Source organism: Cucumis sativus, chromosome 4, assembly GCF_000004075.3.
Source record: "Cucumis sativus cultivar 9930 chromosome 4, Cucumber_9930_V3, whole genome shotgun sequence".
NCBI classification, from domain to species: domain Eukaryota; kingdom Viridiplantae; phylum Streptophyta; class Magnoliopsida; order Cucurbitales; family Cucurbitaceae; genus Cucumis; species Cucumis sativus.
In genome coordinates this window covers 6,871,580-7,014,141 of record NC_026658.2, presented here as the reverse complement: position 1 = coordinate 7,014,141, position 142,562 = coordinate 6,871,580, and the positions used below count along the sequence as shown (strand labels likewise).

Below are 142,562 nucleotides of genomic sequence, written 5' to 3'. Positions count from 1 at the left end.
ACCAACAAGTATATGTGATATAGTCATTGGTTTAGACATATAGCTTTATGTTTAAATACCAAAAATATGAATACAGATTCATACTCGAAAGCTCGAAAATGATGGAAATAATCAAAGTTGAAAAAAAGTCAAAATGTTGACTTTTAATTTAAAAAGTCAAACTCTAACCAAGCGATATATTCAAATATGATTTGAATTTCAAGAAAATGAATGTAGATCCCATTAACCAATGAGGTAAAAATTGTAAAAAGTCAAATTGTTGACTTTTGACTTGAAAAATCAAAGTTTAACTTTGACTAGAATTGTCAAATGACCATTTTGCCCATTGACTAAAGTTAATGGGTAAATCCAACATTTTGTTGAATAATCTCAGTAATGATAATGACACCAAACCCACCAAGAGAAAATACAATAGGGGATAATTCCGAAAAAACCGTGAGAATGACAAAATAATGGATAACTAATTGAAAAATAGCAAAATTAAAAAAAAAAAAGATTTATAGCAAAACTGCCTGATGTGCTATTCTTTTTATCTTTTTCCAGACGATTTTACTCCTCTATGGAGGAAAATTTCTTTATCGCAAGTATAATGTATTTGTGTAGTGAAAATTATACAATATAACTCAGAATCACAAATACAATATATTTGCAAATATAAATATATTAAATAAATATTTATTTTTGGAATGGATCTAATTGAATGAACATCCCTACATTTGTGCCTTCAATTCATACTAGATTTTCAGATTTGTAAGATTCAAATAAACTAATTAACAATTTATTTATATAATTCATAATATATATATATATATACTAATATCTATTTAATTCATATTGTTTTTTGTGTCAATAAAAGGTTTGACAATATAATTTATTTATGGTACGTTTCCTAAGTTTTGGTTTATATTTAGTAACATGCTACTATGCCACACATAATACATCATTAGGATATTTGAAATTCAATATTTATAATTATTAATTATTTATTTTATTATTTGAATTTGAAAGTTTAGTTGAAATATTTCCAAAATTTGAATTTAGAATGACATCTTCTCCTAAAATCTTGTATTTAATTGATATAAAAACTTCATATTAATATTGTTATTTTACCTCCTAAAATCTTGTATTTGATATAAAAACTTCATATTATTATTGTTATTTTACCTTATAAATATGCATTCAACGATTATTTAATAAAATTATTCATTTAACATAATAATAAATTGAAATTAGAAATTCTATAAAATATAGTTCATTTAACTATCCTTCCATAAAATGATTTTATTAATTTCTCCTATAATTAAGATGCATTTAACGTCATATAAGTATTATTTTTAAAAAAAATTGTATCATCCATAATCATCATTATGTTTGATTGATTAGTCTAAGATAACATACTTTCAAAGTTTTATAATAAGATTGTTAATAGCCTCTATTTATTTTCCATAAATGTTATCTTAAAATTCATTTGAAACTGCCAAAATTCTAAAATTTTGATTTTAAATATCAAGATCTCACAAAAACCGTGATAGTAGTGTGATTTTTATCATGAAGAACTATTTGATTGTACCAATAATTTGTTTATGATATTTTTTTAGTTACACTAATGATATTATTCAAAATATTCTTCTCTTTCGAACCTTCTAAAATTTCATAGCGGACAACAATGAGGATTGATTACAGTGTCGACAACAATGATAATTTTAAATCGTTCCAAAATACAGTCCTAAACATTATGTGCATGACGATATTTGACGAAAAAATTGCGTCAAAAAATCTGATTAAAATTGAAGAAGAACAAACAAAGCAACTAATCGACTATAACAATGATATTCGAAGAAGAAGAATGGACTGTGCAAACTAAAGTGACCGAAGTTCAGATGTGCTTCTGAAGCAGTGCAAGGTGAAACGACCAAAGAAGAGGAAGAGAAAACTAAAGTGACCGAAGTTCAGATGTGCTTTTGAAGCAGTGCAAGGTGAAACGACCAAAGAAGAGGAAGAGAAAACTAAAGTGACCGAAGTTCAGATGTGCTTATGAGGCAGTGCAAGGTGAAACGACCAAAAATTGCGTCAAAAAATCTGATTAAAATTGAAGAAGAACAAACAAAGCAACTAATCGACTATAACAATGATATTCGAAGAAGAAGAATGGACTGTGCAAACTAAAGTGACCGAAGTTCAGATGTGCTTCTGAAGCAGTGCAAGGTGAAACGACCAAAGAAGAGGAAGAGAAAACTAAAGTGACCGAAGTTCAGATGTGCTTCTGAAGCAGTGCAAGGTGAAACGACCAAAGAAGAGGAAGAGAAAACTAAAGTGACCGAAGTTCAGATGTGCTTATGAAGCCGTGCAAGGTGAAACGACCAAAGAAGAGGAAGAAACTTGGATAATCGTGTTTTGCCTATATGTGATTACGGAGAAATCCGGTAAGAAGGTGAACAAATGCTTTCAAATTGTTTTCAAACTATCTTTAGGGTTTCGAATGAAGAAGGAAGTAAGCGGTCAAATTCCAAAGGAAAAAATGATTACCTGCAGAGATTTTAAATTTTACAAAGTGAAGCTTCCTAATGATGGCAACTTTTCTAATTTTATATTTTTTGGAGGAAAATTTTATGTAACATACGTTATTTCAATTATAGTGTAATTGAGGTTTATGTTTTTAGGTAAACAATTTGTATTTTTCAGTTTGGATAGAGACACTCGAGAGACTGTTTTGTTTATTTTTATTTTTATTTTTTACATTTTGCTATTTTAACCTTTTTTTTTGTTGTTGCTATTTTTCCAAAGGAAAACTTATAATTTGTTAATTTTCTTAACAACCCAATAATTCCAGCAAATTCTTTTTCCTAATCCAACCATTACTAAATTTCCATCTCTCTCATTCAAATCCTTCTCCCTTGGATGTACTTTAGTGGTGGTCTGAGTTCATCCTTAGAGAAATTACTAATTTCTCGTAAAACTCTAATTCTTATAGTTTAAGGTATTGTATGTTATCTAGGTATAATTATGGTAAAATTTTGATTTTTTTTCCCTGCGTTTGTTTAGTTCCTTGCAATCTTCATATTTTCTTTTTCTCTTTCATTTATCTTCTCGCTGTGATTGAGAGAATGAGACCTAGCAAAAGATAAAGTGAGAGAGCAAGAGATACAGAGAGATAGAGGGAGGGAGCGAGGGAGATAGATTTAGAGAGGTGAGACATATGGATAGAGAGAGAGGGTAATAGATATGGGTTTGGGAGAGAGTGAGAGATATGGAGAGAAAAGTATAGAGAGAGTGAGACTAAGCGAGATATATTTAGAGAGCGAGACCAAGAAGTTTCACTTGCACGCATGTATATTTTGATAACTTTACCTAAATTTGAAGTCAACAAAAGATTATTTGACATTTTTTAAAAAACATTTGCATCATTTGACATCTTTTTACCCAACTTTTGGGTAATATGCAGAAAACCCCAACGTAAAAGATTGGTTACATGTAAAAGGGTAACAAAATAATTAACCGTACGAAACTTGGCTTGCTGATAGTACCATAAAAGCGTTACGATTTTTAGGTTAAAGTTTTTGAGATAGTTGTACTTATGCATCAAATCCTTATTTTGTAGGAAATATGATCTAGGAAAGCAAAGAAGTCCAATGAAACAAGGACTCAATTTCAAGCTAAAACAAAGCAAAAGATGGAAAGTACAATAGTTTTTCCCTGTTGGTGGCATCACAACACCAAAAACCAAAGTGCTCACTTTTTGTGTAGCATCACGTCCCCATTTTGAGTGTTGCGGCATCATTGATGTTTACGCCCATCGTTGTAGCGCTCAACTATAGTATTACAGCGTTACGAACATTGTGCGCACGTCTCCACGCACCATTGGGTGCAATTAGTAGGTGAAACCTTATAAATCCCCAATTTCTTTGTATTTTTCCATAATTCACCATCCCACTTCAATCCCCAATAGTTAGGGCACTCTCAATGATATATTTTTTTTGTTCAAATTCATCAATAAAATTCCTCTAAATTTCTTTGAAGATGTCCTTGGTGTTCATCTTTCTTTTCTATACTACTACAAGATCAACGAGGAAATGAAAATATAATTCTTAGAAATGAGTTTTTAGTTTAATCTTTCTTGAGAATCTATGTTTTGATTGCATATTAATTACAATCTTTAATTGAATTCCAATCTTGATTTTGTTAGAGCAATTGTTTGAATGATTTGATCATTATCGTGAGGGTATGAATCTTTGTTTAATTTCTACCGACGCTAAACACAATCTTTGAATCAAGATTGGTAATGGGTGATTCTAGAATTGATTTTAAGCACATCTTTTCTTACATAATTCAATTTGAATTCAATTAATTAATCATTCTCAAGATAGCAACTATGCTTGCTTTTGAATGTCATAATGATGAAACCTAACTTAAACAATGCATGGAAACGGCTAAGATGAAAGTGCATTTAATAACATTTTTGTTTAAACTTTTTTTCTTAAAAATTGTTTAAAATACAATTAAAAATCTATTTTGAATGGCTTCTAAACACTATTAGTTTTTTTTCGAAATAACTTATTTTTTAAATTAAACACCTGAAGATATACTCACGGTAAGATTTCTTCCACCCAAATTACATTTTCGTTAGTTTCTTTAATTAATAAAATTGAGTTTAAAAATAGAATATGTTGTTGGTTGAGATTTGAGTGGATGTTTTAATCATAATCACTTTTTTTTTTCTAATGATATTATCACTCTTGTTTCCTAACCAACACTTAGCTTACATCACTTTGATCATCAAGGGTAAGAAAAACAGGTTTTTGAGAAATGATCCATTCTTCAAAAAATAAAGTGGGAGAAGGCCATTTTTGTCAATTTCTCTTTAATTTTGTCTTTTTAAACCCTAACTTCTCATAAAATAAAAAAATCCATTTTAAAAAAACACAAAAAACAAGTAAAGAAACTATCCATAGGAACGTCGTCGTTTTGGGGCGACAATGGGTTCCGTATGTTCACCGAATACGGCGAAGCAACCCAAATCTACAACGAAGCACAAATCGCGTACCGCAAATCTATGCAATTTCCGACTATTCCGCCATTCCTACATTTCTCGAATTAGTCAAATCAATTTCTATATATGTTACTCTTTTTTATCTGATTTCTTCGGAATTCCTATTCCGAATCCTTCAATATTCGTACTTTGTTGCTTTATCCATGGATGCCATCTTCAACAAGCTCCGGAATTTGGATGCTTACCCTAAAATCAATGAAGATTTCTATAGGCGTACCTTTTCTGGTGGTTTAATCACCCTCGCTTCCTCCTTTTTCATGCTCTTCCTCTTCTTCTCTGAGCTAAGTATGTTGTTCCCATGTTCTTTTTTATTTTCTTAAACCACGTCCTGTTATCTGATTATGGGTTTTGATTCTAGTTTGAATTTGTGTTTGTATCTGAAAGTTACGGGGCGATGCAATTTTATGATGTTGTTTTTGTTGTTGCTGCTTTTACTTCTATGCAATTTTCCTTTCCTCTCATGCCCTGGCTGTTCAGCAGGCAAGAGAAGTTTTAATGGAAAGCCTTTCTAAGATTTAAGAGGAAAAAAAAAAGTACAGGACCTCATTCATATGTTACTTGGTTCATTAACATTCTACGGGTTCATTAATATACTTAAAAAGTGAGTCATGCAACTTCAGGCCTATGAGTATAGTTACTCACTAAAATGTCCTGATTTTTTCCTGTTCCAGCAATTTCTTAATTACCAACGTGGCTTTGCAAGGCAAGCGTCTTATTCATTTTCAATTTATAGACTCTTTAATGGGCTATGATTATCAGTTTCTTATTGGGAATTGAAAGATATTAATTCTCCCTTTAAGCCATGTTTATCTTTCATGATATTCCACTGCCATTAACCTTCACATGTATTTTTTTCTACATTTCGTTTGAGCCTATAGTTAAGGTATTATGTAATTCGAAAATATATGTTAAGCCTTTTATTATTTGGTGGTTTTACATTTTCTTTTGTCTTTGGAGCTGTTTATGACCATCATTTGTGATGTGTGGCTGCAGGAATGTACCTCCATGCTAAAACTGAGACACAGCTGGTAGTAGATACATCAAGGGGAGGAGAATTACACATAAATGTAATTGTGATTTTTTTAGGCATTGTTACTATATTGTTCTTCCTCTGTGTCTATGCATTTCATTTAGGTTTAACATCAATATCCATTCCTTTTTTATTGTTGAGGTTCGGAATCATTTTAATTTCATGTGGTTCAACTAAAAGATAGAGCTGGTGATGAAGCTTTGATTACAAACCATTTTAAGTTTCAGACGAGGAAAACTGCCAAGTTTTGTTTCTGTTTTCTGCTGGTATCTGTGGGTTGGGAGGAACTTTGTCTCAAGTCTGGGACTCTGGATATTGTTTATTAATGTCGTTCAGCTAATCAACGTCTTACCTAAATGTGAAATATTGCATTCGAAATAGGTTATATGATTATTTTTGAAAATTGATGAACTTTATGCATGTGAATTACAATTTATGTTCTTCTTGACCGAGTTCAATAATCTTTGTTCCATGGGCCCAAACCTTATTCTTTTCTTGTTGCTGCAGTTTGATTTGAGTTTTCCTGCGATTCCGTGTTCTATACTCAGTCTTGATGCCATAGATATCAGTGGAGAGCAGCATCTTGATATTGTATGTGCTTCCATGTTCTATAAACAAAGGATGCCAGTATCTCACCATATACTTGAATATGTCTCTTATTTATTTATTTATTTTTTTTAAATGTTTGGTACATTATTTTCTTTCAGAGACATAATATTATCAAGAAAAGAATTGACCATCTTGGAACGGTTATAGAAGCCAGACCAGATGGCATTGGTGCACCTAAGGTTAGTAAGCGGCATTTGATGGTTTGTACGGACAAAATTTAATTTCTTGTGCTATCTGTTTTATTATGTTTATTCATCATAATTGGCCATAAGAGGTTTTAGTGTTTTAATGAAAACGGCCAGACAAATAGTTTCTTTTAACTGATTATGGCAAGTTAATCTGATTATTATTATTATTGCTTTCATTTTTTTTATTATGAAATATGAAATGAATATGTTCAAATAATAAGAACAATTGGAATGCCTAAGGGCTGGGAGCCAAGGATCCTCCATTCCAAAGGAAAGCTATCATCAATTTCTAATAATCATGAAAAGACTGTAAATACAAAAGTCTTTGTGGTTTTAACTTGACCAAGGGCCATATGCTGTATACTATCGACAACATTCCACTTATTTTAATAATTATATAATTTCTCTCCTACCACACCAATCAAAGGGTAACTCTTACCAAGCAAGTTGGCAGATGGCTTAGCTTTTGCATTAGAGTTCATGCCCAAGTGGTATTTCAAAAGCCAGCTATCTACTTCATCTGGAAGACCCAAGGAGAGGTTGAACTCCTTAAGAATTTAACTCCACCCTCTAGCACTTGGCGTTATGGCCATTCTTTGACTAAAACTTAGTAAAAAGGACAAAACACTGGGGGCCTGTTTGGCTCCCAACTTGAAGTTAGTGGTGTGCCCACCCCATGTTTCGGGCTCTAACTGTAATAATGGTTTTTACCACTATTTATAACCAGCAATTATCTACAGTAATACTATTTGAAATCTCTCTTTGCTATAGTGTTTTCTATTTCCTACCCATCCTCTCCTCCTCTTTCTTACAATGTTTACTATTTTCTAATTTTTACCTAGACTAAAGTAGTCTACATCTCAAATAGAGACTATTATAAATTAAACTAAAATAGTTTGTTGTAAGACTCCTAGTTAGAACTATATTGGGTTAATTAGTGTAATTAGTTGTAAGGGTCATGCTAGTGATTAGCCATTAAGTTTGTTAGGCATTTGGGTTATAAATAGTATGAGAGTATGGCTAGGGCAGTGAATTTTGGTGTGATTTCATAATTGGGAGTTTGGGAGAGGATTTCCAGGCATCTTGAACTTGCTGGTTTGTCACTGTCATATTTGTTATCTCCCTTATGTTTTTGTGCTGACTTCCATTGAAATTTTCCCTTGAAATATATAAATAAGTCATTTTAGATCCTTGCCCTGTTTCTTGGAAATTGTCTTGCTGGATATTCTACTGGTTGCTGGTTGGGTACCTAACAATGGAAGACTAGCAAATATCAAGCACAAATTATTGCAAGTATCAAGCATTGATTAACCCTGATTAGGTTAGTGATGAGTGGGACCCCAATGTATTAATTTGCTCTCTTTAGGGCCCCTAGCTCGTGTGCAAGAGCTTGGAAAAATATATGAGACATTTTCTGTTGGAAGGGGTGGAGGAAGGTCATGGACCTCATTTGGTCAATTGGGAAATGAGTGGGGCACCTTGTGAGTCGGGGGGGGGGGGGGGGGGGTTTAGAGATCGGTAATCTAAGATTTCGCAATAGAGCTTCGTCGGCCAAGTGGCTTTGGCGCTTTCCCCTTGAGTCTGATTCTTTAAGGCATAGGATTATTGTGAGTAAGCATGGAACCCATCCATTTGAATGACGGCAAAAGGTTAAAGGCACACACCGTAATTGTTGGAAATATATTTATTTTGAGCTTCCGACTTTTTCTCAGTTTACTCGTTGCTTTGTGCGGGAGGGTAAGGATGCATATTTTTAGGAGAATCAGTGGGTGGGCAAGTCATCCCTTTGTTCTTCATTTCCACATTTTTATCATTTATCATTTATCCTCTTCCAATAACTGTATGATATCAAATCTTTTGGTTAGGTCCAAAAATTCTACGTCCTTATCTTTCGGATTCCATTGTAATTTGACTAATAGGAAAACGTAACGACGGAGGGTGCCTCTCTTCTTTCTTTGGTTGAGGGCTGCAGTTTTAGGGAGGGAAGGAGGGACGTTCGTGTATGGAGTCCTAATCCAAGTCAAGGATATACATGTAAGTCTTTTCTCAGTAAGTTGTTGGATCCCTCCCCCTTCTAGGGAGTCTTTTTTTAATGTGGTTTGGAGGACCAAGGTTCCTAAGACAGTCCGGTTTTTCATCCGACAAGTTTTGCTTGGTCGGTTAACACTGTTGATAGGCTTGTTAGGAGGAAGACTTTGCTTCTTGGGCTTTTTGCTGCATGCTTTGTCGGAAGGCGGAGGAAGACGTTGATCATCTTTTTGGGGGATTGCCTATGTGTGGGCTGTGTGGAGCTTTCGCAGGAGTTCGGTGTAGCCATGCTGGCCATCGGGGCATTCATGTGACGAACGAGGAGTTCCTTTTCCGTCCGTCCTTTAGGGGGGCTATGCTTGTAGGGGTGTGTGCTACTTTTTGGGACATTTTTGGGGAGAGGAACGAATGGGTGTTTTGTGGTAGGGAAAAGGATTATAGCGAGGTTTGGTCTTTGATTAGATACCATGCCTTATTTGGGTTTTGACTTTGACGACCTTTTATAATTATTTCATTGGTAACATTTTATTTAATTGGTCTCCTTTTTGTCGGGGCATTTTGGTGGGCTGTTTTTTTTGCATGCCCTGCTTTTACTTTTATTTGCTTTATCATCCACCCGCTTTCACTTTAAATAGCTACAACGACTTCCTCCAAAAAGCGTCTTTTTAGCACATAATCTCCATAGCTATTCCTGTTTCTCTGAAACAAGGAGCCCACCCTTAAACCTTTCATCTTTGAAGGCAGAGAGGAGAGGCTCCAATTCACCAATTGGCTCCCAAGACCATATGAAGTTCTTGATGCGTTCGTTTTGTTTTTCTTTTCTTCCCTTTTGATGACTTTTCAAGGGCTTTCCGAAGAGAAAACAGATTGATGGGCAGGCTGTTGAGGAAGACCTAGGCTAACGTCAACTTCCCCCCTTCAAGAGAAGCAACACTTTCCTTATTTCTTAACTTCCTCCACATTTTGTCAATAATCAGGTCGCATATGGCCACAAATTTTTGATTACTTCCCTAGGGGAAGCCAAAGTAAGAAATGGTAAGGGAGTCAAATGGGCATCTGAAGCTTCTAAATAAATTGATTAAAAAACCTCAGTAGCATAGCAATTCACGAGGAAGAGTATTTTCATCCTTACTGAAGGTAGCCCCCGTAAATTGCTAAGACACACATACATCACGCGTCCTCCAATTCCGAGGGCATTTCTCTATCTCTTCATAACATCCCTTTTAGACCGTATAATTTAGGAAGCAGATCCCTCCATAATTTCATTGATAATGGAGAATTGATGACTGATGAAATAAATATTCAAATCAGTTAAATATCTTGAATATAGATTTTCTTAAAGTGCAAGTTCTGAGGTAGTCTAGGGGTTACAAAGAAGTTGAAGATGAGACTTTGTAATATTTCTCACCAGCTTCTTTTGTGGAGACTAAATGATTTATCTTGGATTCTTCTGTTGGTTTCTTATCTTAGAAGAAGTTCCACGTCTTGTTCTTTTCTTTTTTTCCCCTGTTAATATTTCTTTTGGCTGTTGGTATTTTTTTCTATGTAATCATTTTTGTTTTTTGCTGGCCAGATTGAGAAACCATTGCAGAAGCATGGTGGCAGGCTGGAGCACAATGAAACGTATTGTGGTTCATGTTTTGGAGCAGAAGCGGTATTTTTGGACCATTTGTTATCCTTTGTTTCCTTCTGTCAATTTGAAGTTATTCTTTGCACAGATTTGATTTCGATTATGGAGCCCATAGGAGGGCCTTCTTTTTTCTTTTTTTTTTTTCATCACGATTATTAAAGATGTCCTTTTTATTTTGCTTTATAGGACTTCATATTGGTATGAAGCTATCCTATAATTTTTTTGTTCATTGTTGTTTCTTAGAGCATTGTTATTCTTTTTTACGTTTTATGCGTTCTATTGCCTTGAGAAAGTACGATGCTTACTAGTGACTGGCATATTGCTGAAAGTAGAAATCATTTATGATTTTTCTGTTTTTGATTTTTTTTCCTTTAAATTGAACATATTTCTTGAAATTTGGTATCAGAAATGTGAAGAGTCTCCTCTTATTTGCAGTCTGATGATGATTGTTGTAATTCATGTGAAGAAGTTCGTGAAGCATACAGAAAGAAAGGTTGGGCTATTACCAATCAAGATTTGATAGATCAGGTGTGTTAGATTGTAATAACTGCCATTTATAGGATATTATATGTTGCATAGAACTATAGGAGGCAACCAGTTGGCTAGTCACTCAGGTGCGCAATCCTGCCGAGAAGGTGAAAATGGCATGTTTTTTTTTTATAACCTCACTAGAGGTCGGAATTGTCTCTTGATTTTTTATTTTTTTTAAATTTTTAAGAAACCCCACTTTCATGGAGAGAATAAAAAGATCAAACAAGGGCAAAAGGGCACATCAACATTCATTTTTGTACAAGGTTTATATAACTTGTAGTTTGATGGAGTAATATAAAAGAAAAAAAGGTGAATCAAATTCAATTTAGTTACTTCGATTCTTTAATGATTTACAGGAAACTTGACTCTTCGAGTGTGTTCTAATTTATATGATCTTCATTAGATAAGTTAAAATTGATCAGGGAAAGAAAATTAATTAGTGAAAAGCAGAGTACAAAAGATAGGGAGACTAGACATTGAGCTTCAGCCACCAGAAATCTACACAAGTCGCTTGTTATTAGTTAAAGGTTGGGGCACATGTCTTTATGAAGGGGTTTGACATTATTATGTTTATACAAAGAAGCATGAAACACAACGCAACAGCGATATGTTGTTTTTCAAGGCCCTCAGTTTTAACTTCTATGGCTTGAAAATTGACGAGAGCCCTAAGGAGTTCTAGTTGATACTGTGCTAGAGCAAAAGAATACACCATCTATTTGCATTCATTCCTTGCTTGTCTATTATTTGGGGTTGAATTGAAGAACTATAAATATTGACTTTTGATTGAGTCATTGGTTTTAAACGCTGAGGGGGAATCAATGCTTGTACATGATCATACGTTGACTGGCTCTTTCAGATTGATAAGTTTCTCAATTTTCTTATTCTTAAAGTCGTGCAACTTTTGTTGCTAATTTTGTGTTCCTAACCATTGCATGAAGCTGAGGAAGATCCTCTCTGTACATTGTTTACGAGTGTTGTTTCCAAACTACAAGTGAATGATGTAGTCGGTTTTTGTGGTCAATTAAGATTTATGCCTTTGATTTTCAGTGCCAACGAGAAGATTTCATACAGAAGGTAAAGGATGAAGAAGGTGAAGGGTGTAATATCGAAGGGTCTCTTGAAGTTAATAAAGTAGCTGGAAGTTTCCACTTTGTGCCTGGAAAAAGCTTTTATCAGTCAAGTTTCAATTTTCTTGGGCTGCTTGCTTTGCAAACAAGCGATTATAACGTATGGGTTTGTACTTTCTTGTTCAAATTGAAACATTCAATACAAAATGCATGTATATAACCCAGGCATTTTGTTCTATCAAAAAATATAACCCAGGCGTTGTTTACAAATAATCTCTTTTTTCTGCTCTGATATATATTTGTCATCACTGTTTTACGTTTTACGTTTTATGTACATGATGCAGGTCAGTCACCGGATAAACAGATTAGCTTTTGGCAACCACTATGATGGCTTGGTAAATCCCCTTGATGGGTAATTATTTTTTCTACCTCCTCTGTAGATGTTTAGTTGTTGAAAATGATCCCAGTACCATTAATAGTTTCAGTTGAAGCAGGACTGTTTCTTATTTAACTTCGTAGTTTCTAGTTCTTTTTTAAACATATTTTTCTGATGAGAATCATTCATGTATTCAATTATCTGATAAATATATTATTTTTTATTTTCTCATCGAACCTAATCCATAGTCAATGTAATAAACTCACGTTTTATCCAATCAAATCAATTTTACTTCACAAAAATTACCATGTCTAACATGTGCTTTTGATGCTTGTTCAGTGTGCATTGGGAATATAATGAACAGAATGTCATGCACCAGTACTTTGTCAAGGTAAGAAGCATTATCCTCCTTTAAAATGCATTTTTGGTTTCTATGCTTCAGGGTTAGACAATCTTAATACCCTGTTTCTCTTAAAAAAATCAAATATAAATTTATTTGGTTACTTTATTTACTTATCAGACTTTGTGCTAGCGGTGATGATACACCATAATCTACCTCTGTACCACTTTTTTTTTCAATAAAAAATGAATGGTAGGAATTAAGATTGAATGCGATAATTTGAGAGTATGGCTTGGGAAAGTGCTAATCAATTTAAAGCTGATCCATTCACATTGTATGATGAGTGTGGTAGTTTAGGTCTGCACATCTGTTAAACCAGCATTCAATCACATGGGCCTTGTTAGCTATAGTGTGCAATGTGCTCTCTGGTACTTTAAAGATGTTAGGAAGAACACTGAATATATATGTACACTGCAGGTGGTTCCAACTATTTATAAAAACATCAGAGGTCGTACTGTTCACTCAAATCAGGTATTATTGAAAGTACTTGGAGATGAACTTATGAATATTATATTTTCACTTGGATGATTCCATGAACTTGATATCAATGATTCTGTGCAGTACTCTGTAACGGAGCATTTTAAGAGTGTGGAGTTCGGAAGTTCTCAGTCTATACCTGGAGTCTTCTTCTACTATGACCTTTCTCCTGTTAAGGTTCGTAACATATCTACATCTGAGGTGTATCTGAAAACAAAAATTATATTGTTCTTTGTTGTAAATTGTAATATTGGAACTTCAAATGTCATGATGGGAAATGATAATCTGATACTTTTTGACCAATTCACCTTTTCTCTTGATTATCGAGAGTGTTTGAAGGGTTTTAATGCCTCAAATGACAATCTGAAATCATGATTTAGCTATTTTACCATAAATAATTAAATCAGTCAGCGTCATATGAATAATATGATGCAGTTACTGAATTTATATCCCTGCAACTATTTTGGGGGTGTTAGGCCCAAGGAGTTGGGAGGAGTAGAAGTTGTGAATTCCTCTCCTTATTTGGTACAAAGAATTTGTGTGTTTCATTACTAAAAAAACACCAATCTTGTGCCTAACTAGCTTTTGACACCGTGTCATCCAAAAAAAATCTTACATTGTAGGCTATAAATTCACAACTCTCCTGATTTCACAACTCTACTCCTTGTCTTCACCCTCCCTTTTGATTTTAGTTTTTCTAGTTGAACTTATTTACAAATTATTTCTTGTTAAATAATCTGCTTTTTTGTTCCTTCTAATAAATTTTTTTATGAGAACTTTTAGAATAATTGTCAAAGTTTAAAAATTAAAAATAGTTATAAAAAAATGTGTTTCGTTGTTGAATGGAGTGGGATGGATAATAAATTCTATGGACATAAAACTAAAAACAGAGTCATTTAAGGTTGGGATCTAAATTCTATCTAAGTTCTTTTAGATCTTTGAATGGATCACTTCTATTTGAAATGACAAGAGAAGTCCGTGGAACTTTTAGTTTCTTGGTGGAGTAAAATAAAGTAGAAAAAGAAGGATATCTGTAGATTAAATGTCATTTAAGTTTCTTTTTCAAGTGAACCATATAGGGCTCTATATAATGTGTGTAGATTAAATGCCTTTGACTTCCACCCCATTAGCCTTTTTACTACTGTTTATAAGATTCTGGCTAAGGTTCTCCCGAATGGTTTGAGGAGAGTGATGTCCTCCACTATTTTTGAGGCCCAAGGAGCTATTTTAGCTTGGAGGCAGATTTTGGATCAAGCTCTTATAGCTGATGAATCAATTGAGGAGTATAGGTTGAAGAATAAGGGGCGTGTTGTTCTAAACTCGACTTTGAAGAGGCTTATGATCTTGTGGATTGAGATTTTTTGGATAAAGTGTTCATGAATAAAAGTTTTTTTGGCTATAAGTCAAAAATGTGGATGTGGGGAACAAATGCACTATTTTTGGAATTAATAGTGAGATTGATAAGATCGAGATGTGGGCGGAGGCTTTCGAGTACAAGGTTGGCTCTTTTCCTTCCTCTTACCTTGGTCTCTCTCTTTGGGTGGCAAACCAAGAGCCATGACATTTTGGAATCTAATTTGTGAAAATATTCAAAAAAGGCTTGGGGTGTGGAAGTAAGGGTTTTTCTCTAAAGTTCGTAGACTAATTATGATTAGATCTGTGTTTAGTGGTATCCTGGCATATTATTTATCCCTTTTCAAGGCCCCTAGTTTTGTTTGCAAGATAATTGAGAAGTTACGAGAGATTTTTTGTGGGATGGGGTGGATGAAGGAAATGGTTCACCTTTGGTCAGTTGGGAGATGGTGGGGCACCCTGTGAATCAGAGAGTTTAGAGATCGACAATCAAAGAATTTGTCACAAAGCTTTGCTGGCTAAGTGGCTTGGCACTTACTCTTGAACCTGATTCTTTATGACGTAGGATAATTGTGAGTAAGCATGGTACCCATCCTTTTGTGTGGACGGAGAAAGGGGTTAAAGGCACACACTAAATATATTGCTTTTGAGCTTCCTTCTATTTCTCATTTAACTCATTGCTTTGTGGGGCAATAAGGACACTAATTTTTGGGAGGATCATTGGGCAAGGGGGAGTTCTCTTAGTTCTTTGATTCTGCATCTCTATCACTTGTCCTCCTTTAAAAACCATCCAGTGTTGGATCTTTTGTTTGGGCCTGGGAATTCCGTGTCTTTCAATTTTAAGTTTCGTCGCAATTTGTTCTGTAGGGAAACGCGGAGGTTGCCTCTTTTCCTTCTTTGATCGAGGGTTGTATTTTTAGGGAGAGGAGGAAGGATCTTCGTGTTTGGAGCCCTATTCTGATTGTAGATTTTTCGGGGTAAATCCTTGTTCAGTTTGTTGTTGGATTCCTCCCCCTCTAGGGAGTCGGTCTTTGATGTGGTTTGGAGAATTAAGGTTCCTAAGAAAGTAGAGTTCTTTGTTCGACAAGTCCTGCTTGGTCAAGTGAAGACCATCAATAGGCTTGTGAGGAGGAAGACTATGCTTGTTGGGCCTTTTTGCTGTTTGTTTTGTCAGAAGGATGAGGAAAATCTTTGATCATCTCTTTGGGACTGTCATTTTGTTTAGAATGTGTGGAGTTTGTTTATGCAGGAGTTCGGCATTAGCTTTGTTGGTCAAAGGAGTCTTTGAGCTACGATTGAAAAGTCCTCCTTCATCCACCTTTTAGAGAGAAAAACCGTGTTTTTTTTTTTTTTTGTGGCTTGCGGCGGGGGTATGCACCCTGATTTGGGTATTTGGGGGGAGATGAATGATAGGGTGTTTCGGGGTAGAGAAAGATATCATAGCGAGGTATGGTCTCTTGTTAGATTTTGTCCTTCTGGGCTTCAATATTGGAGACCTTTTGTAACTACTCTATTGCTAACATTTTACTTAGTTTGGTCTCTTGTTAGATTTTGGTGGGCTGGTTTTTTTGTAGGCTTTTGTATTCTTTTATTATTTCTCAACCAAAGTTGTTGATTTGTCCTAAAAAAAGTGTGCCACAGGGATTGCAATCTGTGTTTGACTTCTTTTTCTTTGCATTGTTCAGGTGACATATACTGAGGAGCATGTTCCATTTTTACACTTCATGACGCACATTTGTGCCATAATTGGAGGTACCATACGCTCTCATTTCTCTTACCAACCTAAGAAAGAATAAAGATGTGCATATTTACATGTTTGTTTAAACATGGTTTCTTTCCCATATCTCCAATTGGAGAGGATGGACGAAAAGCTTTAGAAGTGGAAAAGGGAAGGGTTTGCACCATGAAACAGCCAGATTAACGTTAGCTTCAGAAAATCTTTATTTATTTAGGAAGGGTGTGCACCATGAAACAACCATGAAAGAGAGAGTGCATCAAATGAACTCTTGAATGGCCAAAGCTTCTGACGTGAAAGGACAATGGAAGAATGATTGTTTTTTGAGATTCAGAATTCCTTAGATACAAAAATTGCCAATTAGACAAGATGGACATCATGCATTTTTCAATTGAATCATCGCTGCTGTTGTTTAGTGAAAGGATTCATTCGTCAAAAAGTAATTTTGATTGATATTAGACTCGTCGTTCGAATGGACATAACTATACCCCAGTACTGTGTTTTCTCTCCTACCTTTCATTGTTGTTAATGGAAGTGTTGATTTTTCTGTTGAAGCCATGGTAGATCTTTAAATTTACTATCACCCACGAATTTTTGACAAAAAGTAGCCCTTGGTCGGCTCGTGAGGATTGATTGTCCTCACCTTCTTCCCTCCACATAGAACACTCTTTCCAAGGCTTATTAAAATTATTCTATTCAGGATATTAGTTTGAATAGGAACACTTTTATTTTTTGGGTTTGATCTTCAGTCGCAAGATTTTTAATTTTCTTTTCAGCTCTCTTTTTCTTTTTTTGGTGTGTGTTTTGAGAAATAGACTATTTTATCAATGAAAGGTCATGTTTCCTGTCCCTCAGCTGTAGGTCTAAAAGCAGATCTTTGTTTTGCAGGTGTTTTCAGCGTTGCAGGAATTATAGATGCATTCATATATCACGGTCAAAGAAAAATGAAGAAGAAGGTTGAAATCGGAAAATTTGGTTGATGTCTCAAGTTCTCTTTCACGTCAGTCCAGTTTTGATCAAGCTGATGCAATTTCTTATGAGAATCAAAATACAATTCTGTCGATCATTTGGGTGTTCTTCTAGAAATAGTATTATTTATATTTCATGGTATTAGATTCATTTCCAAACAGAGGTTAAAAATCATGTTCTCTTTCACATAACACCACACAAGTGAAAAAAAAAAAAGAAAAAGAAAAAGAAAAGAAGAAGCGACATTAGTGTAAGATACAAGAAATTCCTGTTTCACCCATTTCTCGTTCTGACCATTTGTAAATTTCTATACAACATGGGATTTTATTGATATTGTGATTGAGAATTTTGAGATTAATCATCATTTCAATTGGTTTGAGTTTTTTTTTTTTTTCTTTGTTGGGAAACTACCCCATTGATGAATTCGATGCCCTCGGCCAAATTTCAAAATGTTGGTTTTTTTATAATTTATTTTTATCTACACTTGATGATGAGATGTGTGGATGAATGGGGTAGTATCTGTTTTTTTTTTTTTAAATTTAGGTTTTAATTCTGCTCCTAAAGATTTCGTCCAACTTTTGAATTTGTCTAATTTTTTTTCCAAACTTTTATGAGTCTAAGTCCAACCAAATTAATTTAAGAGTTTTAGGTGTTTGGCTCAAAAAATTATCCATGGGCCGTTAGGTTCATCAACTTTAAATATTGGTGGAGTTGATCAAATTGGTTATTTTTATTAACTAATTTCACCTCTCCATCTATCTAATGTTTTAAATGGCTTCACTTATTGTCCACCATCGGGTCTATGTTGCATATATCGACAACCAATGTCATGCGGTCGACTCTGATGACCAACTCAGGCTCTGACAACAACCTTCGAAAACCACCTTAAAACAAAAAATTATGGCAACATAGCCCAAAGTGTGGCCATTTCTAAAGACAACTTTATGACCAACTTTGACAACAACGTTCGCATGAGCAACTCCGGTGACATACTCCAATAATCACTTTCGTGTGACCAACTCTGATGACTAGCTTCAATTTCCAACAACTACCTCTGATGACAACTTCAATGGAGAACACTTTCGATGATCCATTCCGGTGACAACCATCTCTTACAACCAACATTGTCATTCACCTCAAGCGATCAACTCACACAAAAGCCACATCTAACAAGATCTTCAATGATAACCCTATTTTTTTGTTGATCTCATACGTTCAATAGTAAAGTTGTTAGGTTATATAAATAGTATTTTGTTAGTTAAATGCAGTATTTATACATAGATCACTTTCATTTTACAAAAGAAAGGTTGTGATGTCCTTTTGCAACTTTTTTTTTTTTTTTTTCACTGATGACTTTCCTTTCATAGAAATATGCACTAGAAAATGTACTTTTCTGTACTTATCTTTCCTTTTACATTAAATTAGTTGTTGAATTGATGTGGTTTCACATATAGATCACACCTCCATGAAATTTCAATCTAATTTATTCCGAACCTTTGAAGATATGAAGTATGTTTAATTTTAATTTTAATTTTATTTGCACTTATTTTCATTCTAATCTAACTATAGTTTGTTATCTTTCATGGAGGCTCAAGCTAAATGAAAGTCTACTTTTTTATCGTCCAAATATTATTTAAGTGTTGGGCAATAAGTTATGATGGAGTGTTATTTATTGATTTGCATTTCTTTTAGATGCATATAGACATTATTATTTCAGTTGTAAATGGCAAATTAGACCTAACTAGGAAAAATGTTTGCAAGAAAACGAGTTTGCACAAAACGAATATCATTTCATCGAACTAGCGTAAAATGGAAAGAATATAATGTTTCAACAGAAATGGAAAAGAGCCACTAACCATACAAGTTGAAATTCATATTTGACAAATTGGCAAAAAGAAAAAGAAAAGAAAAAAAAGGAAGATAAAAACCAGTTGTTTTTTCTTTTGATTTAAAGTTTATGGTTGGGTTAAAATTAATGAAGGGTTAGAGAGTATAGAAAGTGTTCATTTTATTAGTGTTGCTGCAATTAATGGACGTCTAGCGCATTGATTTCAACAACGCCGGGTAGTAGAAGTTGAAAGCCTGGAAGAAGTGATGATGATTTAGAATATACTAGAGTAACTCTTGGTTTTGAACTATATTCTTAACAACACCTCACACACATAGCTAGGCTGTTTTTCAAAAAGTTTGTGCTTCAAGGCTTAGCACGTGTATCCTAGTTTCGTGGATACTCTAGAGAATTTGCTTCAAATTTCATAAGAAGCGGCTCTCACTTCTACATCAACAAAGGTGAGTGTATCAAGAATACTCTTGTAGCCAGGGACTCCATTTAACCTCGAGGATAGACCTTATTGAGAATTAAGTTCATAAGCTTCAGGATATCATGCTAATACTTGGACCATTAGAATGAGATTGTGGAGTATTATATCATGATTCACTTCATTGACTCATCCTTCTATAGACATGAGTCTCGTTCTTTAAGAGGGTTTGAAAACCTTCTTTCTGGCTAATCTTTTGGTCAAAGAATTTGCCAAATTTTCATTGATTTGTATCTGATTCACTTTAACAGCACTAGTGTAAGCCTTAGCTTTGTTTTGTTTTGTTCTTCTTTTTTTTTTTATAAATGTATTTGAAATTGAATGTTTAATTCAAAAGTGTGATCCGTTTAAGGGAAAGTTTATCTGCAAATAGGTTGCTAAGGATAAAAGTATTCATAGGTTGGATAAAGAAAATTTTGAAAGTTACGAAGGTGAAACCATGACCATTGTTGAGTTTTTTTTTCTAGAAGTAAAAGCGTAGTAATGGATTATTTATTTAAGTTTGATCCGAATTTGTCAAGCAAAGTTTAAGTGGAATTTGGATGGAAGTTGAGTGGTGGCCACCAAAATGAAAGGAAGTAGGAGGTGGAAGGTTTTTAAGGTGAAGAAGAAAGTTTGGTCGACCATGAGAAAGGGAAAATGAACCATTTTCTTAAGCTGATCGGTGCAGCCATATGTAAAAACCTTTTCATCAAGCTTTCTACAGAATAAGTGAAGAGAATTGCTTGAAGAAGTTGGATCTTGGCTGCCATGGAGAGATGTGCTCGGGAAGCTGAAGAAAATTGGAGGAACACAACAAGCTGAGCAAAATTTTGGGTCAATCTGTAGCAGTCTGGTGTTTTGAGGACTCTGAAGTATAGAGAACGAGTTAGAAGCTGAAATTTGGAGCTTAGTAAGATACAAGTATTCGATACATTTTTCAGGAAGGATGTAAGAGCTAATTCTTGCTCGAAATGGCTGGGATAATAAGGCACTTAATACTGTACAAAATTTCAGGTAAATAAGAGCAAGGTTGTTTTGAGGTTGATTCTGATCAGTCCAAGCAACTGTAGAGCTCCAAATTCAGAGGTTAGTTATTTAAAAGGTTTCTTATGAGTTTTATGAAAGAAATTTGGTTAAGAAATGAGGGAGATAAGCAAACTTTTGGGGGGGGTTTGCTGCTGTAAAAAAATAGGTTATAAGCATGGAGTGTTTTGTTGATTTGAGGAGTTCGAGAGAGTTTCGAATTTAAAAAATTTGTGGTAAACTTGCTCTAATTATGGGTATGAGGTTTACATAGGTTGATTTAATTAACTTTGGCTGAAAATGAGGTGTTTAGATCGCGAGTGTGACCAGAAAGTTAGCTGAGCTGAAGATTAAAGATGACCTTTGATTGTCATTATTTGCTCATCATAAAAGTGGAATCAGTAGACTAGGAGATTTGACTATCCAAATATGGTTTGATTTTTCTTGACTGACAAATCTATAAATCCATAAATCCGAGAGTTCTAGCTTCAATTCGTGATTAACAAAAATGAGTTTAAAAGTTGATTTCAAACACGATTTATTAGCTAAGTATGCTTTGAGTTTAAGTGTTTGCTTTGTACACTAATATTAGAAAGTTACTTTCAAAGCATGAAGCATGAGTTAAACGTGAATTTGAATAGTGTTGAAAGCATGAGTGTGATTTTAGAAATATTTCCAAGTGTTTAAGAATGAGATATACTTCAATCAAGCATGAACACATGAGTGTGATTTTAGAAATATTTCCAAGTGTTTAAGAATGAGATATACTTCAATCAAGCATGATTTAGCTTGAGTAGCATCAAGCTAAAGATTCCCAACATTTAAGCGTAAACTAAGTTAAGCTTGAAATTTGAGCAAGCATGTTTATAGTAAATCATGTTTTGAAGACTTTTGATTAGTTTTTGAGATTATTACTAGCTGCATGACTAAGATATTGAGTTGAGGCTAGATTATTATGTGTGCACATAGAGATGATTCCATTGTTGGTGTTGAGTTACTCCATGGTGATATTCTTTGTGCGAGATGCCATGTGCGAATTGCTTATTTATGCTTTTTCCCACTTATCCTGCATTTAAACATGATAACCGCGTAAAACAGGAACGACATCTATGTAAGGAAAAAAATACTTTAAAATATGATTTACAACATAAGTGATGTGTTATGAGCATTTCTTAGGCGTTTTAACCCCATTACACTAACAAAAAAGACAATAATAACGACCATTTCCACACGTTATTAGTGGCGGGAAGACTATTCCTTTTCGTCTCTCCCTCTCTAGGTCTTTGGCCTATTCAGACTTCTCTGTGGTCCATTCAGACCTCTCCTATGGTCCATGCAGACCTCTACCGTGGCCCATACAGGTCTTCTCTCTTTGATGAAGAATGAGACTTTTTATAGGTCACTTTTGGTAGGAAAACTTCTGTTCTAAACATTTAAGTGTTGTGTATGCCAAAAGCTGTCTGTGGCATATCACATCATCTCCAACTACCATTCTTATCGTCTAGCAAACTGCTTCTCGTATTGTGATTTGATTTTCTCGCCTATTCTTCTCTCGAGAGACTCTACAATTTGCAAATTTTTTCTCTTGTTCATAAACCTACATTTAGACATTGAAAACCGCATAAAGAGAGACTCTACAATTTGCAAACTTTTTCTCTTGTTCATAAACCTACGTTCAGACATTGAAAACCGCATAAAACAAGCATGATGCTTAGTAAAGTATATTTCTAAATCCTTTTGCGTTTTTAACGTAATGTATGTTTTGATACGCTTCTTCCGTAAAAAAAGGCTACAATAACTTGTATTTAGAAGTTATCAATGTGCCATCGTGGAAATGGCTGAAAATACAAGTTATCAATGTGCCATCGTGGAAATGGCTGAAAAATGGCTGAAAATCATTCTTGATTCTTGATTCTTGATGTGTGGAAATGGCTGAAAATCATTCTTGATTCTTCTTGATGTGTGAATTTTGTTTTTTTGTAGGATCATTGGTCTCCAATCAAATGTAACCACCTATCACTATTTATTGCTTTTATCATTCTTTATTGTCTTAATAATGGATGAGTGAAGTCTGTATATATTTGGGCTATTGTCCTCATAAATGGAATAGTCGAAAATCAAAGGGAAATATTTTTATCCCAAAAATATCAAAATCTGCAAACCCTATTTGGCGGCATTGGTTCCTGAGACTATTGGCGTCTCCTTCGTTAGAGCTTCAACAACTTTCTTTACGGTGAGCAAGAGCATCATTTTCTGCTTCCCAACACTTGAAATGTGCTTCTTTAAATCTGAATGGATGGTTGAGATCAGTTGATAGAACGTTGGTATTTGATGCTCCGACCTATCGCTTGAAATTGCACCATCAGAGTTGCACCTAGTTGATCAGCCTCCCCACTATTTTTCATAAAACACTTGAAAGTAAAGAAAATAAGTATGAATAGAGATGGGGAGGAGATATGAACTCAATGTATTTTTTCTATGATGATAGGCAAATGAACTAATAAGGTTTCCCAATATAGAAAATGTTAAACAATCACAAAATGATAAAAAAATTCTTAAGCAACTGAAAATTATTTTAAAATGTTGGGCAGAAGGTTAACGAGGTCGATAATGACAAAAAAAATCATTAGCATATTTAATAAGTAAATTAATATTATATTATTATTTTACTCACCTCGTCTCGCCCGATCGAATGGACAGTGACATGCGTGGAGATATTAACAAACCTTCATTTGTCAATTTTGTTCAGAAAAAACTACACCAGGTACTTTGACTAACTCAACTCTACACCCTAAACATTGACTTTTTGACTCGACTCAACTCATCTCAATAATACATACATTCAAAACTCAACTTAACTCAACACTATGCTCCAAACATATACAATTTAACTCTCTAGATAACAATCACCAACTTAATTCAACTCTATGAGGCAAGGCTCCTAAAGTGAAACGAATTACAAAAACCACTCTTGAAGTATAGTGATAGTTACAATTACACCTTCAACCTTTCAGCTGTAAAATTTGAGCTCTCAAACTTGTACAAATGTTAAAGTTAGACTCTCAAAACTTATTATAGTCGTAGAAATAGGACTCCTAAATTATAAGAGTTGAACCTTCCACCTAATTATGATATTTGTAATTATGTAAATTCGGAAGTATAATATTAATACTTCTATGAATCGGATGATTTGATTCTTACCATTGTCTCCATGTGGTTTTAGCAGTTTGTTCAAAGAAAAATGCAACATAATCAAATTATTCCTATGAATCAACATACTCTAATTCAACGAATGAACATCAAAGTCCAACAGCAAAACCATATATGCATTTCCAATCCACACAATCTAAGAAATAACAAATACTTTGTTGCATTATTCATATCACATAAAGAAGAAAATGATAAAATAGAGAAGAATCTCAATAACAATATGCTAAGACAAGTTTTTAAAACCTTGGATTGAACTGAAGTAGTTTGCATCTTTCATCTCTCATCCATTGGAATCCCAGAGCCAACAGTGGACATTGAATCATCTGTTAAGGATCTATCAAATGAAGAGCTATATTCTTCTCCATTTTCTATGAGTTTGATGTTTTCAATCTCTTTAGCAACTTCACTCATCTCTGGTCTTTTGTCAGGTGAAACATTTGAACAATGTATTGCAATTTGCAATAGATTCAACATTCCTGGAATAGCAGACCTTTGTGAAGCTATTTCTGAGTCAAATATTTCTGCTGTCCATTCTTCTCTAACTGCTCTATTAACCCAAGCACATAAATCAATACCATGAGATTCTTCTGGTGCTGAGTGAGATGAGATTTTCCCTGTCAAAAGTTCAATAAGAAGGCAACCAAAGCTCCAAACATCTGATTTTCTTGATACTCTTTTCATTTGTTGATATTCAGGTGATCTGTATGAAACCATGCATTGTGCTGCTATGGGAAGGGCAATAAGTGAAGCAAACCCATAATCTGAAACAAGAACCTCATCATTCTCTCCAAGTAATACATTTGAAGATTTTAAGTTTCCATGTGGGACATTGATGGTATTTGGCTTGCTATTGAGATGGAGAAATTCTAAAGCTCTTGCCACACCTTGAGCAACAATCAATCTTGAACTCCACCTGAACGGAACTCTCCCAACACCTCTGCGTCCTGTAAATATCATTATTTGAAGTTAAGAAAAACCCAATCTACCTTACATATGTAAGTTTGTTTTTGTTGAAGATCCTGTAATCTATCAGCTTAAGCATTTGAATTGAGTAGTGATTTTATATGGTTTTATAGAGTAGAAGGTAGGTTCTTTGACATTTAGTATTGATTTGCACTTGTTGGAACTTGTGGAGATACAGAAGCCCCGTGTGAAGGAGAGTGTTGTAAGTACTAACATAATTAAATTTATTGTAAATCGAGCTTCTAAGTTTTTGAATTCATAGGTTATCTAACAGTTTTTTAACTATATGATTTAACTTATCTATTGCAGTTTGTATGCGAGAAAGAGAATGAGAGTCTAGAGAGCCAGAATACCATGAATTCTATCAAACAAGTTTCCTTTTTCTGCATATTTGTAGAGCAAAAGCTTCTCTTCTTTGGTGTAGAAATAGGCAACAAGTGGAAGCAGGTTTGGGTGCCTTAGCTTAGCAATGAGTTGTACTTGCTTCATGAATTCGTCAACAGTTAATGGTTTCAGATCTCTGAGCCGCTTGACAACGATAGGCGACCTGCCTTCAAGCATAGCCTTATAACTATTTCCAAATATCCCCTTACCTAGTCCCTCAGCTGAAGCTTTTAGAAGATCTCCAAGTTGGAAATTTTCTCCCTCCTCCGTGAAAATGAGCTTCCCTCCTTCATCTGCTGCTGCTGCTTCTGCGGGTTGTTGGTTTTGAATTGAGATATCAGTCATGCTTTCATTTTTCTTCTCTTTTGTTTCATTACTGCCTAGTTTTTTTATGAGCTCCTTTAGCTCTCTATGTTTCTTGAAGTAGAGAAGGAGCAGCAATAGATTAGCAACAAAAAAAAGTACAATAACAAGAATTAGCAACAAAATGACATGAGCCTTGGAAGAAGAATTATCATTAGTGGCTTTATTAGTATCAGGAGGTGCTGCTGTGGCTTTTGACCCTTTTATGATTGAGTTGCAGACAGCATCAGAGGGTGGACCGCAGAGTCCAGGATTACCGACGTAGGATCCGGCACCAAACGATTGAAGAACCTTTGTTCTTGGAATGAAACCATTGAGGTTGTTGTTTGAGACATTGAATACTGCTAAGGAAGACTGGTTGAATTCAGGTATGGAACCAGTAAACCTGTTGTTTTGAAGCTGCAATGACTCCAATGAAGTTAAACTCACAAGAGAAACCGGAATCGACCCATCGAATGCATTGAATGATAGATCTATAGTCTTCATCTTCTGGTTGGAAGTGAAACTGAATACATTTCCTGACAAGGAGTTGTTCTTCAAGCTTAAAACAGACAATTCAGTGAACTTGTTGAATGCCCTGAAATTCATTTTCCCCACCAATCCCAAACTGTCCAATGATATCGCTGTGACTCTGCCATCAACACATTGAAGGCCATACCAAAGAGGAGGTTGATTGTTGTGGCAGTGAGTTCCAGTCCAGTTTCTGTTAAGGAAAGTGTCATTGAAAGTTGCCTTCAAGGCATATAGCGCATCTCTCTCATCTCCATTAAACCCAACAATAGTATCAACTTGAGCCACAACAGAGCCAGACAATAGTATGGCTGCAAAGAACAACAAAGAAAACTCCATGCTCAAAAGTCCAACTCTGAGCAAATGTTCAATGGCAACAGATTTCTACTAAGCAATGTCGATGAGATCAAAACCATCTTTGTTTTAAGTTCCTCTTACAGCTAATCCAATCTGAATTTTTATATTCATCTTAAAGATAAAAACAAGGAAATGATTCACTCATTTTATATTGAAAAGTGGATATTCCAGCAATGGTACAAGGTTGGTTGTTTGACATTGTTTCCAATCCAGCTTGAATAGAACAGGTAATATACATCTGAAACGTGTCTGATTGTAATTGTACTTAATGATGAGACAAATATTTCGATTTGTTTCCTTTCTTTCATAACACAGTGTTGTTAATAAACTTTATATTTTGTGGCTTTTGGAAGTATAAAAAATATCTTTAAACTTTAAAAACTTATTTGCAAAAGAAGCTAGAGCCAAGAGACAAGAAGACAAGATGTACGTGAGGTAATCTGCTCACAGAATGGAGCATAGGAATTTTCTAAACTTTTTGACTGTTGCTAACGGTGTAGAGGCTTCCTTGTCTTCTGCCCTCACTTTTTTTCTTTTTGGAGCAAAACTTGAAAACGAGGATTAATCATTGGATGACGTTCAACGTTCTATATATATGGGCTTTAGATCTTTCAAATCTTCCTTTCTCCCCCCTCTTTTCTGCCATTTTTAATCAAGTTAATGCATAATCGCTAATAAATGTATTTGTTTAGTTTTTATTTCTATTTCTTAATCTTACAAAGTTTCAAATACATCTTTATTGAACCCTACTAGTGGTCAGATGAAAGGTAACATGTTCTTTGACTCTTTTGACAATTGTAAACTAATTTGACACAACATGATAAATATAGTTGCTACACTCCTAAATTTACATACTCAAAGAAGAGATAAATTAAAAAAGAAACAATTTATTACACTACCAAAAGCAGGCATAACTTAACTAATATACACGTGTTGTTTACCAAAAAGTATGGTTTTAAAAAGATTGTATGCACCATTACATTATCTAGTGGTAAATTATTTCGAGAAATACCTAGCCTTGTCAGAAATTGAAGTATTTCCAAATTTCCAAATTTGTATTGTTGGACTAAATTTTAGAAGATACCCTCAATCTCTGATGAAGTATATCTTTAAAATCAAATTGGAATATCCAACACATTATATTCCTGTTTGGGAGAAAAATAATATATCCTATGTCCACAACACAAACAGAGCAAGGATTTCACAGAATCAATTAATGTATAATCCTCCATGAAATGGAACAAAAATGAACTTCCAAACCCTGGTCCTCTCGAAGAAGGAGCCAGCGGGTTCAAACTAACACTGACAGAACCTACAACCATATCTATCACAATGTCATAACTCAAGAACCCAATTGTCCAGCCAATATAATAGACCCTGCTTAAGTAAGGTGGTTGCCTATCACAACCCCAATGTTAATAACATATCCAGATCCTGCAGTAAAGACAGGATTTGGAGATGTCATTACTTTAAATACAGAATTCATCGGTAATGTAGAATGTTTTTGAAGTCACTAACAAGTAACAAGAAGAAACATAAGAGGCAGTCGCAGCAAAATTGTTACTTATATTTATTGGGGGAATATCAACCATATGCTTCCTGAGGAAACAAAATTCAAATTATAAGATCGCCAAGTCAAATTGAATAGAATATTTTGCTCAGGTGGTCAAAACCTTTTCCAATCATCATCATATATCATGGAGTTTGCAAGCCAGACACTTCTGAAAGCCAACCATAACTACGGCGAGAAACAGAAAGCATCGAAGTCCTTAATGTGGAAGAAGTTACAGAATGGAATGGAAGCATGGATTCCACGAAGAAGCTCATTTCAATAAGGATCCTTAAAGAGCACTGAGGGAAAGGTTGTTTCGAAGCAATGCAAAATGGTGAACCAGCCAGAGCTGCCCTGATTCCGATGATCAGAAGAGTGGCAGCCTTGCCGGAGGAGGATCGGAAAATGGCCCTGGTGGCAAAGGAAGCCATCAGTAAATCTGAGAGCTGGGAGAGAAATTATGTGCAATCAACCACAATGAACGAACGGAGCTCCGTCTTAGATTTAGGGCACTGAAATGCTAAACCCTGCCTGCTAGAGATGGGGTTTTTTTCCCTCAGTAATGTAGAATGTTTCGGCACCAGAGAAACATCTTCAAATTCCCAAATCCTACAATCGTTTGCAAACAATCTATCATGTAAAAGTTATGCCAGTGTTTTTCTGTGCCAATATTCCTATCACCCACAACCTACATCTCAACAAGAAACCTACCATGATCTGACTGAAGTTCAAACGTATCATCATCCCTACCTCAACATTATCAAGAAGGGTGCAATGATTTAAGAAAAAGAAATAGAAAAACAGGAGGCAAATGACCAGATAAACCTCAGTGCATTCTTAGAAAGAGAAGCCGAGTGGTCAGGGGTAGAGAGTAAAGATGAGAAGAAACAGGAGGCTAATAAATAGACAAAGCCAAAGTTCTATCTAAAGACGAAAGAATGGATTTGCTCTTAGATAGATGGAGGTTTGAATCATTAAAGTAGAAAATACAGTGAGTCAAGAGTAGATTCCAGTTTGAGAGGAGAATATGGTTTAAGAGAAACAAAAATTGGGAAAGAGAATGGAGAGGAGATAACCAAAAGATTTACAATGGGAGCTCAACTACTAATAATAATTATCCATCTGAGAAGGCAACGTTGCAACTATTAGAAACATCACATAAAAGGGAAGTCACCAGACAATAAATGGCAAGAAAAAAGCTCTGGGAAAACATAAGACCTACACCGACAATTATACTGCTTAGCATCCCATGTCCCTTAGAACATTGAGTTTCAAAATTGACCACCAAATCAAAGGATAATGTTTAAGGAACACAACAAAATAATCAGTAGGGTCATAAACATGTTCAACCATTGCCAATAAAGGAGATTTTCTTTTAACATACAATCAAATTTTCCAAACTGAAGTCAATAAACGAAATTCAACTCAAGCTGCCCAACTTACTAACCATTGGTATGAATTAAATAGACAGAACACAAATGAATTGTATATGACATAAATCTGAAAAATCACTATCAAAATGAAGCAGACGATAAGTATAAAACTTGAGAGTTATTTATAGCCTTGACGATACACACCAACTGTAACAAAAAATCAAAAGTAGAAAAAGAAAAAAAAAATTACCCTCCATGTATAAGCAAGCACATGAAATTCTAACCAAAGAGGTCTACTCAGCCACAAAACACAAGTACTATAAAATCCTATAAAAGTACAACTGAAAAGGCTTGTGACTTAGTAAGAGATTTAACCATCATTTAAGAATACAGACATCCATTCAGTATTATCCTAAACAAAAGTAATGTCCACCGCTTCAGATTCACTATACAACATCTGTTACCTGCAAACCAAATGACATTGAGATCGTTCATTTCGAGACCAATAGGATTTCTGGTTTCTTATCTTTGCTGGGTGTATTGGCATTAGAAGAAGAATTTGCTGCTGCTGCTGCAGCCTTTGCAGCTGCACGAGTTCTGTTGTCAAGTTGAATAAGACTACGAGTTGCCAATATTACTTGCGGTACCAAATCATGAGATGCCCTCGCATATAAACACCTGACAGCAACGGAAGCTTCATCCTTAACATCTTGCGAATTCAAAGGAGCCAGTAAACAATGTCCTAAAATTCTAAGAACTGGCTGCAAAAGCTCCCACGGTAGAGGAATTCTCGACCCCTTAGGTTCTGAATCATTGGAATTGTTCCCACATTTCTCAATTTGTAGTCTACCCATTTCTTCCGAAGCATCTTCTATCTCATCCGTATACTCTAATGCCCTTTTCTCCGAAAACCCACCAACATCAAAACCATCCTCTTTATCGAACTCTCTCGTGCAGCAACAATCTTGCCCAGCCCACGACGCAGCAGATCGGCAGAATTCAAGCTTTGACCAGCTCGGCATCTGCGAGATCTGTTTGTAATAGCAATCAAGAGCAACACCAACAATGCAAGCTCTTTTGGTCGACTTCACCGCGTTCTGGGGTTCTAGCGAAGGGGAAAGAACCCCAACAGACGGCCTGACTTGAGCTTGAGCACCAGAATTAGGCTTATTCATAGGAGAATGGTAGAGAGAAGGCTGCGAAAGATCAGGAATGGAGACAACAACAGGTTTTCCTGCCCGAGACTTGACCTCTGAGGAATAGAGCGCAAGAAGCACAGCCTCAAAGCCGGCGAGAGAAGGGAGAGAAGGGGAATCGGAGGAAGTAGAATGGACACGAGAAAGATACAAGGAGGAAAGAAGAGGAAGGAAAGAAAGAACAACAAGGCGAAGATGGGGATCGGAAGAGAGAAAAGTGTCGTAAAGCCAGTGGCAAAGTGGGTCAGAACCAGATCCAGAGAGGGAGGAGGAGAGGGCAGAGGAGATGACGGAGTAAGCATCATGAGAAGACAAAAGAGAGAGAGCAGGGCGGTCGGAATCGGCGACGGAGGAGAGGAAAAAAGAGTCGGAATGAGGGGGAAGGATAGAGGAAAGAGCGTGGATGCGAGAACGGGCTTTGGAAACGGACTCCCACCAGGAGTGCATAGGGTCGGTGTCAGCAGAAGCGGTGGCAGTGGGATTATGAAGGGCGGTGGTGGAGGAGGCGGAGGAGGAGGAAGGGGAAGAGGAATGGCGGTTGTTGATGGAAGGATTCCGGTGGAAGTCCATGACGGCTTTTTCTTTGTTCTTCAGAGGCTGTTGATCTGAGCCCCCTGCTTTCAGGGGGACGATGAAGCCAATGGGTCAATCGTGAAGACAAATACATAAGTGAAATCATGCTTTCGATTAATCCTCTTTTTTCCTTTTTCCCTTTTTTCTTTTCATATTTGACCTTCTACTTTTTCTAACTCTCAATTTTGCCCCCAACCTTTTCTTCTTCTTCTTTCATTTTTAATTCAATCCATCCACCCCATTTCTTTTTATCTATTATCTTATTCACTAAACTATACTTTTCTCACATTTTCAACATTTTTAAAGTCTCTAATCCTCACTTTTTTGCATTGGTTGTATTAATAAAACTTACTATTCATTTTATATTTAAAGCTTTTGCTTTAACTAATTGGTAATGTTAGAATTTAATTATTAATAAGATTATTAAGAATCATCGATTGTAAATCTTAGGGTCCGTTTGGAGAAAGTAATGCGTTATGGAAGAAAATGATTATGATAATTCTAGTGTTATGATAATATGTGTTTGGGATTAGGGTTATTATTGGTAGTGTTAGGTAATATGTGTTTGGAGGAAGAAATACGAATAGTAGTGTTATGATAATATGTGTTTGAGGAAAAGATTATTGTTGTAGTATTATGGTAATATGCATTTGAGAAAAGGGTTATAAATGTGGTATTATTATAACATGTGTTTGGGGGTTATGAGTGTAGTTATATTATGATAAGATGAAGTAGGAAAATTTGTAGGGTTTTAAAAAGGTGAATTAGGGAAATTTGTAGCGTTATGAAAATGTGAAGTAGGGTAGTTTGTAGGGTTATTTAATCCTAATCCTCAAAAGTGGAAACCTTGTTTGGGCCATAATCCTTTTCCTAAAACCCCTAAATCCCCACTCCAAACACACCCTTAGTGTTTTTAGTCTTAGAGTTAGAGTTGGAGGAGTGAATACATGTGTACTTAGCCCAATGAGTTAACGAGCTTTATCGACAAAAGATACATGAGGTAATAAGACAAATAATAAATTTTAAAAACTATCAATAAGCCTAACCCTTTTTAAATGGTGAAATTATATTTCTAATTAAAAAGTTTAAATTATCAAAAAAACTGAAATATCGTCCCAACAAATACCTGGAATTAGGTGTGATTAGTAAAAATCTTAAATTTTAAAAATACACTAAATTGCAAATCTCTAAAGGGATAAAAGCCCTTTGTTCGAGAAGATTTTTGCAGAACCGTAAATTCAATTTAATTGATAACTAAAAATACCAAATGTAGTAGCAAAATAATACATAAACTAATTTTCTTATGGCTAAGCATGCTTAAAAATATAGAGAATTACACAAAGCGTATATATACAAATACAATAAACTAGGGCATCCTCATAACCATCACATCTCCCACTTACCCTAGATTACCTAATGTAGATATCTTGTAGACCTAGACTTTCTAGATGACTCTCGAACATTTTAGCCATGAGAGTCCTCGTAAATGGATTAGCAATGTTGTGCTTCGAAGCAATCTTGTGACAATCACATCCCCTCGTTGCACAATCTTCCGTATCAGATGATACTTCCTCTCTATGTGTTCTTCTCGTTTGTGGCTGCGAGGTTCTTTAGAATTGGCTACTGTCTCACTGTTATCACAATATAAAGTGATGGACATGTTCATGTTTGAAACAACTTCCAAATCATGAAGGAACTTCCTGAGCCAAACTGCTTCTTTTTACTTCTTCACAAGCAGCGATGTACTCAACCTTTATAGTAGAGTCTGCAATGCATCATTGCTTGATGCTATGTCATACCATTGCTTCCCCGTTTAGGGTAAACACTGATCTCGACGTGGATTTCCTAGAATCCTTATCGGTTTGGAAATTAGAGTCAGTGTACCCTGCAAGGATTAAATCCTTAGTTCCATACACAAGTATATAGTCTCTCATTCTCCTAAGATACTTGAGAATAATTTTAATCGTCGTCTAGTGGTCTAACCCTGGGTTGGGCTAATATCTACTAACTATTCCCACTGCATAACAAATGTTTGGCCTAGTGTAGAGCATAACATACATTAAGCTGCTCACAGCTGGGGCAAAGTGAATACGTCTCATATCCTCAACTTCTTGAGGTGTCTTAGGACACTGTTTCTTAGACAAGTGAACCCCGTGCCTGAAAGAAAATAAATCCTTCTTAGAGCTCTCCATCGAATATTGAACCAACGTTTTGTCTACATGGGTTGCTTAAGACAGTGCTAGCGTCTTGTTCTTACTATCCCTTATAATTTGGATCCCAAGAACATATTGTGCCTCTCCCAAATCTTTCATTTGGAATTGGGCTGCAAGCTATGTTCTAACATCAGTTAAGTATCTTACATCATTTCCAATGAGAAGGATATCGTCCATATAAAGTACTAAGAAAGCTACTTTACCTTTGTTGATTTTCTTGTATACACAAGGTTTATCAACGTTTTGGTCAAAACCGTAAGATTTGATTGCAGTATCAAACCTAATGTTACAAGATCTGGATGCTTGTTTAGACCCATAAATGGATAGATTAAGCTTGCAAACTTTTTGTTCTCGACCTTGAGTTATGAACCCCCAAGGTTGAGACATAAAGATACTCTGTTCAAGATTGTCATTCACAAAAGCAGTCTTGACCATCCATTTTTCATATTTCATACTCATAAAAAGTGGATGTGGTCAAGTGAATCCTTATAGACTTTAACATAGCAATAAGGGAAAACGTTTCTTCATAGTCAACCCCTTCCCTTTGGGTATACCCTTTTCCTACAAGTCTAGCTTTGAAGGTTTGTACCTTCCCAACTAAATCTCTCTTTCTCTTATAGATCCATTTGCACCCTATAGATTTCACCTCTTCAGGTAGATCTACAAGCTCCCACATTGAAGTGAAGTACATAGACTTCATTTCAAGGTCCATGGCTTTTACCCATTGGTCCTTGTCTACATTATTCATTGCGTGTTTGTAGGACAATGGATCCTTCACGCCATCATCTGGTATGACAACCTAAGTTTTCGTTAAACCCAAGTAACTATTAGGTTGTAATACAATTCTCCCACTGCGTCGAGGCATTCTTAATGATTGAGAAGGATGAGATTGACTGATGTGTTGGTTTCATCAACTCTCGATGAAGAACTAGCTTTATCAACAACCCTTATTGATTCATTATTAGCTTCATTTAATACTAATTTGTTTCGTGGTTTATAATCCCTCATGTGATCTTCTTTCAAGCAAGTAGCATTTGTCGATACAAACACTCTCTTTTCTTGTGGATCGAAGAATAGACCACCTCTCATTTCTTTAGGGTAAGCAACAAATTGACATAACCTTGAACGGGGTTCCAACTTCTTGGAGATTTGTCGCTAACACATGTGCTGGACAACCCCAGATTCTGAAGTGACTTAAACTAGTTTTATGTCCTTTCCATAACTCGAAAGGTGTTTAAAAAACACTCTTTAAGGAAACATTGTTCAAGATATGAACCGTAGTCTCTACTGTATACCCCCAAAACGAGCTAGGCAATTGAGCATAGCTCATCATTGAACGAACCATGTCTAACAATGTTCTATTTCTCCTTTCTGATACACCATTTTGTTAAGGTGCATCAGGTGCTGAGAGTTGGAATTGGATTTCATATTCTATCATATAGTCTTGGAATCTCAAATCTACGTGATCATCAATAACTAGAATCATATTCCGGTTTGACTTTCATATCGCATAATTTCACTAATTAATTTTTCATTTTTAAGCAGCTTAATAATTGAAGAAGACATGTTGAAATATCAAACAATTGACCATATTAGTTATCTTTGTCTTAACCTACTACATAAAATAATTCAATCTGTTCAGGAAAATAAACAATCAAAGAACCCTAATCAAATAAATGATTTAGTTTTTGCACCGATACTTCATAAGTTTAGAGCAACACTCACTGAAGGCTGATCAACTATTCCTCTTCTGAATTGAAACAATCTCAGTCAATAACTAATACCAGAATAACTCTTATTCCTATAGTTCTTAGCTACCGTTGTCCGGTCAATGATTCATTAACTAACTTAATTCATCCTGTTAGTGTGGCCCTACCATTTTCGGATCCCAGAGGTACGCTTCAACAGGCTACTAAAAGGAAAGACAATTGTTGAAGATTAACCTAAAAAACTCTATCCATTTCTGGAGTTTGCGTTGTTCTAACTTCTATAATCAGACCCTTCAAAGGGATAGTCGCTCTAGGATGACACACACAGGCGGATCCTAGAAATCTCATGGTGCAACCTAATAGAGGAGATCATAGGATACGTTGACACATGTCCTTCTCCCACTTACGATGAACATTTCCCTTATTTACCTTGTTATTGATCCATACAAACACTTTTCGAAGGGAAATCGTGCCTGGGACGACACGAAGCCAAGTATGGATCTCACGTGTGAACCCTTAGGGATGTGAGAATTAAAAAATGATATATTATATATATCATTTTTCTTCCACTAAAATATTCTATTAGTTTTGGGTTTGTTGTACTTAGCTAAATTTTGGCTAAATGAATCTATCTTAACTCTATTCTTATTATAACTCTTATAATAAAATTTAACTCTAAAATTTCTAGGTGTATTAAACTCATTTAATTTACCTTGTGACATCTTATGCTAATACGAATAAGGTTAATTCAACATCGGTTCCAGGTCAATTTCCAAGTAGGAGATGTTATGTAAACCGTCAACTTAAATACCTCCAATCTTAGACAAAACTTTACCGGTAGAGTTCCCTTATAACTTTAAGTCTTATTTGTCCTACTTAGTTTCATTAAACTAAATAAGACATAATTCTAATTCTATTAGAATTAATGTGATCTAAATATATTTAATTTAAAAAATTTAAAATTAAATCAAATTAATCCTAAGTTTGCATGCAACTCTTTATTATAGGTTGACGGTTTCTAATTATCGAATTTTATAACTATTATAAAATTAGTTAATTAGCCCCACAATATGCATACTATGGTTTAATTAATTAAAATCAAATTATACTTAATAAATCATGCAACATGCAAAATATTAATTACATTTAATATAACAATTATATTAAACTATGAATGTAATATGCTCAATGCAAATTGATTTTCATCTTAATTAATATAACAATTATATTAAAAACGTTTCATGAAAATCAATTAAGCATATACAAGACATTAATTTAAATACAACAAATTATATTTAACTAAGTAATGTCATGCATCATGCTTATTCAATTTCATATATTTAAAATATCAACACACTTTAAATAACTCATGAAATTTATAACCATGCATTAATATCATACATTATAACACTTATAATATATAAAACTACATGAACATGCTTAACTTAAGGTGAGATTTATCTAAATGACATCCCTAAAGTATTTAAATAGCAATTGATACCTATGAAATTGGCCCCTAGGATAAAATAAAACAATAAATTACAACAATTAAACTTTAAAATATCCTAAAACAACTTTCAAAGCTCCAAAACCGATATCAAAACTGTCAAAAATCTTCAAATCGGGTCCAAAAATCTTGAATCAGTTGAAAAATAGAAGAATTGGCTCAAAACCAAGGTGAACCGAAGCCAACTGCACTTTAGAAGTTGAATCACGTATAACTAGAGCCAATCGCCCTAAACCACAACTAACCTCACGCGAACCCAAAACCGATTCGAGTTGAATCCCATGCCTGAGCCGGTCATTGATGTTTGCTGACGTCACACTAACGTTAGCCCTCTTCTTCCCTAGTGCGCTGTTGCTGAATTTTTTCTCGCCTCGGTTTCTATGTAGAGCCGAAAAATCTTCTATTGGAGGCACTCTGGTGGTTCGCTTTGATCGAATTTGCTATCATTTTTCATATAAAAACATATTAAATCTAACTTTAGACTCTAAATTACAAGATTTACAAAATAAAATGCCCAAAAACGAAGGGGCCTTTACCATTGATCATATCAAAAACTAGAAAAATTTATGGTCAAATTTCGAAAAACTTTCAATAATTGCAAAAAAATACATTCATAATAACTCCACCAAACTAATGAAAATTTTAAAATTTTCAATTAAAAATTGAGATGACTCTGATACCAATTGAAGAGATAAAAAATCTTCGGATACCAATTGAAGAGATAAAAATAGTTCGACGCGGAAGACTTTTACAGAACCGTAAATTCAATTTAATTGAGAACTTAATGCTGAAAATAGTAGACATGCGCAACGGAATAATGATCAAACTTTACTCTAATTGCAACTAAACAAATTTAGTAATCAACATGCATAACAACTCGAATTGAAACAAATATAGGAGTAATGAGGGGTGAATATTATTCCACTTATTTTATGAGATCATTGCTTCAAATATTGGAGTAATGAGGGGTGAAATAAGACATTGGTTTAAAAATAAATTTAAAAAAATATTTCCAATTCAAGATTTGAACTTTGGCCACCGTTTATTTAAATGGGTGTCGTGGGGTGCTAATACCTTCCCCACACACAAATGACTCCCAGACTCAACTCAATTTTTTCGCAGACCATTTTTTTAAAATTGTTTATTTTATTTCGGTGTCCAATCACACCGTAAAAAAAATTGGTGATGACTCCTATTTTATTTTAAAACTAGCTTTTTTGAGGACGTCGGCCGCTCCACGTCGTCTTGGGCACGTGGCGACAATGATCTAACCCATCATTTAGACTATAGTACACGATCGTTTAAAATAAAATTACTTAGATGCATATGGTCGATTAATCGCTTGTTAACTAGGGTATTTTTGATATTTTACATTGTAGGTCGGTAAGATTTTCCTTTCACTAAATTGTTTGATAGAGTATAAATATTTTACCCATTTGTTATATTTTCTAGAAAATCTCTTTCAACAATAATAAAAAAATATACGTATATTCCTAAAATTATTTTAATATATTTACTAACAATCTCTTTTACCAAACAATGAAAAATATAATCTTTTTCAAAATCACTTTTAGTTCTTCCAAAACAAAACACCAAATACTTTCCATATTGAGTTCTATAGCTTCATTAATTACTGTGCAAACTACAAAACTTCATTCTTTTATAATAAACAATCAATCAATCGATTTGCGATTTACGATTTAATCCTCATTTATTTCATGCATTTATTTATTTTGTTATTGCATTGTGTATTTCTTTTGACCACATTAGGAACTTACATTTTAATTCTTTCAAATAACGTCATATTTAGACATTTTTTTGGTAAGAAATTAATTTGATAACTTATTTGAGTAGATATTAGTTATTCAAGTGCAAAATCTTGTAATGTAGATGGGTTAAGTGAGTTTATTTTCCTTTCTGTGTGTCAATTCAATAATTGCACATTGAATTTGAAGTGCAACTGAGTATCAAATCCATTGTGGAGTTATAGGGAAAACATCAATTATGGGGGTTGAACTTCAAGCAGTTACTTGCTATTTAATGGGTGAAAATGGACCAATGTTAATTAATCTGTCCTTCAATGTTAATTTAATTTAATTTAGCTCACATACTTCTGTAAATATCAACATTTTCCCCTACACTAATACAATTCAAAATTGGCAGACACAGAGAATATAAAGTAGAATAATCTTGATATATGGTTGGGTCGATGTGCAAAATTAATGTTGAATAGTATAAGCATTTCCAATGTAATGCAAGCTTTAATATGATAAGAACTACACATGTATGTACCAAAGTGTATTGTAGACATTTAAATGGCATCTTAAATGATTTAGAGATTGATTTCAATATAGATGACACGGTTGAACCTCGTCCCACGTGCAAGTGTTGTTTTAAATTGGTTAGAACGAAGTTGCAAACAAACATGTAGTTCCATGTTTAAACGTAAAATTATCAACCATGAATGGTGTGTATGTAAGGGGAGACTAGGGAATTCATCCTTTGGATGACAAATTCGGGGGACGAAGAAACCTAAAATGAGAAAATAGTGGAGTATGTCCTTACGATGTGAGAGAGAGATACATTATTAGACGAGAAGATAGAAGGAAACATCACATAAAAGATTACAACCAAAACCTCTTTTAATCATTTGATACATTATCAAGATTTTTATTTTAATGTAAATACGAGCATAGTTTAAGTGTCACAATGTTTATATGATCCACCTCGAAATCAAACATTCAACTATCCACCCCACTTATTATCAAAAAGGAAAAAGAATAAATAAAAACAATATAAAATATCTCGTGGCATGGATCGTTGAAGAAATTGATACAAAAAGGAAAAGAGACAATCTCTTAGAAGAAAGAACACTTTTATTAAGAACAAAGACACATTAGGGAGAATACTCATTTTACTCTCTCAAGACACTCACTTCCATTCAAAATTTCTCTCTCTCTCTTTCTTTCCTTCTCTCTTTGCTTTCTTTGCTTGCTTGGTTTACAAAGGAAGATAAGACTATTTACAGATATGAGATTCTTGGTGCGAACCAAAGAGGTCTCTCTAGAATTATTAGAGTTCTAGATATTTAATTGTTTATTCTTATCTAAAACAATTCTAGAATTTCTTAATCTAAATAAAATCTAAGTTATTTCTAAATTTTTTTTAGATAAATTTTTACATCCAAAATGCTTTTAAAGGCTCAAGACGCACTAAGGTGCAATGGTCCTTTGAAGCCTAGACGCAAGGCACACAAAAAGATGCGAGCTTCTTTTTCATGAGGAGTACTATATGTAAAGAATACATATGTGTGTATATGTATATGTATGTATCTACAAAATTGAAAAGCGCAACAATATATAAACCAAGGTTATAATATTAGTTTTCTACACAAAAAAACAAAACATAACAGAAAACTAGTCAATATTCAACAACAATCAAAATAAAAGTTCATTCCTAAATATCAAACTCATCATCACTAAATTGATCCTCGTCTTCATTCACTCATTTGTTGGACATATAGTCATTAGTATCATCTTTTTCCAAATCGGAGTCATTCAAATTTACTTGTTTGGGTGTGGGTTGTGTGGTGGACGAGGATGAACATGAAACATTAGTCTTTGCTCTTGGGGTACTAGCTCTATAATAGTAGGTTGGTTCTTTTGCTCCGACAAATCTTGAAAAATCACCCGTCGTTAAAGAATCATCGTCAAATAATAGCTCATCCTCCTCCTCATAATCATCATCCAATCTTCCAAACAACCATTCGTTACTATCATCATCTTTTAAAGAGATGGGGATGTGGTCGACGATATCTCGAAGGTTGTATCAACGTTTTAATGCTTTATTGTATTTGATGAACACTAAATCATTCAAACGACTTTGAGCAAGCCTATTTCGTTAATTTCTTGCTATGAAGCTGCAAAATTAGAAAGTTTTATTGTCAATGAATCAACAAAATTTGATTCTCATTCTCAATGTACTTAACGAGAGGAAAGCTAACGTGCTCAAACACACTCTAATTACGTTCGCTTCCAGAAGCATTACAAATAAGACCTAAAATTCTCACACCAAACTTTTGCAAGTTTAAAGTTGATTGTCCAAAATTATCCCACCATTCCACTATAGGTAGGTACAAACAAAAAAAAAATTAATAGAATAGCTTATTGCTGAGTATCGTTGAATAATCGTTTAGTTGAAATTTATTTGTAAATGTTTTGGCCATTTGTCTGATTGATAAAGGTTTTCTGAACAATGCTTCAACTCTGTTATACTTGCCTCTTTTTAAAGAATCATCGTCAAATGAATATGGGAGATCTTGTTCCTTTTAATACATTGCTAAAGGTTGTCCACAGATCTACTCTTTTTAATACAAAGTACTTGCAGTACTAGCTTCATGCCTCTCTTTAATACTTTGCGAATATTGGAGGTCCTGTATATATCCTCCAACATCAAATCTAAATAATGAGCGGCACATAAAGACCATATTAATTGTGGTCACTTTACTTCTAACAATCTCCCTATTAATAAAGAAAATAAGTACACTTTTAGCGTAGAACTCAACTAAATCTAACAAATTAAAGGTGTAACTTGTAAGTACTCTACATTCTTACTTGTCATCACATTCGCACTATCACTAACTACTTTTACAACATTTGCTTCTCCAATGCGCTCTACAAAATTGTCGAGTAACTTGAACATCTTCTTTCCATCCTTCACATAAGATGAAGCGTCGATAGACTCAATAAAGGTGATGCCTTTAGAACTATTAACTAAAAAGTTAATTAATGTCCTATTTCTTCAATCGGTCCATCTATCAACCATTATAGTGCATCCAACCTTAGCCCACTTTGTCTTATGGCTCCTCATCAACTCATTTTTTGCTTCTAATTCCTTCTTCAAACATGAGACTCTCAACTCATGATATGATGGTGGTTTCAATCCATAACCAAATTGCCCTATTGACTCAATCATAGGGGCAAAACAATCATATGTGCAAGCATTTAGAGACACTCCATCATCATAAAACCATCGAGCAATTCTTTGGACAGTGTGCTCCCTCATTTCCTCTTGTATGCCGCATTCAACGAAGTTTGTTTTCCACTTCCTTTGCCGTTCTTTCTATTTTGAACCACAATTTCTGGTAGGAGTAAAAAATGCATCCATTGGACCCTTTTGTCTTCTTCTTCAATCTCGGGCTGCTTGGTGTTGCTCTCTTGTTTACACCAACACTCCCTTCATCTTCATTCTTGATACTGTAATCTTCTACATCAATGTGCACAATCAAATTTCTTTGTTCTTTAATCTCCTTTTTTTTGGACATGTACTCTTTAAGTTCCTCCTTCACGCGATTCAAAAATTTTCTATAAGTTGTGGCATTTCTATAACCACCAGCAAGATATTGTTTCATTCTATATACCTAGAGATGTCCATGGGGCAAGACGGAGACGGGGTGTACATATATATATATATATATATATAAACATAATATATATGCTTTTTTTTTCTTTTGGGGTGGGGTAGGGTGGGGTGGGGAATCAGGGCAGGGCTGGGGTCATGGTTGGGGAATGTATTTCCTGTCCCTGGCCTCGAAATGACAACAAAGAAAAAGTATTCTCCATTCTCGATGTATTTGGGGATTCCCAGCCTCATTCGAGGTGGGTCCCAATGGGCTCCGACCCTGCAAGTTAAATGGACATCTCTTTATATACCCCTCATTTTGTTATTTCCGAACAAAATCCACCTACAAATGTATTTATATCTTGGTCATTTCGCAATCGACCATAGTCCCATATCGGATCTTTCCTCGAACTATCATCAACCATCTATGATCTAAGCTATCAAAATTAGTATGAAGTAGAAAAAAATTGTTAGAAACAAATCTGTATTTGATTTTAGTAAAAAAAAAATTATTATAGCTAAGAAAGCAAATTACATACTAGTTTGTAATCTTATTAAAAAATATTCACCAAAATTTTTTAACACTATTGAAAAAAATACGTTAGAAAGTAGAAGTTTTAAATTGTTTTAATTAAATAAGGTATTTGTGTAGGCAAACAGATAGTTATGAAAATTGCAAATTTGGCTAATCGATAATGCTAATGATTTTGGGAATTTTCCGTCTTCTCGTTCTCCTCTGTTTTTGCACCAAAAACTAAAGTAATGGTAGCACCAAATATTTGCTTCGAAGAAGATGGAATGGAAAAAATAGATTGTGATTTGTGTGAAGAAGAAGAGTGGCCAATGGCGCCCTTGCCACCGCCGATGCCAAAGGCAGAAAGGGAACGAAAAAGGCAGACGAAGACGTTCGTTGAAGAAACCACTCGGTTTAAACGTGAGAAGAAAAGTTCAAGTCCTTTCGTTTTTTAACTTTCAAGTAATAGATTTGAAAAACATATATAATAATTTTTTTTTATTAAAGCGCAGCCCACATCTTCTAATAAAGCCCGTGCCTATTGACCCTCAAGGAAGTCGCACACCTAAGCCGCAACTTGTGGTAAACGCCTGGCCTCTTCAAGAATAAGCCCCAGTTGCGTGACTTAAACCTAGGTGCCTTTCAAAACAACTGTACATTCTTTAACATAACTCTAAGTAAATCTAATTTCCATACTCTTGTAGATACTTAAATATCCTTCTAGAATAGTTAGAGTTTTTATTCTACTTCAACACGGATGTGCGTGAGAGAGATGAGACAGGGACGGGAGAAGGAGATACATGAAACTCAATGGAAGTAAAACAAGCATATATCATTGATATCAAAGTCTAATGAATCAGTTGAAGGAATCGGAAACAATGTATCCATACACAGTTACAAATTTGTAGTTCCACCGACTTTATTTTCATGTATAAGTAATCCATAAAACAAATGTCACAAAGAAATACCAATTATCAACTACAATGACGCTAAATCATGGTACATAATTTTTTTTCTTAAATAAAAGAAAAAAAACTTTAACTTAGAAATTGAAACATGTGGCATATGAAATCAAGATTTCCTCCTATCCTACAGCCATTTTAAACTCTTTGTGGCAATTCGAATTATGTAAATCCGCTTGGTGTGACGATCACAAATCAGTAGCATGAAATGGTGGATGCGAGGGAAGTTCCACGAAGAAAAAAGGAAGCTTACCTCAGTCAAAAATTCTCTCGCCCGTTGAGAAGAGCAAAAATACAATAGAGCTAAGAATGCAGAGCAAGCCTGGTATGGAGAAAACTGCTCTCCAGCTTTCTGGACTGGAGAGATCTGAATTGGTAGCCTTCGCAGCTTCAAGAAGTTTGCCGGTTAAATCGACCCCGATAATACCAGCTAACGTACCAGCAGTGTTGGAGACTCCCATAACGATACCGGCATATCGAGGAGCAATATCCATATGATTAACAGCAAATCCTGCTCTCCCTAAAGCTAAGAAACCAAGAGCCACAGATGAGCAGAAGATAGCCCCACCAGATGTTCTGAAGATAGGGATAGCCATCAGTGCTAGGGATGCTACAGCAAAGCCTATTGTATTCAAGAATTTCCGGGTTCTAGTAACAGATAAAATTCTTTTAGTGACCAAGTGATCAGCAGCTATCCCACCGATATTCGAGAATAAGAACATGTTAAGGTAAGGCAACATCTTAGAAGAACCCATCTCCTGAAGGCTAAGTTGGAGACCAAGCTCAAAGTAAGTAGGCAGCCAGTTCATCAACACATATAATGCATAATGGAAGGTAAAATTGTTTACAACGATTGCCCAAACTGGCAAGCTCAACAAGATTTTCTTCCATGGAATGTTTGAGGTTCGTGTTGAAGTTCCACCATTCTCAACTTTTACCTTCTGGTTTCCTTTGATTGGCAGCAAAGATTCACCAAAACCTGCTGCAGCAGCTTTGGGATGTTCAGAACGTGGAGGGTCGCTTGCATACTTGAGCCAAAGTACAGACCATGTGGCACCTAACAATGCCTCAGTAGCAAATACTGACTGAGGCCCTCGATACTTCACCAGGCTCGGAAGGATAAGCATTCCAGCAGCAGCTCCTAGGTACATTCCAGAGGTTGTAAGAGAAACAGATCGAGATCTCTCGTGAGGAGGAACCCACTGTGCTAAAACAGTGTGGATTGAAGGGAAGATGAAGCCTTGTGCCACACCAACAAGCAACCGAGCGATTACCAAGACCATCACCCGACTTGGATCAAGTGGGACTAATGCACAGGTCAGGGACCATAAAATAAACGAGATCAGAAGAACCCTTTTCCCTCCAATTTTTTGAGCGGCCCATCCTCCAGGAACCTGTGAACAGGCATATCCATAGTAAAAGGTTGAAAGAATAGTGCCTTTGCTCGACTGGTCTACCCCCACAGCATCAGCTGCAAAGGTATAAGCAATTGAGAAGCCAACACGTTCCACATAACAAACAGAGGTGCAGATGAAGGTTAAAAGAACGATCCAATAACGTTTTGGAATTTTCATCATTAACATACTTCACCAACAAATCTAAGCATGCTTTTAAGAGCCTTCACTGTTGAAGATGGAGCAAAATCACCAGTGGCTCACTTTTCAGAACCAAGTGGCTGTGGAGATATTGAAAAACGCTTCATTATCTTTCAACAGTATCTAGAGTCATTAAAAAGGCCTGTAAAGAGGAGAGGAATATTTTAGGACATGAAACATAAAATAGAAACCATGTTTTCATTGCGAACAAAAAAATTGCACCAAATCAACTTACACATTACTTTTGCACAAGTGGAAAATTAAGCAAACAGCATGTTCCGAGTGTAAGAGAATCACTTGAGAAAGATAGAGAAATGAAAGGACACATTTATTTGAGCTTCACTGTATTTTTCCTCTAAGAAGAAGCTGTATAAAGGATACTACCCAAAAGATGGAAATATAGCTGTTCTGCCTTTTATTAATATTGTTCATTTCTTACTTGATTCTAGCCTAAATATGAATAAGAAAGTTACTAATTTCTTCTCTCCTTAGAAGAAGATAACTGGGCACAATTACAGCCTAATGAAGGACAGAGGACTTCTTTTCTCATGTTTCATTTGAACATTCCCGATTAGTTGAAATATTCAGATCAACAAATGGATGCATTGGCAGAGACTATGATCTTATTCAACACCAGATCTAAGGATCCTCAAAGTCATCACTTAAACCCTGTTTCTGATCAGTAAAGTCAATTGAGTAACTAGAAACGTATTCACATAAATCTACCGAAGCGATCAGGATTTACAAAGAAATGAGAAGTTGAGTGTATTAGACGAAGTGCATATCGAGAATAAAAATCAGGGACTGAACATAAACTCAAATGAAAGACAATTTATGCTATACCGACCTAGATTGATGAAGCAGACCAGACAATTCCTTAACAAAGTGACACAAGCAGAAAGAAGAGATTTGAAGGGAGGAGAAACATAACTGAGAATTAAAAGAAAACCTCAAGGAGGAGGAACAATTTCAGAGCTTATACCTCAAAAACAAGAAATGGGTAGGTCGAATTCCTGCAAAATGGCTCCGATTCAGCAGAGGAAGATCAGAATTGCAGCAACAGAAACCCTGAAAAAGAAAATGGAAAAGAAAAAGCCAACAGAAAATGTGCCTTCCAGCCTAGGCAAAACCAGCAAGTCAACTACTCAGGTACGGGGGTGGGTAAGTTTGGCCGTTGAATGCTTAAATTCAGAAGCAAAATAGCAGACGAGTGAAAGAATCAGTCGAATTCACGTACTTAAATGCGGAGAAAATTGGGGTTTTAGCAAAAATTAGACGTCTCTTGAAAAAATGAAACAAAAAAAGTGAATGTCTCGAACTATTTCCAAAACCCCATGTGAAACCTCGACCCAAAATAATGCGCCACCACTTATAGCTGTGAAACAAAACAAATGCTAGCACCACCACCGGCGCAGTGGTGGAAGGTTGAGCCGGCGGCGAAGTCCGATTGGGGAGGAAGAGAACCGGGGGCAGTTTTTCGGTTTTTCTTTTTCTTTCTCTTGTTTTTTGGCATAGAGATGTGATTTGAGAAGGACGGAAGGGTGGGGCAGGGCAGGATTGTAGGAAGTTAGGCCTCTTCTCTTCTCTTTAATCAATAATGACCTCTCCCGTTATGGATTATTTTTTCTTTTTAATCCCAATCCCAACAATAAATCATCATTTATTATTTTTTACACTTTCATCTTCCATCATAATTTGATCGATCATTTTAATTGTTTTCTTTTTTCTTTACCAAGGATCCCCAATGAGACATATTGAAAATAAGAAGTTAAGTAAAGGACTTTGAATAAAAGTTTTTTAGAAATTAGGTGTTTTGATGCTAGGTATTGAGTTAAAGAGACTCGAGGTGAAGGAGAAGGCAAGCAAGACTAGATAGGTGGTTTGAGGTTCAACACGAGCTAAAACTAGGCATTGAGAGTTAGAAAAGGTCAGAAAATTTTCTTAATTATACTTAATGGGTCACATGTAAGAGTTAAACTAAGCATGGTTTGAAAATTTAGTAGGCTTACATGTATAGCATTTTAAGTAGAGCTGATAAGTTTATAAGAACTTAAGGATGACTAATTCAAATTAGTACTATTATAAAAGGGATCAGAAGAGAAAGAGGTTACTTTGAGATTTTGATCAAGAAAAGTATGAAGTGTTGTTTTGCTCAAGAACCACTAAGCGAGAAGAAGGTCTCTCGGGAGCTAGGCATTTTGAAGGAAGGAATTTGAGTAAGGAGTGATTTTCCAAAATGTTTAAATAACTTTAAAAGCTTTCTTCTAAATTGCTTGTTGATTTGTAATGTTAATCATATGTTAGTGTTATAAAAGAATGATTTCAAAAGAAAACTTTTTCTATATGTTTAATGATTGCATTGTATGTTATGTTGTGAATAAATCATTAGTCTTATTCCTATCAATGAGATAACTATTATTTGCACATAAGGAGTAAAGGCAACCATGAAAAATGATTGCATGATGGAATGAAGCTAACCAATGAGTAAAAGGAGCGTATTGAGCTTAGCAGCTTGAGCAACCGGAAGTGAACAAGGGAATTCTCCAACGGATGATGTTGGGATTTATGTCCTAAAACTCGTAAAGTGTAAATATAATTCATTGACTGTTGCTAATAAAGTGTTATTATTGTAATAATATTATTCATTATATTATTGGTTTTGTCTTAATAACTCAAATCCAATAAACTAACATCATAATCTGTTTAATGAGTCTTGAACAATATGTAGAGACATACATGGATCAATATTCGAGATCAACTTAAAGGGTCTATAATAGAGGGATAAGGTTGGGTACCTTGTCCTAGTAACACTATATATATTACTCGCTTTGTATCACTGACTCAATAAACTTATCATTTTGGAGACAAGATCGAGTGGAGAGCTGGAAACACACTACAAGAAATCTGGCCAAACCGACATTAATGACCTTTAGTGTCGGTTTGCAACCCACATCTATGCTAGCGTTATTAAATGTTTTTAATGTCGTTTCTACTTTGATGTCGGTTTAAAAACGACATTAAAGGCCTCATTAATGTCAATTTAAAAACAACATTTTTTATGGTGTTATTTAAGAACTTTAGTGTCGGTTGGTCTTTGATGTCGTTTTAAAACCAACATTAAAGTCTTGTTTTTCGATCTATCTTCATAAAATATTTTTTTTTAAATCGACAATAAAGTCATGTTTTTTTATCTATTTTTATAAATTTATTTTTATTTAATTGTTGCATTATTGTCTATTTTTTATAAACCGACATTGGATACGTGTAAATAAATATATATACATATTATCTACGTAACAGTTCATGGTCATTGCATGTGAGATGCTCACTATGTCTCTAGATCCTCACATGACTACTAAATCCTCATGGAGTACAAGTTTTCCTATTACTTGTCTAAGTGTAAGTGAAACAATAGGTTTCCTAGATGATCCAAGGTCGAACACAGAGACTTGATATCAAATATTAGTTATAAGGCTTACTCTTTCCTCTAGGCGGTGTAAAATATCTATACAGTATAAAGTAAATGTGTGTCTAAGCTAAATCTATTATTTACACTAGAGATTTTGTAAAATGTGGTGAACATGGCGAGAAGATGGATGATTGAACTAACTTGTGTTAGAAAGATGTGAAGGAAAGTGTTCGCATTTTAAGTGATTAAATTACGCGATAAGTCATGTTGTAATAGATATTAATTGATTAACTTTTATTTAAGGTGAGCACCTCTCAGTGCCTTAAATGCCACACTTGCTTGTCTCTCGGGATACAAATGGAAAAGTTTCATTAAGTGATATCTATCTAAGAGTTGTTGCTTACAAGACTTATAGTACTTCTTTTTTAAGGGTGACAACCTTTTGGAGCCAAACACCCACACTTGTTCTCCTTTCGGGACACAAGTGGTAGAAGTTAACTCACCAAGGTGGAGTTTTTCTCCATACTCCTTCTTGCACGTGTTAACCATGTTCTTGCTACTTACTCTCTCGAGTAGTTGGTGACAAGCGTTGGTCATGTAATGGATTATAGCTTAGCTAACCTGATAGATATTATAAGTTAGACTACTTATCAAGAATTTATCACTAACCTAAACTACCTATAACTCTTTGACAGATGAACAGTAGAGAAGTGATTAACTGAAAGTGGATAAATATGCAATGTATAAAAGAATGTAGTCCTTAGGCCACTATCCAATATGAACAATATACATTACAATAAAATATACAAGTGGAAAGTAAAGAGAGTGATAAATATTACAAGTTAGGGGAAACAAGAATGATGGACTCTTCTTTAATCTCTCTTTTAAGCTCTCACTTATAGACTCATTAAAGAAGAAGAAGAAAACTCTTACAGACAAGGCTAGTCATTTCCACCGACCCTCTAGGTTTTGGCCCATTAAAGCCAGACTTGGTCGATCCATTCAGATATCTAGCCTCTTTGAAGCCAACCCCTTTGCTTGTTGGATATGAGTCCTTTTATAGGCAACTTTTGACGAAAAACTTCTATTCTTCTATTAATGTCAGTGTCGCTTACAGCCTCAAATCACATCAACTCCAACTACCATTCTTGTCTGCTAGTGAACCTTCTTTGCGTGATGATGTGGTTCCTTGCCTAGGGATTTTATTCGTTGAACAAGGTTCATATCGCGTAGTCTTTACACACGCTCCTTAGTGATTCACAAAATCTTCTTTTCTTTATAATCGTCAGAACACTGAAAACCAAGGTAAAACAGACATGGAGACTTGTGCAAGTTGTATTCTTTAATATTTATGAATTTTCAATAGAAACTACCCATTTTGACATATTACCTAGTGTTTTGGTTCCATTGTTTTACCTAAAATATCATAATAACTTGTATTTCTTCAAATTATCGCACCTCCAAATTTAGAATAATGTTTGTTATCAAGTATCACTATGTACCACCGCTTGTCCCCAAACACAATTCCACCTCAAAGATTGACCTTCCTCTTCGCAGCCCTAAACTTCTCATAATGTGCGATTTAGTCTTATTCGCCATTCAAGATTTACTCTCTTCGCTTACTTCCCAATGTTAAAATATTTCTAGGTTCAGAACGTGACAAGTAATTAGTACTCAAAATACCCTTTTTCATTCTCAGACAAATCTTATTTTTAACTTTTAGAAATGGCTAAAACCTACGAAGAGTCTTGAATCCTTTGGTAAAGAATACTTTTTATTTACTTATTGGCTTAACATTTGGTGTTGATTGGAAAATTATAGGCACTCTATGAGTACGTTCCTCTCCTCAACTATAACTCTTATCTCCACTTAGCTCGGGCCTCGTACACCCCCAAATTTAGAATGTGTGGCAATGTCCTCATTGCTAAAAATGAATGATAAGATTTATTGCAAAAAAAGTCTAACAAAAGAGATTAGAGGTAAAGTTTTCTCGCCTAATGAACTTGTTGGCTTATTGGCCCTTAAGCTCGAATTAATTGATTTTAATTAATTATTTATTTATTTTTTTATGATAACAAATCTAAATTTTTTATTGATAATTTTATTGTTTGAATAGTACATAGAGCTTTGAACAATGATTCGGATGCCTCTTGAATCACCCAAATTGGAGTTCAAACCAAAAAAATATTGCAAAAAGAAGCTTAACGAAAAAATACATGAGATGGTGATGTGACAAGTAATCAATTTGAACCAGTTAAAGAAAGCCACGTGGAGCCTGAGTAACATATGAGGCTTTTGCTTTTATTTTATTGGCTTTTAAAAAATAAAATAAATTTAATATTATTATTTATGTTTGTGTCTAACGGCTAGTTTTTTAAAAAAATGGTGAATTTGTTTTATTAGACTTTAAACAAATTGTTTTAAAAATGAAATATTATTATATTATTATGTATCTGTGTCTAATGGCTAGTTTTTTAAAAATATCGTGAACTTGTTTTATTGGACTTCAAACAAATTATTTTAAAAAGATATATTATTATATTATTATTTACGTTGTATCTAACGATTAATTGAGTTTAAATCTTAATGATTCAATTTTCTTTTACTTATATCTAATAATCCAAAATGGTTTTAGATTTCAATATCTTTCCTCTCCTTTTAAATACTTCATTTTCCCCTAAATTTTCTTTTTTAAAGTCACAATTGTTATTCTCTCTAAAGCTTCCAATTTTTATTTTTTTCATCTTGTCCTTGAGAGAATTCTTATTGTACTATGAGGATTAAATATTGTGAATTTCAAATTGTATAGACACTCTTTTAGAGATATAACCCTAAGACCTTAGTTTATTGGATTAGAATCACTTATTCAATAACATCTTTTACATAATTAACTTCAATAACAACTTTATTGAAAATAAAATATGTTTATTATTTACAAACTAAGAGTTTTAAAACAAAAGACTCAATAGTTCTAAACTCATGAGAAGAAAATCACTTTTTTTATTTAGAAGGCACGTTCAATACTATACTTCTTTTCAAATTTCCATTACTCAAACTTACTTTATCGTTTTAGATTGTATAACTTTTATTTCAACTTATACATTTACGTTTATGAATCGCAACACACGTAGTTTAAGCTAGTGTAACAAAATGTCACTATCCATCACAACAATCTATGACAATAGACTTCGATAGACATATTAACGTCTATATCGTTGATAGACAATAAAATTTTGTTATAATTATAGATAATTTGACTCATTTAGTAAATTGAGAACATCACTAGTTTTATTTTGTTTTTATTTGTTTATGTCAAAAGTAGATGATTGTGCATTGTGACTGTTTTTTGTGTTGTTGTCTTAGAAAAATAAAATGAATCTAACATCTTTTATTATAAATGTACCACACTACTACTAGAATATTTAGAATGTTGGGTTGATCTAGTCTTCGTTTGACAATAGGGCACCAACAAAATATTGATTATATAAAGTAAACTACGAGCTTTTTAAAAAAATAAGGTGAATTTTGAAATATATATAAAAAATAGATGCAAAATTATTGACAAAAATATGTGTTTCTAGGTGAAGTCGTGGAGGGACTTCCATGTACTAGACCCCACATCTTCCATTTGTTTCTTTATTTATATATATATATATTACGTTGGGCTTCACTTTTTTCTTTTTGTTTTTATAAATGCCCCTACCCAATCTAAAAAATACAATTGTTTACCTAAACTTTAAATACATTGTAATTACAATAACATATGCTACATAAAAATTGCAAAAAAACATAAAGATTAGAAAACTTCATTACTCCTGCAAAAATTAAAGAAAGTTTGAAAATCCATATGTTCATATTTTTACCGATTTTCTCCCGAATCATATTTGTGCAATACCGAAAACGACAATGCACAAATCGAGCCAAAAGATGACGTGCAAAGAAGAACTGAGTGTGGCTCGAAAGCTCAGGTCTAGCTTGGATGGAGGCAAAGTGGCTCGGACCTATGCATGCAAAATGGATGGGCTCGGGCGGAGAACAAAACGGAGAAGCTACGAGATCGAAATGAGCTAGGGACGACTTAATGGTCATACTCCGATACCTTATCTCTTTGGCGGAATAGTCTTAACTCTACTTCTCATCCTCTCCTCATTGATTTTATTTGCTTGTTTCCTACCAGAAACGCCCTACTTCCTCTTCCTATTTTTTCTACGAAGAACATCCGAAAATCTTGAAGATCGATGCGCCTTTCGCAACAACTGCTACCGTCGTCATCATCGTTGGAAATCACATGCCCACTTTCTTCGCTAACGCTACTACTAATACACCACCCGCTTAATTATTCTCATTCTTCTAATTTCTCCCCATCGAAAATCCTTCTTCTTTGGTTTGCTTCCTTCTAATTCTATTATTGCAGCGGGAACTTGTAAATCCATGGAAATCGAGTAAAAAATATTAGATATTAACACTAGATTTCATCATAAAATCAACTCTCTTTATCTCAATTTCGCTTTTTTTTACTATATCATTACTTCATATAATCATATCAAATTATATAATAAGAAATTTCATCTCAAAACTATATATTAATAAATATTTTATATTATGTATTATTTAATAAAATTTTCATAAATAGTTTGAAATATAAAGAATGTTAAACAGTTGAATTTATCTTTGTCATTATTTTAAATTATGATCTAAAATTTGAATCCAAATCGTTATTAAAAATATCAATTATGAATTATACAAAATAAATTGTTAATTGATCGATTCAATAGCAATAATCTAAAAATCTAATAGAAATCACAACCATATTTTTAAAAGATGTTGGTGCGATCTTCCCAACCTGTAAATAGCATATTTAGTTAAGATTTACCAAAATTGAAGGTTGTTTCCAAATATTATATTCATGAATATGTGATATTACGTCTCATTTTTTTTAACTTCATGTGAATCTTTATCCTTATTAATATGATAATTATGTTAAGAAAAACACCTAAATTTTGGGGCATCATAGTGTGCTGGTGTTCTTGTAAATCAATTAAAATTCATTGTATTTGTATAATTAGATTTATATTTTAGTTAGTGGCATATTCCAACTTATTAATATAATGAGGATTGTATTTCAACAAATCTTATACATTTTGTTTCATGATGTGAATCTTGAAATTTGAGTTCACTATTCAAATACGATGTATTTCCAGCATAACGATGTTTATGCATGATAAAAAAATTAAAATAATCATGTGGACGTTAAATGCATCGTAATTATAAGAAGAAATAAAATCATTTTATGGAACTTTGAATTTCAATTTATTATTATGTTAAATGAACAATTTTATAAAAGGATCGTTAAATGCATAATTACATGGAAATAACAATTTTAATATGAAGTTGTAGGCATAAATGCACGATTGTACGGGAAGATACCATTCTAAATTCATATTTTAGATATCTTTCAACTAAACATTCAATGTCAAATAATAAAATAAATATTTATAAACATTGAATTATAAATATGAAAAATGTGTATTATGTATGATATAATAGAATGCTACTAAATATTAACCAAACCATATGAAACGTACGATGAATAAATTATATTATCAAACATTTTATCGACAGAAAAAAAAAACTACGAATTAAATAGCTATTAGTATATATATATATTATGAATTATATAAATACATTGTTAAGTAGTTGATTTGAAACCTAACAAATTCAAAAATCCGGTACGAATTGCAAGCATAAATCTAGGGAAGGTTGATTCAATTAGATTCATCTTGAAAATAAGTATTTATTTAATATTTTTATAAGATTGATTGTTTGTAAATACATTCTATATGTGATTCTAGGTTATATTCTAACATTTTCATTTGTACAAATACACCGTATCTGCGATAAAAGAATGTTTTTCTATAGATGGTAAAATCGACGAAAAAAAATAAAAAAAAAAGACTACATCATGCGATTTTGCTATAAATCAATTTCTTTTAAAAAATTGCTATTTTTCAATTTGTTATAAATTATTTTGTCATTCTCGTAGTTCTCTTACTTTTATATATATATTATGTTGGGCCTCGTACTTTTTTTCATTATTTATATATATTATGTGTGGGTCCTGCACATTCTTCTTTTTTCTCATATTATATATATATATATATTAATTATTCAATTCTAAAAATATATTTTTTATTAAATTAATTTTTCTTTTTCTTATATATATATTAAATATCTCAATCTTCAATTTTTTCTAATTTAATTTAATTATTTATTAATCAAAATTATACCTATCTTTTTTCCAATTTTCAATTCAAAAGACACATATACTAACAAAATATGTTATTAAAAAATATATTTAAAAAATTAAAATAGTAATAATAATAGTTGAGAGAAGTTGAAGTTTACTCTAAAAATAATAATAATAATAATAACAATAATTTACAATCGAAAATTATTAGTTAAATTATTTTAATTTAATTGCAATCAAACAATAATTTCTATTGATCAATTTTAAATTATTTCACGATTATTGTTTTTTTTACTTTTTGCCATAAACATTAAATTTTTATATTCAATTATCCACATGATCATTGTGGCTTCAATTGTTATTATTATTATTGTTTTAATTTATTTAATATATTTTTTAATAACAAATCTGGTTAATATATGTGTTTTTCTTTTCTTTTTTTTTTTGAAGAAATTGAAAATTAAAAAATATATATATGTATATTTTGATTAAAAACTAATTTAATTAAATTAGAAGAAATTGAAAATTAAAATATATATATATATATATATATATGTATTTTTTGATTAAAAAATAATTTAATTAAATTAGAAGATATGAATTCATTAAGAAAACTTGAGGATTCAGATAATATATATAAGTTAATTTATTAAATAAATATATTTTTAGAAATTAAATATTTAATATATAAAGAGAAAAAGAAAAATGTGTGGGACCCACTATAATGTATATAAATAATGGAAAAGAAAAGTGAGATCCAATATAATATATAAATATAAAAAAAAAAGAAAGGGGAGGAGCCTAGTAAAGTACTGGATCCCGTCCACGACTTTACCCAAAATCACTTATTTTTATCAATAGTTTTGCATCTATTCTATTTTTTACCTATGTTTAAAAATTTACATTGTTTTTAAAAAAAATTCGTCAAATACTCATTCACGTTATGGTTTGTGGAGTTTGGATACGAAATGGGTGAATTAATTTTTTTTAAAACAAACAGCAAATTCTCGTTCATTTGGTTTTTTTAACAAATGTCATCTCTCCTTAAAACAATACAATTAAATTTATATGTCATCCGAAATATTATTCGCTATGGATAGAAAGTGAAAATATTTTGTATGTCATCCGAAATATTATTCGTCATAGATAGAAGGTAAAATATTTTGTCAATTTTACTACTTTTTATAATTTTTCTATTATATTATATCCTTGTCTTCAACCTGAATGTGAATACTAAAGAAATGAGAAATGAGTTAAGAAACACTCCATAATATTGTTCTACATTGTTGTTAGTTTATGACAGAAGATTCAGAACATAAACTCATCTGCATCTTGACGTTTGTAAAAATGAGAAAATATGTACACAAACAGAATTTGGACGTTAGAACAGCTATTATTAAGAGTAATTGCTTCATTTATCCCTGCTCATTTTAATTTGTTGAATCTGGACCCTGAATTTCCTAGAATTCAGTGAATCTGGACCCTGCTCATTAGCATTGTATTTGGCATTTGCCTCGTTAATTGAATTCGACATTACAAATTTTAAAATTTAGACTTACCAAGTGTTCCCTAATAAAATGATTTTAACCATTTAACTTCGAAATGACGCAGAAATATTTCAATGAAGAAATTGGATAATTCGGTGACAACTAATCACATATTCCTAAGAAAAAGAAAGGATGAGAGAATTTAAGAAAGGCCAATGATCATCATGATTATAACAATATGTACTCTGGGTTCTCCAGAAATCAAGATACAAACGCTGTTATTGAATGACAAAACCTAATCCTGATAAAAACAAATTATGGGAATCCAATGATTTTTATCAAACTTAATCCACCAAAGTGATGTGATATAAATTTATTAGTAGAGAAGGAAGGGATGCTTTGATTATTCAACCCAATAGATTTATGGAACATCACTTTATAAGATCAGATTTGAAAAATCAGTTAAATTCCCAAAAATTAAAGAGTTATCTGAAGAGAGGGAGGTGGGGAGGGTGTTGCTATCATCTCCTGCATTATGCAATATTGGTTTGTTGATAATTTGATTAGCAACCCCACTACAAATTACTTAAACTCAGATATGTGATACAAGATGAACAGAGCAGAAAAATTATGATAAAATTATTTTTTTCCCAAAAAAAAAAATGAAAACTATATGCACAAATGTGATATACGTATATATATGTGATAGATATACACATATATCACTCTTTTAACTTACATGAGGGGATTTCCAGAGATCATCTTGGACCAGACAATTCATCAGGAGGAATTTCAGCAGTAGAGTCAAGAATCCAAGTCGTACTTGGGTGGGGATTGCGGCTTAGATCTTGATGAAACCGCTCCTCTTTCTGCCATTCTTCCCATCTTTCAGCTAAACCATCACCCTCAAGCATCCGTACAACCTCTGACATCTTAGGCCGTTCTGTAGGAGTGCCTTGTGTGCACAACAAGGCAACTTGTATAAGCTGCTCGACTTCATCATCGGGATATTTCCCCGCAAGATCTGGATCAACTAGTGTTTCCAACCTCTTGTCTTTCAGAAGTCCTTTCACCTATAAGTTTCCAGTGTGAATATAAAAATGAATAATTTCCTATAGTCCAAGCTATATTGTATGTATATATCGATTATCAAATAACTAGCAAGGCCTGGATCATATAACTTTTAAGGCATCTAAATTCATACCCGTCTATTCAAATACTAAAAGTCTAAAACAATATGTGTTATTAGATTAACAAATACTTCTTATGAAACTGTAAGGATGTCATCCTCAAAGGTTGAAGAAGCAAACCCCTTAAGAGGGCACTTGGGGCAAAGAGTGGACCAGTCTCATGAAGTCCGGAAGAGTTGTTTAGTAGTAGAGCTCACAATGTAAGAAATTAATAAGGCATGTTTTTTTAATCATGGAGCTCAACAACTACTTGGCCAAACACCCCAAGGGAAACTAACAGACTTACATGATCAAAACCCTTTAAACTATTGTACTTGTATGAAGAGTGTTAGGATTGACTAGGAAAAAAATGTTTCTAAAAAATATCACTTTTATTTAAACTCTTCTGATAATAACCATTTAAAATAAATTTTGAAAGTGTTCCAAAAGATATTTTGAGTGGTTGTCAAACACTTCAACAAAACGACTTTTTTCAAAATTAAACACTTGAAAAGTTCAACAAAGCACACCAAAAGTTTCCACGTTTTAGACTCTTGTTGATGCTAAACTAATTGACTCAACCATAATTTCTGAGTCAAAATATTATTGAAGAGAATCCAAACATATAGAGGTAAGGCAAAACATACCCAATCAAGAAGCATGACATCATCATCATTTGCAAGCCGGGCAAGATCAAAGGCCCTCTGTCCAGTTATGAGTTCAAGAAGCATTACCCCATACCCAAAAACATCAGTCTTTTCAGAAGATTTTCCCGTCGAAAGGTATTCAGGAGCTATATGGCCAATTGTTCCACGTACTGCAGTTGTGACATGAGTATCTTTGTAGTCCATGAGTTTAGCCAACCCAAAATCACCAACAACAGCTTCATACTCCTCGTCAAGTAAAATGTTTGCAGCTTTCACATCACGATGAATGATCTTAGGATCACAATGATCATGTAGATAAGCAAGCCCCCTTGCCGCTCCCAAAGCAATACGTTTTCGATTCAACCAATTAAGCGGAGGTTGTGCGTCTGGACGTTCTGCAATAATGTATAAACAATAACAAGAGTGTCATGTGAAATTAAGCATGTGCCATGACTGTGCATGACATGTTGATTTTCATTCAGTGATCTCACAACTAATCTTAATGTTTAATTTAATACTTTTTAAGTTCAACCATACAGTCATTTCACGCAATTGTGAATTTACGACGAAGATCTCATCAGTATGTAATTTCTTTTCCTGACTGCAACCCTATACACAGGTTTAAGATCCATAATATATGTACAGTATGCTATGAAACAGTACCTCTCAAACATGATGCTACACTTCCGTTAACCATAAATGGATAGACCAACAACCGCTCAGTAGGTGTCATACAAAAGCCACGCAGGCGGAGCAGATTACGATGCACAGCCATGCTTATCATCTCCACTTCTGTTTGGAATTGCAGCTCCCCACCCTGTGAACGCTCCTCTTTGAGTCTTTTCACTGCCACTAGAGATCCATCAGCCAACCGTCCCTTATAGACCTTGCCAAAACCACCTCTACCCAGAATATGTTTGTTGCTAAAATGATCTGTTGCAACTTGTAGTTCACGAAGAGAGAATCTCTTGAGCTGACCAAGATGAACTTCTGGATCCTCTTCGGCTGTAGAAAAATTGAAATGGAATAAGGAATCCTCTAAATGACATAGGAACATAACATTTCCTTAACTTTGTTGCTACAGTACACTGACCAGGTACATCAAAGAAATGATCTTGTGGTTTCTTCCGACGCCACAAAGCAACAGCAACAGCAGGAGCAGCAAAGAGTAAAGCAGCAGCAGCAGCAACTCCACCAGCAATAGCTCCAGTGGCACTATTGCCTAAGCCCATGCATCAAATTAAAAAGGATAATGACGTCATAAAGTCATAGTTTAATCAACAGAGAGATGACCAGATATCTTTTGTCCTTTTAAGAAACAAACTTTATGTTGATAATTTAGAAGTTACAACAAAAACAAGAAAGTAATCTTCAATTAGGAGAATAAAGCTAAAAACCTCAATTCATAACCAAATTTATGCAGAAAATTTAAGAAAAAATAAATAGTAAAACGAGGTTTCATGTTGTATGGTAGTTGCTGAACAAAGAAAACAAAGTACACAAAGCAACAGTTTTATACTGATATTTAGCAACATCCACTCTCTCACACCACCCAGAATTCTTGCCCTTAAATATGTTATGAATATTTCCAACCATATTTCCAAAAACCCATGTTTACCCATATCAACCTCGTTTCAAATGCCAAAATTGGAACAGTCTAGTATAGGCTATATCCATTTGAACATGTCTGGTACTAGAAATGGCAGCTAGAAGAACACTGGAAGTAATTTTGTTTTAAGAAAAAGATAGAAAAATAAAGTCAAAATGTACTAAGCCAGTGAGGCAATTTGAAGATCTTTAAGCTTTAAAGAGTCTTGGAACTGTTTCTTAACTTGAACACGTGCAAATAGACAAGAAAATCAGAAGAAATCATATAACAAACCTGATATGGGGCTTGGTGAAGAAGGTAGAGGAGGTGGTGGAGTACGCACAGTAGATTCATTAAGGTCATTATGAACAAAACTGCAGGGATAAGGATGGTCATCAACTTAATGGGTTATCGTAATAAGATAAAGAATAATAATATAAAAACACAAAGCTTATTACCTGATAGGGGTAAAAAGAGAAAATGAACCATTGACCGGGATATCTCCAGTTAGCTTGTTGTATGAAAGATCCCTGCAGAACAGTTGAATGATAATGTTACCTAAAACAGAAAAATGAAAATGATAGGAAAAGAGCAAAAATACTGGTCCTCAGAGTGAACGTTTATAAATACAACACTCACAGGACTTGCAAGGATTTAACATTAGTTAATGACATTGGAATGGTTCCCGATAAGCTGTTGTTGTTAAGACGCCTATTTCACATATGAAGAAAACAAAGTTAGAGATCCACTAGGCACAGAAATATAACAAAAAATGGGGAATAAAATAAAAGTCATGCTGGGTATAATTGAGCAAGAATGACATGCTGAAATATAACTTTTGAAGCAATAATTCAGATTTGGGGTTGACAAAGAAATGCAAAGTAAAGCAGAAAATATGTCTAAAAGTACTTAAAATTAGTTTTCCAACATAGACTGGTATAAAGCCCCCCTCTTTTCATTAACAATCAGAATGCGAAGAGAACCGTCCTTCCATATTTGTCATGAGAGAAAACCACTTCATAGGAGAATCGGAGTTGTTATAGACATCTTTGCTTAGATGTAGACAAATGTATACATTAAGTATGCAGTCACTGAACGTAGATAATACCAAAATGTATTCTTTGGTCTCCTTGCTTGGACGGGCAGAGCACAAACAAGAAATCCTAACCTCCTCCTACGAAGCCTACCTGATTCATTCACTACAAAAAGAAGATTTCACTTCTTGGTGCAATAAATTCCCACCCATACTAATTGAAGAGCCTTCTTAACTTCACCCAAGCCATACCCAAAGATTATTGTACCTTAATGTGTATTTCATTGTTAGGATTTCCCTCGTCTCCAATCAAATGTTAAATCATAGATTGACTCAAAAACTTAAGTTGATGGATTATAGTAAATTTAATTATATCAATACCTTAACACTCCCCCTTCACTTGTGGACTTAAAAAAATTGTAGAAGACCCAAAAAATGGAAATGACATTTTAAGAGGTTTGAACATGGGACATGTTGCTCTAATACCATGTCAAATCACCAATTAACCTAAAAAACTAAGCTGTTGGGTTATAGTAAATTTTATTATATCGACACTTCAATACCAGAAGCTATCAGCATCTTTTTTTTTCATTTTTTACGAGGTCATGTACAAAAATCTCAACAACACAAGCCCAGCCCCCACTAGGTAACACAGAGAAAAAAAAATCTCAAATAGTAAAAGTATCAATGAGGATCTCTTCACAGCCAGGCAGAACCAGGCCACCACTTGAGGTAGGAATCACTTGAGCGACATGCATCATTTGATAAGTGCACTCAAAACACTCAAACCAGTCCTCAAACTGGCATGTCAACCACACTTTCCTTCACTAGAAAGAATGCTTCTTGCTGAAATCACATTCTTGGATAGGAACAACAGAGTAATTAATAGTATGCTCCAAATGCTCCTTGCTGAAATCCCTTCCATGCAGTGGGGCAACAGAGTCATTAATAGTTTGCTCCAACACTCTGCCCCCTCAAGAATAAGATAATGACCGAGATGGAGTTAGAAACCAATCTTTACTTCCCTAAGACTTGCCTCCAAATCTAAACAAAATTTTAGGTGGCTTGAAAAAGAAGTAACCAACCCTTGTTAATTCCTTCTTCTCCCGGGTAGAGTCACAGTCAAATTTAGTGCCTCATAAGGCATAAAGAAATGGCATGAAGAAACTTGCAAATATGGTTCTGATCAGACATCCTGGTATACTGTACTAATATGAGAAATCCCATAGATCAAGTGAGATTATCATGACACGAGTATATGGTCCAACATTCCCCAGCTCCTTGTATTGGTTATGTTTTTACTTTTTTGTTTTAACAGTAACTAAGTTTTGTTAGATATCCCATAAGCAGAAGCTAAACAAGTGTGGCTATAATGTAGGAAATGTACAAATTTCTACTGTTGTCATGGCCCAATTTCCAAAAACAAAGGGCGTGGATTTTTACCAATTTCAGTACTTGACTCAATAGAAATCAGCATTGTAAGCATCAAGAACGAGTCTGGGATTGAGTTATGATTAAGATTTTTACTTCAATTGTGCCCTTATTAGTAAAGGGATTAGTGCCCCTGCCCTTAAACTATTAGTTTAGTGAAGGTAGTTTATCGACACCAATGACTTTTAAAAAACCTACTGATAGATAAGGTAAAATGCAAGAAGGAACCAGGATGGTAAAAGAGGATCTATAAAGCTTTTGATAAAGTTGGTTGGTGTTCTGTGGACAAAGTTCTACAGGCCAGGCTTTTCATTTAAATCAAAGCAAAACAGATAAATAGTGGCATACCAAATACATCTTTTTCATTCCTTCTCAAAGGAAATCTAGTAAAAAAGACGAAGATTCAAAAGACACACCCTGACAGAAATTTATATCCCCAAATGGTTTTTCAGCTTCAAATTGGAGCTCACTTTATAATTCTTCTCGTAATTACCCAATCAATCTTATGTGTGTCGATCATTCACTCCCTCTACAATGCCAAAAGGAAAAACATCTTGCAAACTTTCATAGGACAAAATTGAAGTATCATAGACCTAATTGATTGTATTGGATCCTTAAAGACTAGAACAAATATGGCGACCTCTATATTTGAATGAGAACATCACATCATCCAACAAAGCAGAAAAGAACCGTAGAGAATTGACTCTTCTTAAATAGAAAGGAATATCCATACCATTCTTTCTGACCAGAGCTGGATGACAATGACCGCAACCCAACCAACACTAGGGGATAACTAAATAATGCACTCCTGAAATAAGTTTTTATTTTTCTTTTTTTACAAACCAATCAACCCGAAATACTCATACCATGAATGAGTTTGTCGTTATTTTCGTTGAGTCATTGACCAAATCTATCCAATGCTTAGACCAACAGCCTTCATCGGAGCATGAGTATCACAACATCAGCATCCAAAGATCACCCTTTGATTCTTCAATTGGTGAGCGAGGGCGAGGGAGCAGGTAAGAAAGTCAACTGGTCAAAGATAAGCCACTTGTGGCCGAGAGAAAGGGAGTAGCAATTTGTCACAGATAGGTGGGATTCTACTTGAAGCAGCAAGCCCGTTACAAAGAAAGCCAGTGTGCAGTACCCTCATAAAAAATTAGAACAATGAGTGGCAAAATATGTAAAATAAAGTAGATGTTCCAACTATCCACATCTTTTTTTATGAATAGTTGGAATAGCAAACATCTACCTTATAAATATTTTTCGAAGCTGACATAAATTACTACCATAATGAAATAAAAGCTAACGCCAACATGAGCTTAACTCAACTGGCACCTGTATGTTCCTGTGGACAAGAGGTCCCAGGTTCAAATCCCCACCCCAGCACTTATTACAATACTTTTGCAAAAAAATAAAAAATAAAAATAAAAGCTAACTACTCACTTGAGTTTTCTTTTTTTTTAAATTAAACCAAATGACTCTAAAAGCTTAAACAAAACAAAAGAAATTATTTTCAAAAAAGTAAATTATGTAGCAAAAGTATGGGAAAAAAAGGAAAAGGAAAGTTAAAGCAGATGTTAAACAAGACTACTAAAGGGGAGAAAAGATTAGGGATGTGTAACCATACAGGAAACGCAGTTTTTGAAGCCCGCCAAGTGTGGATGGTATGTGACCAGTTAAATTGTTCAAGTAAAGATCCAAGCTCACCAGGTTGGTCAAAAACCCAATCTCCATTGGAATTTCTCCATTAATATTGTTACTGTAAAGCTCCCTGTCAATCGCGATGTGTAACACTTATGAGAAATGTAAATCAATAAATTTGGTAAGAAACTAAATGAAAATAAAACCTCGAGGGGGGGGGCTAAAAGAAGAAAGATCAGTATAAGCAGAAATTTGAATACTCACAAATATTGCAAATTATGAAGATCGCCAAGTTGTGGAACCAACGTGCCAGATAGATTGGCATTTCCAAGGTCACTGGTCAAATAGAAAGGAAAAAATTGAGGGGCAGCATTCATAATAATAAATCCCAAAAGCGATTTGTTCCAAGGTCCTAGTAGGGATAGAAGCTTACACTCGAGTGACACTATTCTCACTGTCACAGGTGACATGGAACCATGTGCAAGGATTAACAAGAGTAGGATCCCAACTCTGTAATACACCGTTGGGATCTTGTAAATTTGACTTCAATGCATTCAAAGCATCACCTGCCCCCACAGAAGTTCATAATAGTTAGTCCAAGAAACAAGTATGCACATAAGCACATCCCAGTTCGAATTCAAAAGTTTAATCAGAAATGAAAAGTAAATGAAGAAATAAATAAACTAGATAAAGTCACATTGCAATCTTGAGAAAGCCAGTATCATTTCAAGCCAAACAAAGGATTGAGTGAGCCAAACAAAGCTTTCAGATCCATTAAACTTCCATATAGCTAACGCTCAGCCAATAGATGAGCAACATACTTCAAAATCTCCAGCAAAACACCTAAACCATGCTTCTTATTCCAAACTGTACACTGTTATCCCAAAATGTAATCACATGGATCGGCTTGCAGTAAAGTTATGAGCAACATAACTGGGAATAAAAACGACGAGTGGAAATAATGAAACCAAAAGAAAAAATCTAAAGCTGTTGCATTTGAGCTATACCCAGATAGCTCAATAACTCCCAATTTACATATAAAATTTTCCAGGCGATCAAACAAATGAAACAACACAGATGGGTCACATTCATATTACCATTTATGAAGAAGATACAAATCATCAAAACAGAAACAAAACTCAATGAGCAAAAATTAGGCACACGAATAAGAAATAATGAGAAATCCAAGAGAGAGAGGAAAAAAAAACCTTCAGGATTAGCAGAGAGCAAGGAAACAAAACCCAGCCAGAAAATGAACCACAGAGAAGAGGACGAAGAACTGAACATCACCGACATAACGCAAAACAAAACCCAGAGCACTAAATTGAAGAGTGGAAACAATTTGACATGACGAGAGAGAGAGAGAGAGAGATGGGTTGGGGGGGATTTGGAAGGAAATGAATGAAAAGCCCCAACAGAATCCTCGAATCAAAGCTCCAACCTCATTGACCGATTGATTCTGTGGGAAACTTCGAGGAAGCTACCCAAAAACGTGAGAGAACCCCGTTGACCGGAAGATGAGAAAGGAGAGTATAAAGGGAGGGAATGCTAAAGAGGAAGAAGAAGAGATGAAATTGAGAAGATGGAGAAGAAGATGAAAGGTTCCATGGGAGAGGGAGAAAAAGGGAATTGGAGGAAAGATTTTGGGGGTGGGTTGAATGGAAACCCAAGAAGAGAAGTCGTTGGGTTTGGTTTGCTGTAGAGAGCTGGCTCAAGGGCTTACCTTTCCTTCTATTTTGTCAATAAATTTCGTTTTTTTTCTTTTTTTCTTTTTCTTTTTTTCTTTTTTCTATTTCCACCGTTTTGAACGGTCAAACCACCTTCTTACCGGCTACCGGCTGCCAGCCCCCCGCCCTTTCTCCCTCCTTTTTCCTTTTCTTTTTCTTCTCTATCTCATTGTAAGACTACCTAATGTAATTAGTTTAGGGAAAATTACGGCAAACAGTACCAATTTAAGAAACTAAGTGTATTATCACGCTAGTCTTTTTAAAAAATATTAAAATTGAAAACCTAATAAATTCATGATTGGTTATTCTTGAATGACATTTTCTCTTTGAGTCTCTCTTAATTCATTCAATATTTGAATAATAAATATTAAATATCTATATCTATTAATTCATTAAACAATATTCAATTTTTTAATTTAAATCAATCAACTAAATTTAATTGATTATTTAATTAATATAAAAAATAAAATTATCATTACAAATTAGAATATGAAAAGTTGTCTTTTTATTTCTATATTTTAATTTTCAACATTTATAATTATATATTAGTGATGAGATTTGAAAAGGTTTTGAAATTTTTATCTTCTACAACTATATAAAGACCTATCTTCAATCTTTTTTAAACATTTGAATTTTTTCTTCCGCTTAGGTTTGTTTTCTTGGTCCTTTTACTCACTATGATTATGTTTTGTCTATTACTTCGTTTATATTGATATATACTTTTGTGTTACAATTGCAATAGGTTAGTACTTTTGAATTTAAAGGAAGATTTAGAGACTAAGTGAGATCATCTCACTCATTCATAATGTATTAGTTTAATAAACTAATATTTTCTTTAATTATCATATTATTCGTTTTACTTGTTGTTTATTAATTCAATATTATTTTCTTTATGTATATAATTTCAAAAGAAATAAAAGTATTGACACGTGAAACGCACATATATTCTAGTTCCTTATAAATGAGTTAAGAAAGTATCTTTTTTTGCACTTATTTCCTCCTTTCCAAATCTTAAATTTCCTACATTATCCAATCTTTTTAAGTTTCTAACTTTAATTCATGTATTAATTTTTTTAGAAAAATGAAAAGAAAAAAAGTAACCAAAGTATGGTCTTTTTACATGCTTTTTAATTATAAATGGTTCATTTTTAGAATTGACTTTTTTATTTATGATATTTAATTAAGATAAAAATAAAATTATCATTAACCATTTATAATTTTTTTTTCAAATTCTCACCTTCATGCATAATTTATTATTTATGACACCAAGAGGTTAAAATACAGAAAAAAAAAATAGAGAAATTTTTAAAAACAGTAGATTCTACAAAATATTTACAGTAGCTCTGTTTTAACTGCACATAAGTCCATTAGCAGAGGCTATAGAGAACTACTCAGCTTGCCCTACTTCTGCTAGGCGGCATTTCCTAACCAAATAAGGATAAGTGAGCTAAGCAACAATAATTCTCTGTCTCAAGGTAGGCTGTACTAACAACTGAGCTAACTATGAGGTAACTTTCCCTACTAAAACTACAAGCTCTCTCAAGATCTCTATGCAAATGAGCCTATCAATTAATGATCGCTACAGAATGTGATACATTTCTACTCAGTGCATCAGCTACCACATTCACCTTACCTAGGTGGTACAAAATCTCACAGTCATAGTCCTTGAACAATTCGAACAATCTTCGCTGCCTTAACTCCTTCTAAGTGAAGAAGTATTTCAAGCTCTTATGGTCAGTGAAGATCTGAATCTTCTCACCATATAAATAATGCCTCCAGATCTTAAGTGCAAAAACTACTGCTGCCAACAATAAATCATGTGTAGGATAGTTCTGCTCATGACTTTTTAACTCATGAGAAGTATAAGCAACCACCTTATCTTATTGCATCAATATGCAACTTAGTCCTTTCTTATAGGTATCACTGTAAATTATATAACTCTCAGATCCATCTGGCATTGTAAGAACTAGTGTCGTAACGAATTTCTACTTAAGGTCCTGGAAACTGCTCTCACATGTTGGGCTTCAAACAAATAAAGGAGTCCCCTTTCCAGTCAGCTAGGTTAGAAGACTGGCTATACGAGAGAAACTTTTCACGAACCTTCTGTAATAGCCTGTTAAGCCCAGAAAACTTCAAACTTCACTGACTATAGAAGGTCGAGGTCAACTGGTAACGACTTCAATCTTTGTTGGATCCATAGAAACTCTCTCGGTAGATACTACATGGCCAAGGAAAGACACTTGTTTCAGCCAAAACTCATGCTTGGAGAACTTTGCATATAGTTTATTGGCTCGAAGAGTCTCTAACACCTGATGTAAATGTTCCTCATGCTCAACCTCTGTCTTGGAGTAAACCAAGATGTCATCAATAAAAACTATCACAAAGGTATCTAAGAAATCCTTAAACACCATGTTCATTAAATCTATAAATACAATAGGAGCATTTGTCAAGCCAAAGGACATCACAATAAACTCATAATGTCCATACAGGGAACGAAAGGCCGTCTTGTGAATATCAATGTCTCTAATCCTCAACTGGTGATATCCTGAAAGTAAATTGATCTTAGAGAACACAGTGGCATCCTGTAGTTGATCAAACAAGTCATCAATCCTGGGCAACGGATATCTGTTTTTGACTGTCACCTTATTGAGCTCTCTATAGTCAATGCAAAGACGCATCAACCCATCTTTTTTCTTCACAAACAATATACTAGGTCGAATAAAGCCCTTTTCCAACAACTCCTACAATTGGACCTTCAGTTACTTCAGTTTCGCTAGAGCCATTATGTATGAAGCTTTCGATATGGGGACCAATATTTGGTTCCATCTCAATAGCAAAATCAATCTCTCTGTGAGACAGAAGTCCTAAAAGCTCTTCTAGAAAAACATCAGGGTATTCCCTTACCACTGGCTCAGATGATAATGATGCATCGTGCTATCTGGTGTCTACAACGCTAGCCAAGATACTCTAAGTACCTTGGTTGTGCAACTTATTGGCCTTCATGGTTGAGATAACTTTGGGTAGGACCATAGTCCCTGTCCCTTTATACTTGAAACTAACCGTCTCATGAGGGTTAAAAATTACCTCCTTGTGGGAACAATCTATGCTTGCATGGTTAGCAAATAGTCAATTCATGCCTAGTATTACATCAAAGTCTCGCATGTCTAATACTCATAAAGTTACATCTAAAACATGGTACAATATTTCTATTTGGCATGCTTTTATCTTTTCTTTCGACAACATAATTTCTTCAGATGGAGTAGAAATAAACAATATATAACTCAAGGGTTCTACCTCTAAACTCATATGTTGAACAAAAACTGAGGATATAAAAGAATGAGAGGACCTCAAGTCAAATATTACTAAAGCAAAGTGTCCCAAGATTGGGAGCGTACTTGTCACCACTGTGTCAGCTCTCTTGACCTCCTGTCGATTAGGGGCAAAAACTCTCCCCTGTTGGGATGTGGAAATCTAGTTCGAGACAGCCTCAAACAAGTTATGAGGGTAATTATCAGTTAAATGCCCAGGTTGTCTACACTTGTAGCATAATCCACTCCCTACTAGGCAACAACCTGAATGAAATCTTCCACAATTAGGACACATGGGTAATTCCCTCAAATTCTTTCCTGCCTAAGCAACTTGTTATCGGTGCCGCTGAAACAAACCACTTGATCTCAAATTCTTTTGTGGTGCTACTATAGGCTACTACTCAGCCTTCCTTTTTTACCCTAAAGTTGGCTTAAGCTAAGGTCATTATAAATTTAAAGAAAACGTTCAAAATATTCATTTAAAATTTATAATAAATATATAAATAAGAAACATAAATAAATATAATACTAGCTCGAGCTCTAAGTCTTACAATAAAAATTTAGGAAATATCAAAAGTAATCATAAGTTCTAAAATAAAATTCTCAAAATTTATTACTAAAAACAAAAATGTGGAAGATAAGCTAAACTGTCCCCTATGGCGAACCACGGTCACTTCTTGTCATTCGCCAACTTGCATTTACTTTTACCTCTACCTGAAAAATTAAACATTGAAAAGAATAAGTATACATTTATACTCAGTAAGAGATCCACTGTTACCTCGCTACGTGTCTATTAACTTCTCATTAGAGTCATATAAGAAAGTACCCCATAACTATTGTGCTTCTGAACGCACACTATCCAGTGATCACATAAGGGACACATCTGGGCTCTCGGTGAACCCAAAGGAATCACCCTAAAGGAGAGAGTCGGGCTGTAAGTGATCTCGTTGAATCACACATCAAAACTAGTCATACAATCATAAATAGGTGGTGATCCCAAGGGACGCCCATATGGTACGACTCTAACGGGTAAATCCAATAGAACACCATAGCCTAATCATATATACCATAACATAAATATCATAACTCAGTCAAAACATAAAACATAACTCAATCGTAGTATATCTAATCATAGCACGCCACAATCATAACGTATCTTGGTCATAGTATCTCAGTCACTACATTTAATGCATAATAAAGAACATACATGCATCTTTATTATTATTATTTTATTTTTTTTGGGTCTAATAGGAAAATCTCTTACCTGAAGATTAGCTAAATTAATAATTTCTTGGTTGACAATCAATTCCTCCCAAATACTCAATCCTAAACGTGAACAAAATTAAAATTAATAATTTTGTCAACTATCACTCACTGTTTAATCAGGCATCCAAACTTAACCCAAGACTAAGGTTGAATCCAACACAACCTTGAATGAGAAATTGCACAGCTCAAACACCCCACAAGAATTTAGTCAACCTTCACGTAAAATGTAATCAAACTTAATCCAAATTGTGAATTTATCTTAAAACAATAATTATCATTTGATGGGTATACCTAATCCAATCAAATCTTATCGAAAATTGGCTAAAAGGTGAGTGGCTTGGAGAAAATAGAGCTCGACTCACTTCAAGGGAGTTTGGCTCGAAAATAGCTCACGGCTGAAGAAGACGTACAACTCACGATCAACTGGAGGAGGCGTGCGACTCGTGTTTGTCTGGAAGGAGGCACGTGGCTCACGTCCGACTTGAAGAAGAGGAAGAAGACGACTTAGACTGAAGGGGTTTCGCGACTGGCTTCGACGGAGACTCCGACCAACGATGTGTGTCGATGATGTGTGTGACAGAGAAGGAGAATATGACATAGCTTCCATACGGGTCTACATGCGTGGCTGCTTCACGACGATGAGGACGGGCGCTTGCGAGGACGGCCGACGGCTTCGTCTGTGCTGGAATAGTGGCATGCGGCTATCGATGAAGAGAAATTGATGGAGAAGGGACGGTCGGAGATGCATAGTATTCTTGGTATTTACTCACTATATTTTTTGTTTTGTCTATTCTTTCGTTTATATTGATATGCACTTTTGTGGTGTATTGCAATAGGTTAATACTTTTGAATTTAAAAAGAAGACTTGAAGAACACATGTAAGAGGTACAAAATTGAAACAACGTTAATTGTGAAATCCAAACCCAAGAATTATGAGTTCTTTTTATATTTAACTATTACATACCAATAAGTAATTTGATTTAGTGTTTTGAGTTAAGTGTACAAAGCTTCTTTTACATAATAATAACCATAAACTAATGAACTTTTCTAACTTTTACGAATTCTTTAAAAAATTTAATTTTTAATACATTATTCTCAGCAAATATACAAAATCTATTTTTTTCAAAGCTTTGGTTATTCAAGATCGTCTACCAAATATAAAAGATCTTGAAAAAAAAAATCGCTAAACAATCATATAAAAAAGCCAAATTGAAGTACAAAATAATATTTAAAAAATCGTTTAGATTTGGCTAACCAAATCTTAACAATCAAATCTAAATGAGTGGAAAATATAAACAATCATGTACCAAATCTAAAGGATCGTGTACAAAAAAATCGTGGATCGTGTACAAAAAAATCGTTGAGATTTGGATACCCAAATTTAAATGATCGTGTACTAATTATAAACGATCATGTACCAAATCCAAACGGTCGTGTACCAAAAAATCTTGAAAAAAATCATACAAATTTGACTCCCAATTTAAACGATCAAATCCAAACGATCAAATCTAAACGATCGTGTACAAAAAATACTAAAAAAAATTATTTAGATTTGGCTACCCAAATTTAAATGATTAAATCTAAACGATCTTATACCAAAAATCTCCAAATCTAAACGATCGTGTATCAAATAATTTTGAAAAAAATCGTTTAGATTTGGGACGATCAAATTTAAACGATTGTGTAGGAAAGAATAACTAATATAAACAATTGTTTCTCAAATATATTACGTGTTGGATGCCAATTGGCATTTTTTGTATTTTCATTGTGAACCTGCGAAGTTTTTCTGTTTTTAAAATTGTTCTATAGAGTATAAATATTTTAGCGTTTTGTTATATTTTTTAAAAGACCCCAAAATATCATGGACTTTTTTATTTTGTTACACGGGCCGTAAATATTTGGTGTTTATACAAACGTATTCCAACAATTCAACATGAAATTCAGGCTCTGATACCACTTGTTGGCATAAATACTTTAAATATATATAATAGATTAACCCAAAATCATTCATGCCAAATTGTCAAGAATAAGTTACAAATAAGATTCCATTGATGATGGCTATAAAATCGAAATAGTCATTTTAAATAGTAAACAATGTTATAAACTAAAAGTGATTATTTCATACTATAATTGAGGTATCTTAAAGTCCGTTTGAATTGAATTAAGAAAAAAATATTTTTCAACAAACTCATTTTTGTTTAAACTCTTTTTCATAAAATTGTTTAAAATACACTTAAAAATCTATTTTGGATGACTTCTAAACACTTCAGTTTTTTTCAAAATAACTTATTTTTTAAACCTAAATACTTAAAAGTGTAATTCAAACACATCATTAGTTTTTTGTTTAAACTCTTTTTCATAAAATTGTTTAAAATACACTTAAAAATCTATTTTGGATGACTTCCAAACACTTCAGTTTTTTTCAAAATAACTTATTTTTTTAACCTAAATACTTAAAAGTGTAATTCAAACACATCATTAGTTTTTTGGATTTGATGTTTATAACGATTAAATCACTTATTTAATAAAATTTATTGTACAGTATCTCAATAATATCTTATTGATTAATAAAATAGTTAACATTTACAAATCACCAATTTTAAGACATAAAATCCAACAAAATGTATATAAGTCCTTTAATTACATATTGCTACAGTTACTTCTTAAAACTTATTTTTCTTATATATATATATCATAATTATTTAAAATAATAACAAAAATTACTACATAAAGCTTGTAAAAGTATATTTTAAAAAGTCATATTCCCATATCCAACTTTGGGAGAAAATTTTAAATAAATAATATATATATATTATATTATTATATTATGAAACTTAAAGACCAAACATATCTTCTACTCTTCAAAATATGATTACCAATGCTTCATAATTTGTTTTTATTTTTTAAATTTAAACCTACAAAAAATCTCATTGTTTCCCACTTTTGTTAGCTACATTTTAAAGAAACTTTAAAATGAAACCAAGTGATGAAAAGTAAAAAAAAAAATATATAGATTTTTAAAACTTATTTTTGAATTTTGGATTATATATAGCTAAAAACTCTACGCTCCTACTTAAAAAGACGTCAATTCAAAAAAAAAATAAACTTACTTTTCAAAAACAAAACGAAGACATTCTATTTGGTAATCATTTTTATTTTGGTTATTTATTATTGAAAATTAAGCTTATTTTCTCTATGCACAAGTTTTTAAATAGAATAGTTAAAATCTTAGCTAAATTTTAAAAACAAAAAAGAAAGGTTTAAAAATTACTTTTTTTATTTTTTAAAATTTGATTTGAATTTTAAAATGTTCCTAAAATGTTGTTAACAAAATGAGATTTGTAGGGTTTAATTTAATAGAGGTGGGCCAAAACTAATGGCTTAAATAAATAGTTTGGTGAGAAGAGAAGACCTTGACAGACCGTCAATGCTTATGTATGAACAATAGAAATGGGAGATTAACACGCATTGGTTAGCTTTCTGAGATGTCCACTTCCAAACAATAACCAATGCTTATTTATGCCCATGTGAATTTGAATTACTTTTCAAAAAAGCAATTTTTAGACTAAGAAAATACAAACCATACACCTTTGAATAAATTACTCACTTCTCTCTTTTTTTTCCCTACCAAAAAAGAAAGAAAAGAAACCTTTCAAAATATTATTCTTTTTTGACCCTTGCGTAGACTACTACTTCAAAAGAGACCAAATTCATTCTTCACAACCGACCCAATCAGTACGGCAAACAAAAGGGGAAGAACGCACTACTGCTTCTAAGACTTTACCAACCTTAACTACATCTTCTTCCCTATACAATATAATAGACACACGCACACATGATCTATCTCATTCTCAACAATCTGCAGTCTGATGTGTATTATTACACACAATTTAACTATTGACATTCTTTTCTATCTTACCCTCCTTTGATATCTCCAGGTGGATGAGAAATATCTGATGAAGTGAACCGTGGCAACAGTAACAAGAAGGAATATCCTACACTTTTCCCTTCCTATTTGCCTCATCTACTCTTCTTGAGCTTTCCTCGACTCTAGCTTATGCAACTTCTGCAGTTGATTCCGAAGGATCTATTTGTAAAATATGAAACTTTCATGGCTAAATTATAAAAGATATTCATTGTGAGATCTAGATTCGAGAAAGGGAGTCCTGTTGAAGAAGATAAGTGTTGAGGAGTGAGATGATCCTTCTAAAATGAAAAGATTGATCATTCTAAAGATAAATTCGGAGGGAAGAAAGTTGTGCTGAGAGTAGGTGGTGGAGGAAAGTTGGCCCAACGAAGGAGTTCTATAGGAGTTAGGTGATTGAGTGAAGTGACTCAAAGAGAAGTTGAGAGTGAAGTAGGTGATTGTAGACGACGAGGAAGAAAAGGCGAGAAAAGGGAGTTTAGCTTCCCAAGAATATAAGGTGAAGAAAATTTTGGCTTCTCGAGATGATAAGGTTTGGGTCTCGAGGGAATGTCAAATCAAAAGTTGACCATTAGCTTACGTACCGAGTTTGGCATATATTGCGCCAAAGCGGTAGGGTGACACGTGTAAAGCTATAATTTTGAACTGGCATGTAAAAAGAGTAATCGGTCTAAAAGATTAGTATAAATAAGAGCAAAGACCTAAGAGAATTGTTGTTATTTGGAAGTTTCGATAAGAGAGACTAAGTAGTTGATGATGGAAAACAAGACATGAGCACCAGAAAATATGAACAACATTAGTCTAATTAAATGCATCTAAACAATTTAGATGTTAACATGCAATACTACCCTAATAAAACAAAATTAGGGTTGAAAGAAGTTTGTACCTAAATTATAGCTTTCTGTTCCTAGATATCTTCTCATGAACTCAAACTGAGGACCACCACTAGAGTTTACATGTTATTCTCCGAACATAGAATTGGATTGTGGGACCCGTTAAGTGAAGGAAAAAGGGAGGGAAAGATGAAAATTGGAGGTGGAAGAATAGGTTTGAGATCGGGGATAGAAGTAATTTTGGAAAGAAAAATTGTAATTCAAAATTACAATTTTGGCCCAAACATTTTTAACAATTTAAAAAAAGAATTTATATATAACCTAATTAATTACATGCAAAATTGCATGGAATTAGTGTATATATATGTTTTATGTAATAGCGGAAGATTTTACAGAACCATTACTCAATTTAATTTGGAAATCCCAAAATACCAATACATTGGCAAAAATAATTAAGAAACTAATTTTCTTGTTAAGACTTAAAGGCTATACATACTTTCTAATTATAGATTAGAGAAAGAAAAACTTACATGTTTATGTCTCTGAATCTACAAAGTGAATCTAAAAATTAAGACATCACCCATCGGAGACCTTCCTATCTCTGTGATGAGATTGGTTTGTGGGAACCAATTGGAATGGAAAAAAGTTGAGAAAAATTATTTTCATTTTGGAGAGAGCAAAAACAAAGGTTTTTTTTATTATTATTATTAATCTGTTGAAGAAAACTGTTTTCTTCTATATATTTATAACTCTCTTTCCTTCTTGGAGTAAGAAAATGGGTAGGAAGGAATCATGAGATTCTATTCATTTAAAAAATGTTAAATTAATAGAAATTTCAAATCTACTAATTAATTAACCATTAGTTAATTAAATCATATTTAATTAATATTTCATTCAAATCTTATTTAATGAATATCTCCAATATCTTATAAATTTATATTTAATTAAATAATTCCAGCTCCCCACTCGATCTTGTCCCAAAGTTATAAGCTTATTGAGTCAGCAATCTGTCCACTTTCACCGGTATAAATCAAAGCACAATCTCTCGCAAACGGTATAAATCAAAGCACAATCTCTCGCAAACAAAAGTTCATAATACACTTAGGATTAAAACTAAGTTACCCAGGTCATCCTAATGAAATAGAAACCTAACTAGTTAACGCAGTTACATCTAGTGATTACTATTTTACGGTTCGATCTTTTGCAAACTCATTGCATAGGATACCTCCACTTGAATGTCAACTACACGAACGTGTTGGATCATTGCGTTTGTATCAAATACAAAGTGAGTCATATCCAACGTGAGTCATACACGTTGAATCATTGTGAAAATATAATTATTTGAGAGACATTGTATTTTAGAAAGATGATAAAGATAAATTAATTGTTGGATATATATTTAATTAATTGAGTTATGGAAGGTTAGGACTAATTATATTGTTGGAATAATATAATTATGATGAATACTATATTGTTATATTTTGGACAAGAAGAAAAAAAGAAGATTTGATAGAGAATAAAGAAAGAGAAAAGACGAGTAAAATAACCTCTATGGAATAAAACTTATGCCCATCACGCCTTTGTTGGAATTTATGTCTTAGAACTTGTAGTTTGTAATCGTAGTTTATTCAATAAAATCGTTATTGATACGATAATCTTAAAGCCAATAAACTAAGGACCTAAAGCTATTATTGAGTAAACTTGAATTTTATGTAGAGAGACATAAACGTGGATCAAATTCAATTATATAGCCTAAATAGTCTATAGTATATGAATATGGTTGGGTACCTTATTTTAGGGACACTATGAATGTGGCCCGATTTGAAGTTAGTACAAACGATGTGATCCTGAATTGTTCATGTAGAGACATGGAAGTGGAGGCAACCTATGTAAATAGTTTACATAAGACTATAATCATGAAATAGTCCCTTTTAGGTTATAACACCATTGACTTTAATAAAATAGACTATTTCATTTATAGATATCAAGTGTGACTTAATATATTAATCCTTAGCTAACTATGAACATCTGTTCACACATAATTATCCGTAGATCTGCATAGGTGAGGGCAACTCAATGGTGTTGGTCCAATAAGCCTTCCATTTCACGAGTAAGACCAATTAGATAGCCAGGGACATAGAGTGCAAGACAAAATTCACTCCTACCAATTTTAGGGATAGTAGATAGGTTGTTCCCTTAAAGACTGAATCAAAGTCTTGAACAAGGGCCCCACCCTCTCATTGACTCGAAAGGGATTCATTTTATAAGTTGAACCTTAAACCAATTGTTTAATAGTGGATTAGTGGAACTTAAGGAGCAAGATGTAGTCTTAGGGGTAAAATGATACTTTGACCCAACCAAGGTTGCGAACAACCTGTGAAAATTAACTTACTTATCATGGTTATATCACATGGACACAAATATATCTATAGTGAGGGAAGTGCAACTATGAAACTTTAGTGGAATGACCTGTTAGTTAACGAAGGTTGATTACTCTGTCTAAAAGAATTTAACTAGTTAATCTCGAATCGTTGAAGCTCATGATCTATAGGACTAGTAGGTTCTCTCGCTAGCTCACAAGGAATCAACTTAAAACATTATGATGGGATAATACTAATTCTTCGAATTAGGTAAAGAGAGAGATACCGACGATTGTATTTGATATAGTCGTCGGTTATAAGTTTAAGAAAGAGCTCTATGTTTAAATATGACTTAAATATTAAAAATATGAATATTTATTCATATTTAGAAGCTCAGAATTGATGAAAGTGATCAAAGTTGTGAAAAGTTAAAATGTTGACTTTTTTACTTTGAAAAGTCAAACTTTGACTAAAAAGTCAAACTTTGATTGACCTTATATTCAAATGTGATTTGAATTTCAGAGAATTGAATGCAGATTTGTGCTCGGGAGGTCAAAATTAGTCAAGACGGATAAAATGGTAAAAAGTCAAAATGTTGAGTTTAAACTTGAAAATGTCAAAATGTTGAGTTTAAACTTGAAAAAGACAAATTGTTGACTTTAAACTTGAAAAAGTGAAACTTTGAATTTGATTTAAATGTTAAATTACCATATTCCCCTTAGACTAATTTAAATAATAACACTTGTTGAAATTTGGTAAGTTTATCACTTGCATGTGGTTTATTGCGTGCAAGACACTTACCTCACTAATAGTTAGTGGAATGCCAAGTAGTGAGATATGGAAGCTCATGCATGTAGTTTACTTGTAAAAAAAAATTTTTTTTTGCAAAGGTGAAAGGCCTCTTAGTTTTTAAAAATGGTGAGAATTAATTTTATAATTAAAAATTACAAAATAAAACCAAGAACTCGTTTTTTAACTCTCAACAACAAAGATCTAAAAGTTAGGTTCCTCCTAAAAGTACCATCTCTCTCTCTTTCCTCCACCATTCGAGTTCCACAACTCGATTTCAAGTCCGGAGAATAGTGAGTCAACACTAATGGTCATCTCGACTTCGAGTTCGTGAGGAGATTGCGAAGAGTTCATGAAAAAAGTATGAAGAGTTCGGGAGGAAATTACAAGAAAAGAAAAGCATCAAATGTGAGTTTTTCTTTTAACCTTATCTTTGTTTCAATTAGGGTTGTAATGCATGTTAATTAGTAAAATGTTTAGTTGCAATTAAAGTAAAGTTTGATCTTTTTTCCACTGCACATGTCTACCATTTCAATCAGCCTTGTCATGCCTGAACCTCGACCACTTCTCATAAACATATTTTCGTCTAGAAACATAATTTGACTTTGAAAAATCATAACTATTTTGGAAAAATGTTCTTCTACAAAGTTACTTGAAAATGTTCAAATTTCTTACCTCAAAATTTCGAAATCAAAATCCAACAAATGCATTTTGTGACCACCAAAATGTGCACATTGCTCAGTTTCTTCCTATGTTGGAGGTAAATGTGCATATGCATTTTGTGACCACCAAAATGTGCACATTGTTATGTAAATGACATAGTAATTTTGAAAGTAGAAACTATGTAAATGACAATGTGCACATTTTGAAAGTGGTTTGAGGTAAATGTGCACATTGTCGTCTTTCCTATGCTTAAACGCAACCCTTCTCGCCTCCAACTTAACAAACAACCTTGAGTAGAAACTAGACTTAATTTCAAACCTTTTGAAAGTGGTTTGAGGTAAATGACAAGAGTAAATTGTGAGAAACCCCTGCTTGAAGTTGTTTATTTGTAGTGGAGCTTTGCATGAAAATGAAATGACACCTCTAGCTTTGCTAATCCACCTCTTAATCTCTGCAATCCACCTCTTGCTTCCTAATCCACCTAGACCTTGGCTGCAAAATGCATGCAATTTGATTAAAACACATGGATTTTACTTTAAACTGATTGCCCTTAATTAGCCACGTAACTTGCTTAAACATCTTGCTAACCTTCATTGTCTTCCTCGCATGCTATCCTTAAAAGCCTAGCACTCTCAATCGCCTAACCAACTTCCATGGTTGCAAGCTTCCTCGCATACAAGCCTTCCTCGCTTAGCCTTGGTTGCCTATCTCATGCTCACCAACCTTTTAGCTTATCTCGCCTAGCACATGACCAACTCTCTTTGCTTAGTCAACAAAACTTGCTAACCTCTCGATACATCACCTCACCTAACAATCCTTTACTCGTTAAGCATCCTTAAACGCCATTTCTCTTGTTTTGAGGTTATTTCTCAAGTGGCCGCCCAAACTTGTATTTTTCACCCAACTTTCAACAACACTTGGCTACCCACCTAACCTCTAATCGCCTAACTCCTTCCTTTCACACTTGGCCATGCTTTTCTTCCTTTTTTTTTTTTTTTGTTTACTTAAACTCAAAAACTTAATCTTTACAAAGGCTTTTATTTTTCTTAAAATCTCATTCTCTTAAGACTTAATAAGTTTCAAAAGTCTTCGAAATTTGGGGTTTCATGACAACTTTTCTTAGTAGCAATAGTTTGCTTGTAGGTTTGGATGACGAGAGAGAGATGAGAGGTAGAGATGTCTCACGAAGTGTGTCAATTTGTTTACACGAGATTTCCAAAGAAATTTAATTCGTAGAGTTGAACTTGTGTCGATGTTGTATTTATGTTGATTTGATGCGATGTGGTTCGTTCTCTATTATTGGATCATCTTATTTTCTCTCGATTTAACGCATATTCTTTATTTAAGGAGTCTTGGAATATGCATTATTTAAGGAGTCTTGGAACAAAACTTGTATCTTTAGAGGAACTTCTTCGAAATGGTCGACTTTAAGAGTTAGGGAGTCTTCTAGCTCTCAGAAGAGTTCTCTCCAAATAGAGTTCTCTGATGGGCATGGGACTGGTTGGTCTATGGACTCAACCACATGAATTTGGGTTATAGTTAGCATTTGATCTAAATAAAAAAGAAAAATTGGCTGATTTAAGACCAAGTAAATAATGTTTACTTGACCAAAATAACTCACTTTAAATGCAACATCAGGATGAAAACACATGATGAAATTTCTTTCAATTTCTTTTATTTTTCTTTATGTTTATGTTAATTTTCCAAAAACTATTTATCGAATTAGTGTTCTTTTAAAACTATTTATTGAAATAATGCAGTTTTTATTCTTCCTCCTTTGTCGAGTCTTGATTCTATTTTTTTTTTTAAATTTTGTTTCTCCATCCTTATAGTTTAATTTTTTTATTTAATTAAAATGTGAGGAAAGAGTTATAAGGAATTAGTTAAAATTCGATATTTGAATGTTAAAATGTGTTGAATTAAACAAATTTTAAAATATGCTAAATTAAGAATTAGAAGAAAAAGAATTTGAATTAAAAAATATTGTGCTTGTCGTTTTAAATAAGAATTATTTTAACTAATTTAGTATTCTCTCACATTTTAATTAAATTTTTTTTAAAAAAAATTTAATACTAATTTATTTTCTTCTGTGTGACTAAAAAACTCATTTTCTCTCTCACTTTAACTAATTTATTTTTCTCCGTAACTTCTGACATCGAATAACTAATTGTGTCATTATTGACTTTATTACTTCATATGTTGCATGACTTTTAATAGCAAAACATGACCATATGTTGTAGCATTCTTTGTTTTTACAAAGCATTCCTTTATACAATTCCCTGTCGTCAGTCACCACAGAGATTATAATTGGATCGTGTTCTCGAACGTTATCTAATCATTCATGTCTAACTCACTGAATGTATTTGAGAAAAATTCATATTCACGACCATTGAAGCTCATCTCTTCGAATTCATCATTAGTCTTTGTTTTAAAGTCTCAATATTTAATGTTAGCCAACATTTCTGTATCATCGTACACTCGTTCTGCATATAAGTTTATGTCAAATTAAATCCTACGTTCTATTTAAATTTCCACATGGAAGTTGGTCATAATCAACCCCATTAGCATTATCTATCATATGATCATTTGTAACAACATAAATGACACACGTATATTTGTGTGTCATCTTTTGTTGTTTTAAATTTTGCGTTGAATATCTGCAGATCTTCTTCATATTAGTACTTCTGCTTCTTTGTATTCTCATTTTTTCATATCCTCTTCCATAATTTTTTCCTTCTTTGTCATTTCTCATATTCGGTTCCATCTCCTTGTTCTTTTTTCATTATTAGGTATTGTGTCCTTAATTTCTTTTTCACTATAAATTTATTTAGATTTGGTACCCTCACATTACATCAATAGTATAAGAAAGTTGAATATTAAAGAAGTAATAAATTATTAGATAACTCATATGGAACCATTATACGAGATTTGAGTAAGATTTAGTTTGATTCTACCAAAATTAGGATATGAATTTGAGATATTTTGAAATAGCAAATTTTACAAAATATTTACAACCTATAGCACAAATTTTAAAGTTTATCACCGATAGCCACTAACATGTTATAATGATAGAATCTAAAATTTTGTTATTACATGTAAATATTTTAATTTATTTAGCTATTTTTAAAATAAAATACCTCAAAAGAAAAATATTTAAATAATTAATTTTTCAACGATAGAAAATAAAAAATTGAAAGGAAAGGAAATAAAAAAAGAAGAAAAATAAAAAATAACACTATTTTAATAAATTGTTTTGAAATAATATGATTTTGATAATAAGTTTTAAAATAGAAAATTTTCAAAAATAATAAATTTTATAAAATATTTACGACCTACAACAAATTTTATCACTCTTAGGTCGACGGATCTTCTCCATTGAAAGATCCCCTATATGGATAATACACATTCCAGTTCAACGAGCCTAATTCTAATTGTTTTGTTCCGAAGCAAACCACGGGGCGGTTCGTCCTATTCAGATATTCACGACCAAGAAACACTGGATTCTCTTTCGGGTAGGCAAGTGATTTGTGTGGTAGAAGACTAATTTTGATATAATATAAAATTTGACTATATCTAATAGTAATTTTATATTCTACGAAAGTAGTCTTCCATTTTGTAAAATTTATAGTTTTTTTTTTAAAATTTCCTTCGTACAAACTATTATTGATAATATATTTTGAGAAAATTAAAGCATATCAAAAGACGTCAATCATCGCAGTACATACTTCGAGAATATGTTAACTTTAATTGCCGGAGAGCTACGTCATATCCGCTGGTGTGTCCTTCTAGTCTTCGCGAGTTTTTTTTCTTCATTGTTTCCATTTGCTTTCCGAAAATTGTACTGAAATTCAGAAGGCCCTGTTGCTTGGATGTGACTTGCGAGTAGTTGTCACGCTGATCAGTAGCTGAAGTGGAGCAAGAGCAATGACATCCGATCATCGGGAGCTAGTTTTATCTTCTCTCGGAAAGGTTTTCTTCTCTTACTTAATCTGAGATTCATACTTCTTTGACATTTTTTAAACGGACGTTAATCGCGGCCACTTTGCTTGTAAAGTGCGAATTTCAGCATAACTTCTTTGCTGGAGGAAGAAGTTGGAAATATAATTTTGAGTTTTTGAACCGGGGGTAGGTAATGGGTTTTCTACCAGGAGAAGATCGCGAAAAGACTTTCGTTCCTCTTATCGTTTTCTTCAACTTATCAGATGGCTGTTTATATGGAAGTGCTAAGTGTTCGAACAGAAATGGGTGATTTTTTTTTTTTTTTTTTTTTTTTTTTGTTTGTTGTTATTTTTTTAATGGGAGTATCAGTTGGTGAAGAATGTAAAGAGACATCGTAATTTTATCGGATGGGATATGTGCGAATAGCTCAGCAGAAGACGGGGAATTTTTTCTAATTGAAATACTTGTTCTAAGAGGAACCCTGTCAATGCACTACACATATTTCTTGCCTTGCCATACAAACATTGCATGAATTAAAAGTCTTTTGTTGTTTTGTGCTGTGTAATCTTCGACAACCTTGTGTTCCATCCCAACATCGAGTCAAACGCTCAAGTACAGAGAGAGCAGTCAGTGACGTGTTGAACTATAGAATTAACAAGCAGCAATGCTACAAACTTTTATGCCTTTGATTCCAAGCATTTACATTTTTCTATCTCACTGATTACCATGGTGTCAGTAATTACCGCTGCTTCCTTCTTCCAGGTAGGACAGTCGTCTGGCGAGATTGACAATGTTGAGGAACCGTTAATTTCTGTTGAGTTTAAACACTCAGAGAATTTTTCTGCCAGAGCTGCCATATTACCGTAAGTTTCTCAAGTGAATTGTTTTTCCTCCTTTCATTTTGTTTATATGCTTGCTGTTGGTGTTATCATCACCAACTCTCAAATATTGACCTTCTGTTCCACCCTATGATAATTACATCTTGCTCAAAATTTTTCTTTTCATATGAAATAGAAAATACAATCCTTTCTTCACTCGCCACTAACTCGACGTCAGGTAGAGTTTGTACTTTCTCATTCTTAACTAAATTATTGCTTCCCATCCAAAAGATGTGCAATGAACTGTGGCATCTTCACAAGTAAAATGAAACGATTAAAAATTACACTTTAATGAGGGGTTTCCTATCTATAATTTCAGATTTCTTTTTCCAGCGCTTGGGGGATTACTTTATGGCTATGATATTGGTGCAACATCCTGTGCCACCATTTCTTTACAGGTATAATTTTTGTTATGTTGTAGACAACATCCTATTTGTCGTGCTACTATGGCAAGTTTATGGTTGCTGTAAAACTTGTTGCAAAAAGACATTTGTGGTTCTACTCCTTATAAAATTGATGGTGATAAGAAGCTATATTGTCACTAGTTAGGTTTATTTTGGAGATTCCAGACTGTGAAGTTCAATTATCCTTCTTATAATGTCTAGGGTTGAAAGAATATGTTTAAGTTTTCTAATTTCTTCGATTCCCTGCTTTTCAATGAGGCTTGCAATGCAAATACTGTTAGTGACATAATTTAATTTGCCTTCATCCACTAACTTAAGCTTTTGGGTGAATCGGGGATTCAAGATGGTATCAGAACAGGTGGTCTAGTGAGGTCTTGTATTCAAGACCCCGCATTCCTTTCAAATATTGCAAGCCCATAAGTGAAGGGGAGTGTTAGTGATATATAATTAAATTTGCCTTCAACTACTAGCTTAAACTTTTGGGTGAATTGGTGATTTAAGAAATACATTACTGAGTTATAGAGTAAGAGAGTATCAAATTTCAAGAACACTAGGGAGATGAATCTTTGTTGAACCTGTACTCGGCTAGATTGGAAGTAATTTAAATTAGTAGAGAGGAATTAGCTGGTGCCTAAAATAACTGAGAAAATGTTTACCGATCACCAGCTACTATTCTTAGAACATTGTTTTCAAACAAAAATTGTGATTGAAGAACAAATAAAATTCAGTGAGATCATTTATTCTTTCTGATTTCGACATCCAGAGTTATGCAACTGTCCCTTCTTGTAAATTTTGCTTCAGTTTCTTCTCATGCTTATCGTGATTCATTTCTGTTTTCTTTCCTTGCAGTCAGCATCATCTAGTGGAATATCATGGTACAACTTATCTTCTGTGGAAGTTGGTCTTGTAGTGAGTCTAAAAATGAAATTACGAGCCTATATTCATGGATAGAATGATAGTGTTATGGGTTTATTCAAGTTTTGGTGCTGAATTTTGCAGACTAGCGGTTCTTTATATGGTGCCTTGATTGGCTCTGTCTTGGCTTTTAATGTTGCTGATTTCTTAGGTTGGTTATCTTAAAATGTGAAGCAGAACATGGTAATTGGTATTTTTGTCTCATTCTCTGATTAGTTTAATACTGAATTTTCATGAAAGGGAGAAGAAGGGAGCTTATTCTGTCAGCTTTAATGTATCTCGTTGGAGCTATCATAACAGGACTTGCTCCTAACTTTGTTATTTTGATAATTGGCCGCATCATATCTGGAACAGGAATTGGATTGGTAACACACTTAATGTTTTTTTTTTTCTAATTATCGATGTAACTTTTGTCAATATTTCCAGTCATGATTTATTTTTTTGAAAGGGAGATAAACTACTTTATTAATAATAACAAACTCAAAGTACAAGAGAGTTATACAATGAGTGTAATAAAGAAGCCTAGAGAGCAATAAGTGAGGGGGATTGACACCCCCTTAGCACCAAAACAGCATATCTCAATTAAAGCAAGAAAATAAAATATGCCAAAATACAATGGAGACATAGTCCAGCCTAATGCAGAGAGCTGAGACAGAGAAATAAAGAAAGGGAAATGGGGCAAACACAGCAGAACAAAGCCTGAGCCTATAGACAAAAGCAAAAGCTGCTACTGTGTAAACTAGACCAAAAGAAAAATAAGCTATGCTCCAAAGAAGGCCGGCCAGAGAGGGGAAAACGAAGCTGTCAAAATACAAAACAAAGTCACCAAAACAGAACAGGGCCTAGGGGGCTGTTTGAGAGATAAAGACTGCCCAGTTGAGACCAAGATCTTGAGTTGAGTAATTCACAATCTGATTGTTTAGAGAGCACCAAGCTGCTACTTTGCATTCTTTTCAAAGACAAATTACGGAACTTCCACCGAAAGAGAAATACCCAAAACTCTTCTCCTTTCTTTACATATCTCCTTGTCCTTCTTTTAAAGGTTTAAGCTGCAAATAATCTGAACGGTGCTTCACCTCAATCATAACGATTTGATCCTTGAAAGATACAATGAAACATGGAATATCTTTTGCAGATTCCACAAAATCCATTTGCCTTCTTTGCTTTTGAGAAATGCTATGTAAGGTTCCTTCACCCTTTTATCCATAAGATGGCCCTTGTTGACAAAACAATCTTTCCAATGATTATCTCTTCCACTAGTCTTGTTTCTGTCGATCATACACAACAGTATGAGATGCACTTAAAACCAGAGTTTAGACCAACATCATAAAATGAAAAATGTGTCATTCGCTTAATTTAAACATCTACCCATATGCAGCCTGTTTATCTGTCAAGAACCCTCCGGTCAGCTGTCTCTTTAAACCAAGATGATGCCACAATCATTGATTAAGGAAAGCAGATCCTTAGGCAATTTCGAGGGTACTTTGAGAGGATGGGTGTCGGCTTCATCAAATAAGGCAGTGAGGTCTGCCCCTTCAATTTCTGCATTACACTTGTGATCAAAACCGTTAAGGAAACTGATGGAAATCGGGTGTGATGTAGAAATTCAAGTATTATTGATAGTAATAAAGGAATGACTCCTCGTTACAATCTCTAGAACAAGACTAAAGAATAGAACAATACTTCACACACTCTAACTTCTTCTGCTAACCTATCTTTCAAGGAAGAACAGAAAAGACTTTCTTACTCTCAAGTCTAACTAACTTTCCCGCCCCCCGACTCACTTATATTTATACTATCTTATTACTCTTCGTTATTCTCACGTGCCTCAACCTCCCTCTACACACGTGTTACTTCTTTTCCCCTCTCCTGCTATATTGATGTAAGATAGGGGGTCTATCAGAAACCCAAAGACTCCTCACTGCTGACACTAAAAGGTGAATCCAAGGCCTCAATGGGAAACTTTTCAGAGTAATTGGCAGCAAGACAAGGAGATCGCATCAAATTTACTTTAAAGCAGAATAAGAAGAAAGCGAGGAGACTTGATGTGACTGGATTCTTTGACCTCTCTTCCTCCTCCTAGAGTTAGAGTTGGGAAGTTTCAAATACTTGAATTGCTTGGTAGGAGAAACTGAGTTTACTGACCTGATGAGGCAATTAGAGGTTTGAATTTTGGAGCTGCATCCTCCAAAAGGTTTGGATTACATTCTTAAATAGATGGCTCAGAATGGTGAATTCGAAAAGGGGCTGAAAGTGGAACTTTGAGAGCACAACCATCAGTAAACTCAGATTTTGATAAGGCTGTCCACAAGTTGTTGAAGGATGTTTGCTTCCGAATATAATGCTTGAGGATTTTCGGAGCTTGAAAAAAATTTGCTACCTTTTGCTGATTAGGTCTTTTGCAGAATCCTGAAACTGAAGGGAGTGGAGGAGATGTGTTGGCTGGAAATGGTGAGAGCCATTGGGTGGGAGGGGAAAAGTTTTCTTTAATTACTTTGGAGGATATATATAATTATTCATGATTGTAATTAAAGAAGCTTTATCATTTTTTTCTCTCTCTCAATAGATCTTCGGCAGTCGAATTAAAATTACTCTTAATAGTAATTAAGTGGGCCTTCTTTTCTTTATTGCTCTCACTTGATGGCTCTTCGTCTACTGGAGATTTAAAAACAGAATTAATAGATGTGGGCCCTGCTGCCAATTTGCAACTGTTGTTTATCTTGGGTTCGACAACATTCAAAGAGGGGGACTGTTCAGATGCCCGTGCAATTAATTTACTATCAACCTGATTGTGGCCTCTGTTTTCTTCTCCGGCGCCGATGGGATGGCCATAAAAAGCTTCAGAATTTCAAAAGGATTTCTACTCCTAGGGAGATCTGCAAAAACTGATTTTGGAACATTCACTACTGATGGAAAGGAGGAAAGTTCAAAATTTTCATGTAACAAGACATCTCTAATTCTCAAATGATCACTTGAGTTTTTAAAATCATCCAGCAAAAAAGGAACTTTGGAAGGTCTAGGAGGATTTAGAAATTCAAAGTCACCAAAATGTAGATAATTATTTTCCCACTTTAGATCTGTAATTTCGATCGTTGACGGCACAAAACCACATAAGTTCTTCTTTACCTGAATCCGCGATTCACTACAATTTGTTAAATTCAGAGTTTCAATGGCTATGTCAATAAGACCTCCAAAGTGATCCCCAATAACCTCAAAGGTGCTTCTACACCAACAATCTAGAGAGGTCTTTTATTTTGAGCCAACCATCGTAGCCTTTTAAAACAAGTGGCCGACTGTGTTTGATGTTGTCCCATCTTTCAAATTTGAGGTGGAAATTCCCACAAGCCTGCCATTTTCCTTCCTCTCGGATAAAGTTAATGATTGATCCTTGATCAATACTAATGAGGGCATTCTCATCAAATAAAGGATTTATTACAATTTTCCTTTGAAAAAATTCTTCCAACCTCTTACGAATCAATCTCCAGTCATCTGAAGCAAATAATTTTGATATTAATCCAAAGGATTTCAAAGTTAACCTTAGCAACTTCATGGTTCTTGATCAACCATTGCTTCTGTTTTGGAGGGGAAGGATAACTGTCCGCTTGTAGCTTCCTTTTCTGACTAAAATTTTGGCGGACTTCCATTTTTTCAGGCCTTGGAGCTGGGAGTTTAGAGCTATTGGACTTAGCCTTATCAACATAATTCAACTTTTCTACCATTTGCGGAGAAGGAAAAGTGGAAATATTACTAGTGTACCATCTAACATAGTTCACTTTTTCTACAAATTTATCCAGCATCTTGCAAAACGACTTCCATCCCTGTTGATCTTTTCCTGAGCAAACTCTAATACTGAAAAGACCCCCTAAATATGGCCAGTGATCACAGCTTACGACCCATCCGAACTTTACTTGAAACTTCAAATTTCTCAATCCTTCTCTGTCAATGTCCCCGAATTTTTTGAAATAATTGTCCACCGGAGTTCTAAGTAAATTAGAGATTACTGACTAAGTCCATCTGAGTTGGCTAATGGAAATAGAAATGCTTCTCCAGGCTTCCACATCTTCAATGAAACAATTATCTTCCTCTTTCCAAATGCAGTAATGGGACTCCCCAAATTGTTTGAAATAATTGTCCACCGGAGTTCTAAGTAAATCAGAGATTACTGATTGAGTCCATCTGAGTTGGCTAACGGAAATAGAATTACTTCTGCAGGCTTCCACATCTTCAATGAAACAACTATCTTCTTCTTTCCAAATCCAGCATATTTCCTGTCATGATTTATGTTTACATGAAAATATGCACACACCCAAAGATATGTTGATTAAGATGATAAGTTCCCAAGGATAGAAGAATTATGTGTGTATTGCTTCTTTGATGTCCAGGAACTAATGAGATTTATCTGGTGTTTACTTTTCTTACTCTCAAAATGTTGAATTTAACGATTGACCTTATGAAGTTCTAATAAATTTTATCATAAGATCACCCTGTTTGTACTCTGAGCATTTAATTTCAGTATTTTGTTTTCTAGGCAATGCATGCAGCGCCAATGTATATTGCTGAAACTTCCCCCAGCAAGATTCGTGGACAAATGATCTCTCTCAAAGAGTTTTTTATAGTACTTGGAATGGTTGTAAGTGGTTCTATCTTATCCTGTTTTTTTATTACTTTAATATAAGTTTCTTTCATTCTGCTTTCTTTTCTTAATCTGGTGAATCCATCTAATGAAGATGTATGGTATCTTCCGTAGAAAGCAGGTCTATTTCAAAATCCAGCATATTTCAAATATATCACATGCCAATATGTAGATCCCTTTTCATAACCTAATGTAAGGACTGACTATTGGAGGGCCCTCATAGCTGGTCAAAATATCTGTATTGGATTTATTTTTTTGGCTTCTCTATCTTGTCTGCTGTATTTCAAAATTTCAGTATATCATTCTAAATGTGCAATTGATGGAACGATGCTCTGCAGTTGGGTTACAGCATTGGTAGTCTTTTAGTTGAAGTGGTTGCCGGTTGGCGCTACATTTATGCAGCCAATACTCCAATTGCGTTGGTCATGGGAGTGGGAATGTGGTGGCTACCATCATCTCCCAGGTGGCTACTTTTATGTGCCATACAGAGAAAAGGAAATATGGCGGACTTGAAAGAGCGGGCTATAAGCTGCTTGCATCGGCTAAGGGGTGCAGTTATTGGTGAGACAGCTTCTGAAGAAGTGAATGAAATTTTGGAAGAGCTCTCTTTTCTTGGTGAATCAGAGGAGGCCTCAATAGGGGAAATATTTCAGGGAAAGTGCCTGAAGGCCCTAATTATTGGCGCAGGATTAGTATTATTTCAACAGGTATCTTATATATTTGTACAGCGTTTTCAAGCACAGAATTTGTTTATCGTTTGCTTATATTTGGAATTGGCATCAACTATTGGCAGATAACTGGTCAACCAAGTGTGCTATATTATGCTCCCTCAATCTTTCAGGTACCTGCGTATCTGTGCTATATTATGCTCCCTCAAGCTAGTTCTAAATTTCTAATGCTGTATTTGGCAAATCTGTGTATCTGTCCTCTACTCTCTTTTTCTGTAAATATATTTTTTATTACTTATATATTAAAAGCAACAAAGCATATTTTGTAAATCATATAAGAGGGAACGGGAATGCGATTTCCTCTAATAGAGAAGGAATGGAACAAAAAAACTAGACGATCAAGAGGACAACGAAGCAAATGTTATCGGGAAGCTTACATAAGTCTTACTCCTTTCGGCTAATTTAACATGTCTTTTTCCTAATGTCACATAATTCGATAGAGTGCAGGATTCTCTGCAGCTGCAGATGCGACCCGGGTGTCAATTTTACTTGGTTTGTTGAAGGTATTTGTTACATAGATATGCCCATAAATCTGTCTTAAATACAAACTCCTACAAGTTCTGTGAAATGAGAATTAGCTTGTAATTCCAGTTCTAGTTTGCATGTGTTGTCCAATTGTCTTGCTAAGCTGAATAAATGCTTCCGTTCTCTCCTAGTTTCTTCATCCTAATACTTGAATACATGTTTCCATATGATCATCTCATGAAGTTTTGAACTAATTTTTCTAATACTGCAGCTAATAATGACTGGAGCAGCTGTTCTTGTTGTTGATAGACTTGGGAGGAGGCCTTTACTCCTTGGAGGTGTATCTGGGATTGTAAGTCCAATTTGTAAATTCCTTGGATTTTTTTCATCCAAACTTTTGAACATAAGCGGCCATGGGGCACCATCACCCTGTACACAAAATACTACCAATTATAGTTCTACTATTTTGTTCTTTTCCTTGTCTTTCCGACGTCAATTCTACTGTCATAGCATAACAATTGTTTTGAAGTACAAATAGTTAACAGCTCTTTTAAAAAAAATGCATCTGACTTCAAAAGATCATTATCCTGTTCTTTTATTTATACACTGTATTCATGTGACAGACGATTTCTTTGTTCCTCTTGGGATCCTATTACCTTTTCCTGGGTAATGTGCCTGCTGTTGCTGTAGTTGCGCTCTTGCTATATGTTGGTAGTTACCAGGTATTTCAGATTTTTCTTTTGTTTTCTCATGTATACGGCTTGACAATATGCTCTAGTTATGCCCTGCTGTGCTGGTTTCTACAATTCTTTTGTTTTCTTATGTTTGATGGGCCGACGGTGTTGTCTAGTGATTTAAATTTAGTTTTTGCCTTTTGGGAAAAATTCCTTTTGGTACCAGGATTTTGAGCATAATTTTCATTTGGACCCTAAGTTCTAGTACATTACAACTTTATACCAATTTTGAGTTTAATTTTTGTTTGGTTCCTAGATTCTAAGTTGAAAAAGATTACATTTTCATCCTTGCATTTTGAGTTTAGCTCTCCTAGATGCTAGTTTTGAATATTTTACATTTTTACCACTAATTTTCACTTACACTCACTTCGGTCTTTTTCGTTAATCAATTTCAAATAATTATTATGTGAAGTTCTTCATTATTTTTAGTGGTGATGAAAAATTCATGAAAACTAATTTGATTCTTTTAAATAAATTTATAAACATTAACACAAAGGACTCAAAGGAGTATTTAGAGAAAAGAAAATCAAGGGTTGAGACCTAAGGACCAAATGAAAGAAGCAAAACTCAAAACTTAATGATAACGTCAAGGGTAAAAGTGCAAACCTTTAAGGCTAAGAACCAAATGATAGAAACAAAACTTAAAGCTGAAGGGTAAAAGGGTAATATTGTAAAACCTAGGAACTAAACGGAAATTAAAATCAAAGTTTAGAGGTAAAAGTATAATGTTTTGAAAAAAATGACCAAATGAAAACTCTCCAAACATATTTTTCTTGTAGTTCTTTAATAAAGGACAATAAGTTTTCTTAGTAAGAGAAAATAATTTAATTAGATAAAAGATAAACAGGGTGATACAAGAAGAGGCAAGGAGATAAAGCAACTCCTTCCGAATAGACAAAGTCGGGATTTCATAAAGGGTATACAATCAATACTAATAACTAAAGTAAAAAATTAACCGATATTTTTTTGTTTTAACTTTAAACAAGAGAAAAAAAACTAATGTTCAGCTATTCTCTCAGAGATTTGGTCGGAAAGAAACCAACACATCTTCCAAGACAAGTCACTTCAATGGTTTGACCATTTTTGATATTGCTAGTCAAAGCTTCCTTTTGGTGCTCTTTTTCCAAATTATTTTCAGATTATTCAGTTCAAGATGTGTATCTTAACTGGAATGCTTTCATGCATGCAATGTAATCATGACATATAGTACTCTGTCTCTGATTTTAGTGTTGTTTTTTATTGGGATGTGATGAGGATGCTATGAGTTCTTTTTCCCTTGTAATTGTGGTTGAACTCACTTGTTTTTGTAATGTATATATTTGCAAGTTTGTTCTTTTGGATAAGAAACATTTCGTTGATTACGGAGCTATCCCTTTATTATCCCATGGCCATGAGTCAGTCACTAACATATGTTAAATTATTTTTTTATTTAAATAAAATAAAAAGAAATAACAGATATTGCTAATCATATGGGAGAGTTTTATGGGCTAAGTTTTAGTCTTATATGAAATTGTCCCCCCAATAGCCTAAAGTTTTGGATATGCCACTCCGGAAGCATGTGGAAACATTGCTATATTCAACCTTTGTTTCAATGGTAGCATCCCAAAATAGTTTACACTTAGATAAGGACCAAAATATAAGCAAATGTTCTATTCTTTGCATAAACGCTGCTCAAATGAGGTTTGTTCAAACTGCAGATAAATGTTTTATTGCATGGATACATAAGATTCTGAATGACCGTTGTTTAATAAGTTCTCCTTCTCTAAACATAGGAGTTTGAGTTCAACTAAGTAAACTTTGTTTTGCAGTTGTCTTTTGGTCCCATTGGTTGGTTAATGATTTCTGAGGTTTTTCCATTGCGGCTGAGAGGTCGAGGGCTCAGTATAGCAGTGCTTGTGAATTTTGGAGCAAATGCTCTAGTGACATTTGCCTTTTCTCCACTAAAGGTACGTCAGTATGTCGAATATGAAAAAATTACAGTCTAAAAGGGTATGAATAATTTTGGAGCAACTTACAATCATAAAATCAGTATAGTCAACACAATTTCATAAAGGTACAGAGAATGTCCCGTTACCCTTTTACATTTGATGATTAATTGTGAGTTGAACTTTATCCAATAATTACAAGTTACAATTGTACACATTCATCAATGACCAATGTCTTTGGGACAAGTGCTATGTCACAAGGTTGTCCCATGACTAGAACAATTGTTTTCAAAAAATGATAATGATGATGCCATACAATGTCTTGGTGATGCTCAAATTATAAACGGTTAGAATTAGTGGGCTTAGCCCATTCAAAGATTTGCCCTAAATATTTTTTTCTTTTTTATCTCTTTGTATTTTTCTATTTATTCCCTTCTTGTACATATTGTATTTTGATCAGAAAATAATAAGAAGAAAAATACCATGGTTTTTCTCCCGGTACTCGGGTTTCCATGTAAATTTGTGTGTTTTGTCTCACTTTCAATATAGTATCAGATAGGAACATTGGATAAATCCTAAACAATACAATATAGTATCAGATATTGACATTGGACAAGTCCTACCTTACCACTTCTGGAAAAGATCTTATGTTGTGGCATTTCCGTTTAGGCCATCCCACTTTTAAATACATGAAACACCTATTTCCTCATCTCTTTTCTAAAGCTGATGTTTTTTTCTTATCTTGTGATGTGTGCATACAAGCTAAACAACAACAAGTCTCGTTTTCCTCGCAACTCTATAAGCCAACTCGACCTCTTACTCTTGTCCATAGTGATGTTTATTGTTTGGGGACTATCTAAGGTCACTACCTCCTTTGGGAAACGATAGTTTGTGACCTTTATTGATGACCATACTCGTCTTACTTGAGTTTTCCTGATCTCTGACAAATCCGAAGTTACCTCAACATTCTGGGACTTCTATCACACCACGGAAACGCAATTCAATACAAAAATTGCAATCCTGCTGAGTGATAATGGTTGTGAGTTTCAAAACTACCCTCTTAACAAGTTCTTATCCTCTAAAGGAATTGTTCACTAAAGTTCCTGTCCTTACACCCCCCCCCCCAGCAAAATGGGGTTGTCGAACGAAAAAATTGTTACCTTTTGGACATTGCTCATTTCCTTATGTTGTCAATTTCTCTTCCTTCCTATCTCTGTGATGCCATTCTCATTGCCACTCATCTCATCAACCGCATCCCCTCCCGTGTCCTTTACTTCCAAACATCGTTAGATTGCCTCAATGAATCCTATCCCTCCACCCGTCTCATCACTGATGTTCCCCTTTGGGTATTCGGATGCACTGCCTATGTCCATAGCCATGGTCCTAACCAAACTAAATTCACCCCTAGGGCTCAGACTTGCGTGTTTGTTGGATATCCTTTGCACCAACGAAGCTACAAATGTTTCCATCCATCTTCACGTAAGTACTTTGTTACCATGGATGTCACCTTTATTGAAGATCATCCTTTCTTTCTCGTTAGTCTACTTTAGGGGGAGAGTGTGAGTGAAGAGTCTAACTATATGCTTCCTTTAGAGTCTACTTGTCCTACTGTGGTTACCTTACCTGACCCTAACCCTCACAGTTCAGTCCTACCCACAAATCAAGTTCCTTGGAAAACCTACTATAGGAGGAATCTCAGAAAGGGAGTTTAAGTCTCTTGTTGTTCAGACAGCACCAGTCAAGGATTCTAAACTAATATGAGATCAAGGTATGACCGATTCAATTAATTCACAGTAATAACAGAATGAGTGAGAATGACAGGCCTGAGATGAATTCAACTGACTCACATACCGATAGTAAGGCAGATGAGAATGACGAGTCCAAGACAGTGGTTCTAGAAGATATGAATGAACAGGGCAGTATTGGTGGGGTCATTATAGACAGAGAGGACAAGATTGATGAGAACGAGATTGTTGCTGAACATACTGAAAATGAAACTAAGTCAAACCATTCTGAAAATACTAGCGAGTATGATCCATCTCTTGATCTTCCTATGGCATCGAGGAAAGGTACTAGGTCCTGCAAAGCACTCCATATCTAATTATGTGTCATATGAGAATCTCTCACCACAGTTCAGAGCTTTTATTGCCAGCCTTGAGTCTACCGTAATGCCCAAGAGTATCCACCTTGCCTTAGAGTGTTCAAAGTGGAAATTTGCTGATATGGAAGAAATGAGATCCTTAGAAAAGAACAAACCTTGGGATCTCTGCACACTCTCTAAGGGACACAAGATTGTTGAATGCAAATGGGTGTTTACACTCGAGTATAGAGCAGATGGTACAATTGACAGACATAAGGCGAGACTAGTTGCAAAAGGGTTCACTCAGACCTATGGGATTGACTATTCTAAGATTTTTTCTCCTGTTGCAAATTTGAACACCATTAGAGTTTTGTTGTCTGTTGCAGTGAATAAAGATTAGCTCCTATATTAACTTGATGTTAAAAATGCATTCTTGAATGAGGATCTTTAAGAGGAAGTGTGTATGAGTCCGTCTCCAAGACTTGAAGCTCAATTTAATAATTAGGTTTGAAAGCTTCGAAAGTCCTAATATGGGTTGAAACAATCACCAAGAGCGTGGTTTGACAAATTTTCCACTTTCATCAAGTCTCAAGGGTACAATCAGGGGCACTCCAATCACTCCTTATTCACCAGTCTCCAAGGCAGGGAAAATTGTAGTATTAATTCTCTATGTCGATGACAATGTGTTATTTGGGGATGATACTGATGAGATTGTTCAATTAAAGAAGAAGATGGGGTTTGAAATCAAAGACTTGGAAAATCTGAAGTACTTTCTTGAGATGGAGATTAGCTGAGATAGGTATGCTAGGATGTTGTCCTGCTGACACATCTATTGAGTTCAATACCAAACTCAAAAATTCAGGTGACAGGGTTCCTGTTGATAAAGAAAAATATCAGCGCCTGGTGGAAAAATTGATTTACTTATCTCACACTAGGCCTAACATCTCCTATGCTGTGAGCACTGTCAGTCAATTCCTGCAGGCACCTTATGAGGATCACATGGAAGCGGTTAACAGGATTCTGAGGTATTTAAAAGCAACTCCTAGTAAAGGTCTGAGATTTAGGAAGACTGGTAGAAGATGTGTTGAAGCTTATATTAATTCTAACTGGACAAGATCTATTTTTGATAGAAAGTCCACCTTAGGATACTGTACCTTTGTGTGGGGCAATCTTGTAACTTGGAAGAATAGGAAGCAAAGTGTTGTGGCTGGGAGCAGTGCTGAGGCCGAATACCGAGCTATGAGTTTGGGAATGTGTGAGAAAATTTGGCTCCAGAAAGTCCTATCTGATCTTCATCAGACTGTGAGACACCATTGAAGTTTTTTTGTGATATTAAAGCTGCCATTAGTATTGCTAACAACCCAATTCAATATAATAGAACTAAACATGTTGAGATTGATCGACATTCCATCGAGGAAAGACCTGACAGTGGGAGCATATACATTCCATACATCCCTTCGAGCCAACAAGTTGCTAATGTCCTCACCAAGGGGCTTCTCAGACCAAACTTTGACTTTTGTGTTAGCAAGTTAGGCCTCATTGATATTTACATCCCAACTTGAGGGGGAGTGTTAGAATTAGTGGGCTTAGCCCATTGGGAGATTTGCCCTAAATATTTTTTCCTTTTTTATCTCTTTGTATTTTTCTGTGTATTCCCTTCTTGTACATATTGAATTTTTATCAGAAAATAATAAGAGCAAAAATATCGTTGTTTTTTCCCTGTACTCGGGTTTCCACGTAAATTTGTGTGTTTTTTGTCTCTACTTTTAAAATAAACAATTCTTTTGCAACTACAACTTTCTCATAACTATGACTGAAGGGAGGACTTACTTTTGCAGCTTTTTGGGCAGATTTCTCCCCCAGCCTTCAGCTTTATTTCCCCATCGAATACATCGTTCATCTCTTATAAAGAATATGATGTTACACCATTTAAAGAATGTACTTAAATATTGTTAGAACAATATTTTCCCTTGATTTATTTTACTAATTTTCTCATTATTTCTTTTTGTTATTTGTTTTCTTCAGTGTTGAGTGCTCTCTGTAGAGATGATGTTATCTTTAGAATTCTTTCCTTCTCTTTTATATTATGGTATCAGAGCTGTAGGCTCGGCTTTTTCTTTTTCTCAATTATGGCGTCAATGTCAGGTGCCACTGATGAAGATGACATACATGCTGTGATAACTCTACCTACCCTATCCCTATTGTTACTTAGACTCTACCAACGTCTATTGTTCACCCCTTCTATTACACCTTTAGTAACCGTCCAAAATGTTAGATATGTGGCGAAATGGGCACACTGCCTTTGTTACAACCGCCTTAACCTTGAGTGTCACGCTCAAAATTTTGCAACCTCTTTGTCTCCTCAAGCACATTTTACTCAGGTCTCTTTAAGGCTCCTAGTTTGGAAAATAATAGGATTATTAGGAGAATATTAGTATTAGGATTATTAGGAGAATATTAGTATGGTTATTAGACTGGGCATATTAGTAATTAGATAGTAAAGTTTGTTAGGGCTCTTAGTTATAAATAGAGGAAGTGAGGTGAGGGAAAAGGTATGAAGAATTTTGTGGGAGTTTCCTTTGGGGAATTTGGGAAAGGATTCTCAGTCCTCTATAATTTGCTATGGCATACTGTAGTTTCATTATTGATATGCAATATATGTTTCTATCTTTTAGTGTTTTCGTTTGTTCTTTGTGTTCTTGAGTGTTCTTGTTAGGAGGTGTCCTAACAGTCTCCCCTCTAAATGTTATCACCCCCCATATTGAATCCGATCCTGTAGCCCCTTCCACTCACTCTGATGTTTGGCTGGTTTCTTGAATAAAAAAAATAAGATTACGATGACAACTTTGTTTTATCTTGGAATTGTAGTTCCTGTCATATGCTGTTTATTGATGACATTGAATAAAGTACTTTGATGGTTCAAGTAAGAAAATAAAAAATTACTTCTGATTGCAGGAATTGCTTGGAGCGGGGATCCTTTTTTTTATATTTGGCGTGGTAGCTATTTTGTCTCTCGTCTTTATATTCTTCATTGTACCAGAGACAAAGGGACTGACCCTCGAGGAAATTGAAGCTAGATGCCTTTGAACTCTTTCAACCACAATAGAGATTTTCATGTCTATCTCAAAATGAAAGTTTAAAAGCTGTAAACTAAATTTCATTGTCAGATGATCCATGTTTTAGGGGTCTAAACTAATTGCTATGATGTGCCTTCCCTTGCTGTTTACTTTCTACTGGATAATCAGGGCAGTGGGTCTTCCAAGTTCCAAATGTTTGATACCATGCTTGCTTGAATTATATATCTCAACACATGTTTATAATAAAGATGAGTTGTTTATGAACATTCTTGTTTTTTCTTCATTGGTTAACCTCTTATCAATATGGAAACAATGAATTGTGCATTTACCTATACTCACAAATTGTGTCTCAACCATTTCACTTTCTATTCATAGTTTCAAATATCTTGTACTTCGATGTTGAGATCGTAGTTGGTGGACTACATTCTAAGCTATATAGAGCCTCTTGAGAACCTAACATAAATATATTTAAGCAATAGTTGACAATGACATACACTTCTTTCTTTTAAGTTTTGTTTTTTCTTTTAGCAAACTGAATATTATAAAAGAACAACCAAACAAACATCAATCACTCTCATGTTTGAGAGATAATGAAGAGGAAAGGAAAAAATATCCCCAAGAAGAAACCAAAGGTAGGTCTAACTTCTAGATTATGAGTAGTTTCATTTTCCTTTTTAAAAATTTTACAAAATTTAAAACATTTACCAAAAGAGAAAGAAAGCGAGCCTACTAAACATAATAATAAAAATAATAAAAAAGAACTCTAATTAGTTTGAAATCTCACCATTTAAAAGCTTGATAATTGATGACTTTGATTTAATCTATCAAAGAGTTCAACCCATCTCAAGTTGTATTTTAAACCATTACAATAGTTCTAGTTTTTAAGATTTTGACGGCTAACTAGTAGATATTGAGAAGTATCTATCTTTGGTAGGATGACTATTTCAATAACGAACAATCCAGTCATCTAACGAATCGGTCAATCAGTTTGAGCAGACTTCGACTAAGTAACGACGACATTCATTTTCCATTAACTCTCTATTGGTGACTTCCAATATGTTCAAACAGATCTCAAAGAGAGCAACTTTCTTAAAGATAAAATCCCTAAAACTTTTTCCATAGTAAGACTAATAGCTTGAGGATATGGGTGATAGTTGTTGGGCTTTTATTCTTTTGCAATGTATGCACTCTTCTTTGTTTGGAGAAAGAAGAAAATGCATGGTTCTTTTTAAGATTGTCTGTATGTATTTGAAGCCTCCTTGCCATTTTCGATTGGATCATGAATGTTTTTTAAATTTAGGGAGAGATTTTTTTTATTGACTTGAATTTAAGGGTTTTATTTTTTTATTTTTATAACGAGGAATGATTGAATCTCTAGCTTTATGGGTCATTTGTTTCGTGAGATTACTCCCTCGACAAATAGAAGACTTCGTTTTGTTTGGAGGATTGAGGGCATTCAGAGATATATGTCATCTTAAAATCCCTCAATTCAAGACATCCTCATTCTTATTGGAAAAATGGGTTTGCAAGATTTTCTTTCATCACTCATCTATAAATTTACGTTATTCACCGTTAGCCCTAATGAAAATATAAATAGTCACCCCATTATTTTCTTTTCTTGACACTTTTTATTTAGGTTTCATCTACTCAAAAGCTCTCACAAAGAAGTTCTTCCCATAAATCTGTACGAAAAAAACAAAGTGATCAAAATTAAATATAGAAAGTGTTTTTTTGTTGAGTTAAACATGCTTTTGTGTATTCTAATCAAGGGATGTTTAGTTCGGTTTTCCTTCACTTTTTTCATCTTAGTATTGATCTATAACGATCTTTATCATCTCTTAACCGAGTCTGAGTAGTAGCTTTCTTTTTTTTTTCTTTTCGTTTTTGTCGATTTTTATCCATTTAGTTTATGGTCTTTCTAACTTTGGGGTGTTGGATGATTATATTTCTTTGCTTTTATTAGGGATATTTAACTACTAAGATTCATTTTAGGGATATAATTAATTGGATTTAGTATAAAGACCTTACTAATTCCATATCTTTCCTACATTGTATTCATTGTTGAAAATCTCTCAATAAAGAACTCTCTTCAAAATTTCTTCAAAATTTGTAAAGTTTCAAACTCTAATTATTTATGTTTAGACAAGAGATATGGATCATTGTTATTTGAAATGAATAGGGATGTTTTTTTATGTCCCATCATTGTTTTTAATTTTTTTTTGAAAGATATTATATTCAAGTTCAAATTAATATTTATTTTATAAAACAAAATATTAAAGTAATAATAATTAATTTGATGAAAAAAATAACAATAAAAAAAGTTAAATTAATAAGAAAAACAAATATGCCATATACGATTGTAAATGACAAAACTACTAGAAGTACTCCTAAAAAATTGCAAAAGTTTATAGTTGATAGATATTGACAGGCTTCTATCAACGTTTATCTTGATAGAATTTAAAATTTTGTTACGTTTTATTATGTTTTGTTAAATATTTTAGATCATTACGATATATTTAAAAATGTCCATTTTATAAATTTCAACTTTATTACATTAATAATAAATTTGCATGAATGGTTGTATGGGTATTATTAGAAGAATATACAAATGTAAGAGATTCTCATAGGCAAGTTCTACAAGGACATTTACATTCCCTGCTATCCATAATATCATACATAGGTTTTTTTAAGTACAATAAAAAAGAGGAGATTTGAACTATGAGTCTCTTAGTCGCTAACACATTCATAATACCAATTGAACTATGTTTACTTTGACTCTAACTTTGAGATTAATAGTACATTTTTATGCTATAATTCATTTTGGCTAGAACATTTACGGAAAAACACGAAAATTTGTTGGGATTGAAATGTTGATATATGAATTTTCTTTAAAAGAAATGTGTATATTTGAATATACATATGATGTTAGGGTAGCAAAATGTGTACACATTTCGTTTGTGCCAACGACAGACATTAATGTACAAAATGGCATATACTTTGCTTGTTTATAACTCAAACCTACCTAAGAAATCATTGCTTTATATATATATCAGTCCACTTTAGAAATTTCTAAAGTTTTCTAACCTTTCCACCTTTGTTTTAATCTCTATTTTTAAATTCCATGTGCAGTATGTGTGAATGTATTTGATACTATTTCATTTTTATAATTCTAAAATTTTGTTTTAGATTTCTGATTCTAATACAAAGTGTCAATCAAGAGACTATTTTATACTTATTTACCCTAAACCCATGTGTATATACCAATAAGGAAACAATATTGTCCTTTTTTCTTCCTTTTTCTTTTTTCTCTTGGTTTGGACATTAGAAGTATATTGATTTTTTTTCCAATAAGAGAACACTTTTGTCTATAAATACTGCATATTTGATTTCATTCATAAATTTTCTTCCTTATGAGTTCGAGTCTTAATAAGAACGCGAGTTTTTACTATTTATATATTTTGATATGAATATACCACACCAATTCATTATGTATGGATGATGAGATTCCATCGATACAGAACCAATTCCAATAGACAATCTCATCGAACCACATGAGTTATTCATCGGCAAATAAAAATCATATATATGTGTAGACAGTCCGTTTGTTTTAACCGTCGTATTGATGGAGAGAGACTATTTAAATCTATTTATAAAAACTTGAAGAACTAAACTGACCAATTTACAACGTTGAACGACTAAATGCACCTATTTCATAATTAAGAGAATGAAAGAAAAGTAATTGTGATAGAAGAGAGAGGAAGGAGGATGGATGACTTGGGGATGAGGGGATGAGGATTGAGGGGTAATATAATATATATATATGTTGTGTGGCGCAGTGGCAGATCCAGAAATTTTACATAAGAGACATTGGACACTAACAATAAACACACTAAAAATGTTAAAAAAAAATATATCGACTGATGTTCCATTCACTACCTTTGTGAAAATGAAAAAAAAGAAAAAGAAAAAGAAGGTAAAAAACCAAACTAATTTTCAATTAATTACATACAATGCTAATTTAAAAAATCAACAACAAATATGTGTAAAAATATTTATATATACAAAGAAGATGTGTGTTATGTTTTCAAGGCTTAAAATGTGGAGCTTATACAATTAATAATAGAGAAAGAAAAAAGAAGAAGAAGAAAGGTTTTGTAGGTGTCTTTAGCTTTGGAAGAGTTCAAAGACAGTTCTTTGTTTAAGAAAACCCTCTCTTTCCCTCCTTTCGGCTTTCCTCCAAACCCTCAACCTCCACCAACAACAATTCACTCCAATTCTCCTTCTCTCCTTCTTCATCCATACCCATAAAACCCAATTCAGGATTCACCCCATCTACAGCTTCCACTTTCAATCCATATGGGTACAAGAACACAGCAACCATCCCGGGAAGACGACGATGACGACCTCCCAAGTGGCCCTGGTGCCACCACGATTTCGGGTCAGTCTGTTTCAATGAGTGGCAGTGTGGGTTCTCCTTCGAGTCGCAGCGAGCAAACCATGGCCACGCCTGCCAGCGACAACACTTTTCTTCGATTGAACAACCTCGACATCCATGGCGACGAGGCGGGGTCGCAAGGACCCACTGCGTGAGTTTTTTTTTTTTTTTTTTTTCATTTCATTTGATGATTCTGCTCAATTTTTTTTTTGCCTTGCTGTTGGGTTTTGTGTGTATGTTTGGAGCATGTCGAGTGATATTTAATTTTCATCATGGTGAATGAAAGAGACAGTGAATTGTGTAGTTTTAGCTTTGGTTATTCGAATTGAGTTCTGGGTTTGATTTGATTTCTTGAATGAGATATTGTTTTGGAATAGTAATGTGAAGAAAAAGAGGGGTCAGCGTGCTGTTGGAGGGGACAAGAGTGGAAGGGGGCTTCGCCAATTCAGCATGAAAGGTGTTTGACTTAAGCCATTTTTATTAATTCTACCTTCATTGGGTTTGATGTGGCAGGACATGCCTTGAACTGGTGGATCCTGATGTACAATTGAAATTTATAATTCTTTGATTGTTTGACTTCTTTCCAATGCTTGCAGTTTGCGAGAAAGTGGAGAGTAAGGGAAGAACGACATATAACGAGGTTAGGTCATTTTACAGCTTCGTGATTTGTAAAAATTTCATCAATTGTGTTCATATGAAAAGCTTCAGTAACTATGATGATGCCTTTTCTTTTCTTTTTATTGGTTTTGTTAATTAAGTCTTGTTTTAGTAACTATTTTGGATCATTTTTGTCGATGTTTGAGGGTGCTATCTCATTGTTCAATGTAGTCATCTATACCTTCCCTTCTCTTTTTTTTCTCCCAGTGTGATACTTTCTGCCTACCAATGAGGCTACCATTGCCTAACTAAACACTCATATCAACTCTAGTTAGTTTTAAAATTAGTCAATATATTAAAATTTTAGGTATCTTCTATTGAATTATGCCGTACTCCAGGAAACTTAATTGCTTGTAACTGCTCATCACTGTGTCAATATAATTCAAAGGTGCTGCAAAATTTTTTATTAGAAAGGAAAAAAGCAGAAAGAAAAGAAAACAAAAGGAGAAAAGGCTAGAGCACTGTTTATGATTGTCTCAAGTTGCAACTAGAAACTGCTTAAACAAGGATTGAACCATTGCCAGTGATGCACTGGTGTATCAAGATGTTTGGTTTCACTTTTCAATCTTGTGTTCTCTCTTACGCCATTCTCAATTTGTGAAATGTGTAATTTTCAGGTTGCAGATGAACTTGTCGCAGAGTTTGCTGATCCTGGCAACAGTGTTGCATCGCCAGATCAGGTTTCCTGCATATTTTTGCTAGTTGTTTCTGTGCATGAGAGGATAGATGTCACTATATCTTTTACCCTTTTTGAACATTCTAGCAGCAACAGTATGACGAAAAAAATATCAGGCGGAGGGTATATGATGCCCTGAATGTCCTCATGGCAATGGATATTATATCAAAGGATAAGAAGGAGATACAATGGAAGGGTCTGCCACGTACCAGCGTGAATGATATTGAAGAACTAAAGGTTCCATTGCAGTCCACATTTCTTATCTCATGCATCAACCATTTAAATTCTTGTATTACTTATATCTTGTCATTCAACAATGTAGGCGGAGCGTCTTGGACTTAGAAATAGGATTGAAAAGAAAGCAGCATACTTGCAAGAGTTGGAGGAACAGGCATGGATAGCTGTCATTATATTCTTGCTGTTTGTTTCTCATGATTAGCATGGTATTATCATTTTGCAGTCTTGATATCACCTCACGTATCTTAATTGGTTGTTGTGTAAGATTTTGTTTGCTTTCATGCTTTTTCTTGCCAATTACTTCTGATAATTGTTGTAACAATTCTGTCTCTCTTCCAATTGGAAGACCTTCTTCTTTACCCACATGTCAACTCAGTGGCTATGTAGACTTGACATCTACTCTTTTTCTTGGGAAAATTGAGTTATCTTAAATCAAAAGGTCAAGTTATTGATATGGAAATGTGCTAGTTTATGTGCCACCTTTCGTACTTAAGATTAATTGCTGCATTTGAGTGATAGATTGCGGCTAACGGTGTCTGGTTATCAGTATGTAGGTCTTCAGAACCTAATACAGCGAAATGAACAGTTATTCAATTCGGAGAATGCCCCCAGTGGTGGCGTGTCTTTGCCTTTCATCCTGGTGCAGGTAGATTTTCTTCCCTTTTCTTTTAAAGGTATTATCATATTTGATATTATGAATGATCTATCTTTCCTTCTGAACCTTGTGATGAGTAATTTTATTTTATTTTTTGAGAGAAATAAAGTATGATGCTTTTTTGATTGAACAAGTGATAATCAATTGTCAGAGTTTCAAATTCCAAAATCATTATTCTACATTTTCTGTACCATTAATGCATCTGAAGCTTGTGCACTCCTGTACCATGTGTTTGATCCATGCTTGTGTTTTCCTAGATGAAAGGAACTCTGATGCTTGTATCTTCTTAGAATTTCCATTCGTCTTCTTAGCTCTTGAGTGGATGAACATTTACTTGCACCTTTATTGAGCTTTATACACATGCTCCACCATGGGTCAATTTAGGAGTCAAAAGGGCAAGCTATAAACACATATTCCTTGGAAGTTGCATGTTGAATTCCTGTGCTTACCTGCATCAGTTATTAAATATCCTTTTCCATGTTAGAGGATTATGTGTTGTTTTGGGTAATGATAGGCTAAAGAAACATGAAAACTTCAGTTTGGCTTGTGGTAGACTCTTGGACACTCCGACACTTGTCACACAATGAATGTGTTAAACACTAGTTGTAAAAAATCAATATAGGTCCAACATTTGTAAACATGTATTGAACGGTTAAACTTTGCATAAATTTTGAGAGTGAAATGCCATTTTTAAGCATAGAAATGGATTAACCTATTGAGTTTTAAATTTTTATGGATTACATATATATTTCAACTTATGTATGGTTTAATGAACACTTGCCTTGCTCTTGTCCTAGATTTTCTTAAAAAGTTATGTGCCACAGTGTCTGCAAATATGTTGTGTTTTTGGAGGTCTTAGGTAGAGCGGATCTCCATAACACAATCAGGAAGCATTTATTTCCTAAAAAGACAATGATATTTGTTTGATCTCTACTGTTGGAGAGACCTAAATACTGAATTTAAGATTTAATTTAGTAGGATAATTTTCTTATGCTTGCCTTTCTCCAAGTTAGATGGATGTGAAAAAGAAAAGGATGCAATCAACTCTCTTTTTCTGCTGCCCTTTTTAGCATCGGTTCAGTGAGGAATGTGTTTCAAACTTTTATCTGATTTTACTTTTGCCAATAGGGATGTAAAAATGCAGCGGTCTTTGGTTCCTTTCATCACTAAAAATATTAACATAAATTGATGAGGTTGTTTCTCATCTAGAAAAATATCGACAACTTTTGGGGTATTTCATACTGTTGGAAAGTGATTTGAACTAGATTTCACTCCGCTGGGGTGTTATCAACTTGTAACAGCATGCAGAGTCTAGCATTTTAAGTCCAAATAATATTTTTATTCTTTCCATTTATCACTCTGTTCGTTTATTTTCCTGAGAAATTTTGAATTTGTAGACGAGGCCTCATGCCACTGTTGAGATAGAAATTTCAGAAGATATGCAGTTGGTCCATTTTGACTTCAACAGGTAGGTCAACATTCTGGTTGTAGGAATGTAATTTGGAGTATTTCCCAATTCCTATATTCTTTTATTTATTTATTTTTAACTAATGGAGGAACTAACCAAGTTTAGGCTTGACAATGACTTCTATTAGCTTTGGACAACCACACGTTGTACATTGGAACTCTGAAAGTAGTTTGATTTTCATTATCGCATGCTGTTCTTGCAGTACTCCTTTTGAGCTCCATGATGACAATTATGTTCTGAAGGCAATGAAATTTTGCAACAGACCTCAATGCGATAATACAGCACAAAATTTTACTCCTGATGGTGGGGAGGGTTCTAGCATGTCGGGCATGTATCAACCACCCCATATCCCTATTCCTTCATTGTCTAACACGCCGGTTAGAACACCAACCTCACCACCACTTCCTGGAATCATAAAAGCTCGCGTCAAACACGAACATTAATGATCGGTTAGACCGAGCTTAACTTTGAGTGTCTTCTATGTGCATTAATCTCTGCATGATTGTATATTCTGCATGTTCTTACTGCTGTGGCCTTCTTGATTATTGTGGGATCAAATAGGGATAGTTCACTACATCGAACTTCATGCAATCAAATTCATTTAGCTTGAAACTGATTTAAGTCGTTGGGTGGCTTAGAGCTAATTCTTTGCTCCAGATGTTCTTCAACTTTTCTTATACTGTATTTGATTAGTCATATAATGTTCCTCTTTCTATTCCTCATCCTTGTAGAAGTATAGATTTGAGATGTGTTGGGATTGTGGAGGATTGATTAAACTACAGATCATTACGGAATGGGGTTGAACAATGCTACGAATCTGTTTACTTTGTACAGAATTCTAGTTCCAATGCCAAATATTGTCTTATTATATTGTTTCCAGAAAGATTATTTCTTGCTAGAGGGTGTTTTTTGTGAAGCATTTTTTTCTTCCTTATACGGTAATTTTGAAAACTCTTTGATTAATTTCTGTGTGAAAATTGTTAGAGTTATTGAAAAGGTTATGTGACATCTTTACGACTCAAATTCGATCTTATCAAGTTATTGACCTTCATTCACTTGAAAAAATTATCGTTAATAGTTGTAATATTGCTTGTATGATCTATTTTAATCTATTGTTGGTTGCATCGTTGATAATTTATTTGAATAATTTCAGAGTTTTCCTTCTAAATTGAACCAATTTTACTATTACCCTTCAATTCAATCTGTGAGCTATGTCAATTTTAACTTTAAACGTCCATTTCATCTTGAATGCAAAACAAGTTCATTATATTTTATTAATGTACCAATTCAACCATTATGTACTCAAAAGAAAAAAAAAATCAGCCATTAAATATCGAGAAATTGGATAATGTAGCCAAATTTTAAGTTTTGTTTGCATATTCGTCAAAATCTATATTAAAAAGATTTTAAGCAAATTGTGTGCAGAGCCCTTCAAATTCTTAATGTCCTTAAAAGGATTCATTCCCAATATATTTCAGAAAATATAGCATTGCTTTATTTTGCTATATTTGAAGGTGTCTATTTAATAAACAATTATCTATTTGTTCCTCTTTCAGAGAAGAAAAAAAAAGTATATATTTCTTCTTCTGATTCAAATCATTCACCATTTCCACCTTCAATTGAACTTTAGGTAAGATTTTGGACCAATAAGACCCCATACTCCTTTGAATTGGATCTTGTTCAGTCCTCATCTCTTTCTTAGGGGAATTCGATTATAGTAGCGGAATGAAAGCGTTTTGGGATTCACTTATGGGATTTTCTATGCTCTGAGAATTCTCACAAATTATTCTCTTCGTAAAATTTCTTTCCAATTTTTGGTTCTGACAAACCAAGATCTCTAACTCAGACAATAGGAAGGTTTTCAAGTTGTGGTGCCTCTTCTTCCTCTTCTATGCGTAATTTCTTTATTTCTTTTGAAAGTATGCTTAGCTTTCTATTTTTTGCCAATGTATTGGTATTTTTAAATACCTATTAAATCGAGTAATGGTTGTGTTAATTCTTCCGTTGTGTTTGGGCGCTTATCCCTTCTTATATATATATTTGCCAAGAATGACTCGTCTAGCAATTTTAACAATACTCATAAGGGGAAGAGTCAAATCTGGTGAAGGGATAAGATCTGTGGCTACTGCTCCTGGTTCTCTGCTAAGAATTTCCTCGAGCCAGTCTCGGTGCCATGAATGACCAACCATCAAGGGAGTCCATCTTCAATAAGATAAAAGTAACATAGGATGATCTGAAGACTTCAAGTTTATTGGGTAAGACAAATAGAACTATATGAAACTCAGAAAAGAAAAAGAAAAAACAAGATAATTTAGTTTTGGTTATTAGATATTAAGCATGGGAAATAGTGATCTCAAATTAACAAACATGGAATCAGATTACAAAAAATAAAATAAAAATCAACACATGAATAGTTACCGTACGATGTAAAGCATAGGATGCCTTTTGTTCGAGAATGGGAATAATAAAGAATCAAAACGAAAAACCAACCCAAGAAACTAATTGCTACGAGATGCATATGGCAGGTAAACTACAAATCCCCATTTTATAAAAGGATTGGACCTTCAGCAAGATTGAAATTAATAGGATTTGGATATGAATACTTGAGAAAAGTATACCCATTTGCATTGTGTGCAGTAAGATTGGCTTGGCTGCCCTAGCAACCAACATTTGAAACCATAACATAGATACAAAAGATTAGGTAAAACGTGGATTACAATGATGAGTTCATTTGCATCATTAATGTCATCAATCCCATACAGGAACTTTGATGTACTCTTCTCCTAAATGTTGACATCACATAGAGAGTAGATTTTCTATATAAGAGATCTGTTCTATGTCTAATGGTTAAAAAAGGTAGCAAATGAAAAATAAGCTATGCACACGAAACAAACACTTTAAAAGTAGGATAATTATAATGGGTAGTATTTTCAAGACCAATAGTTAAGCTAATAACAACATTTTAAAATAATTACAAATATAGAAAAATCTATTGGTGATAGTCTAGTTTCTATCACGATGTTTCTATAAGGGATGTGGTTTATCAATGATAGACTCTAAGAGTTTGATCTAAATTTTGCTCTTGTTTGCAAATTCTTTTGCTTTATCTTATATTTGAAAATATGTTAACGTTGGATATAACTTTAACAACCCAACTCCTTATACTAAGTTGATATCATTACTACTAAAATAAATAAAAACTTTTTTTAAGAAAATGACACTGATAATTTTTCAATGAAATCTTAAAGTACTCTTCATAAATTGTAAATAAATATGTAGAAATAAAAGTAGAAGGTAAAATCTTGGCTCGGGCTTTATCAAACTTTTAAATAAAAGTAACATAAAAGTAATTTATAAATTCGATAAAACTAAATAAAATACTAAAAACAAATACTGAAATCATGAAAGGCAGAAGCAACATAAAATTTTTCCTATGGCAAGTCAGGAATCACAATCATTTCTTGTCATTCGCTAGCTTTTCTCGACCTCTACTTTTGCCTAAAAAATTAAACATAGAAAGAGTGAGTATAAACGTATACTCAGTAAGGGACCCACTACTAGTCCTCACTAAGTGTCTGCTAACTTCCCATTAGGATTTTGTAAGGAAGTACTCAAAACTATCGTGCTTCCAAACATGCGCTATCTAGTGATCCTGTAGGAACACATCTGGTCTTCAATGAATCTGGAGGAACACCTCAGAAAATCAGGATGTAAGTGACCTCATCGAATCACTCATGTATATAACCCAAATGAATCCTACAGGATCACTACTTAGCGTGTGTTCAAGAGCATGATAGTTTTGTGGTATTTTCTTACGGAACCCTAATGGGAAGTTAATAGACATCTAGCGGTACTAGTAGTGGGTTCCTTAGTGAGTATATATTTATACTCACCATTTTCTATGTTTAATTTTTCAAGTAAAGGTAAAGATAGAGGAAAGCTAGCGAATGTTGTTTTCCTTCTTTTGGCCGCCTAACCATTCTAAAGTAACCTTTAAATGCAAATACTCAACACTAAGCAAAATTTTTCCTCTCTTTCCTACTAATCAAGACCCACATTTGTCCTTAGTTCCTTTCAACTCTTAAGCTTCCAATTACTTTGAAAGACTTAGAGTTTCTTCCAAGATTCATGGTTTACAAGCTTAATGTATGTTATGCTCTACACTAGGCCAGACATTTGATATGTAGTGGGAATAGTCAGTAGATATCAGTCCAACCCAGGGTTAGACCATTAGACGGTGATTAAAATTATTTCCAAGTATCTTAGGAGAACGAGAGATCGCATGTTTTTGTATAGAGCTAAAGATTTTATCCTTACGGAATACCATGACTCTGATTTCTAAACCAATAAGGATTATAGGAAATCCATGTCGGGATCAGTGGTCACCCTAAATGGAGAGTTGTGGTATAGTGTAGCATCAAGCAAGGATGCTTGCAGACTCTACTGTAGAGCCTGAATACGTCGCTGCTTGTGAAGCAGCAAAAAGAGTCGTTTGGCTTATGAAGTTCCTGCATGATTTGGAAGATGTTCCACACATGAACATGCACACCACTTTATATTGCTTATCCATTGTGAAACCCGCTTATAATTTGAGTATAAGAAGTAAAATTTGGCTAAGTGTTTTGAAATTGACATTTTGGATAAAATGAGGCGTTATGAAATAAGACTACACGATAAAAAGTTGGCATTTGAATCAATCCACGAAAATAATTAAGTGATAATTTTTTTTATGATTGAGTATTAGTTTTACGATTAAGAAGTTAGTTCGCAAGAAAGTTTTGAGAAAAAAAGGATTTGCAGTAGGATCTATAAGTCTAAATGCTCACAAGAGAGAGTTTTTGCGAGAAAGTTGGGTAATCCGCGAGAAGAGTTATGCATTAAGACTTTCAAAAGTTATGTTAAGCAATTAAAGTTATTCGCGCAATGGAATTAAGCGAGAAGAAAGGTTTGGCGAGAAAATGTCAAATCTGATTTGACAGAGGTTAACATGTAAGATTAAGAATTTAAGCATGACTAAGATAAATATTAATTTTACATGTATAAAGTTTTAAGTAGGAGCTGACAATTGGAAAAAGATTTGAGGATGACTAACTAGGTTAAATAGTAGTATAAATAAAGGATTTGGGTCACTAAGTAAGGGGGATTTTCTAGAAATTTGAAGTATTGAAGTGTTGTCATTTTGTTTCTGCGAGAAAGAAGAAGAATAAGAAATTTATGATTCTAAGGCTAAGTATAGTGAGTAATCTTTTCTTAAAAGTATTTATATGATACAAACATGTTTTATAATGTTTAAAGTTTGATTTGATCACTATGATATTAATTAAGAGATTGTTTTCAAACCATTAGTTGCTTCCTTGAATGAGCTAATGGTTATGTGCAAATAAGGTTAAAGGTAGCCATGTAGAAAAGGTCTGAATGGTGGAGTGAAGCCGGTTAATGTAGACAAGAATTGCATTGTGTTAGGTGGCCTTAGCAACAAGGACAAATCTGTATGTTCTAGGATGTTGTTGATACAGTAGTCTAAACGCGAGGTAATGAGACAAAGCGTAGAGAACGATTTAGGATCGTTGGCGAAAGGAATGATTGTGACTAATGGGTATTTATGCGAAATATATATTGATGTGAGTTGCAAGTTGATCTGATTCTATTAAAATGATTACATACGTTTTGATATTTTGTGTGAAACAATGTATTTATTGATAAATTGATTTGTGTTAAAATGTATGCTTTGGCGAAAATGATTTATGGAAAGGTATTGTCAAAAAGATTTCATAAAACCTCACTAAGTCATTTATACTTACGTTTTAAAATTGAATCTTTCAGAATCAGGCGTTTAGGCTTAGTAGAGAAGAAGATTGAAGGGCTTGCAGCGAGTTGAGAAAGCTACCAGACGTTTGAGAGTTTTGATTAATGTTATTTATTTGGTCAAGGTGTTGTAATTATATACAATGTATGAAACACCTATTGTTAACAAAGTTTAAGCTTTGGTTATGTTGATTGTGTTAAGCTTTAACGCCTAAAGCATGTTATTTAAAGTATTTGGCATTTAAACAAGGTAAATGATTTAAGATGAGTGTCTTACATTTAATCGCGTCAAAACGCTTGTTGTTAAATAAAAGTTTATTGTTAAATAAAAGTTTAAGTTGACTTTCGATGCGTTATGTTTATCTCTATCACATGGTAGTTTAAAAGGAGTTGAGTTTGAACTAGGAGATAAGACCAGTTTCAAGGTTTTTAAGCTAAATCGCGTCTTATCCGCATTACCAACTGCGTTCGGGTTGTTTTGCGGATCAGGGTGTGACATAGTTAATGAATATTGATTAATGTGGTTGATGAGTTTAACTAATCAATCTTATATCGTCGTAGTTTCTGATATGTAGGTCCATTAGGTCTCATTCAGAGCTCGTAAAAGGTAATGAAATTTATATATATTTGTTGTAATTTGAAATGTTCAAATTTACTTTGAAAATTAGTATAATGTAGGGTGATACATTATAATATAATGTTTATATTTTAATTAAACTTTATTATATAAATTTAATTTTGAATATGATTCAAAATTAATTGATGGGAGATAAAATATTTGAACTCATTTATGAGAGATAAAATATTTGAATGAGTTCAAATCTTCATTAGATGTGAATTGAATTCATATTAAAACTATATGTTATAATTTAATGTGTATATGATACACATTAAAACTATAGCTTATGAGATAAATTTATTTTTTAATATGATTCAAATTTAAATTAAATTAAATATAATATATTTAATTTAGCAATTAATTAATGTTTAGTTTAATTTGATTTAATTAAATTAAAACTATGAGTATGCGAAGATATTAATTAAATATAATTTAAATGAAATGTTAATTAAATATGACGTAATTAATTAACTATTAATTAATTAATTTAATATTTTTTAAATTAATAGAATCTCATTATTCTCTCTAACTTCCTCAATAAGACGGGATTTATATATACGCACAAGAAAATATGTTTTTTTTTTAAAGAACCTAAGTCTTTGCCTTTATGCAAATTCTCTTAATAGATTTTTTCATTCCAATTGTTTCACCAAACCAATCTCATCCCACAGGATTCAAGTATCTGACGGGTGGTGTTCCTAATTTGGAGTTTTAGTAGATTTAGAGGCGTCAAACGATGTAAGTTTTTCTTTCTCTAATCTATAATTTTAAAGCATGTTTAGCCTCAATTAGAAAATTGTTTCTGTAAATATTGTCAATGTATAGTATTTTTAAGTTCCCAATCAAATTGATCTAAGATCTCTGTAAAATCTTCTACTGCCAAGGGCTTTAATCTCTTCAACAATAGCACATATTTAGTGACTCGTATAGTTTTGTTGTTTCTTGTCACGTATGACTAAAATTTATGTATAGTTCGATGATTTTTTCAATGATTCCAACAACTACATTAGTTATAGTGTTTATGAAATATTGGTGAATGAACTTATGTCTTTTAAAAATTTATACAATATCTTTAGATCCAAATTAGGTAGCTATATTGATATATATCTTTGTTATTTCTTGTAAGTTATGACCAAAATTACTTAATATTATGATGGTTATCTCCTTCAACTAATTGTTTCATATTATTAATTTTCTTTCTTAAATTATGTAATATAATATACAATATATAATTAACTTATTTCCTAAGTTTCTAGACTCAAGAGCATTTATTCTTTTTAGGATTAATGGTGCACCTTGCGAACGTACAACATAAAAAATATCATATAATTTACGGTATATATCATATATCATTAAGCATTAAGGATCACACACATGATATATAGTAGACACATATATTTCATATATGTTAAAGTATATATTAAATATTATTAAGCATTAAACATTAAGCATCACACACATAACATATCGTATATTATATAGTGTATAGTGTATATAATATTATATGATCATTAGCAATGTTTTTTTCCTAATTATATTGATTTAAATTTGTACTTTCACGTAATGTAAAATTTGTGACAAAATTAAAACACAATGTAAAATATGCACACACACATTGTTATCTAATGTTATGTTAAATATACATGGGTATATAATGATCTATTTAAATAAAAAAACAATTTGAGTCACTTTAAAATTTTACAAATTAACTTCCATTATATATGAAAATGAATGCAAATTTGATGAAATATAATATGTATATATCAGAAGTTATTAAATTATGTGGAATATATGAAAAACAATGCAAAACGAAATAAAAAATGGACGTGATGAGAGATTGGAAAGTGGGAGAAAGATCAAGAGGGAATGATTTTTTAATAAAATCACCCAAAGAAAAATAATTAAAGGGTAATTTTGATTATAATATTATCATAATAGAATTACTCACATATCATATTTACATAGGATACCTAATAAATCATATACCATATTTACATAGAATATCTAATAAATGCAAATCTTAATCCTGATCCACTTTTATCAATGTTAGCTTTTAATTTGAGAAATATTTTTCACTTGATATAATTGATAAAAGCTATCAGCGATACTAATAGTTGTTATAATGATAGCCACTGAAGGGTGGAGTAATTTTCAATTTGAGAAATATGATATTAGTTGCTATAGTTAGCTGCTATCACTGATAACTGTTATCAATGATAGATTTCAATTTGAAAAATGTGGTATTAGTTCCTATCGTTGATATCTTTTATCGACGATGCCGCTATCAATTGACATTTGTGTTAACTACTATAAATAATTTTTCTATATTGCTATCTAAAATGATATCACTAATGTTATTTGTCAATGATTGCATTGGAAGAATATCATTGATAGCAACTATAAGCGATATCATTAGAAAGATTTTTTTTTTATAAGTGATATCTTCTTGGTAAGCATATCAATTTTGAATTGATGGGCTTTAATTAGGCTATCAATTGATATTTTTTATAGTTACATTCAATGATATTATTTTATTGCTATCACTTATAGATATTATTCTATTGCTATCACTAATAATATCTATAAGTGATAGCAATAGAAGAATATAATTAATAACATCTATAAGTAATATTCCTAATAGACTATTATATATCATTAAATCAAGGTAATGCTACTATAAAATGATATTGTGGTTGTTTGTATTTAGCTTAAATGGACAAAAAAAAAAAAAAAAGATGTGATTAACATGCTATCAGTAATAGCTTTGAATCACTAATAACATATCGTCCAATATGATAGATTCTATTGCTAATAGTATAAATGAAATTGATATATTTGCAACTTTTATTGAATTAAATTATTACGTCTCGAGTTTATAAGGGAGACATGAATGAACTAGTATCACATCTGAATGAGATGAATCATGAGACACATGAAAGTAAGGTTAAGAAAGACTTAAATGGATCGTTTGGGGGAATGGTTGATTTATGGAGGGTTAGTCTTATGATAATCCTAGTATTTATAATAAAACTAGTGCTATGATAGTATGCATTTGAGGGAAGGATTATTATAGGTAGTGTTATGGTAATATGCATTTGGGAAAGTGTTGATGATAGCGTTATGATAATATGTGTTTGAAAGAAGGATTATGATAGTAGTGTTATGATCTTTTTAATGTATATTTAATATATTTATTTTAATAAATCATATTAGGAAGTAATTTTCGTCCTAAAAAATCATCTTTTTTTTTTAAAAAATTCTTCTGGGTGTTTGACTTTTCTTGTGCTTAAAAAATCAGCATTGATTCTGTAACTTTCTGTTTTCTACCTTTTATTCAATTTTTTTATAATTTTTTATAATATTTATTAAATTTAATGCTTATTTTCCCCCAAACTTTCAACTATAAATAAAATTGAAATTTCTAGTTAAATTCTAATTCTAAAAATAAAAACAACCCTTTAATTTAATTTAAACTTTTTATTGTAGTTTCTCAAATTTTAATTTAATTAAACAATAGTAAAATAATAACAAATTATCAAGCTTGTGTATGCAAATAATGTTTATCAACTTAATTTTAATTTTAAAAGATAAACACAAAAATTTAGTTGGTTAATCATTTTGTTATTAAGTCGGTTTTCTTAATTACAAGAATGAAATTTATAACCAAAATTTTTGAAAAGATAATAATAACAAGTTTTTAAAAACTATAATTTAAAAAATAATTGTAAAGTAGGTAACTAGTTAATAAAAAATGTTCATAAGCCAAATTTTTATAAAACAACGAAAATAAAAATCAAATGATTATTTGTATGAAAATGTCTACATCTTTTACTCTATAATTTTTAAAAATAAATAATCTTATAATTTTTTTTTTTAAATTTTATTATCCACCATATACTAGTATTTTAAAATACAATACCCATTTAAAAAAGTAAAAGTAAAACTAAAATTCTTGTATATCAATTTTAATATTTACAAAACCTCACCATTACAAAAATAACAGAGTTGTGAAAATTTAAAAATAAAGACAAAAGGATATTATGTGGGTTGAAATAGGATAAAAGAGATTTAATCCCTCTCTTATGCTAACCCTCCCCCAAATAAGAGTGAAGTGTAGAGCGTGCTTTAATACTCCATAAACCCTCTCTAAACAGCACTAAAAGAACTAAAAGTTACTTTTTATACTAATAATGTTTACCTTTATTTTCAGTGAGTTAATCATAGATATTCAAAAGTTAACCGTGCTAAATTGCTGATTAGGTTGTAGGGAACAAGTTATATTATTGGCATTCAATCAACGTGTGTAATATATTTGAGAAACGAAAGACGATGAAAATGAAAGACAAACCTGAAACAATATATTTAGAAAACGAAAGTCGAGAAAAAAATGACCAGCTTTATAAATATTTTTATTTTGTTATATACGTTGTAAATATTTTAACTCTATTTATGAAATTAATAAAAAATAATCTCAATTGTTACTACTTTTTTATTTGTTTAATGTAACATAGTTATGAAATTTACCATAACATAGTATCAAAATATATATATCTTTATACATATATCATTAAAATGAGTTTAATGAATTATAAGGAATAAATTTAATATTTATTAAAAGTATATAAAATAAAAATTTTGATTTAAAATTTAGAATCAAAATCGTATTTCGAGTGAGAAATTAAAGAATACGAAGAAGGAAAAAGAAAAAAGAAAAGAAAAAAAAAGAAGAAGAAGAGAGTGTTGGAAGTTAGGAGTGAGGTGTGTGTATGAATGTGAATGAATCGATAAACCCCTTCACAGTCTGCTTCATTTTTAAGCAGTCCTTCGTTTTCCCTCTCCCTCTCTTTCTTTCTAAACATTGCTTTTCCCTTTCATCCTCTTTCTCTCTACGTACAATCCTCCCTCCTCTTTCTCTCTCCTCTCTCTATTTTTTTTTCCCTCCCTTTCCCCCATAGCTTTCTCTCACTCTCATTCTCTCTAGGGTTTTCCAACTCCGTACAACTTCTTCTCTCTTTCCAGCTTCTTCTTCCCAGCTTCATCTTAAACCATGGCTGCAGAGAAGCTCAGGGATTTGAGCCAGCCGATTGACGTTACCTTGCTCGATGCAACTGTTGCCGCCTTCTATGGTACTGGATCTAAGGAAGAGGTCAGTTACTCTCGCTTGTTTATCCCTTCTATCTCTTTCTCTCTGTTTTGTTCATTTGGAGAAGGTAGGGCATTTTTTTTCAAAGGCCACTTCCAGTACACCTTAGAATGTGGACTTGTGTTTTATTTTTGTGTTATTTCAATGTGGTGGTCTTTGAGGGCATTTTCCCCCCCTTCAAATTTCTCTTTGAATATTGGTGAAAGAAGTGTCGGGAACTTAGGGTTTACAGTCTGTGGTTTTAGGGTAGCAACTTAGGGTTTTAGTTGTTGTACTTGATGACTGTGCCTTAACTTTATCAGACTGACTTGTCCTCCGCCTTACCTTTTTCTCCTTCGGGCTTAAGCCGCGAAAATGGTTCTTTGTTGCTCATGCCTGCCTGCCTGTTCAAATTTCCGTTTCGTGTTGTACGTTTTGTTTGATTTGACATACCCAGAGAACATGTATGGTCCTGGTTTCTGCTTTAATGGTTGCATTGTACTTTGGAGTTGGAAAATGGATACGTTCTGGTTAGTTGACTCGTATCTGCGTCTACTTATTAACCATGCATATGCAATGCACAATCTTAATGGGAGTTCTACTGGAAAAAGAATTATCTATTCAGAGTTTCAATCTTACGTTCAACTTAAATCGTTTGGCAATATCACTGTCTTATATCATTTATTGTGCTAACTGGTAGTTTACATTTTTTCTGTTCGAAATATCGGCCTTCTAATTTTTCTCCTTCATGTTATGGTAATTCAGAGGAGTGCTGCAGATCAAATTTTAAGGGACCTACAAAATAATGCAGACATGTGGCTGCAGGTTGTGCACATTTTGCAAAATACAAAGAACTTAAACACCAAGTTCTTTGCCTTGCAGGTAAATTGTTTGTCAAAATATTTGGTCTGATGAAGGAATGTAGAACACTTCGATGTTCACATAGTCACTGTTTTCATGTGAGACATGATTTTGGAGTAGAACAACAAAGTAAAAATCGCTCTTTGTCCAGAAATTCTCTCTCAGCTTATGGCAATTGGAGTGCTTGCCTGTGATCTCATTGGTCTTGGGGGGATGACTTCTTCTCTCTTCTTTTTGTGTCTCTTTGTGGAATAAAATTCAATTTCTAAAGTAAAGAGTTTGAAAACGACCTTTGTTGGATCTCAAAGTAATTGTACGAGTTTAAGTTTATTAATTTGGTGTTTTATTATAATTATAAATTAATTTCTCTGATGTCTTAACCCCTCCTCGTGCACCTTTTAATCTGCCACCTATTCATGGTCTCATATCTGCCCAACCCCCATCAAAGACGGGATTGTTAATTCAACTATTCTCAACAGATAACTAGGATGTTTGCATTCTTTTATAAGTTCCTCAATTAATTTTTTATGAATAAAAGAAACCATTTCATCGATGATGTGAAATAATAAGCTATGCTCGTTCCCATATTGACAGGTTCTAGAAGGTGTAATCAAATATAGATGGAATGCATTGCCGGTTGAACAAAGAGATGGAATGAAAAATTATATATCTGATGTGATTGTGCAGGTATGAACTGTGCACCCTTCTCTCTGTTTGGTTGTTTGTTATTGAATTTTTTATATTTCTTGTCAATTCATGCTGAGAAATGTTGTTTTGTTCTACAATTCAATTGATTCTGTATAGCTTTCAAGTAATGAAGCTTCTTTTCGAGTGGAAAGACTGTATGTCAACAAGCTTAATATCATCTTGGTTCAGGTATTTTGTAATTTTATCTTAGAAATCTTTAAAGGTTTCCGTTTCTTCATTTAAGGATCTCCTCAACATCTGTTGATTCCGTTTATAATTTGTGTAAAGTATTTTCCTTTCTGCATGTTTAAAGTTTTTTCCCTGGCCTTCACTGTTCCTGAATCAAATTTTCTGTAGATGAATATTTTAGGCTGTTTCATTATTTATTTTTCTGGTGGTTTTAATGGCAGTTGAACTGTTGGCTTGATCCAATTAACACACATACATTTCTCTTACTCTTCCCTAGGTGTATTATTTACCGCTGTTTCCTACAGGAGTGAATACTTTTTCTTCATTTTTTATTTTATACCTATTGCATTTTTATCTCGTACATATAGTAGATTGTTGAACTCATTAATACTGTTGGTATCCCTATTCCCTTACGAATTCCATGTTGACAATCATGATTTTGTGGATTTACCTCTTTATGGATGCTTTAAAATTTTCTGTTTTCATGACTTGGACAACTGTGGCTAGTGGCTACCTGATGAAATCCTGTTGAAAAGAAACCAGAGAATAACTTTTGAGGATAAAAGTAGATAGTGGGGCGATCATTGGGAGATCATCACATTATTAATGTTCTGTTGATGCATGCTTTTTATTTAAATATTTTTTGAAGGTTTTGTTCCTTTTGTATTTATGGCAAGTAGAGTAGGTTTTCTGTGAATTGTTGGATTTGAGTGCTCTCCTCCTTTATGCTCCCTTGTTTATGGCAAGTTTGTTTCGTTTTAAGAAAAAGAGAATTTTGTTGCATGCTTCTTGACGTGGCCCTTGTTTGTGGGGGTTGATGAATGATGAGTTTGAAACTATTTTTGGTGCACTTATTGAGATGATATTTGGATTCAATATAAGTAATTCTTACCAGAGCTTTCCCCATGCAATGATTTTTTTAATTTGAAATCAGATATTAAAGCATGAATGGCCAGCTAAATGGAGAAGCTTCATTCCAGATCTTGTTTCAGCAGCCAGAACTAGTGAAACAATTTGTGAGAATTGCATGGCGATTTTAAAAGTAGATTTCTGAACTTTGGTCTATTTCACTAAATGTTGTTACATTTTGCATGAATGACAGTCTTCTTTGCTGTTATTATTTTCTCAGCTCTTGAGTGAAGAGGTCTTTGATTTCTCTAGGGGAGAGATGACACAACAAAAAATCAAAGAGCTTAAACAATCTTTGAACAGGTAAGCTGTTTGTATTTTTCCTATTATGTTGAACCGCTGTTCACTTTAATTTGTAAAGGTTTTCCTGAATCTTCAAGCATTGTACTTTTTATTGTTATTACTTTAATGAGTGAAACTTATTAAGGTGGAATGCAAAAAGTATTATGTTGTTTGGTTGTGTGCTTTGTTCCAATGATGGGCTTCAATTCTTGGTTTAAGTTATTAGGAATATTTATATAATTTTGAAATGCGCTTAAAACTGTGGTTTTAGGATGTTAACATGATTTTTAATGTAATCTCTTTTCTGTATACCAACAGCGAGTTTCAACTCATCCATGAGTTATGCTTATTTGTGCTATCAGTATCTCAAAGGACCGAGCTCATCCGAGCGACGCTATCAACATTACATGCTTTCCTTTCATGGATTCCATTGGGATATATATTTGAATCCCCATTGGTGAGTATTAACTTTTGTCATGTGATGAGTTTTGGATTAAGATCCACTTTGAACAATTATCCACCTTACTTTTCTTGTTGCAGCTTGAAACATTACTGAAGTTTTTCCCAGTCCCATCATATCGTAATCTGACTCTCCAATGTCTAACAGAGGTGCATTTTCAATGTACTAAAAGAAATGTGTTATCTTAAAGTCTTGAGAATTCTCATCACTTGTTTTATTTGTGTGCATGGGTACCCATGGACAACTTTTAGGTGGCAGCTCTTAATTTTGGGGACTACTACAATAGGCAGTACATTGAGATGTATACTGTATTCATGGGGCGATTACAGGTTTGTTAAGATTTGTCTCTTGGTCTTCTCAATGAGAGTTTGGTTTGTTGATTAAAAGAACATTTTTAGAAGTCATCCTTTGTATACAACATTTTGTTTTTTATTATTTTATTTCTCAACTTCTGGCTAATGCTTCTTTTAATCAGACTATTCTCCCACCTAGTACAAACATCCCAGAGGCCTATGCTCACGGATCAAGTGAGGAACAGGTATAAATAGTATTTTCTTGAATAAATTGATTAATATATTCTTTATTTCTGGCTAAGTTTGGCTTCCATGGTATTTGACCAGGCTTTTATTCAGAACTTGGCACTATTTTTCACTTCATTTTACAAGGTAAGTTCCTTTTCTCTTGATGAAATGATTTGAGAAAGTAGATGCTAGAACTTGCTAGTGATTGACACAGGTTGTTCTTGCCAATTTGTGTATTGTCTTTTTATATTTAAAGAATTGGTAAGTTAGATGAAACGACAAAGAGGATGGACTGTGCTAAAACGAGGCCATATCAGCCAAATAAGTGTAGTGAAATGGATGACTATAAAGATGACCAGGTATCGGTAAATGAAGGAGGAAATTGTAGATCACTAAGGGGGTGTTTGAGGCAAGGAGTGGAATCAAGGAGTTAAAAGTTTAGGGAGTTGTGAACTCCTGGGGTGACTGTGTAAGGAGTTAATAACCTATAAGATTAATGATTTTTAGTAGTGGGACTCTCAACTCTTACTCCCCAACTCCTTGGGTTGAACACCCTTTAACAATTTAAAATAGGTAACCCTAATTTGAAGTGTGTCACAAAGCATAGATTTATCCTGCCTTGAAATAACATTATTCTATTATTATATTGGATCTGGACAATCTAATGTTGTACTCCTGATTGATAATCTTCTATTATTAGGATAGGAGTTTGACTCCTTTTTTTCATTTTGTACTTGTTTTATAGAAGTTTGTGGGAACTTATGTTTTTCACCATTTTATTGTGATCATATTTCTCTTTCTTTGTGTAGTCGCATATTCGAGTTCTGGAATCGACTCAGGAGAGTATAGCTGCGTTGCTAATGGGTCTCGAATATCTTATTAACATCTCATATGTTGATGACAATGAGGTTTTCAAGGTGTTGATTATTATTATTCATCTTAATTTCCCCACATTCATGAACATAATCATAATATACTAATGTTTTTGTGGATACATTTCTTGTTGTGAATAAATAGGTATGCTTGGATTACTGGAACTCCTTGGTCCTGGAACTTTTTGAGACACACCATAACATGGATAATCCTGCTGTGTCTGCCAACATGATGGGATTGCAGGTATGCTTGTTATACTGTTTGTCTAATAGTTGACAGTTGCTACTCTGATTAATGGAATATTTGTGTCCTTGAGCTTTGTGCTGTATATATTTCTTTGTTCAATTTATAATCTATCTTAGTTAGGATTTAAGAAGGTAGATTTGGATGCAAATTAAGTGTCTGGCTAAAAAAAATTAAATTTTGAATACCTGAAATGCTGCATTTTATTATTAGATCATACAGATTTACTTATTGCATTTTGTACTTTATGTTTTTTTAGTTTATGCGTATAATTTTATTATTTTCCAATAGAAATGTGTTTCATATGTCCACTTTTTGAAAAGATTGAAAATATATTTGAAATGCATTCATGTTATCTGGGAACATTTTCCCACCCTGCCCTCTGTTGTGAATTTCAAGTTCAACGACGATTACCTTGTGGTATATTTGCAGAAATATGTCAAAGTGTTTCTTACGTTTGAGTTCTCTGACTCCCTCCATCCAATATGATGACCAGGTGCCTTTGCTTTCTGGTGTGGTTGATGGCCTTGGTGCACAACTCATGCAAAGGAGGCAGCTTTACTCTGGTCCTATGTCAAAGTTGAGGATGCTTATGATATGCCGCATGGCTAAACCTGAAGAGGTTCTCATTGTTGAGGATGAGAATGGTAATATTGTTCGAGAAACCATGAAGGACAATGATGTCCTTGTTCAGTATAAGGTTGTCAATCTAAACTAGCTATTTAGTATTATTATTATTGTTATCATTATTATTATTATTATTATTACTATTTGTGGGGGTGGCTGAGTGAAGTAGTGTAAGTTGGTGATTCACTGAGGTATGGGCAAAAATGAGCCTTAATCACTTGCAACTGTGGACAGGGGACCCTATCTTGATGATGAGTTTGAACTCATTTTTGTCTTTGTAGTGAGCTCTCACTGGCTTTTGTTTAACGTTCTACTTCAGAATTTGGTACTTGATGGTTACCTTATGAATATTCACTCTTCCTAAGGCTATTGAGTTATTAATTTGTTGTAGTAGATCTTAATATAATTCCATTGCTACGCTAGTTAATGGAATATTTGTGTCCTTGAGCTTATAATTTGTAGCAGCATGTTTTTCAATATACAAGTTTCATTTTTGTGTGGTGTTGTGCATTTTTAAAGATTGATTGTACTGTTTTTAAGACAAGTAGAATAAACAATTCTTTCCCACACCACATCTTTGGTTAATTATATTAATTTTGCAGAGCATGCGAGAGACATTGATATATTTGTCACACCTTGATCATGACGACACCGAGAAACAGGTAACTATATTATTTTTTGGCCAAATGCACATTTTATCTTCTTTACTACATAGTCTTTACCTGTTGACCATCAAAATATTTCTAGCTCATGCCTAATTTTCCCCTTGTTTATAAAGGGAAATTGTCAAAAATGGAAAAATTGGCAAAATATCTACACACAGTAGCAAAATAGTGTGTAAATTGTTTTCGGACTTCAGTGATATTTTGCCATTTGTGTAAATATTTTGTAATTTTTTATTATATTTGAAAAGGGATTCATTATCTTGTTTGAATTTTGAGTTGGACTCTATTATTTTCTCTCTCTGAATACTGTGTTCATAAAATGTCATGGAAGCTCCTTTTCTCAAAGTTGTACTGTTTTTCGACTGAGCTATAACTTTTAAGGACAATGCATTCTCATGACTAGATGCGTCCTCTCTTTACCTACATTAATTTGAACTATATTAAAATATATTGTTTTGAGGCAGATGCTAAAGAAACTAAGTCGACAACTAAGTGGTGAAGATTGGTCATGGAACAATTTAAACACTCTATGCTGGGCAATTGGATCCATCTCTGGTTCCATGATGGAAGATCAGGTCTTTTTTCTGTGTTACTTTGCAAAATTTGGTTTTTAGGTTCTTTTAATGTTGAATAAGAATTTCTGTATGTTGACTTTTTTCAATTGTGGACTCTTCCAGGAGAACAGGTTCTTGGTGATGGTCATACGTGATTTACTGAATTTATGTGAAATCACTAAAGGAAAGGACAATAAAGCTGTTATTGCAAGTAACATCATGTAAGGTTTATCACTTAGCTCAATGGAGCTACTCCTTTTCTGGGCTGTGCTTGGTTCACATGTTTCAAAAAGGAATGCACATTTTTTGTTTGCTTTTGTTTTTTTCTTTTTTCGTGGGTATGTTTAGTACTTGCTTTGGCAACAGTTCTGATTAAGTGGGATATATTATGATGAATTTGATAAAAGAAAGGTACTGCCAAGGCGAAGGATTAACCTGTTCATTTTTTAATTTCAAATGTCTCCACTCATTTGCATAAAATGTTTCTATGGCAGGTATGTTGTTGGTCAGTATCCAAGATTCTTACGAGCTCACTGGAAGTTCTTGAAAACTGTCGTGAACAAGTTGTTTGAGTTCATGCACGAAACACATCCAGGAGTGCAGGTTATTGTTGCTTTCCCTATACTATTTTAGGACATAATTATGGTCTTGAACAAGTACAACTACAACTAGTAAAAGTAATAATTGCAAACATTCATATGGGGCTTTATTGAATCTGTTTTCCTATTACATATTCTTTTATCTTTTATTTTTCAAGTATTGATTGCTAGATTAATTTAATAAGCTTCTGGTTTTAATTCTAATTTTACGTATATTTCAGGACATGGCTTGTGATACATTCTTAAAAATTGTTCAAAAGTGCAAGCGAAAGTTTGTCATTGTACAGGTCTCACTCATTTTGTGCCACCCTTCATCCACATGTTCAAAAGAAGATTATTTGATTTATGCCTTTTTTTATTTGTTTATTGTAATATGTTTTGCTTCTAATTTTCAGGTTGGAGAAAGTGAGCCATTCGTCTCTGAACTTCTTACTAGTCTTCCAACAACAGTTGCTGATCTTGAGCCTCATCAAATTCATACTTTTTATGAATCTGTATGTGTATATAGAATATTCTTGTTAAAAATCTGGTTTAATTAGACATTTTATGATAATCACTCACTGCTCATCCAGGTTGGTAATATGATTCAAGCTGAACCTGATCCGCAGAAGAGAGATGAATACCTTCAGAGGTTAATGGATCTCCCAAATCAGGTTTCTTTATATATATTAATTTTCTTTTATTATTATTATCTTTCTTGTTTTTGTTTTTTCTTTCAACATTCCAGGTTTTTTATGATAACTTGTCTTGTTTAAAAATTAATGTCTCAACCATTATTGATGATAAACTGATAACTTGTTTGCATGGTTTCTCTGGCTGATCGCTACACAGAAATGGGCTGAAATTATTGGTCAGGCACGCCAAAGTGTGGAATTTCTAAAAGATCAAGATGTAATAAGAACGGTGCTCAATATACTACAGGTATGATTGGACTTGGGAATTTTGTTTGAGCCATCCTCCACAAGATGACATCTTTAATACCGTAAATATATATCCATACTTGCATAACTTTTGATGCTTGTATTTCCTCTTAAATTCTTTTCTTTATCATACAAAATCCCCCCCAATTAAGTTCATTCCTTACCCAATTATGTACATTTTCTGTTGAAGCTTATCAAAGTTAATTGAGTGAGTTGAAGATGTGGCTCTTAGATTGATTTCTTGTTGGACTACTTGGTGGTCATTGAAGAATAAATTTATTAATTGATATTCTTACATGCAGACAAATACAAGCGTTGCCAGTTCACTTGGAACCTATTTCTTACCTCAGATATCTTTGATCTTTTTGGATATGCTCAATGTGTACAGGTATTGATATTGTGTTCATGTTATGGTTGCCCTCTTAAAATTGCAAGATACATAATACACAACATCCGTCTCCCTTATCATAAGTGGTTTCTTTGGCTATTGAATGTGCTTGCAGAATGTATAGTGAGCTTATATCAAGTAGCATTGCTGGAGGCGGGCCCTATACATCTAAAACTTCCTATGTTAAACTTCTACGGTAAAGTTTTATGATGGTGATTCTTGTTCAATTCTGCTTTGGATTACCACTTAAATCTTGTCATGAAAGATGAAAAACTGATGGAACAGATCAGTGAAGAGGGAAACTCTGAAGCTTATTGAAACATTTTTGGACAAGGCCGAAGATCAACCACAAATTGGCAAGCAGTTTGTGCCCCCAATGATGGAACCAGTTCTTCTTGATTACGCAAGGAATCTGCCAGACGCTCGTGAATCAGAAGTCTTGTCTCTTTTTGCTACAATTATAAATAAGTATGTTGATTTTTTGCTATTATGTCAATGTATTTTCCACTATATTTTAACATCGTATCTATGAGAGGAATAAATACTTTTGCTTCATTATTAATCGAATTAGAGTATGCTTTTGATTTAGTGTTGCTTTATTAAATTATAAATGTTCCAATTTGCGATTTTCATAATTTGTTTTTGCAACTTTTTGTATAAAGGTATAAGAATACAATGATAGAAGATGTGCCTTGTATATTTGAAGCAGTCTTCCAATGCACGTTGGAGGTGAGGATTTGTATAAGGATTACTTTTGCGTCAATGTTTTATTCTAATGGGTTTCTCCTTTTTATTAACCTCCCTTTGCTTATGATTGTGCTTTGTGTTTATATTTTTTAAGTGTTCCATTATTTGTTTTTGAGAAGCATGCTCTGATTGTGTGCCTTTGCAGATGATTACTAAAAATTTTGAAGATTATCCAGAGCATCGCCTCAAATTCTTTTCACTACTACGTGCGATTGCCACGTATTGTTTTCCTGCTCTGATTCGGCTGTCAAGTCAGGTTTTAGACAAACTTCCCTTTTATTGAGTTTGTATTTCATCTTCACTTACTGCATTTTCTTACTCTTGTTTTTTGTTGAATGCAATTCATTATTATCTTGGTATATGGGATTTTCTCATCAGCACTTAAAGCTTGTTATGGATTCAATTATATGGGCATTTCGGCATACAGAGAGGAATATTGCTGAAACTGGGCTCAATCTACTACTAGAGATGCTAAAGAATTTTCAGGTGGGGTGTTTTGATGCATTCCGTTTTTTACATATCCTGCTAAATATTGTCTGATATTCTTTTCTTATTCTTCGCCTTTTTCTGGTATTGCAGGCTTCCGAGTTTTGCAATCAATTTTATCGAACATATTTTTTGACCATAGAGCAAGAAATATTTGCAGTCTTGACGGACACATTTCATAAGCCAGGATTTAAGTTGCATGTCTTGGTTCTTCAACATTTGTTTTGCTTGGTAATGTCGAGTGTTTATGCCACTGCTTTTATGATGTAATCATGCAGTTGCTGGTATCTTTTAACTAAAATATCTACATTGTCCATTTATTTGGTTACTTTTCTTTGCTAATGCTTCATTCTTTTATTTATTCATTAAGTTTGGATAAAATATATGCCCATGGTTGTCTTGTGTGAGAAAAATATGATAACATTTTTATTTGTCAGGCGGAGTCTGGTGTATTAACAGAACCTTTGTGGGATGCTGCAACTGTAACTTATCCATACCCAAATAACGTGGCCTTTGTTCGGGAGTACACTATCAAGCTGTTGAGTTCTTCATTCCCCAACATGACTGCAGCAGAAGTATGAGCTTCTGCCCAATTCATTTTTGGTCCCTTCTCTTGTCTTCACCGTTAAGTTTTTCTGTGCATCCTATAATCTACTTTAATGGGAGTTTGCAGGTCACTCAATTTGTGAATGGACTGTTTGACTCGAGAAATGACCTCTCTGTGTTTAAGAATCACATTCGAGATTTTCTGGTGCAATCCAAAGAGTTTTCAGCACAGGTTATCCTTTTAATGTTGCTGTCCGTTGTTATAAATGAATTGTTATCATTCATGATGAGTGTTCTTTCTTGTAAATGTGCCAACCTAAATGGTGTTCTACAGTCCCTATCAACTCGGCTTATCGAGTGAGGGAGGAAAAACTATATAGGATATATAGAAGGAAAGAAACTCATCAGAGCTAACATGTGGGAGGAAGCATTAACGCTGTATTGTAGCTTGGGTGGGAATTGAAAACTGCATTTCATTATGTTGGTTCTAAAGTAGTCGATAGGTGGGAGATTCTATGATCTCCTTAAGCCCTATCCGTAAATCTTCTTTTCTAATAGGAGTTCTATCAAAGTTTGGCATCAGACCAGATTGTGGAAAGTAAGAAGTGATGTGATGCTTAATTAGGTAATGTTTCTGTTTGCAGGATAATAAAGATCTTTATGCTGAAGAGGCAGCTGCTCAGAGGGAAAGAGAACGGCAACGAATGCTTACTATTCCAGGGCTTATTGCTCCAAATGAGATTCAAGATGAGATGGTGGACTCGTAAATGTGTCTAGTTTATGTGCAGAAAGTAAAAAGCTCATGGACTTTGACGAGGTTGAAGTGGGCATTTGATTTGCAGTCCCCCAAATCTCTTCTGTGCATGTGAGAGGCAATACGATTTTTTTGCTAATTAGTTTTTCCAGTTCTGCAGAATTTTTTCCCCCACAGATGGAAGTGATTTTCTTGAAAAAGACAGCTCATGGCACGGCTTGGTAGTTTGACAGCTGATGATGGGATATTCCTATAGATTGAATGTGGAGTAAGTATTTACTATTTAGTTGGCTGATTTTAGGGTTAGAACACATGATAGGAGGTGCGAGTGATTTAGTCGCAGGAAGCACAAGCCAGATTGATATTGTATTTGGACTGTTAGATTGCAACAGTTTGAGGGACGAACCATTTTCTATCTAATGATGATTCATCCTCTAAAGGTGTAACGTATACATTAGGCCTGTGGCCTTGGCGCGGGTTGTGCAGAAATTATTTCCTTTTGCCTTTTGTTTTCCTTCTCGTTTGGTTGAGGGTAACTTTTGCTTTTTTACAAATGTTCTTTTAGGGAAAGTCTTATATTTTCGTCGATACAGATTCTCTATTGGGTTGACATCTTTCTTGTATTCAACTGTGGATGGCCACTTTTATAGGTATAATATTTCTTTCAACGCCGGCTCTTGTGTCTTGTGCTTTACTTCTTCATTCTTATTTATATATTAATTTAAAACTCAATTCCTTTTTGCTAGACTTCCAATTTTTCCTTTTATTATTGTGATCGTGGCTGGAAATAAGAACTTCATATTCAGTGTTTGTTTGCCTTGCCTTTTGTTGAATACACACTGCTTGAGCTGCTTCTAATTGCTGCAGACAATATGGAAGTTCATAAGAAAATTCATGTTCAGTTTTAACACGGGATTTTCAATTTTTATACAACTTTTTATTTTGAACAACTGTTGGAAATTTGGAGTTCAAAGGAAAGGAAGAAAAAAAAAACTATTGCAAATGCGATAAATTCAAGTCGTAATTATTTGAATGTAATATGTTTTAGAATTAAGTGGGTTAGACGTGCAAGAAAATTGTCAAATTTATGCCTTCAAAGTTTTAGGACCAATTATTTGAATGACTCGGTTAAATTTATCCAGCTGAAAAAAGAAAAACATGAAAACGTTTGGCGTTTAGTTTTTATTTGGTTCGTGTGTTTTATAGTCCAATAATTATGTTTTTGAAATGCCAACAATTCTCAATTTGGGTATTTCAGATAATAGCACACGGTTAGCGACTTAACATAAGGTTGATTTTGAATAATGATTGAACTAATTTTAAACCAAAATTATTGAAATGATACAATTGTTTTTTATTTTTATAGGGCAAAATGTTTCTTTTGTTTGAAGAAAAATTAAAAAGAAAAGGTATAAGAAACTTAGAGATTTCTTGAAATCTAATGTTGGAAAAAGATATTCCTTCGTTGGAATATGCTTCTATTGAAAGTTCTTAGATATTAGAATAATTGTCATCAATGGTAGCTGTCAAAACTAAATTGAGTTGACAACAAGACAAAGTATTTGTGAAATACCCGTATCTTTTATCCCATTTACTTGTCAGAAAATTGAGAAGATAGCTAAGAGTGTCCAGAGTCTTCAGTTGAGAAGATAAGCTAAGAGTGTCCAGAGTCTTCAGCTAAAAGTAAAGAAGTATCAAGGTCGAAGTGACAATCTTGTGCCTTGTTTGGTCGATAGAGAATGCATAAAAGGTAGAGAGTTAATCTTGTAGCATCTCGAGTCTACCGTAGAATGAGATCAAAAGATAGAAAAATCATAAAGCAAATCTCGAGCTCGAGTTTCGACCGAGATTAGAAACAGAGAGGAGAATTTTCAAAACTCTTGAGCCTTCTCAAGGCTGTGCTCGACCGAGATTGGTAGTAGGAAAGAAAATTTTAGGACTCTCGGTTGATCTCAACCCACTTAAAGGATGAACGTGCGATAGAGAGATTTTCAGAAATTTCTATCGCTGGAGGGTTAGCGTTGTTTGGACTCAAAGTTCATTTTAAGACTCATGAACTTTATTTTCTCTCATTTCTCACCATTTAAGCTCAAGAAAGTAGAGTAGAGTAGAGAGAAGTGTGGTGAGAGTTAGGTGTTCTTGGATGTTAGGAAGCCACAACAAAAAGTGTTCAGGTCAAACTTGGTTTGGAGTTTCTTTGTGAAAAGGGCATCCGAAAGGAAGGATTTTGTCGAGTTTAGTTGGAGAAGTTTGCTAGATTTAGATGTTGAGTTGAACTTTGAATATGTGTAGGAGCTTATTTTGAGCTAGGGCAAGCTTGGAGAAACGATCTTGAGTGAGCTAAGATCATCCAAGAGTCCAAACAGTTTAAGGTGAGTTCAAAATGATTTCTCTGAAAAGAAAGAAATTAAAGAGATTTTATCATAGTTAAAATCAAGTTTTTAACTTGAGTTTTCTTATTTTAAGGGCAAGAGAAAATATAGCAAATTTATAAGTCAAGAACCTAACCAAAAGTTGTGAGTGACTAAAATGATTTTTAAATTAATTTTAAGTTTGATTTAAGGATTTATGTTTTAAAGCATGTTTTGAGTTTAAGCATTTGAATATGCTAGATTTATGAAATTATTTACAAAGCATGAGTTCCAATTAGGAAAGAGTTATGGGAAATCATGATTTAGTTAAAGTTTTAAAGCATTCAAATTGAGAAATGTTTTTTACAACGTGTGGTTTTGAAAATGTGTTTGAATGCTAAGTTTCTACAAATATTTGAGAAAAGAGATTATTTAAAGCAAAACTAGATTTGAGACTTGCCTAATGCAAGCATTTTTTTTAAGCATGCTAACTTAAGTAAGCTAAAGTTTTAGCATGAGATTCCTGTGCATAGAGGTCGTGTGATGATGGTATCCAGTAGATGCCTAGAGTTTTCATCACATAGACTAGGTAAGAGATGAGAGTCTCTACGAACGCCTAGATTTTCCATCTCATGTTAGCTACGACGGGATAGGGTGCTACTGGCGTCTAGAGTTTCGTCTCGCGGTTAATGTATTGAGGGATAGGGCTTCCATGCCTAGAGTTTTGTCCTGTAGATACCAAGAGTTCAAGATATAGCAAGAAAGAAATAAAAGTGAAAGTTGAAAGCTAAATTTGAGAAGAAAAATGCTTTCCTAAGTTCATTCACATTTTGCTCAAGGTTTTCATTATCATGCTTTGTTTAAAAGTTGTCACTCATGGACCTTTGTAGTTCAACCTTTCATATTTTATTTCCCTTATAGTAGAGATCGTGGTTTTGGCGCATAGTTTCAGATCTGCCTATGCTGCAAGAGTCTTTATTTAGAGTTTAAGTATTATTGACTCATTTCTTGACATGCATGATGGTTTGTAATTGTGTTAGTTTTGAGCTTGGCTTAAGAGTTTGTAATAAACTAGTGAGAACTTGTTTTTCTGAGACTCTAAATATTATGTATTTCTAAATAAGACTCTTTTTCAAAATAAGTTGTCCATTGGTTGGATGCTTGAGTCATCCCGAAGTTTTATGTTATAAAACTTTTAAGTGTTTTTCACAGTGTCTCTAGTTCTAAGTTCAAGTTTAAGCAAGATTGACAAGAATCATTAGAAGGAGAACGACGTCGGTCGACTTTATATCGTCGTCGTTGGCCTAAATTGGAGGTGTTCAAGATGGGGTATGACAACTCAACCTTTCTAGCATCAACAATGATAGACTTTGAATAAAAGTCTATCAATGTATCATTGATAAAATATAAAATTTTGTTATATGTTTTATAAATATTTTCAACAATTTTTTCCTTTAGAATAATTTTCTATGAAACAATATAAATTTACTCACCCTAGTGCTTGAGTATAAAATGTAATTGCCTCATATGATAGAACATATCACATTTGTTCTAAGTAGAGAACCACGTATATAAGATCAACGAACTAAATCTTGTGAATCTACCGAACGCCAAGATTGTGGATATGGAGAGAAGTTTGTTTATAGAAGACAAGTGATTATTGGTATGATTTTTCTCCCAACTAAAATGACTTATTTATAGACTTATTCATGACCATTCGAAAAGTCATGTCCTTTAGTAACACTTTTCATGAAATGATGCATCCACTCATAATGCATTCATTCATGAATAATTCATCCATGAAGAATCACAAATAATAATCATTTATTCCAACATTAAATAATATAGTAATTCATTATTAGTATTGAAAAATGAAATTTTGTACAAACTAAATTTAACTCATCTTAGTTTTCTAATTAAATATATTTGTAAGATATTGTAAACTAATCAACTAATATTTTGTGTAAAGAAGTAGCTGCAATGCTTTAATAAATTATATTGTAAAAATAAGTTAAATAAATATTTTAATAATGATCTATTAAAAAAAATATTTATATTAGTATTAATTAATTAACAATATTTCAAAGGAAATTTACAGAAAATAACAAAAGTCTTAAATATTAATATGAAAAGCCCATTTTTTTCAAAAATTTCATAATGCCCTTGTTCGTTTTGATTGCATGATTTTTCACTTTTTTTTTCTTCTTGTTTGTTGTGATTTATTCATTTGCTCTTTTAGATTTCTTTCAACTTTAATATTCTTCTTCATGTTCGATATGTTATCAAGATATCGTTGGAGTGAGTTTGCTTTCCTTAAGAATTCTAAATTTCGTTTTTGTTTGAATTGCTTAGATGGTGAGAAAATTTCATTAAAACTTTTATATTTCATTACGAAGATCGTTTTTGTTTCCATTTCTGGTAAGAATTCTAATTTTTGTTTTTGTTTCAATTATTTAGAAGACTTAAATATTTATATAAGAATTATGTATTTCATTATGAAAAACGTTAGATTTGAAGTTTTTCACGATCATTTACATTGAACACTGGTTAACACGATCGTTTACCATAGTTAACACGAACGTTTAATGTATATTATTTCATTGCATGATTGTCTATTCTTGCATTGTGTTTATGAGTATTGTTTTTTACTTTTATTCTTTTATTTAGTGATAGATGTATATCTATGTCTCTATTTCTTTCTATCACTATTGAATACTTAAGTTACTTTTTCACACAATCCTGTTTTCATTTTACAGAATACAATGTCTATTTCTATAGTTATTTTTTTTATAGAGGTCAATGGAATGGATATAATGTCTAAGAGAATTACTCAGTTGCTGGAATTTTGGTAGATGTTCGAATCGACTTTAATTATTTAGTTGGTTTAATATATGAAACATTCAATTAGATGAGTTGGTTTTGGTAAAAGCACAATGTTCAAATTGTGGTGCCTATAAAAAAGGACAAGGACGTTGCTTGGTATCTAACTTTACCTAAAGATGCAACTAGTAGACATCCATTAGTTGACATGTAAGTGTTAATTTTTTGGAAGGGTTTTCTTCTCTATTAGTAGTGTACATGACAATATTGAGATGCCGTTACATGTAGGTTCTTCATTTTTTTGTTTCAAATGATGAAGTTATAAGAGAGATTTCTTATCATGGTGATTTAAAGGGTTTTTTTTTTTTATTTGAAAGTAAAGAAGTGCTTTCAAAGTGTTTTTACAAAATAATAGTGAAGAACAACTTGTTGGATCGGTATGACAACCCTAGAGGGGGTGAATAGGGTTTAAATAAACTTTTTGACAAATAAAAAGTAAAATCAACTAATTAGATACTTTTTAAATTTAAATAAAGAACTTTGTAAACTTTGTTAAATAACAAGATTGATAAAAATATATGAATGGAAGTATGCAATCAAACTCAACCAATAAGAATATGTAACTAAAATTAAATTAAAAAATAATTAAAAGAGTTAGAGAAGAAGACACCGTAATTTTATAGTGGTTCGGTTAAACTCAACCTACATCCACTTTCCCAAGCACCTCTTGGGATTTTGATTGAAAATCTTCTTTGGACTCTTTCCACGGATTTGAGCCGAACCGATTCTTGCTCCTTTTTCGGGTTCAAGAGCAAACCCGATCCTTTCCACGGGTTAGGATCCAACCGTTACAATATGTTGAAGTTTTTAAATCACACAAAAGAAAACTCTCTAAAAGAGTGAGTATACAATTTGAAGCTCACAAATTTAATCCTCACAATACAATAAGAAGCTCTCAAGAATAAGATAAAAGAATAAAAATTGGAAGTTTTAGAGAGAATAACAATGTTGGCTTTTTGCTTGAGGATTGTAAAGATTTAATGATCTTGTCTTTTGAATTTTGGGAAAAGTGAACTATTTAAAAAGAGAGGAAAGATAAATTCAAAATCATTTTGGGTCATTAGATATAAGTAAAAGAAAAATGAATGGTTGAGATTTAAACTTAATTAGCCGTTAGACACAATACAAATAATAATATAATAATATGTCTTTTCAAAATATTTTGTTTAAAAAGAAACCAATAAAGCAACTTCACCATCTTTTAATTTAAAAAAACTAGTCGTTAGACACAAGGAAAAATAATAATATTAAAGTCAATTTCTTTTTAAATTCATTTTCTTTATAAAAGCCAATAAAACATAACAAAAAGCCACATTTGTTACTCCTTCATTGCTCCAAGTGGCTTTCTCTAATTGGTTCAAATTGAATGCTTGGTCGCCACGTCACCATCTCGGGTATTTTTTCGTTAAGCTTCTTTTAGCAATATTTTCTTCATTTGAACTTCGATTTGGGTGATTCAAGAGGCGTTAGAATCATTTTTCCAAGCTCTACGATATGGTCTATTCAAATTAATAAAATTGTCAATAAAAAAATCAGATTTGTTATCATCAAAACATAAATTAATTGAATAATTAAAATACATTAATTCGAGATTAAAGGCCAAAAAGCCAACAGAACTTTCAGTTTTAAACTACAATATCAAATTTGAGGTCTCTTGAATTCAGATGTTTGCAAAAAGGGTGCAAATGGTATGTTAGGACATCTCGTGATAAGAACAGTGAGTTGTGGATGCTATGAAAATATATTTTTGACCATGATTATTGCTTGAATACAACCCAAAGTTGTCACATGCAAGCTTCTTCATCAGTAATTGGTAGTTGCTTTGATAGATGATTTTAGGTTCATGCCTACTGACCATTCCATTCCAAAAGCAATTATCCATAAGACTCATACAAATCTTGGAGTTAATATAAGTTATCAAAAAGCTTGGAGGACAAAAAAACACATAGTAAAGATATTAAAAGGTGATGCAATTGAATCATACCCATTGATTCCATAGTTCTTTGATAAATTGGTTGAATCTAACTCATGTATGATAAACTTCCAATATCAAATTTACATTCATTTTCAGATAGATGAGAATAGACAAATATCACAGCCTATCTTAGATAGGCAAAGATTAACATCTATCACTGTCTATCTATTCACTTTTGTTGGTGCTGATAGAAATATTTTGTATATTTTATAGGTACATGCACTGCTTTAAATATTGATAATAGTGGTCATTTCAAGTTTTGCTTTATGACTTTAGGTGTATCAATTTAAGGGTGGAAATATTGTAGATCTATCATTTTTGTTGATGACACATTTTTTAAGTGTAACAATCAATTCTTTTATCTTGCATTTGCTACTTTAGATTATGAAAATGAAGCATTGTGGACATGGTTTTTTGAGATGCTACGAGGTGGTTTTTCAGAGTGAGACAATTTAGTCATTGTTTCTGACAAAAAGTTTAGCATCCTTAAAGGAGTTTAAGAGTGTTTTCTAATGTTGAGTATTGTGTGTGCACAAAACATCTCTTAAATAACTAAATAACTTGAAACTCCCATTTAAGGATTAATTATTACTTGATAAATATTTATTTAGTTGTATTTATGTTTACACTATTGGTGAGTTTGAGTATCACATGAGATGTATGGAGTAAATATGAGAGATTATCTTAGTAATCTTGAGTTTGGGAAGTGGTCTCAGACATCTTCATGAAAATGAAGTTATAGAATGATGACATCAAATTGTGCAGAAAGTGTAAACTCAGTGTTAAAAAATCTTAGAGAATTACCTTTGGCTACCAAACTTAGTTCAATTAGAGATGTATTGAAAAAATGGTTTTATGAACGAAGTAAAGTTGCTTTTGCACTGAAGGCTCGTTCGACTTCTTGAGCTAAGAACATCTTACGAATTGAACACGAAAAGTCAAAAAGTTTATAGGTAAAAATATTGTTTTTTCTTATTATATAATTAATGAATTTGTACTTTGTATCTCAAATAGGCACATATAGATTGCTATCTTTGTCTATTTGTGATAGACAGAGATAGAAATCTATGTTTGTGCCTATTTTCTCTATAGTTTAATTTTCTCTTACTTATCTTATCTATTAGGTTGGTTCCATTAGCATCATTGAATACAAAGTAATGGATGGAAATAAATAGTTCATAGTGAAGTTAAACTTGGGATCTTGTAGTTGTCGAGTATGTGATGTTGAGAAAAACTATTTAAAACACATGTTTGCAAGTTTGAAAAAAAATATGACAATGTACATTTAAAATTTGAAAGTTGCGAGAAGTTTGCAAGATATTAAATAAGTAGGCAAAAACTTCCTAAACATGTGTTTACAGTCAAAATCACCTAATTAATACAAGTATATAATTGATTTGGTATTCAAATTTTTAAGTTTGGAAGTTGCAAGGTACTTGCAAGATACAAAAGAAATATCTAATTGTTGGGATTGATGCCCTAAATCTTGTGGTTTTGTAGTTTGTAATTGTATATATTATACAAATATTTTATTTACCTAATAAAATAAAGTGTGTTATTTTATTTGACATTTAGTTGCACTAACCCACAAAACCAATAAACTAACATCCAAAGTTATCTTATGTAACCTAAACATGTATGTGGAGACATACAAGCGGATCATGTTTAAATGATAACCTAAATGGTCTGTAGTAGATGGATAAGGCTGAATAACCTTATTCTGGTGACACTAGAATACGACCTGCTTTGTAGTTGTTACAATTGTTGTAAATTGCTACAAATGATTTGATCCTAATCATTCATATCGAGACATTAGAGCAGGGGTATTCTATACAAAGAGTTTGTATAAGATCGAACCACGAAATGAATAGTCTCTCTTATTAACACCGTTACTAGTTAAGACTACATTTCACCAAGATGACCATAGGTGACTTGACCTGAATCTTGAGTGAGTTGTGAACTCCTGCCTATGAAGGCAGTTCTTTGATTTGCATGGGTGAAAGTGGCCCATATCGCCGACTCAATAAGCCTACCATTTTGGGGATTCATTTGATTAGGGAGCTGGGAACACAACTACACAAGAAAGAATTCACTCATTCTCTATAAATAGAGTAAGTAGAGAAATTGCTCTCTTAAGGGCTGATTCCAGGGCTTGAACAATGTGGCGCTACACCCTCTCTTGGCCCGAGAGGAGTTTCTTTATAGTGGAACTATAACTATTGTTCATTAGAGGAATTGGTGATACTTAAGGAGTTAGATGTAACTACAGGGGCAAAACGGTAATTTTTGGCCTAGCTGTACTTATGAGCAATTTGTGAAGGGTCATTGCACTGTTGATTGGTTATATCTAATGGACACAAAAATATATCTACAGTAAGAAGAGTGCAACTATTGGTCTTTAGTGGAATGACTGATAGTTAATGAATAATGATTAATTTAATTAAAGAGTTTAATTAATTAATCTCACATCATTGGAGATCTGTAGGTCCATAAGGTCTCCTTATTAGCTCAATAAAGATAAATGAGAATCAAATTTATTTTGGTTTAATTTGAATCGTTCAAATTGATTAAATGGAATAAATTGTATATGATACAATTAATATAATGTATTTGATACATTATAATGTTATGAGAGAAGTTAATATTTGAATATGATTCAAATAATAATAATATGAATTTGATTCATATTAGAACTATAGATCATATGAGAAGATCTAAACCATTGGTTATATTATATATGATATAATATAAAATTAATATTATATAAGATATAATATAATTTGAATTTATATTATATTTATATTAATATTAATGTTATGAGAGGGAGGAAGTTATTTTTGAAATTTTAGGTATAGAAGAGAGGTGAAATTTTAAAATAGAACTCTCTCTTGTAAAGATAGAAAAAGTCTCTGCAAATAATTTTCCCTTTAAAACAAAAACACAGAAGCTCTACATCTCTGTGTGTATTTTTTATCTTGAGGATAACAAGGAAGATTTTGTGGTGTTGCTCGTGTTGTTCATTGAAAAGTTTGAGACTTCTTGAGAGGTTCTACAAAAGTTAGTTTTCTTTCTCCTTATCCTCCATAGGAGCATGTTTAGGTGTTTTCTCTGTGTTTCAAATTGAAATTCTTTTGCACGGCGTTCACACGCTTTCGCTATGGGAATTCAATTCCTTCACTAATAACTCTCTAAACCATGTGTAAAAATATATAAAACAAGTATACTAATTAGGGATCGAGTGGTGGAGGCTTAGTAGATTGCAAGGTGTTTGCGAGATACAAAAAAATGTTAGTAAAAAAACTATCTAAAACATGCGGAAATCCTCATAAATCACCTACAAATTATCTCGCTTTGATTTGGAGTTGAACATTTAGAGTTTGTAGTTAGGGTGTTTCGAGTTTCAAAATATTACGAGATAATTGAGAACAAAAAAATAGTACCTAAAAAATACTCTAAAAAACAAAAACAAAATATTCTAAATAATTAAAGCAAAATACAACAGAACGATTGTAGATACTCTAAAACAAATACAAAAATCCAAATTAGTAAGCAATAAAACTAGAAACTCTAGAAAAAAAAGAAAATAAAAAACAAATATGTCACGCCCTGTGCCGCAACGAGTCTTGTACCTTGGGATCTGCATTCTGAGCAACCCTAACACCTCCTAACAAAACGTCAGAATGCTAGACTTAAATCCTTGAACCTTAGCTTCATCGTCTAATTCACCTTATGTCCTTAAACTACTAAGCGATAAAGAAACATACAACACCAATAACATCAACTTCTTTTTATTACTTAATAACATGCGTTCCAAAAATACATAATACATATTTTCTTAATATACATGAACTATAATATAAGTTTCCAACGCCTTGTGCAACTCCTCAAGCTCATACTTAAACGCCTAGCCAACGCCTTATTGAGTAGCAACTCGTCTTACCATTCCCAAATTGAGCTCAACTTCTGGTAACCTGAAGAAGGAAAACTCAAAACATAAGTCAAATACTTAGTGAGTGATATTTTGGAAAACCGTTTGGGGCATACAACATGTAAATTCATTTTCATAAAACTGACTCTCAACGACTCGTTCAAAATCATAAATCACACATTAGGCTCTACTTATTCCTTTCGCTAAGAACACGAACCATTCCCATGTATAGACTACTGAGATTCATTTCACCAGCATCCCTTTGAGAATTTTTCGTTTCATTTTTCGTTGCTTAGGCTGCTAACTCAATACGTACATTTCAATGCATTGGTAAGCTTTTTACTGTCATGTGATCATTTCACCCCATGGTTACCTTGATTCATTATGTGCACATGATAGCTAGCTCATCAATAAGAATAAAACTAATGGTTTACTTATTACGTTCTACCCCACAACACATCCCGAACCTCGAGTTGTGGCATGCAACGCGAACTGAGCTCCCCTGATGCCTCAAAATGGAACGCTAGAACACTACTTGAGTCCTTTAACCCTGGATTCATCTCGCGTTGAACATTAAAACACCTTGTTAATCTTGATTGCAATTCCTTTAATCTTACATCGCCTAGTTTCAATGCCAACCATTAAAACGCATTCTTCAAAATATTTATCAAATTCTTCTAACCAAAATTCTCACTTCACAATTACCCTTCCATTCCAGACAAGGGTCTCACATTACTTGCATACAAGCAACTCATACAGTCATCAAACATGAAACTTTTAACTTAAAAACTTTCTTTAGAAATCATGCTTCTCATAAACATTAATGTGTATTACAACAATACAAGATAACATGAAACTTTAGAAAATCATTCACAACACTAAGTTTCATTTTTCTCAAAATGGCTAACACCTAAAATTTTCTTCTTCTCACCTAGAGCTTCTTAGCAAGACAACATTTGGTATTTTCTCTTATCAAAATCTCAAAGTAACATTCCTTCTTCTAACCTTTCACTTCTATTTATACTAATCCTAAATTGGATTAGTCACTTCTTAAGCTCCTTAAAATTACCAGCTCCTACTTGAAATGCTACACGTGTCAGTTTAATATTTCTCTTAGCCATGTTTAAGCTAAACTTTGACGTGCAGCCCACTAATTAAGCACAATAACAAAAAATTGAAAATTTCTAAACAATTCCTAACTTTCCTCGTCTGGCTTCATCTCACGTTAAACATAAAAAACATCTATCTTGCTCTTGAATGCAACTTCCTTCCTCGCGTCGCCTTGCTTCGACGTGAACTATAAAAAATCCTTAGAAAACGCTTCCTTCCAAAAATTCTTTTTAATCAAAACTCATACTTCAAAATGACCATTCTATTCCAAACTCAGGTCTCATAAAATCAATACAAAACCCAAGTGTTAAAAAGTTTTCTAAGTCAATATGAGGGATTAAGTTCCTTATCAAGGTTGACGTATGAGTATGATGTAGTCCTTGAGTTTTAACCATCATCCAAGTCATCAAAATGCAAGTCAATAAACAACGACGGACGCCATTATCGTTGGCTTTAGTTTCCACGGTTCTTCATTGTTTGAAGTCTCCACTGTGTCAAAGTCTCTATGGTGTCGAAGTCGCCACTTGCATAGATGGTTTGCTGCCTATCCACTATCGCCTCGTCGTTTGTGATTCGCTATTTGGAGCTCTGACATCTTGGAGTTTGAAGTTTCTTCATCCAATTGATAATTGTGCTCGAAGGGGAGGATCCAATTTGTCCTACCATACAACTTTTTCAAAACCAACCCTTAAAGCCTATAATCCCTTAAATAATTGAACTAGTATTGGTAGCTTTTCCAACAAGCCACTCATGTGAATGCTCACGTGGAAACTAGGGGTGAGCATGATGGACCGAAAAATCGAGTCGGCTAACCAAACAAAAGTTGGTCGGTCCAAAAATCGAGCCGACTAAGTTGGTCGGTCGGAAAACGAGAGGGAATGGTCA

General features: G+C 33.5%; 8 protein-coding genes and 2 long non-coding RNA genes across 16 annotated transcripts; 4 read left to right on the top strand and 6 right to left on the bottom strand.

Moving 5' to 3' along the window:
- Positions 1–4,990: 4,990 nt before the first annotated feature.
- LOC101215658 (endoplasmic reticulum-Golgi intermediate compartment protein 3) lies at positions 4,991–17,824 on the top strand. The gene is made up of 13 exons (XM_004137121.3): positions 4,991–5,332; positions 6,041–6,114; positions 6,585–6,668; positions 6,785–6,865; positions 10,476–10,556; positions 10,968–11,060; positions 12,111–12,290; positions 12,475–12,542; positions 12,846–12,897; positions 13,324–13,377; positions 13,468–13,560; positions 16,422–16,488; positions 17,360–17,824. The coding sequence occupies exons 1-13, from the start codon at positions 5,191–5,193 to the stop codon at positions 17,449–17,451; spliced, it is 1,161 nt and encodes a 386-aa protein (XP_004137169.1). The 5' UTR covers positions 4,991–5,190; the 3' UTR covers positions 17,452–17,824.
- A 6,232-nt stretch (positions 17,825–24,056) lies between these two features.
- LOC101202897 (probable leucine-rich repeat receptor-like protein kinase At1g68400) lies at positions 24,057–29,459 on the bottom strand. Its single transcript, XM_031884422.1, has 2 exons — positions 25,290–29,459; positions 24,057–24,917 (listed from the first exon to the last, which is right to left on the bottom strand). The coding sequence occupies exons 1-2, from the start codon at positions 26,530–26,532 to the stop codon at positions 24,247–24,249; spliced, it is 1,914 nt and encodes a 637-aa protein (XP_031740282.1). The 5' UTR covers positions 26,533–29,459; the 3' UTR covers positions 24,057–24,246.
- A 175-nt stretch (positions 29,460–29,634) lies between these two features.
- LOC101215901 lies at positions 29,635–31,374 on the bottom strand. Its single transcript, XM_004137122.3, has one exon. The coding sequence runs from the start codon at positions 31,239–31,241 to the stop codon at positions 29,967–29,969; it is 1,275 nt and encodes a 424-aa protein (XP_004137170.1). The 5' UTR covers positions 31,242–31,374; the 3' UTR covers positions 29,635–29,966.
- Positions 31,375–43,398: 12,024 nt separating this feature from the next.
- Positions 43,399–46,727, bottom strand: LOC101216146 (probable anion transporter 5). Of its 2 annotated transcripts, none has more exons than XM_004137123.3 (2): positions 46,127–46,727; positions 43,399–45,286 (listed from the first exon to the last, which is right to left on the bottom strand). In XM_004137123.3, the coding sequence occupies exon 2, from the start codon at positions 45,130–45,132 to the stop codon at positions 43,804–43,806; it is 1,329 nt and encodes a 442-aa protein (XP_004137171.1). In that variant the 5' UTR covers positions 45,133–45,286; positions 46,127–46,727; the 3' UTR covers positions 43,399–43,803. The 2 variants fall into 2 exon arrangements, with proteins under 2 accessions (XP_004137171.1, XP_031740473.1); XM_031884613.1 differs by lacking the exon at positions 46,127–46,727 and adding an exon at positions 45,380–46,083.
- Positions 46,728–56,488: 9,761 nt separating this feature from the next.
- Positions 56,489–65,668, bottom strand: LOC101216389 (BRASSINOSTEROID INSENSITIVE 1-associated receptor kinase 1). The gene is made up of 11 exons (XM_004137124.3): positions 65,008–65,668; positions 64,233–64,365; positions 64,064–64,135; positions 63,786–63,929; positions 60,331–60,402; positions 60,150–60,221; positions 59,986–60,065; positions 59,197–59,325; positions 58,767–59,108; positions 58,104–58,498; positions 56,489–57,360 (listed from the first exon to the last, which is right to left on the bottom strand). The coding sequence occupies exons 1-11, from the start codon at positions 65,093–65,095 to the stop codon at positions 57,046–57,048; spliced, it is 1,842 nt and encodes a 613-aa protein (XP_004137172.1). The 5' UTR covers positions 65,096–65,668; the 3' UTR covers positions 56,489–57,045.
- LOC116403350 lies at positions 61,316–63,779 on the bottom strand. Its single transcript, XR_004216073.1, has 2 exons — positions 63,022–63,779; positions 61,316–62,684 (listed from the first exon to the last, which is right to left on the bottom strand). It is a non-coding gene; the product is annotated as an uncharacterized LOC116403350 (long non-coding RNA).
- Positions 65,669–82,360: 16,692 nt separating the features above from the next.
- On the top strand, positions 82,361–98,714 carry LOC101216633 (D-xylose-proton symporter-like 2). 4 transcript variants are annotated; one of them, XM_031884014.1, is made up of 15 exons: positions 82,361–82,445; positions 82,557–82,639; positions 83,372–83,472; positions 83,807–83,885; positions 84,741–84,800; positions 84,891–84,957; positions 85,047–85,171; positions 89,335–89,436; positions 89,778–90,146; positions 90,233–90,280; positions 90,608–90,670; positions 90,904–90,984; positions 91,256–91,354; positions 93,175–93,312; positions 98,327–98,458. In XM_031884014.1, exons 2-15 carry the CDS (start codon positions 82,595–82,597, stop codon positions 98,456–98,458), a joined length of 1,509 nt encoding a protein of 502 aa, XP_031739874.1. In that variant the 5' UTR covers positions 82,361–82,445; positions 82,557–82,594. The 4 variants fall into 4 exon arrangements, with proteins under 4 accessions (XP_031739874.1, XP_004137173.1, XP_031739875.1 ...); XM_031884016.1 differs by lacking the exon at positions 82,361–82,445 and adding an exon at positions 82,725–82,915 and having other exon boundaries at positions 82,452–82,639; positions 84,741–84,766; positions 98,327–98,714; XM_004137125.3 differs by having other exon boundaries at positions 82,436–82,639; positions 98,327–98,714.
- On the bottom strand, positions 85,239–87,292 carry LOC116403323. Its single transcript, XR_004216017.1, has 2 exons — positions 86,175–87,292; positions 85,239–86,074 (listed from the first exon to the last, which is right to left on the bottom strand). It is a non-coding gene; the product is annotated as an uncharacterized LOC116403323 (long non-coding RNA).
- Positions 98,715–102,566: 3,852 nt separating the features above from the next.
- Positions 102,567–107,474, top strand: LOC101216863 (transcription factor-like protein DPB). 2 transcript variants are annotated; one of them, XM_004137126.3, is made up of 9 exons: positions 102,567–103,034; positions 103,261–103,340; positions 103,480–103,523; positions 104,158–104,220; positions 104,307–104,453; positions 104,539–104,607; positions 105,001–105,099; positions 106,506–106,576; positions 106,779–107,474. In XM_004137126.3, the coding sequence occupies exons 1-9, from the start codon at positions 102,805–102,807 to the stop codon at positions 107,017–107,019; spliced, it is 1,044 nt and encodes a 347-aa protein (XP_004137174.1). In that variant the 5' UTR covers positions 102,567–102,804; the 3' UTR covers positions 107,020–107,474. The 2 variants fall into 2 exon arrangements, with proteins under 2 accessions (XP_004137174.1, XP_011653374.1); XM_011655072.2 differs by having other exon boundaries at positions 102,568–103,034; positions 104,304–104,453.
- A 10,301-nt stretch (positions 107,475–117,775) lies between these two features.
- Positions 117,776–130,105, top strand: LOC101217101 (protein EXPORTIN 1A). 2 transcript variants are annotated; one of them, XR_969213.2, is made up of 33 exons: positions 118,048–118,146; positions 118,888–119,004; positions 119,578–119,670; positions 119,788–119,859; positions 120,794–120,901; positions 120,989–121,071; positions 121,369–121,507; positions 121,591–121,659; positions 121,762–121,839; positions 121,986–122,048; positions 122,131–122,175; positions 122,841–122,948; positions 123,049–123,147; positions 123,644–123,847; positions 124,377–124,436; positions 124,904–125,014; positions 125,117–125,214; positions 125,488–125,596; positions 125,814–125,879; positions 125,988–126,086; positions 126,165–126,245; positions 126,424–126,513; positions 126,815–126,900; positions 127,016–127,096; positions 127,186–127,368; positions 127,563–127,629; positions 127,793–127,903; positions 128,026–128,133; positions 128,227–128,364; positions 128,571–128,708; positions 128,807–128,911; positions 129,324–129,496; positions 129,594–130,105. XR_969213.2 is itself a non-coding variant. In XM_004137127.3 (32 exons), the coding sequence occupies exons 1-32, from the start codon at positions 118,048–118,050 to the stop codon at positions 129,444–129,446; spliced, it is 3,231 nt and encodes a 1,076-aa protein (XP_004137175.1). In that variant the 5' UTR covers positions 117,776–118,047; the 3' UTR covers positions 129,447–130,105. The 2 variants fall into 2 exon arrangements, 1 of the variants encoding a protein (XP_004137175.1); XM_004137127.3 differs by having other exon boundaries at positions 117,776–118,146; positions 129,324–130,105.
- The last annotated feature ends 12,457 nt before the right edge of the window (positions 130,106–142,562 follow it).

What these genes read in the sequence shown, in the direction of transcription:
- LOC101217101 (XM_004137127.3), top strand. Translation starts at nt 118,048, where the DNA reads ATGGCTGCAGAGAAGCTCAGGGATTTGAGCCAGCCGATTGACGTTACC. An exon ending in ATATATTTGAATCCCCATTG is followed by an intron (nt 121,508 to 121,590) that starts GTGAGTATTAAC and finishes TTCTTGTTGCAG; the next exon opens with CTTGAAACATTACTGAAGTT. An exon ending in CGGTGCTCAATATACTACAG is followed by an intron (nt 126,514 to 126,814) that starts GTATGATTGGAC and finishes TCTTACATGCAG; the next exon opens with ACAAATACAAGCGTTGCCAG.
- LOC101216389 (XM_004137124.3), bottom strand. Translation starts at nt 65,095, where the DNA reads ATGTCGGTGATGTTCAGTTCTTCGTCCTCTTCTCTGTGGTTCATTTTC. An exon ending in TCTCTTTTTACCCCTATCAG is followed by an intron (nt 60,066 to 60,149) that starts GTAATAAGCTTT and finishes TTATCCCTGCAG; the next exon opens with TTTTGTTCATAATGACCTTA. An exon ending in TGTAGCATCATGTTTGAGAG is followed by an intron (nt 58,499 to 58,766) that starts GTACTGTTTCAT and finishes ACATTATTGCAG; the next exon opens with AACGTCCAGACGCACAACCT.
- LOC101215658 (XM_004137121.3), top strand. Translation starts at nt 5,191, where the DNA reads ATGGATGCCATCTTCAACAAGCTCCGGAATTTGGATGCTTACCCTAAA. An exon ending in GAGAGCAGCATCTTGATATT is followed by an intron (nt 6,669 to 6,784) that starts GTATGTGCTTCC and finishes ATTTTCTTTCAG; the next exon opens with AGACATAATATTATCAAGAA. An exon ending in TGCAAACAAGCGATTATAAC is followed by an intron (nt 12,291 to 12,474) that starts GTATGGGTTTGT and finishes TACATGATGCAG; the next exon opens with GTCAGTCACCGGATAAACAG.
- LOC101216633 (XM_004137125.3), top strand. Translation starts at nt 82,595, where the DNA reads ATGACATCCGATCATCGGGAGCTAGTTTTATCTTCTCTCGGAAAG. An exon ending in CTGGAACAGGAATTGGATTG is followed by an intron (nt 85,172 to 89,334) that starts GTAACACACTTA and finishes TTTGTTTTCTAG; the next exon opens with GCAATGCATGCAGCGCCAAT. An exon ending in TTATAGTACTTGGAATGGTT is followed by an intron (nt 89,437 to 89,777) that starts GTAAGTGGTTCT and finishes GATGCTCTGCAG; the next exon opens with TTGGGTTACAGCATTGGTAG.
- LOC101216146 (XM_004137123.3), bottom strand. Translation starts at nt 45,132, where the DNA reads ATGTTAATGATGAAAATTCCAAAACGTTATTGGATCGTTCTTTTAACC.
- LOC101202897 (XM_031884422.1), bottom strand. Translation starts at nt 26,532, where the DNA reads ATGGAGTTTTCTTTGTTGTTCTTTGCAGCCATACTATTGTCTGGCTCT. An exon ending in CTTGTTTGATAGAATTCATG is followed by an intron (nt 24,918 to 25,289) that starts GTATTCTGGCTC and finishes TGATATTTACAG; the next exon opens with GACGCAGAGGTGTTGGGAGA.
- LOC101215901 (XM_004137122.3), bottom strand. Translation starts at nt 31,241, where the DNA reads ATGGACTTCCACCGGAATCCTTCCATCAACAACCGCCATTCCTCTTCC.
- LOC101216863 (XM_011655072.2), top strand. Translation starts at nt 102,805, where the DNA reads ATGGGTACAAGAACACAGCAACCATCCCGGGAAGACGACGATGACGAC. An exon ending in GGGTCGCAAGGACCCACTGC is followed by an intron (nt 103,035 to 103,260) that starts GTGAGTTTTTTT and finishes GTTTTGGAATAG; the next exon opens with TAATGTGAAGAAAAAGAGGG. An exon ending in TGCCTTTCATCCTGGTGCAG is followed by an intron (nt 105,100 to 106,505) that starts GTAGATTTTCTT and finishes TTGAATTTGTAG; the next exon opens with ACGAGGCCTCATGCCACTGT.